Source organism: Tyto alba, unplaced genomic scaffold, assembly GCF_018691265.1.
Source record: "Tyto alba isolate M040663 unplaced genomic scaffold, T.alba_DEE_v4.0 Super-Scaffold_42, whole genome shotgun sequence".
Taxonomy (NCBI): domain Eukaryota; kingdom Metazoa; phylum Chordata; class Aves; order Strigiformes; family Tytonidae; genus Tyto; species Tyto alba.
In genome coordinates, this window is record NW_024881318.1 from 32,015,235 (window position 1) to 32,159,413 (window position 144,179).

General features: G+C 41.7%; 1 protein-coding gene across 1 annotated transcript; it reads right to left on the minus strand.

Annotated features, from left to right (window-relative positions):
* Positions 1 to 9,986: 9,986 nt before the first annotated feature.
* MAP1B (microtubule associated protein 1B) lies at positions 9,987 to 77,978 on the minus strand. Its single transcript, XM_033008694.2, is given in 14 exon segments — positions 9,987 to 10,651; positions 11,283 to 11,521; positions 13,686 to 14,783; positions 14,786 to 17,917; positions 17,920 to 18,153; positions 18,156 to 18,608; positions 18,611 to 18,826; positions 18,829 to 19,335; positions 19,338 to 19,445; positions 19,448 to 20,273; positions 24,558 to 24,698; positions 28,713 to 28,795; positions 72,213 to 72,314; positions 77,786 to 77,978. Coding segments are annotated over 14 exon segments (7,473 nt in total). The 5' UTR covers positions 77,964 to 77,978; the 3' UTR covers positions 9,987 to 10,495.
* Positions 77,979 to 144,179: the final 66,201 nt, after the last annotated feature.

Below are 144,179 nucleotides of genomic sequence, written 5' to 3' on the forward strand. Positions count from 1 at the left end.
CTGTTCACACAGAGCACGGGGAAGGGGCAAGGGAGAAAAGGATCATAGTGCATTGGTTGTGGGATGCATCAGCTTGCATCCCTGCTTACATTCCCTGTCACTGCCAAATCTCATCAGCTGCAGCCAGCGACTTTGCAGCTCATGGCAGGGCAAGTGCCCTGAAAACAGGCAGACCCTAGCAACAGCTCTGCTGCATTTCAGCTTGTTAAGGCAACAAGTGTTGGTTGTCTTGCTGTGCTTTACCACAGGGTCTGATAAGCATTTCTGGTTTTATTATTTATCATCACTGCCTAGTCTTACAGTGATAAAACTCACATCACAAACTCACTGTAAATCCAGTGAGAACACACTGCAAATCCGTGGAGTGAACTTGTTTTAAGTATAGGAAAGCATCTTAGCCGCATACACCAAATACCTCTTATTCCCAGAAAATGCACTCCGCCTTATTGTTCTTTCACATTCAGGAACTTGGCAGTAAGGTCCTTCACCCCATCTCGTCAGGAAGTCCCATAGTTTCTCCCATACTGAAGTCAGAGAGCGCTGTCTCCAGGTAAGTGGATGATTTTGTGACTTGGCCTGACTGAACCAGCAGTGGACTTCTCTGGGCAATTTTTCTCAAGTCTCCTGAAGTTTTTTTTGCCTTTCTTGGTCTAACTGCTTTCTGATTACTAGGAGAAGTTAGCCTTAAGGGAGAGTAGGAGGCCAAACACACTCTTAACAATTTCCTTAAAACTGGTGGCTTTAAAGAGGTCATCACTCCTAGTCCATCCACAGGAGAAGAAAGTGTCCCTTCCCTGACCATGTATTTCAGTTTTTCAGTGTCAGAACATACGGAGTACCTCCAAAGGCTCACAGTCACTCCTGCATCCTGATTTGTTTCTTGGCTTCTCAACAGACACCACCTCTCCTGGGATCTTCTCTGCATCACCACAGTTTTAAGTCCTTCCTTGCAGACACAAGGCCTCTAGCCACTGCAGCTGCTGATCCTGTTGCTTAAGAGACACTGCTTGGCTAGGCCACAATGGGTACTGCCACATTTCTCCTCGTATCTTGTTAGCATCTGTTTCTTGGCAGCCCACGAAGCCTGTTTCTGTCCGCACCTCCACCCTCCCTCCTCCTGCTCGGTAGTTACGCCAGGCTGCTAATGATAATTGAGCTCAGCCAGCTTCCCCACCCCCGCCACGGCTCGCTCCAACAGCATGCACGCTTCTCTTCCCCCGCAACTAAACCCCCTTCCCTACAGTTATTTAGACTTAACTATTACAGCAATACGAGGGGGAAAAAAAAAAAAAAAAAAAAAAAAAAAGCCAAACCTCTGAGTAGCCTGTTAATTAACATTACAGGTTGCCTCCTTGTTTTACTGTGGGTTTGAATGCTCTGAGCCCAGTCCAAAGCCAGACAGCTGTAGATGATAGAACCTTTCTCTGCCTTCACCTGAATCTCCTCCCATATCCCCTCTGCCCGTAGGGGATATTCTCACAACCCAGTGAGCACTTCCTCACTAGGACACTCTCAAGCTTTTTGAAATGTTGCTGCTCTTTGCTGCACTGTCTTCAGACAGCTGCCTCAACCTTTCTGTGTGCGTATGGGACTGGTGAAATATTTACTGGCGGGGACAGACCGATTTTTTTCTTGATAGTAACACTATCTCCTTTTTTTTGAATCACCTCCTAGAAATGTTCCTTCACATCCTGTTTTCATTTGTAACTACAGCTGTGATTTGGATTAAAGCTATTGTGTTTTTTCCCTTGTCAGTATATTTCCAAATTACAAGACTGCATCTTTCCTCATAAAAGTTTTTGAGTAATCTCTCTGCTCATTATCCTCCACAGTCACTGAGCTGTGCATGCAAATACAGTGACCAGCAGCCTAAGTAATACCTGCCTGGGCTAACACTTAACAGCACAGCATTGCCAGACTTGTACATGCTAGGCAGCATTAACAGATCCCTTTTCACCCAGATGTGGGAGAGCCCCTTCACTCAACAATACTAGCCAAAAGGAACAGAATCCAGTACAAATGCAAAGCCTGTTTGGTATGTTGACATGAATTCAGCTGCTGTTAGGAGAAAAAAACAGCACATCAAACCTTAAAGCTCTTCCTTTACATTAAAAAAAAGCAGCTTCCCAATTCAAATCCATGGCAGACATCAAATATGCTGCTGCTGAGGCAAGCAAATATGTAACTCTTCCTCCTTCAAGTGTCACTGGCAGAACACTTCCAGCAAAGCACTGAAGGTCATTATCCATTATTCACAAGAGGAAAATTACATATTTATGCCCTTACAGCTCAACTAAATGTTGCCTGAAGCCTTGCACAGATGGGCCCTATTTATGCTAACACCTGACCTTACCAAGATAAGGTTACTAGATGCTCTCAGACCTGGTCAGACACTGTCCTACACACAACACTGGTATCAAGCCCCTTCATTCAGCTTCAGGCACCTGCTCCCCCCACCAGCGGCCTGTCCCAGCTGCTTGCCTGCCTGTCCCAGGACTCTCTGGTCACCCTAAAACTGAGAGACCAGGACAATGATCTACTACGGCTACAGGTGGTGCAAAATGGGTTTCTGACCTAAGCAGCCATCACTGTTGCTGAGACAGGCAAGAGACACCCCGGGCGGGGGCACACATTAGCAAGTGTTCTCTCTTCCCCCACCTCCTCAGGAAGCTGGAGTCATAGTTACAAAAGGGATTTGCACCCTCGACTGAGGGATGCAAGATGTGGTCCATCCAATTCTGCAAGTACTGCTGCTGCTGTTTATGTAGAAACTACAACTGAACCTTGAAAAATGTATTTCTAGTGAGTATTTGAGCACATCTGTGGAAAGAAAAATTAAGTTTACCTTCCCAGAAATTTAATGATAGGAAATGCTGAGATGAGGACAAGGCTCTTTGTAGCAGAGAAACTACTGCTGGTGTAAGTGGCAAACAACCTGAACTTGGGACAGTGACTTAAAACAGAACTGGAGAGTGAAGTATAGGCCAAGAATTAGCAGCAAAACATTAATTCAAGAGTAGCTTCAGATACTAAATGTGATAGAAAACTGTGCCATCTACCTTCTGGCAATCTCGCCATGGACATTATATATATATCTATATATATATCTTTCAGTAATCACAAAGTTGTCACTGAACTCAGCTAGCAATTGCATAGCACCAAGCCTGTTGCTGCTTTTAAACCTTTTTGGTAAACTCAAGTCCACTCAACCCACTCTAAATTGCAGATGCCCCAGGCACAGAAGTAGCATTAGAGCCCCAACTGACAAGCATATTAGATTATCAGGACAAAATTCAGCTTTCAATATATCTTGTTTAGTACAAATTCTGTGAATTCCTCCCTTGAATGAATTGGGAAAGAAACTTTCAAGCCTGTTCTGGTCCTTACACATGGTAACTGCTGCTATAATTACATCGTTGGAAACGGTAAACTTCCTGGAAGTACTGACTTGCACTCTGGGTGATTCATATTAAGTATTTAAGTGGCTCAGTGGTTCGGTTTACCTTCAGCTCTTTAAGATAAGAAAGTAAGACGGCTGAGCTGAGATAAAATGAGATTTGTAAAGGCTCAGAATTAATTTCTGGACCTTAACAGGTATACAGGGTGTAACCTCAGTGTATATAGACATTGTAACATATATTTGGCGTTCTTTGTATTAGCACATAAGTTCCTTCTATTTCACTTACCATCTCTGTATAGTTCACAAGCAGAGGTGATGGGCCAAGCTGCAGTATGATGTGTAAATCATGGTGTGCAATTGTTTTGGCAGTGAAGCTGGCAGCAGATGCAGTCAACCTCCACCCCTGCCTTGCCAGCTATTCACAATCGGACAGGTAATGCTGGAGTTGTTGAACTGCAGAGGAGCAGCTACATCAAGTGGTAAGGACCCATGAGAACCAGTGAACAGAGCTTGTGCACACAGCACCTGCTGATTTAATCCTCTGTATTTTATTTCTGGTGGAAATGATACTGAGCATCCAGTCAAAAACCAGCAAATCCTCTGATAAGCTGAGGGCGCTCAGCATTACTCAGCCTCTGGTGGTTTGGGGCTGAATCTGAAGAAAGCACGCACAGCACAAAAGAGGACAGTGCCCTGGGGGCTTCATGCTAGTGTGGACTGGTTATGTCTGTGGGAGATGAAAGTAGGGACCACAGCAGTAGGCAGTGGTCAAAAGCTGTTCACTGAGTAAAGGACATGGGCAATGCTCCTGTAACAGAAGTACCATGTGTCCAGAGACACCCTCGAGAAAGCCAAGGAGCTTTGCTGCAATTCTGAGAATGAGCTGGATCAATGAAATGTCACCATGGCTATTACTCAAGAGACCCCTGGACACCTCTTTTCATCCCGTCATAGGAACTATGAAAAGCTACAATTTCCTCTCAACCACACAACACTAGAAGTCAGTATTAAGCAGTCTCCAGGTCTACGATGCCACAAGACAGGTCTCTCATTTTAGATAGACAAAAAAAGTCTGAGGGACTATAATTTTCCCATGCCATTTGAAATACTTCATTAGTTGACTGAATTTGTTCCTTAATGACACTAGTGGAAATAAAATTTATCCTCCTCAGCAGCTATGTTGAAGAAAGCAGCTTTCATAATGACATCTGGAAGCAGCAAGACAAATGCTCCAGCCTCAGGCTGGCCTGATCCATGGGTACCATGGGTGGTCCCACCTGTCCAGACCCAGAGCTTCATCCTGCAATGTCCTGTCCAGACCCAGAGCTTCATGTCTGCTTTGCACAATCATTTTAATGTATTTTAAGAAACATCAGGCTATTGTACCACAACAGCTCAAAAAACCTTGATGTAGACATATGTAGGATTATACTTGAGATGCAAGATTTGCAGCAGTTGACTTCCCTCATCTGGTCTTTGTTTTTTTCTACTTTGCCACGTTTGGCTCAATTCAAGCCAAGCACAGTATCTCTTATTAATGTCATTAGAAGTTAAAAATGAAACCTTAGGTGTTGCAGAGGGATAAGGGCCCACAAAAAAAACCTGCTCTCTGAGGGTGAAGGAAATCCCACAGGGTCACTGCTTCTCCTAGGAACGAGCACCCTTTGCTCCCTGCTGCCCCAGCCTTTATCTGCTTTCATGTCACTACCATCTTGCCGAGCTAAAAAACATAAACCTTGACTGCTGCACCTCACCATGGCAGGCATTGTAGCGGCAAGAAAAACTACAGAGGCAGAAAGCCTGATCTTCCAGCATCCCTTTAATAGCAGTAGGGGAAAAGTCTTACGTTTATAAAGTAAAAAACTAAACAGAGTAATAAAACTAAACTGAGAGCCCAGCTTCCCCAAATGCTCTATCCATTCTCATGGGGATTACTGGGCAGCAGCGGTCAGGAAGAGTCTATGGCCACTGGATACAACCTGCACACTCTTGTTAAACTGCAACAACTTTGGAAAAGATGTCTTTTCCATGCCAGGGTGGGCTCAGTTTGATGTAACTTTATTGAGTATCATCTCTGACACAGGCCCTTGAATGTGTACTTGCTGAAAATGAGGTGTTTTCTCATGCTGCTGAGGGATACAGAAATGAGAACAACAAAAAGAAGCCACATCATGGTACATCATGGTAATGTTTTACACCACAAGAGATAAAAATAATCTTTTGCATTTATTTTCCAATTTCTAAATAGATATTGGTTCTTATCTAGTATTTAAATAGTCATTCATCTTCTGAGAAAAAACCCCATATAGTAGGTAATCATGATTGAAGGAAAGGGAAAACTTAAAAATACGTACATACACAAAGACAAGAAACATGTCAACACCAATTTACCACTTTTGTATTTTATTGTGGAACCGAGTTTGTTTCCTTTACATCAAATATCCTCAATGGAAGAGGGGATATTGCACACAAATATCATAAAAGCACTACATATTACTTTCACTGGAAACTAATTTTCTACATTAGATATGACTGGATAGAATAGAAGTGATGCAAGATTATAAGACATAATACCATACACAGCTGCAGACTGACACAAACACCATTCAGAACAAGAGAGAGGAGGTGTGTGAGGTGCTTCTCAGCCAGCAACAAGACTGTTTCTTTCCATAGTTTGAAAGATAACGGCTGCATGCAAATGTGTGAAAACATATTTCAGATGTCCTCTTTTACAGTTGTGGTCACAGCCCAGTCTTGAACAGGTAGCTCCTGCCATCTGGAGCTCCTAGCTAGTCTAGTGCAGAGAAGCTGCTTTTTTAGTTCTTTTTTTTTTTTTTTTTTCTTTCTATATTTTTATACCATTGTTTTATTTAGTTACTTAATTTTTTTAGATTTTTTTGTAAAGTCACGACAAACAGACTTCTTTCTTTTTTTTATTTTAAATAGCAAACATTTTTAAACCAGGTGAATAATATAATTGCATTCTAAGAAATGCTTACCCCTAGTTTCTTTTAGTGTTTTGTTCAATTACTAAGTGAAAAGATGAAAGTTTAGTTTCTTTCAAGTGGAAACATATTTTTTCCTTTTCTAATAAATCCAGACCAACAAAATTACTGTTTCTCTCAAAACATCATTACTGAGCAAGAACCTCTGGTGACAGATGAACAAAGAGAAGCATATGACAGAAATGTCCCAAATGCACAGTAAGCGCTCTTTGGCGCCGACTTGCTTCTTGCAGGAGGGATTGAAAATTCAATTAACAAATTGATTAATTCTTAGTAAATAGTACCAGAACTCTCCTAAAATGCATAAGCTATCGTAGACAATTAAAAAAACCCACATTCATATACACAGTTATCGCCATTCACCACAGTAGGTAAAGTAAGTAAAAAAAATCAGAAGTGATTTCTATGAAAGATGGGGTGAAAATAGAGGTCAATGAAGACAAACCCACCACAGGACTTTGAAAAGGCATGCAAGAGAGGCCCTGTCCAAGTTCAGAAGTGGGGTGGGATCCCCAAAGTTAATTCTTCATTGAATCACATGAAGCAGTATAATAATAGCATAAAGATCATGACTGGAGATGCTGTTATGAGTAATTCCATCATTTAAATGGAGTGTCCTTTACACTCAGATATTGAATCTTTATAATTAATCAATAACAAACCATGCTCCTAGAAATCTATGCTGATCAACAGCACTCATCATTAATGTACACGGTACATTTTGATGACTGTTACACTAAACTAATTGTGTAGTACTAGGACTAGCACAGTTAGATTAGTTTGACAGGCAGGAAAGACATTAAGGGCAAGAGGAGCTAATGGAGGAGTTCGTTGCTGTGTTGCACCCAGGCACCATTGCCATTTGAAAGGGAATGGATGGAACAGGCATTACAATACCTCAGAATAGCCAGACTGGGGTTTTAACATTCTTGTAGCAGCAAAAAAGCGAATGTACATTTTAAGATCAGCTGTAATGGTCTAATTATTATTATTATTTTAAAAGTAGAACAAATGAGTGAGCCATCACAAACTTGCTTGGGGAGACTTAAGGCTTGATTCCAATTTCATTTACAGTAGGACCAAATTAACTTCCCTGACTGTAGTGAAATTGCTCCTGATTCATAGGAGTAAGTGGCATAAGTGAGATTAGTCTCAGGACCACTGCTGTACTTAAAACAGATTTTCTACCAAAGCAGAGATACAGACCATTTCAGATATTGTCAGAAAATCAGAAAATCTGTTCCCACCCACTCAAAAAGTTTGAAATCTGACCTATAAGAAAGTAGACAAAGCAGAAATAATTATAGAAATAGTACAACTATTCTGCCAAACATTTTGCCTATAGTTTTGTAGACTATGTATTACTAAAGCAATTTTAAGTGAATGATTATGAGCCTAGCAAACATGCTTGTTTTCAGAATGCATTTCCATTTGCCTTTTGTGCCATAGTCATTCTGAGTTATTCTCAATGACTTAAAATGTATAGCAATAAATAAAACAGCATTGCTAGAGATACCTGAAAAAAAGAGAAACATTAAAAATAAATCAAAACCCCCAACTACTGACAAACAGTAATTCACAGCATTAAATGGGCCTCAGGAGCCCACACTTAAAGGACCCTAAAGCAGTATTAAAAAAACCCTCATAAAAATTAGGAGTGCAAACATATACCTATTAAACAAAAATATCCTAACAATGTAAAATTGAAATAAATTAGAAGTAAAGAAAATAAAATGAGGTCATAGTTCACTACATTGTGAAACTTAATACCAGTCATAATGGTGAATCATACAGACCAGCCCATATCTCCATTCTGGAGGCCTATACACCCTCTTTAAATTCAGATTTGCAAACCATTCTACAATGTAACATGATTTTTTTTAACTGGGGTAAAACTTCTGAGACTAAAAATTCCAAACTGTCTCAAATCACAGAACAGTGATGTTGTTCTGCAATCAGTCTAGAGAAGGAAAGGAAGGAGGACAGGAGGGAAAGGAAAGGAAGCATAAAAGAAGAGGCAAGAAAAGGAAGAGGAAAGGAAGAAGAAAGGAAGAGTAGGAGTAGAGAGGAGGAAATAGGAAATGGAAAGAGGAGAGGAGAGGAGAGGAGAGGAGAGGAGAGGAGAGGAGAGGAGAGGAGAGGAGAGGAGAGGAGAGGAGAGGAGAGGAGAGGAGAGGAGAGGAGAGGAGAGGAGAGGAGAGGAGAGGAGAGGAGAGGAGAGGAGAGGAGAGGAGAGGAGAGGAGAGGAGAGGAGAGGAGAGGAGAGGAGAGGAGAGGAGAGGAGAGGAGAGGAGAGGAGAGGAGAGGAGAGGAGAGGAGAGGAGAGGAGAGGAGAGGAGAGGAGAGGAGAGGAGAGGAGAGGAGAGGAGAGGAGAGGAGAGGAGAGGAGAGGAGAGGAGAGGAGAGGAGAGGAGAGGAGAGGAGAGGAGAGGAGAGGAGAGGAGAAAGGACTTATTTTAACTTATTGCTTATTCTATCTTTTTTCAAGATCTTGTGATGGTTGAGAATATAGGTTACACCCTTGTAAGAATTGAGCAATCAACTTTTAAAATCCCATTTTCTGTCATCATCAATAGATTAATTTTACTACCAGGGTGCCCTTCCAGCCCCCACTACCCAAAAGGTATTGGAAGTTTACTATTTTCAATAAATTTTACCTCAATATCCATTCTCACTAAAACCTTAAACAACATTATTCATTTATCTTATAAAACTACTAAAAAAATTGCCTTCACCTGAAAAATTTTTCTTTGCATTTTCCTGTAAATGAAAATGTTTGTTAAAAAGTCATCTATTAAAAGTTCACACAGCACTAAAAAAAAGGTTTCTGTACATTTGTTCCCATATTCACTCTTAAATTAAACAAATAAAATAAGGTATGACAAAGGAAGGTTGAATACTGTACAGACTTGCAGGTAACCTTTTTCATCATTCTGAATGTTTCACTAAGTTTTGTAACTCTGATACTGGACACCACTTCAATCTTGCTTCCACAGTACAAAAGAAGCTTTCAAAAAAAGTGCTCATCTTGCCTTGTTGAGCTGTCCAGGTGCATCAGTGAAGCGTTCACATAGTTAACACACAGAATTCATAGCACCAAGCCATTTGACCAGTCAGAAAGGTTTCTAGTACCACACATGCACATTCATACTTCTTTACTGGTGTAACTATGATCCTACACAGATGTTTTATAAATTTGCTGTCTCAACATTAAAAAATAAGTGCATCAAGTTTCTTTGTACATTCAAGTCACTTTCTAAGGCAAATTGTCTACTGTATGTACTCCCAGCTGCTTTGGTATTTTGCTTCGGTAAATCAAGAGTGGACATGGGCGTTTAAGCATGTGGACTGGTCAGTTCTGGCTGGAGTGAGTGGACTTTCAGTGGGAGCATGCCTTAGACCAACAATTCTGCATGTTGAAATAAAGGTTTTAGACTTCTGGATGGGGTGCAGACTACATGCATATTTGGCCTATGATTGTTATGGTATGTCAGTATGCAGAGTTCAAATTAAAGTGGAAAACTGCTGATCAGCATTTAGGTTGTACGTTCCTTCCTAGTCATGTTCTGTTTCATTTTATTTTTCAGCTACCTTAATTCTGTAAAAAGTATCCCCATTGCGATAGCTCAGATTGATATAAATTTAAAACTTCCTTTTCATGTGAGAGCATAAGCAGACTGCAGTAAGCGATACATCTATTGCCATGAGACTAATGCAGATCTAATTATTTATTACTTTCTCCTCCTACCCCTCTCTCTATCTCCTTGTGTTTCTTTAGAGGGCAAATGCCTCTACCTGGTAGAAGTCAGTTGGGGTTGCTAGTGCATGGTTTCCAAACGTTCAGCAGAGATGAAACTGGATCTGTATTTTTGCAGTAATTTGAACCCTACTATGGGAATACTGTTATTTCCCTTAGCAATCAGCAAAGTCTGAAAAATATTAGTGACTTGCATCACTGTGACACAGTATAGCATTTGGCAGGTATATAGTTCAGCAGTTGAAATAGATGGGTTGATTTTTTAGAAAAGGTGTTTTCAAACTGAAGAATTTCTGGAAACAAAGTTTAATCTTGCGGTGCATGGTCTCATTCTTACAGTTCAATCTTGCATGCAGGAAAAGATTCGTCTTGCATAACAACAGTGCTGCTGCTTGCCAAAACCATGATGTTGAGGTCCTGCTGTTTCTCATGGGTCTCTTGGTACCATTCCCTCATCACTTCTGAGTCATGGGTTGGGATTAAGGTAACCTGCAATACAAAACAGGAGAAGTCCTGAGGAATGGACAACAGAAACATTTGTAAGAAGCCCTGGCCAAGAATTACGTTTTTCTTTTGGAAAGAGTGGGTCTTCATGCAATAAATACTTGAATAAATGGATGGGTAAAAGGAAATAAATAAATAAATAGATAGATAAATAAATAAATAAATGAATAAATAAATAAATAAATATTATACCAAAATATTTTGTTCATTTATTGATCATGATGCAAAGGTGTATGATGTTTCCAAGTGTACATGATTACTATATAAACTGTGAAACATTTGCTTTTCTTTTCTACTTACAAATTGCAATGCTTCCAAACTTGGATCATATATGCTATAGTAACAAGATGAAGCAGCCAAATGGCCCTGTAAACCAGCTCCCAATTGTTTTATTCACCAGAACAGGTCAGCAGGGTTAGAAATGGGGAAGCAACGGAGTGCAATGCAGCTCTATACTTCACTCAGGTGTCTGCTCACATCATCTGTGAAATGAGATGTCCAGCCTGGGGACCCCAGCCCCAGTAGCTGCCGTCCACTCCAGAGGCGCTCTGGCTTCCTGCTGTTGCATCCCAGAGAAGGTTAAATTTCCAAGGAGTGATAACAATGAAGAGCATACCTGCATGTTACTCTCCCACTGTGCTTTGCCCTCTAGCAGGGAGTCCAGAACAGCCCTGCTTGGCTCCTCAGCTGCAGAATCATTCCCGCTCACCACATAGTAGGATGACCGCACCCTCTTGAAAAACTCAACATCGACGTTCTTGCTATTGCTGTGGTTGGGAATGTACACCAGATCCAAATACACTGGAGGTCCTGGAGGCACTGCTGTAGATTTTGCCACCTTAGTATTCCCAGGTCCTTTGGAAATCAAGCAACAAAAGAATACATCACAGGCTGGTTAAAAACATGCATTTATTAATTGCTGTTATAACCACTGAGGTGAGATATGTCCAATTACGGTATTACCCTCCTACATCTAATGACACATTCCAGCTTTGTTGTATCCCAACTACAGTTGTAATGGGAGGAAAAATCTGAATAACTCTAACTATATAATACAATAAAAACTCACTACCACATAACCAAAAATTGACTGAACTCTTCTCACTAATATAATACTATTATCCCAAAATTACTACACAGGGCTGTGATTATTGAATTACCATTCAATAAATAGTGGTATTAATTTCCAGGTTAAGAAGTACAGCTTTTTGAAAGTCTCAGGTATGAACAATTATAAAACTTCGGGTCACACAGAGAGCCATGCAGATTTGAAGCAGTCCTGAGATTTGCGGTATCAGCACATAGCAAGACATGGTAGCTGTTGATATGCTCAGACTGCCTTACAGGTGCATCAGGAAGCTACTATGTGTGAGCAGAAAGAGAGTCAAAGAGGAACTTGGGAGTACAAAGAAACTTGTAAAGCCGTTACTTCAGTGAGCAGGGAAGAAGTGTTTGCTTGCCTGATGGATCCTTGTTTGCATACACAAATTAGCCACTTACCACAAAAGTAGGAGGAAGCATGTTTTTGCTGTTGTACATAGTATAGTAATTGTTCTAAGAAGAGCTTCAGTCAAAAGGAAGTTCAAATTTTAAACACATTAAAAATGCTACTCAAAAAAAGGGGCTTCTGCTATGTGCTGGATCATGGTGTGAACTGAAAAGCAGGACTCAACCAGTAATTTTATCTGCATGATCACCATTTATGTTCTGTTAGCCTTCTCATGTTGTTACAGAGGATAAAGCTTGGTAAACAATTATCTGAGCAATACGCTCTATTTAGGGTCACATAGTGTAAGGCCAGCAAAGCCCATTACAGTTGTCTAGCCTGTCCTGCCGTTCGTCACAGGGCAAAATGTCAAATAAACACCATAATACGATAAGTTTTTCTGAATTAGAGCGGTTTTACTGTTGGTTATGTTATAAAATCTTCTATCACCTTTATTACGACAAATCTGTGCTATATAATTCTGAATTGTGGATACCAACACTGGTTAAAATATTAGATGTTATATTTTACACCTAAATGACATTATCAAATAGCCTTGTCTTCTGCTTTAGCATTTACCTGGGAAATATGCTTTAAGGAAGAAGAATCTCATACAGAGCTAAAGTGCTGGAGAAAGGTTCAGCATGCAGAACTATACTGCTGCTTTGAAACACATCTAACAGAGACATGCAAACAATGGTGTAAGAAAGAAACAGTATAACACTTAAGATGAGGAAGCTAAAGACAGTTGTTGAAGGCTGGTTGGTCTGTACTGAATGCTAGACCTGCTCCTTGTAAAAATGCTTTCAACATGACAGCAGTCCTGACAGCTGCAAAATCAAAATATCCCCCAAACACAGTCTAACAAGATCTGCCGGAAACAAAAGATTAGCACAATGCCTCCTTCAGTAATCTAATTCATATTTTATTACTACTTAGAACACACAACAGTCATTCAAAATTACATTAACTTTCTGTATGCTTAGTCATCAGTGATGGAATAAGACTTTAACTGGATTATGCATAGTTCACTGAAAGTGCTCTTACTACTGTTATAATTTTTTTAATGCTCCTTTTAAAATTAATCCAGTAAAGTAATAAGAGCTTCCAATGGCCAATAGTACCTTTGCCTCCCACAATATTAGATTTCATTAATTTATGGTAAGAGAATTGTGCCTACCTGTTTTTTACAATGAATAAAGTGGTTCACTTTGCTGTTGATTTCACTTCACCTACTACAGTGGTGCTTTTAATGCTATTAGCTGGTTAACAGTTAAGACAGCTAGTATTAAATTCTTTCTATTTTATGTACTCTCTAAGCAAACTGACACTTTAAATTTCTCAGATTACAAAAGTTGAATTAATTAATTTAATGCATTTAAATGTAGCCTTTACACACTGGCTTTATATTTTAAACCTGGACTTTCTTCAGGGATTTGCTACAACAAGATTCTCAGCTGATATAAAGGCAAACTAACTTCACTGAAACAACTAAGAAAATCTTAGCACTAGGGAACTGCTATCTCTCCTTACCTGTGGTTGCAGTCTTTGCTGACTTGGATGTTGTTGTATTTGCTGCATTCTTCGTGTCTTTGTCTTTCTCTTCCATTCGAGACTTTACTTCTGGATTAGACATATTTTTGGTTGCCTTCTCCACAGACTCCTTCTTTTTTGGAGAAGCTGTTTTGGAAATTTTGTCTAAAGATTCTTTTATAGCTGGCTTTGGTGAAGCCACTTGTTTTGATTTACCATCACTTTTTTTAACAGGAGAAGACGACTTGGTCTTAGTACCTTGCTTTTTTGTTTTTGTCTTTTCTTTGAGGTCCTTCTTCAAAGGTTTACCTAAATTCTGATCAACAGGCAGAGCCTCTGGGTCAACCATGGAAACATCAGGGTGCCTAGGGGAAGGGCTGCGATCCTGCATTGGCACAGGTGGTGGGTCAATGTGTTTGTATGTAATTGTCTTGTCCGTTGGAATGGTTTCTGACTCATCTTCCGAGTCAATGTTAGCATCTGCAGTGATGGAAGGACATTCCTCAGTCTCTGGGGGAACATCTGAATCAGTTTGAGATGGGGCAGACTCGCTCACAGATGTGGGAGGGGTTTCATCACACTGCCGCCCTTGCTGCTTTCCCCCAGAAGGTGGTTGAGATCCCCCAAATTGAGTTAATGGCTTCTCTTGATCTTGAGACTGTTCTTCACTTGCAAACCACTCAAGGGGGTTTGGGTTGATAAATGAGGGTGACAGTTCTGTTTTGGGATGTTTATATTCACAAGAGGACACAAGGCATAAGTCAACATCTTGACGGGATTCTGCTAATGTTTTTCCTGGAGTGAAATGTGCACTTCCGTCATAGGAATAGCTGGTAGCTTCGAGTGATTTGATGGCTCTCCCAGTTGTCTCAAATGAGTAATCTGTGGCTTCAGGTGAACTGGAGGGTTTTCCAGTTGTCTCATAGGAGTAAACCATGGACTCTGGTGACCTTGTGGTTCTCCCAGTTGTCTCATAGCAGTAGCTAATGGTTTCTGGTGACTTAGTGGTTTTCCTTGTCTCACAGGAGTAATCCATATCAGGTGACCTCACAGCTTTCCCAATGGTCTCATAGCAATAATCTGTGGCCTCTGGTGATTGGTGGTTTTCCCAGTTGTCTCATAGGAATAATCTGTGGCCTCAGGAGATTTGGTGGTTTTCCCTGTTGTCTCATAGGAATATTCTGTGTCCCCAGGTGACCTACTGGTTTTCCCTGTTGTCTCGTAGGAATAATCTGTGACCCCTGGTGACCTGGTGGTTTTCCCTGTCATCTCATAAGAATAATCTGTGGCCTCAGATGACCTCATATTTTTCGCAATTATCTCATAAGAATAATCCGTGGCCTCAGGTGACCTAGTAGCTTTCTCAGTTGTCTCATAGGAATAGTCTGTCGCTTGAGGTGATCTAGTAGATTTTCTAACTGCCTCATAGGAGTAGCTAATATCTTCTGGTGATCTAGTAGCTTTCTCTGTGGCCTCATAAGAATAACTAAGTTCTTCCGGTGACCTGCTGCAATTATCTGAATCTTCTTTTTCTGGGCTGAGTAAAGGTTCTGGACTGTGCTTTGTTAGGGGATCCTGGTAACCAAAACCTTTGCCAGAGGACACCTGCAATGACAACAAAGGTGTGTGACTAGCTGACACCGCTTCTGTGATTGCAGGAGGTGAATCTGGAAAACTAGGAGAGTACAGAGGAGAAGATTCCCTTGGAGTTAATGGAGATAGGTCAGACTTTGGTGACAGCTTTTCTCCTAGGCTCTGCACCTTTTCTGAGGTAAAAGAAGAATGTAGTGACATATCTCTGGGTGGAACAGCACCTGAAAAGGTTTCTTCTGGCAGTGGTGAAGTTACCTGGGAAGGTGTATGAGCTGATGAAGTTGAGGATGACGCTTCAATTTGAGAAACTGAGATAATTTCTGAAATATCTTTCTCCTGAGAGTAAGATGACTGCTCCACAGGGGAAATCTTCTGTGCAAAAGTAGGCTCCTGTATATCTGAAGGGCTAAAATCTACTTCGGTTGGTCCATTTTCAGATATATGGTGTATACTGGTGCCTACAGTGGGAGATTGCCTACTAAAGTCCATTGCTAAAGACTGCTCGGGAGACTCCTGACCAAATTCTACTGACATAGTTGACTGCTCAGGTGATCTGTGATCATGCACTGGTGTTCTTGATTTTGCAGTTTTAGGTGAGAAATCTGGTGGAGATATTGACATGGGTCTTGGGCACTCTTCCTTAGATGGAGACATTTCTGTTTCCTGAAAAGTTGTTGGTGTTTGTACAACTGACACTGAAAGGGAATCATCAACTTCGGTAGAGTGGGGAGATCCAACCTCAGCATGCAAAGAAGGAGATACATCATCAGTAGTTGGTTCTGGAAATGAACTAGTAGCAACAGATGCTGTAGAGACAGAAGCTACTCCTTCTATATGGGAATAGGTGTCTTCTGCTACAACCTCATCAACAGGAGTTGCAGACTTGTCAGAAACAGTGCCTTCAGAAATTGACATTTTGGTATCTTCTTTTAAGGAACCAAACTGACTGATATCTATTTGAGTAGGTGAGAGATCACCTGCTAACTTCCGCTCATCCAAGATCAGTGAAGACTGGGAGCTGCTGGGTTCTGTATCCTCCATTTTCCTTTCTAGGCTGAAGCCTTCCTTAATTACCATAAACTCCATGCTTTTTTCATCTTGCTTTTCTTGGAAAAGGCCCACAGAGCTGGCTTCAGAAGCTGGGCTCATATGAACAGGTGATTTTTCTTTTTCAGGTTTCCCCTCAGAAGGACTTTGGTAATCTCTTGTGGGAGACTTTAAATCAGCACTCAGAAATGTATCATAAGTGGTCTCTGAACCTATCAGTGGTGGACTCCGTAGAGGTGACAGAACCTTTTCAATTGGAGATTCTGAATCTGGCACAGGCTCATCCATAGGGCTTATTCTGGGTTTTGCAGTCTCATCTTTGACTTCACTGAATTCAAAGCTAACAGGAGCTTCTGTTGACTTTTCACTAGTTTCAGAGGGAAGCTGACTGGACTTTTCATCAGTGGGAGACTGATAGTAAGGTGTGTGGCCAGCACTACCAGCAGCAGACTGTGAGGGAGATGCTACTTCTAATGTTTTATCTTCAGGGCTTGCACAGTGCTCTTCAGCAACATCTTGATGTACATCAGGCAATGTAGCAATGGGGACAGGCTCAGATGAGACCTTGATCTCATTGGGAGTGAGTGAAAAGTTCACACTACGTTCACTCAGTGGTGTTTTGGCAACAGGTGATGGAGGGGACAAACTGTCAGCCGGACTCTTGGCTGGACTAAGTTTTCCACCAACATCTTCTTGATAGGGTTCTTTGATTTCTAATTTGGCAGCGCCTTGGATTTCACTTTCTTTGTGCCGGTATACGTCTTGGAACGCAGATTTGCAGAATTTGTCTTCCTCTAATGAAGAAGGTGGTGAGATGGTGGAAGCTGAGGCATTATAGTCTTTACCTTCTGTAGCTTCTGTTTTAGATCCTTCAGATAATCCATTAAAAGCATCTGGAAGTGGAGAAAGTTTAGGTCTGCCAAACTCTTGAGAGTACAGCGATGTCTCATATTTGGTAATGTTCACATACTCCTGAGAGGGTGACTCACTTTCCTCATTGTTAGTTTCATCACTCATAACATCCCGCGGTGTTGACATTTCATCCATTGGAGTTGGTTCACTGGATATTTCAATGGTAGACTGTGTGTAACCTGAAGTAGCAGTGAATTCCTCGGGTTGATCTTCTCTATTTTCTTCATCAGAAACAGTAGCTTCACTTTCTGAACCACCAGGTAATGTCTCATCATGGATAGAAGAGGCTGGTTCAACTGCTGGAGATTGAGGCTCTGAGCGTTTTGTTGGTGTAATTACGAGTAGGCCATATTTATCTTCAACTTCACCAGCTTCTGCAGCTTTGTCTACCACAGCCATCACATAATCTTCCTCGGCTTCTATTTTTTCAGCTTCCTCCTCGTCTCTGATGTCTTCTGCTTTGTCTTCCTCATCTTCTTCAGTCTCTTCAGTTTCCGCCTTTTCTATTGCTTCTTCTCTGTCTTCCTCAGCCCGTTCATCTGATGCCTCATAATCTGCCTTTTCAAAATACTTTTCATCTTTAATGTTAGCATCTGATTCAGCCATTATTTCTTCTGAGCTCTCCTGAATTTTTCGTGGTTCGTCCATATATGGTTTTGTGGTGTCCTGTGGTGTCTTTCTTCTTCATCTTCACCTCGTTCTTCAGCTTCTTCTGTCTCTGCTTTTTCTTCATAATCTCCTGCTTCAGATGATTCTTCCAAACCAGTTCCCTCATCTTCAAACTTTTCATTGTCATCAACCCTGTGCTTTTCCACAGGTTCCAATTCTTCAGGTGTCTGTTCACACTCACACTCAGCCTCTGTGGTGGTTATGCCTTCATCAGAGGACTCGGCAGGTCCTTCATTATCTAATTTTCTTTTTGTACTTCAAAGGCCTCTTTTTGTACTGTGCCAGTGAGTTTCAGTCCATCCTCTATAAGTCCAACTTGAGGTTTTGTTTCTTTCATTGTTTCTACTTCTTCAGCTTTTAATTCCTCAAAATCCTTTGTTAAATCCTCTGGTGAAGACATAAGGGATCTCTCTGCTTCAAGTTCCTTCCCACTGGCTGTTATTTCTTCAGCTGCTACAGCTGCTACAGTTGTGGCAGCGACTCCAACTGCTGCAAGGGCAGCTTGTGCTCCACTGACTTTGATCTCCTTCTTCACAGTCTTAACTTTTCCTTTTTCCTTTGGCTTTCCAGGAGGTACTGCTTCTTTTTTAGCAGTTTCCTCCTTCTTTTGTGGTTTAGGCTTTGCTGCTGGCTTTTTGGCTTCAGCTGAAGAAGGAGCTGCCTTCTTTGTTTCTTTAGGAACCTTTTTGATGTCCTTTTTGGCTTCTTTTCTTCCTTCTTAATTTCCTTTTTCTCTTTTTTGGCTTCTTTTTTAGCTTCCTTCGGTGGAGCTTCCTTCTTTACTTCTTTCTTAGTGTCCTTCTTCTCTTCCTTTTTCATCTCTTTTTTAACTTCCTTCTTGATCTCCTCTTTTTTGGGTTTTTCCTCTTTTTTGATGGGTGTTTTTTCCTCTTTTTTAGAAACCTCTTTCTTTGGTTTTTTTTTTCCTCTTTCTTTTCTTCAGGTTTTGCTTTGACTTCCTTTTTCACTGGCTTCTCCTTTGACACTTTTGGTTTTACATCTGTAGTTTGTTTTTCAGGAGTTTCAGATTTTATTAATTGTTCTTCTTTACTTGTTAGGTCTTTTTCTGCCACTGTAGGTTTCGTCTCCAGTTTTGCTGGTTTCTCTTTTTTAACTGGAACTTTTTCTTTGCTTTCCAACTTCTGAGGTTTTTCCAGTGCCAGACTAGGCTTTGCAGGCTCCGGTGTTTCCTCTTTAGATTCTTTTCTGAGAGGCTTGCTTGGTGGTGTCTTTGCAGCAGGCTTCAGACTCTCCTTGCTGTCTGTTCGTTGTTTCAACTTTGTTTGTTTCACAGCTGGACTAGCAATGTTCCCAGTTAGGTCTTTTTGTGTAACCATTGGTTGTTTAAGGAAGTCTAAGTGTTTGAGTTTTTCTAGTCCTTCTAGAATATTGTATTGGGTGCTGTTTCCAGGAAACAGAACTCGGATTATTTTTCTGCAGGATTAGCTGGATGCCAGACAATCAAGGATGAGACAGAGGTGAAGTAGGATAATGGAATGTCTAGTTCTTGGCCATTTGGTAGCAGGAATTCAGCTTTATTTTGTTAGTACCACTCCACTGCTGCATAAAATATTGCATCTCTTTGCTATTTTTGACAGGATTAAGCACATACATCTCAAGTTTGCCAACTCCCATTTTCTGAAATAAAATGATGGGGTCAATCGTATTTCCCATATTTCTGAAAAGTGGTTCTGGTCTCATAGACAACTTATTTAAATACTGGAGAGTAAAACAAGCTTCTTCTACACTCCTTTTTACTCTAAAGTTAGGATCTAGGTTCTTCAGGTTCTCAGGTACATTAAGGAATACAACTCCTAAATCAGGTGAGATTAGATTTTTCATCCAGTCGCTGTTGGTAGTAGACCCTTGGGATTGTTCTTCTTCTAGTTCAGCTATTTTTCGCTGAAGCATGCTGTTGATTCCTGGCAGGTTGTCATCTCCGATGTGAGTAAGCAGAATGGAATCTACCCTGTCCAAGTGCCGGATAAGTTTCCAAAAGCAAGATTTTCTTTCAGATCCTCCATTGATAAGCATATTGAATCCATTCACTGCAAACAATGCAGAGTCCCCTCTTCCCCCCGGGAAAATATAACAGCAGGGCTTTGAGAGTTTCAAGAAGCCTCCTGAGGTTGGAGGTTCCAAAATGTCAAAAGGTGATGGCACTTCTACTGACTCTGACAGATATTCTGTGAATTCGGAGAGTCCTTCCATTTCAGGCAATATGGAAGCTGAGTTGAGTTTAATGTTAATAAAGTCTTGAAGGTTGTGTCTGTCGAGGTTGGAATTTTTCCAGTCCCCTTCCTCGGGGCAGAAAAGAGTTAGGCTGGCTTTGTTGGCTGGGTGTGTGGTGCTCAATAATTCACCAATCTAGGTTTGTAAAACAAAAACACAAGAAGATGCATGTAAATTCATTTTTTAATGACAACTAATGTCAGAATATAGTATTTCCTGATCAGATAGAAAAAAAATGTTTTCATTTGCTTCTGCAGTGGTGAGTACCCATCCTAGAAGCTAAAGGAACCTGTTACCACAATTAGTTTACTACTGTATTTTTTTTTAAGTACAAAGAAAGACCTTATTCCTGGTCCTTATTGCCCAAAGTATGACAGTACCCCAAGATTCCCCCTTTCCTCCTCCACCCTTTATAGGAGGATGGTACAAGCTTTTATATTGATAGGGTATGAAGACTATGAGGCTAACACTGCCAGAGCTGCCACTATCTCTGTCATTGATTCATGAGTCTCCCTGGTGCCCCAGTACATCCAGAAGAGCCAGCCAAATATCTAAGGGCAAAGCATATTCTCTTAACAGGAAGAGAGTAACTGCAACCCAGATGAGGCCAGCATCCTCCCTGGTACAGCTGCCTTCCTCAGCCCTTCTCTCACGGGATGTGTTCTACCACATCACTGTTACTGAAGTTCTTTCTGTCGGCTGGCTCCTGAAGAGCCAGCATGCCTCCCAGATTAGTGTGACAGACTGCAAGAGAGTTCTCCAGAACACTAAGAAATGTGTTATTGCTTCAGAAATGCAAGAAAGAGCCAGAAAGAATTAGGGTTAAAAATGCTCTTGTCATTATTTTCATTTTGAACTCATGGACCACAAAAGTTGAAATCTAGAATAACTCCATTAATTTTGACAGTATTTGGTACCATCAGTACCAAGACCAGCTGCTAAAACAAAGGCACAGAAAACAAGAAGTTCTATGCCATAATATGAAGAGCTGTTGTTCTGTTCCAGTCAGAATAAAAATACCAATATTTGATGGTCTCCGATTAGTAGACAAACAAACATGAGAAATTATGACATATTTCATACCTTCTCCCTGTTCCACAGATACTTTAATTTGGCTTTTATTTTTTTTACTGACAATTAGGTTAAATGTAGCCCATTTCTGTTCTATTTGCTCTTAACAAAGAGACCACCAAATCACGTAAATTTCTTTAAAGAAGTAATTCAGACATAAAATGTCAGTGAAAAATATGCCAGCACATCATCATGCAAAATACCACAACCTTATTTGCACAGACTCAGTGTTCAGTTTAAGCTGTAAGAACAGTTTTCATTAAGATGACATAGATTACGTTACAGCTGAATAATTTGAAAGTCTTGGACCACAAGCTGAATCAGCAGAAGAAGTGAAATATAAAAAATTAATGATGTTTGATTGCATTAGATCTCTTTGGGCCTCTGTGTGTATATGACTCACTTCCTTTCTTTGTGTTACATCATTTATTTCCAGAATTTATAAAAAAAATCCTCAACAAAGACGCAATGACTATTATCCAAAGAAAAATACCTAAATAAAGCAGAAAATGAATATGTTCTATATTCCTTTGTCAGCCTGACTGAGTATCCAAACCATTTGACTGGAGTATAAATAAATCTCACCCATAAATCAGACAAGGCTTTGTCTGAAAAGGAGCAAAGGAAAAAAAAAAAAGCAAAACAAAATAAAAAGGAGAAAAGGATGAAAAGGATGAAAGATAAGGAAAATAGGAGAAATATTCCTGCTGTTTATTGCAGAAGAAAAGAGGGACAACACAGACCACAGCTCTGAAATGAATTTAGGATCTTGAGTGTACTCCTTAAGCTGTGTCTCTGACCAGAGTTGAAAACACATTATTAGGCAGAGACAAAAATAGTAAAAGTTCACTTCCTCTGGATGAATAAATCAAAGTCTGTTGCACCCATAAGGAGATAACTTGAGTACAGACTATTTCTCATGTAGGGTGAATTTTCTGGCTAGATAAAACAAAACAAAACAAAAAACATATGGTAATACATTGGGATAATGAATATACCAGGCCATGGTTTGGGGTTATTCCGCTCAAGTTCATATAATACCATATTTGGATTTCTGCTTCATACACCAAAATTCTGAATTTCTTTGCTTCTAAAAGTTGGCACACATAATGCAGATGGTTTTAAGCCACTGGTAACCAAGGCCAATGAAAAGTTGGACAAAAATCAGACACAGATCATATCTGTTATGAATAACAAGTTCAAGAATGCATCAGAAAAGGGGTCAGTGGATTTGCATTTTAGCCGATGTCACCAATGATATCAATAATTCCACTGCTTATGTTATTTGATAACATAGAGATGTAACCGCTCCTTCTCTTCTCCGGGTTCAAAGTCACTCTGGGAGCAAAGAAATTTATCTGCGAACCTGATCATCTTTTCAAGCACTGAGAGACATCTGTTGAAGAATCCTCAAGTTTTAAAGGTGTCACAACTGGTGATAGCAAACAGCAAGTTGGCTGCTCAGAGAAAACACAAGACTGTTTCAAACCCTGGACCACAAAGGTAAAACCAAAGGTTTTCCTCTGCCAGCTGTTATTGCAGAGGCAGTGGGAATGGGACATCCTCAATCTTCTGGTACAAGAGAATTTGAAAACACCACTTTTAGGCATTGCCTGCAGGAAGTTCTGTACACTAGAGATGGATTTCTGAATTAGACTTCATAGGAGCATCCCCCAAAGGGTATTTACTTATTTATAAGCACATTCTTTGACCATAGTTCAGGTTTGGTTCAGTGACATAAGAATGGTCAGAGGCCAGAAACACCAACTCTACACGATACTCATCAAACCTTACATGCTTATAGACTCATAGAATTATTAAGGTTGGAAAAGACCATTAAGATCATTGAGTCCAACCATAAACCTAACACTGCCAAGTCCACCAGAGTCAGGACAGCACAGGAATTCTTTCTTCTGATCACCATTAATCACTTTTTTTCTGGCTCTTTTTTCTAACCTTTTTTTTCCAATCTGTAGACCACCTAAAAATTTCCCTCTAATGGGACCCTTTGAAAAATGTCACATACACAGACTGCAGTATGGCAAATGCAATCTTTCTTCACTTTTGTGAAATCTTGTAGAACCAGTGAGAGCCCAAGGCTTCAGAAACAATAAGCTGGAAGCCAACACTTCCAAAGAGCCATGCTGGCTGGCTGGTGAGCCTGCTGCCAGCCATGGAGATAAGCCAAGTGAGCCTTACTCATAGCCCACGGGAGTACACCCTGGACGCCCACCACTGCGGCAATCCCTCGGCAGCTTTAACCCATGTCCAACCACCACCCTCCGCTTTCCAGCCAACAATTTTGTTTTCTAGTGGTAATGGTAAGATTTGCATCTAGTTTTACATGTAGTTGTAAAGTAATTATGTGTCACTAATTAGCCAGAGATGCAAGGAGCATGGGTTTGCAATTTCACAGAAAAGTAACTCTGTGAACTGCCAGTGAGTTTTAGGCGTCACACGTGTTTCAGAGAGCAGGAATCCAGCTCTTTCCCCACCTCTACAACCATATGCTGAACAAAGAGGCTTTGAGAATAGGATCAAATAGATACAATAAGGTCACACTGGAGCTCATGCAAACTTCGCTTTTTCAGTGCTGAACTTTCAAATCTCTCTTCACTGACATACTCCTGATTACTTTTGGAATCTAAATTCCTAGGGATGCAGCCATATAGTTTATTTAAATATATACTTTACACAGCTGCCAAATTAACTGTGACAGCTTGTTTACTATGGGTTCCTGCCCTATGGGAGCTTTCAGACACAGTACATTAAGCAAGACAGCAAAATAACAAGTCATGAAACAAACGGCACTAAACCCTGGTATACTTCATACGTATCTTTTTGATGCATAAAATTTGCAAGATTTATAGATTTCATGGGCCAAATTTTAAACAGTACTACAAAGAAGCCGAGCAGGTTGGTGGTGCAAAAAACTACAGCTATTCCAAGAGGCAGCTTCTGTCTTATTTAATGTCACCTATTACTTAGATGCCACCAGGCAAGAACGTGGTGTCAAGTTCAATTTGATTGCTTTGTATGTGCACCTTAGATAAACAACCTGTATTTTAAACACAGCTGTATCTTTTTCCATTGTCAAAAGGTTCCTTGATTTTCTGTTTCTGGAAGTTACACTTTAATTCCCCAAATTAAAATTTCATTCATTTGTTAGGCAATTTACATCAAATCTAAAGTAAATTAAATGTTTTGAAAGATAGCTTATAATAAGAGTAAAGAGCATCAGCACCAGGCTGCCGATGCTAACTCTAACACCACAGAGGGCCATTTTTAGTCTCCTAGAAACCTCTGCCATCACACAACAATGTATGGAAGACACTTTTCTGAACACACCTCTTGATCCGTGAAGATCTCAATGAAGTTCTGGAAGGAGAAGGATCCTGACTGAAGAATGAGTTCTCCCGTGTTTTCAAAGCACTGCCCAGTTAGTACAAGGAGCTTGTGTCTTGCAGCATCTGTGATCATTAAGCGCACCTAGAGTGAAGGAGAGAAATACATCAATAACGAGAGCTACCATGTGTTTTTATATCCAGCTCAGAACATGCAGTTTATCTCTCCAATCTAAAACATATTTTGCAGCAGTCTCCCAGGACCATCAAAACATTAAAAAGGTATAGTGCTGTTTACAAAAGACAATGGAAAAGGTGCAAAAGGGAAAAAAGGAGAGACAAGAAGCAATTAGAGAGGAAGTCTGATGAATAAATCAAACTATTGACATGGAAAAAAGAGAAAGGAGCTGAACAGAATAAAATTAGAATGAAAAAAAAAATTTTCAATGAGCAAACATATTCCTTGTATAACTCAGTGAATTTTAATAACACTGTATCGGGACAGCCTTGGTAAACTGTGTCCCACATGCTAATGGGGGACAACTGCATGTGTCATACTCTGTTATTGGAAGGCTGTTCTTCTTTTCTCAGTGTACAGCAGTACTTGTCATTCAGTTGCAAAAATGTCACTGAAAAATAATGGCCACAATTCACACATAGAAGTGTCATATTTAGATTGTCATTCTGTTGTAACCTGAATCATCTAGAAAGTTAAGGGATGATTCTGCTTTGCCATAATCATAAACTTGAACTTCAAGCACTCGCATACAGTCACATACACCATTTAACATCTTGTGATGTCACTAACTATGGACGCTATAAGTTTTTATAGTATGTCAACCCAAGACCTTTTTCAACATACAGTAGTAGATTAAGTGGATGCCTGATGGCACAAATGAGCTTGCTACTGAGAAATAACCTTCTTCTGCATTTTGCAATAACTCTTCACTATTTTAAAGTAGATGCCTACCACTTTACTTGACCCTCACTACAGCTACTAATAATTTCTCTTTCCCCCCAGGGGGAGATTTATTTGCATGCTAAGAGAAATCCATATATTTAGTAGATTTCTGTACGATGAATTGAACTAAAATTTAAGAAAAAAACTAAAGTAAACAAAACTTGTGTAAAATTCTGTATTGTTGAGTGAATTTTTTGCAAATACTTCAAAAGTCTTGTCCAACACTGAAAAATCAACTCAGCCTATGGTAACGTATGAATTTCAAGTGCACTAATTCCTCAGTTTAAGGAGGAATTAAGTTAAATGAGAATAGGGATTCCAGAACAAGACTCTCCATGTATTAAACTAAATGAGCAGAGTCCATCTGGAACAACTCCACATGATATTGCATCCAAGCTCCATCTCCATGATGATAACATAATCACCTCAGCTCTCCTAGCAAGCTATTCTTTCAAATTTTTATATTGATTGTTAAGCGATCAGTTGTTTTAAATAAATAATTCTTGCTCAGGCCAGGCAGGCTGAGTCAGGAAGGCTCAGCCTGAATCTGCTGAACAACATGAATTTCCAATACAAGCAGAAAGAGGCACTGGAAACTATGTATCTGAAAGAAGATCCCAACTCTATCACATTCCCATTGTTATTAAATAAGTGACCTGATGCTAAACAGCAGAAAGTTCCTTTAATTAAACACAGGACTAATGCTGGTCTGTCACTAGTTGCACTAAATAATTATAAATCCAGCAATATCCTTGCTGGATCAAGTCTATCTATTTCTATTTCAGATAAAAATACAGATAAGTGCAGCTGGCTGTCTGATGTGTACTGCTCAAATCTTGTCTGTTTTAGCTGTATTAAAACCATGAGAGAACGGGCTTCCTCTTCCACATTTTCTCTTGTTGCTATCAGCAGTTCTGGGCAGTCTGCCAATTTATGTGTAAACCCACCAGGTTTTCCAACAGCAAAATTATTTCCTGACTTTTGAATCACTGATGTGTGACTGTCACATAATTCCCCTTCAACCTATTTTATTAATTGATGATGAAAGACATTCTGCAGAGCTAGCAAACTATGGCAAGAAAAAAGTAAATAAATGCTTGCAGATTACAGAGCATAAAGTATGATACACAAAGAAGACTTTCAAGAGACACATAAATTCTGTGTCTGGGTATAACCAAGGCTTTCCGAAGGACTACCAGAAATTCATCTCCTGACTTCAAGACCACATCATTTCAGAAAAAAATACTGCAATGTGGTGATTCTGTTCAGCTTTACCCTTGCTTGAAGTCCCAAACTTTTTGAAGGAAGCAAACAGCAAGAGGTAGCCTCAGTCAAAATGTAGGTAAAGATGGAGTGTGAGCAGAGACAGGAGCACCAGCAGATCAGCAGTTTCCCAGACCGACAGGACAGTTACAGGAGTGTTAGAGCAATGGAGTGGGGTCTTTTTAAGAAGGAAGTAACTGTTCGCGGGGACTTCAGAAAATTGTTTCTTTGGGAAAGGTACACTCTCTCCCTTTGGGCCTCTCTCTTCTGGGAGGTATTTCTGGCAGTTGACAGAACATGACAGGAGCTTTGGGCAGATCTGCACTCAGACTACCATCGGTATGGCTTTTACCAGACATATTAGCAGGAATTTCTTTTAATATAGTTTTCCTTTTTTTTCCTGAATGGATAGATTCAAATTCATCTTCTCTTGAAGTCAGAGCTCTATAGTGTATCACTGTCTCCCCAGATGTAACATGGAAATCTCTTGATATATGAAACTAAGTTTTCTACTTGCCATAATGTGCAGAGCATGTCTATTCCAACCTCTGATTTAAATCCCCTGCCTCTTTCTTATTGTCTTTTTCTGGCTTGTGTCCAGTCAGAGTCTTGCTTAGCCAGCCAAGATAAATCTCAGCCTGTAACTTCTGGCTGTGACCAGTTTGGCAAGATGAAAGAGAAGAAAAGATTGCCTCCCACAGTCTAGCGAGAGGACATTAACAGTAACCTAGCCAAACATCTTCCAGAGCCAAAGGAGTAAAGCCAGGGCTCAGAAGTCATTAATGGGCCTCAGACTGTGTTCTTCCATGTGGTCATCCTTCAACAGTGTGACGAGCAACAGTGACAGAAACAGCATTTCCCTACTTTTGGCAGTTCCTTTGGCTCTCCCCTCCTTAGACACACACACATACACTTTATAGCTTTTTATTCTGAATGCCTTAGTGTATTAAGAGCTGCTACCCAGCTGACCCCCTTGCTCCTTAACAAATGCCTGCAATGCCTTGTAAAAGATTTTGATGCATAGTTTTTCAGTGAATGAGCTGCCATTAAGTAAGGTGACTTATTTAAACTTTTATAACTTCAGAAAATTCATTTGTTTTGGAGTCCTTCCTCCTGCTTGTGCTTAATATCACTTAAGGTTGGTAACAAAATAGATTTTCCACTATGTATTACAAACAGAGCTTCTTAATTTCCCAACAAAAATGGTACTATGTTAGTGGTTCCAAGAACAGGCTAGCAATGCAATTATCCCTGTTTTTTCAACCTTCAATATCACTAGTTAAATCCGTCAATTTTCTTTTTGAGCTACACACTCAGTTCTTTGACTCTATTCTAGCAAGTTCATGAGGAATTGACAGTCTTTTTCTGGGGCACTCTCCAGAGTTCATTGATCACATCACATGCTTTGAGAAGGACTTTTAGATCAACCTAGGGTCACCATCACATACCTGGTAATTCTTCTCAAAGATCTAAATTTATTTCATGTCACCTTCAGGCATGTTTTTCATGTGTAAAATAGGCATCCAGAGCTACCAAACAATGAAGGAGCAGAAGAAAAGCAGATGCAGTTTCACCACAGCTGCCTCTACTTCATCAAGAAGGGAATTTGGTGCATTATGAAAAAAGGAATACTGGGATCAGAGGTCTATTTCTGTCCTATGCCTCTGATGTTTTGTCAGTCTGGGAAACCAGGGAGAAAATCAAGGGATGTCTGATGCTTTTCATTATATTTGCTCCTAACATGTCCTTTCATCCACAGTTAGGACCTGCTCTTAGTCTGCTAAGATTCTGAAAGACAGTATTGGGATTTTTCAGTCACTGAAATGGAAGGCGGTAACTGATATTCAAGACTCATCTCAATGACATCTGCTTCACTGCTCTCATCCTGTCCACTTAACAGAACTTTTATGACATATCCAAGTATTTCTGACTTACCTCAGTACTAACTGCTTCATCTGAGGGATTGATTAGGACTACAGTTTCTAAGACATCACTTCTGTGGTGAAGAATCTTTTGACCTGCAAGCACAAAGAGAAAAAAAAAAAAACAAAACAAAAACAAAAAATAGAGAAATTAAATTCAACCAGCATGGCTTAAACCAGTGATTTCCATGAGCTTGTTGTACATCCCACTGCCCAACAGTTTTCTGGTCACCCAGAGCAGCACACAGCAGCCTCAGCAATAGCTGTACTGTTCACCTCTTCAGAAACACCCATGGCATGTGGTCCTATGGGCCAGAAACACCACTCCAGAAAATTCAAGGTGATGAAAAAAACCTGGCAACAGCAGAAGGTCTTGTCCCTTCCCATGGCTGGAGGAGTCCCTGTAACTCATGTTGGTCTCAAATTGCTGGTGTGGATCAGGGACCGTGTCTCAGTTGAGCATCTGGCCCTGTATTTTCATGGATGTACCTACACCACAGCTGAGATTACACATTGCTGTAACATGCTCAGGTGGTTTTAAATTAGTTTATCCAGGAACTATTAGCAGCTTAGCTGCAGCAGCAGAAAAGTCAGCACAGGCTGCAAACTTCCCCTGCAAGAAGTGAAGTGAATACCTGGGCTGTATGCTGGCGCTACCATGGCTAACAAGCACAATTTGTGAGACATGTAAAGGAGCCCAAGGGTTGCCCCCACTGCCCACCACCACCAGCACCATCCTGCATGGCACTTGTGTGCTCCCTGTCATGCACTGTGGGAGTGCTCCCGAACCAGGCAACACCCCACGTGGACCCCAGGCCCCCAGCCACACCAGACCTGGGACCCACCCTGACAAAACTGCCCTGTCAGCCTTCTGCTAATATTGATTAACATCAGGTCACTGTCAGAAATTCCCTGTTGGCATGGTCAAACACTTGCCGCACTGCCCTGGTTCATCTTCCTCCTGCTTATAAAAACCGTAGCAAGCAATGTTAGGCAGCAAGAGTGAACGGGCATCCAAATAACAGCTAACTCATGAATAAATAATGTCTGGGGAAGTTTGGAGGAGCCCCATGGCCCACTGGTGCTCCTGCTTAGTCTTATTCTGTCTCTGTATTTAATAGTGATATTCATCTGACTGGAGTGGATGACAGAAAAACACAACAGGACTCTTGACATTTTTTTTTTCTTATGTTAATTGGCCAGTTCTTATCAGGATCTCTTTCTGTGAGAACTGCAGTGAGATTAATTAGCAGCCCTATTGTCATTCAGAAATCCAGACTGGTAATTAGACCAAAAAAAGCAGAGGAGCTGTCCCTTCCTGCTCGGTGCAATATTAATCAATTAAAATAATTAATTGTGCTTAAAAGGAAGTACAAAGGACACAGAACAAACCACCTATTTGCCAACTTAGAAAATCCCCCCTGCAAAGAGACGTAAAATAACAAGGCCGAGAATGGACACGCTGAAAGGATCTCTGCATTCCCAAGAGGGCCGGGTGCATGGGGGCAGCCTGAGAGGGTGGGCAGCCGCCCTTTCCCACACCACCCCCACCTCGGGGCAGGCTCCGTGCTGCCCCGGCCCTTCCCCGGGCAGCCCCCCGCCAGGCAGCGAGCCCTGCCTCCACCAGGGATGCTCCCCTCCTCTTCGGCCTGCCTGCACCCCTCCTGCCCTCCTCTTCCTCCGCCGCCTTGCCCACCCAGCTCGGAATGTGCTGCGTCTTCTGCTGTTGCTCTGGGGAAGCTCTGCATTTGTATCTGTAAGAGCTTACAATCGGATGATAGAAAGTGAAGGAGAAAGAAAAAAAAAATTAAAGTTCTCAAGTATAGTGTGAGATGGGGTTGCAGTTCACTCTTTTGTGCACGAAAGTGCCTAGAGACTTGTGGGTATTAATCTAATTCGTTTGAAGAAACTTAGTTTTCTTAACATATATTCTTTTTGCTATATTTATTTGAAAGAAGGAGACAGACTGTATACCAGAAAAGGGGAGGAGGGCAAGTCTCGTTCTGCAGCATCCAGTTCTGGCATTACCCTTTGTAATTCAATTTATTTTTATAGCTCTCCTTCCTTGCTTAACAGGAATGCATATATAAGGTTACATTCAATAAAATATACAGATGGCTCTGTTACCACAGATTCCTTCAGAAGATGCTCTGTGATCTGATATTTTTGTTATTCTGCAGATTTCCCTGAAATTCAGAGGTTAGGCAGAGCTTATTTAATATAGTCTTTACTGTTGGTAAGGAAACAAAAGAAATCACTACCCTTCAGTTTCCACAGAAATTTCTCTCTTAATAGCTGGTGTCACTGAGCACACACTTTGCTTCAGGCCAGACTAAGCCTCATACATGATTATACATTAGCTCATTTATCACAGGTAGAAAAGAAATGCAATTAGGCACATGCAAAGTTAGGCAAAGATGCATAGCTTCCACCTGACTCAGAGCACCCACTCTGGGCTTCACTGAAGCTGCTCCAAGTTGTGCATCTGTGTAACTGGGAGGGTTTTGACCTGAGGAGTCGTAACTCCTGCTGACCAGCACCTATGCTGGTTTCACACGATGTTCTCGTGGGCCAGACACACAGATCCACTGGTGTCATGTACCTCGGCACTGATCCCTATCAGCAAGCGTAGAGGTCTGCACCATGTGCACAGTGCCTGTTCAGAGATCCATGCGTGGCTGCCTTCCCTCATCAAATCCTCAGCATCAACACACGTTGCGGCTTATGATGCAGGGTGGGGACCCAGCACTGGCAGGGTGTGAGTCACTACTGGGGCTCCCATCCCACCTAAAACTTGGGAAGGTTGTGGCTACTTGATGATACTGGTAACATGGTCCCACATCACTTATTGAGAAATAATAAAAAAAAAATTAGTCTTTTTTTTTTTTTTTTTTTTTTTTTTAAACTATTTACAATTTTGTAAGAGCAACACAGGCTTACTGCCCAGCTTGATGCACTGAGATGCTCAGCTGGAAGAAATAGAAGTCTCCCACAGGAACAGTTTTATCAAACAGAAACAAACTATCACAGTGTGGGAGCAGAAAGCAGCAACAGCATTTCACAAACTGGCAAGAGAGAACTTACTAAACTACAGATAGAGTGGGAGAAGCTGAGATTCTGGAATTGCTTCAAATTAACCCTAATGGATTTTTGCAGCCCATCTCTACACATTTAACAGAACATTTCTGTGATGTGTCATAGGAAGAAAGGCAGAAACTTCCAGGTTGCAAAGAAGTGCCTGGGTGGATAGATTTTACCTGCTAATAGTTTCCAGAAAGCAACTCAAAGTCCTATCCAAAGACTGTCAGAAATAAATATTGATTGTATTTGGAAGAAATTGAAGTATCCGCTCATCCTTGATTTTATTAAGTAAAGGTTCAAATTAAAACCAGATATGAATAAAGAGTCTCAGCAGCTATTTGATTCAGGACCAGAAGAGAGAGGAAAAGTAAACTGCATGTGACAATTGCTTAAAAGGTGATTTCCACATGCATCATTCCAGTTCCTATGGCCATAGGATCCTATTGCTCCCCTACTCAGCCAAATATCAGTGACATTTATAGTAGGATTATCGAAATGGGGATGGTGTCAGTAACATCTCCTAGAGAAGTGACTAAACAGATTTCCAGCTTACACAGTTGATCTTTCCAGGCCAATCAATGTGATCATGGGTCCCACTTTTAACAGTGATTATGTTAAATTTATGCAAACACAAAATGTAAATGAATGGTAAGGGAAAGAAAACAAGCTCTCCGTCAAGACTTGTTTAACCAAGGATCACTACTGACACTTTTCACTGGGCATGCTTGTGCAACACCAGTCCATGAGGGTGCATGCTGTAGGCAACCTACTCATCAGAGGGGCTCCCATCAGCCCTTCCTGACATCCCCGTGGACACCAGCACTCACTCACTCCCCATCAATGCCATTCCTACACAAAGTAAACACGGAGGAAGAAGGCAATTCTTTCCTGTCATAATTCTTGGCAGAAAGGGTGAAGGGAGAATATATCTCCCAGAAGATGGTAACTCTGACACCTGAGTTGTCTTTCAAACACAGCTCTTTGGCAACTTTAAGCATCTGCTCTTTTTCATTGTAAAGAACTTTAAAGTATTGTTTCACTGTCAGAAGACATGACTGCTGCGTTACACAAGTCACCATGCTGGGTGGCATTAGATGGGACAGCTGGCAAGGCTTGCTAACGAAACTTCCCATAAGCCATGAGTAGGCAGTGAGCTCTCTGCAGCTGGAAACGTTCAATGTTCTGCACTTGCAAAGTAGCTCTAATGCCCAGGGACCCCCCCAGCTGACCCTGTCTCCTAGAAGAATTTCTGCACATTGAGGGGACAAAAATCCTCAAAATGAACCATAAAACACCCATTCCTAGAGTTCCTTCTTCAACTCTGAGAAGATGTCTTTAACAGACAAATACAATCACTGAGAAAAAGACATTTTCTCAACAGGGCAACGCTGTGTTTGTGAAGCAGCAACATGAAAAATTTTTCCCTTACATTTCTGGGTATAGATGGCAGGAAAGACTTGGTGTATTTTAATTCCTACTCAGGACAGTACCCTGATTATTGATATCCACACATAGTAACATCTTAAAGGCTTTAGTCCTCATTGCCTTTACATCCATGGTAAGCAAGAACTGGATGACTGAACCAGCTAAGGATTTCATGTATGTGAGTATATAGGGGTCTTGGAGGTGAGGTGGGGCGAAGAGAGGAGGGGTTTTACACTAAAGGTCAAGGCATGGGCAAATCAGACTCTCTTTTACATTTAATTAATTTGGTAGAAGAAAATACACCTTTAGCAAAACCAGAAGTAATAAATAGCCTGAGGAACACAACAAAGGTCTTCACCACTGAGCAAGAGTCAGATGGAGCATTGTCTTTGAGCTGATAAGACTGAAAGACAGTACTGGGGACTCTGAAAGACAGTATTGGGGTTTGTCACCCACTATGATGGAAAACAATAACTGGTATTCAAGAATTGTCTCAACTACATCTGTTTCAGATTTACCGTGTCTGATGAAGATTATGGAAGGTTATCATATCCCTTGCACATAATACATTTAAAGCAATAAATTCCTTTGGAAAAGGAGCTTTTTGCCTAGCCAACTGTAAGGCAATAATCCATATACTTTCAATAACTGCGAACTGCTCATTGCTTCACCTTCTTTTTCTAGTGGGGACTTCAAATTTATCCTCCAAAAAAGATGTATTAACTTTGTGTTCAGCATGGTTGTCTTATGTTATCAACAGAGTATTCAGAATTCTGGATGACTGGTCATCTGATGGATGTTGTATCTTAAACTAGATGAATAAATATTTTTCCTAGTTTTCAACACAAAGATCAATGGGCATAAATTGTCAAATAATTCTGTAATTGTGACCAGCCCCCAAACCTCCCCACTGTCAACCAGGAGACACTACTCTTCAAAAATGACTCCAGACCAAGGAGAAAGGATCAAGATCCCCTTTTACAGCAGATTATCAATTATCTGAAAAAATCTTGCATAAATGATATGGAGCACTCCATCCCCTTAACCTTTTTAATTGAGATGGGGCCACCAAAACATGTTAAGTTTCCTGTTGACCTAAACAGCAACCTGGATAAATAGGTAAGTGTACAGCATTAAGCAAGGTAGTGGGTTTTACAAAGCTGGTGAAGCCAATTCTGATGTTGTAAAAATCTGAGAGTTCTATATTTGCAAGTAAGAAGAAAACGATTTGCAGACTTAGTGGAGAAATGGCTGTATAATGTCCAGGCACTGGACTACAAGAGCAGAACTTCAGAAAGCCCCTTCCTGGCATGTTTCAAAAGCCCTGCAGGTGATGCCAGGGGCTGCAGAGGCTAATCAGTCAGTCTTGTAACTAGATGACATGGTGGGGAGTGCATAACACAAGCATAACTCCATTTACATAAGAGAAGATAGATTCATTGCCTCGAGGGCTCAATTCAGCCTAATGACTTCCTAAATTTAAGCTGTGTGCAAGGAAGGTATAGTAACTTTTTCCAGCAAGAACTCTGTGTACAAATATCGGAGTACTTTACACATTTCTAGGTGAAAATAAAATCCATACCTGCTAGGATGCTAAGCTGACATGACAGCTGTGAACAAAAAGTCAGCTCTACTAACATTGCTGAGCTCTCTGATGGTGACAAAGATTTGGAAGAGTGACACTGACTGCAAAGTGTGACTGTTTTCCTTGTAATTATTTAAACCCGCTTGCTCTGAACAAACTGGTTAGTTCAGAGTCATATCTAATATTACGTGCTTTATATAGAGAATTATGTGTTGTTTCCTCAAAGTAAGGTTAATATTTCTTGCATCTGATCTGCCGGAATACTGAATTGTGTTGTGACTCTGCAGGAAGCATAAATCCCTGGTTTATCTTCTCCCTTTCCCTGCATAAATGGAATTCATATTCAAGTTTCACATGGTTCAGCTGCAGCCTGGTGATAGTTAAATGTTTTTCCTACTCACTTGCAACAACTTACTGACTACAACTCCTGAGAGGCAATGCCCTGTAGCATATTGTATTTTAGAATTTTTAAGCTCACATTTATTTACATAAGATTCAGCCTCCAGTTACTGTACACAAACCCAGTCCACCAATCCTTGCTCAGGACTCTTAAACAGCAGTGAGGGAAAACAAGCCAACCTGTTTGCACTAATAGTCATAGCTGGATTCATCTCTTCTGCTTCAAACTTTAATCTATAATATTTTCAGACTTATGAACTGAGCTGTGCTAGTAGCTGCCACAAGAACTACAAGTGATCGCAGGGGACGTCGCCACCCTGCAATCCATTCCCATTGAAATCTCCAGAAGTAAATTCAAGGCATTAAATCATGTTTTCACACACCCTGTTGATCAACAGACAAATTGTATCAACTTTTCACACTAAATATTGATTTTATTTCACTATTTACCAGCTTCATGTGACATCTAATTTGCTGTCAAAATACAACCATTTATCAAGTGGAAGCAAACTGCTGTCCTTTCACTGCCATCTGTTACTGTCAGGGGCAAATTATTACCCTCAACTGTCAATCCTCACCTTCAGTATTTTTCAAATAATTCTCGATGTTTTACAATTTCATGGCTCTATGAAAGTGTTGTGGTTTGAGCCTGGTTGGCAGCTAACCATCATGCAGCCACTCTCTCTCCCTTCTCCTCTGGCAATAAGAAGGGACAGAGAGCCAGGCTTGGGGTTCGAGATAGGACTGGGATGGGGAAAAATCACCCTTTATGGTCACAAGTAAAAGGCAGACTCACTAGGGGAAATAAAAAAAAAGAACAATATTTCTTACAGACACTAAAAACATGTAACAGAGTAGGACAGTGAGAAGCATTGCCACATCTTGAGAACACCTTCCCCCCACCCCTCCCTTCTTCCTGGGCTCAGCTCTGCTCCCGATATCTCTACCTCCTCCCCCAGTGGCGCAGGGGCAGGGAATGGGGGGTGCAGTCAGCGCTGCCACTTTCTTCATCTTCGGTGAGGGGAGTGTCTGGAACTTGTTCCCCCTGCTCCATCGTGGTCCCCCTCTCACAGGAGACAGTCCTCCACAAACTTTTTCCGATGCGAGTCCCTCCCACGGGCTGCAGCGTTCCCCACACTGCTCTGTCGTGGGTCACCAACTTTATCCAACTGGAGTCCCTCCCACAGCTGCAGCCTTCCTGAGCTGCTCCGGTGGGTACACCCCCGCATGCCCTGCAATCCTCCTGCTGCTGAACTACAACAATGGGGTCTACCTTTTCCCACAAGACCCCAGCCTTCTTTGGGCACAGACACCTTGGTCAGCCATACGAAATGAAACACAGGCTGTAAATCAGTGTCTGCTCCACCATAGATCTCCATGGGTGGCAGGGGGGGCCACCCTGCCGTCTCACCACAGGATACAGGGGGGTCTCTGCTCCGGCACACCTCCCCCCTCCTTTCTTCCTCTGTTCCTCCACTGACCTTGGTGTTCACGCAGCTGCAGCAACTCCTCCTCACAAGTCCCACTGCTCCTCACCAGGTCCCTTCTTAAATATGTTATTGCAGAGGCGCAGCTGGTTGGACCAGTTTCCAAACAGAGGTTGAGCTGACTTGGAGCTGGGGGAGCTTCGAGAAGCTTCTTACAGGGGCCACCTCTATAGCCCCCTCCCCTGCCACCAAAAAAACCCCACCACTCAACCCAGGACAGAAGGACTGCTAAAGCATTAAAAATCTCTTCTGAATAAAGCAGTACTACAAAAAGTATTCTGAAGAAAAGTTGATGCAAATCAGTCTAAAGCACGATAACAATAAAAGTTTATATATATTGTAATGCCTACTAAAATAGGTCTATGTCCCAAAATGGGGATACGCCACAAAAACTGAACGAAGTACCCTAGGGATTTCATTATTGATTTCACCAAGACTCTGGACAGGAGTGAAATTTAAAACCAAGACTGCTGAAGACCTCAATATAATCAGAGTCAAAGAGAACAAGAATACACCTCCTGTTTCTATACTGAAGTTGCAAAAGTAGTGGAATCCAATGCTCCTGATAAATGGGTTCACCCTTGACTTTGCTTAAGAAAAGAATACAGCCAGTAGTCAGTCAACAGCACCAATCTGTTCAATGAGTTCAGCTGCAAATTATTGCTATCAAGCATTAAAATTTGCTACTGAGAGGAAAAAGACAAGCCCCTTCTTGAAGTAAGTGACTGTCTTTAATTATTGGAATACCTCTTTGATTAGGAAACCAAACATTCCTTATCCATCCTACAATAAACAGTTAATCCCAATACCTAAGATTTCATATTTCTGGGGCAACAACTTAGTATCCTAACCAGTTGTTGCAGAGATAGTGGAGCCCTGGCAGCAGTCTTTGATTTCTTATTTGATGCATAATTGTTGCTGTAGTCAGGCATGGCTCTCTTTGGACTCTGCCATTTCTGTTATTTCATTGACCTGTGTCATTTAAAATCCACATGGTGGATAATTCTCAAATACCAGAAGCCTTGTCCATTACTATTTGGCAGCATTGTAATTTCAATGAGAGTATGGTAAGCAAAGAACATAAATCTGAACTGTCACAGATGGAATTATGCTTTGCAGACAGGTGAGTGCAGCTTTATGACCTACTCCAATAAACGACCTCCTGTAATTCTAGGAAGGAAAAAAAAAAGAGTGTTTAAAGAAAAGAACATGTATACTATGGCCAGCCCTATATTTTTAGGCTGGAAACCTTCCATTGTCTCACATTAATCTCACTCCTACCCTTAAACCTTAAATGCATAGAAAATGGCAAAGGCAGTTCTACAACACACTGTAGAACTGATCCGTGGACCTGGAGCTTTAGTTTTCAGTTGCAAAGCACATTGCCCTGGTACTGCATAGAAATGCAGCCAACAGGCACCCCGATGAGAGACTGCAGTGATGCAGAGCTGACTCATCAGTCCTGAAGGTCAATGAAAGTCCTCGTCTGAGCCTGCATTTGGGAGTATTACTAACCAGGGAAGAGAAAGAGAGCTGTGCAATATCAAACCTCTTCCAGAAGCAACCTTCTCTGTCTAGAAAGAAGGAAATTTCTTCTTTTACTACTGGAAAATGTCTCAGACCCAAAAACTAAAATAACCTGAGAAGAGCAGACAATTTTCCAGCATAATTTATTTGCAATAGTCCCCACAATGTGATATTTTAACTTTGTTCACTTATTCAGAAAAGGAATCTCTCTTTCACATCCCAACTCTGTGTTAACTGTCAAATAGCCAAATAAAATCTTGTTTGGAAAAAATACTACTTTTTTCTCAATACCTCCGTGGCTCACACTCCACTGTTTATTGAACAGCACCATATGTCATGATTCACAGGACTGGTTAGAAGCTTAAGTGTTTTTTTGTTATACCAAGTGTCTGGCACACTCACATTTCAAACCAAACCATTTACTGGGCTATTAAAGATGCTAAGAGAATTTGTGCCTCAAAGGAAGAGTGCTTAGGACTTTTCTCAAGGGCTGCTTTTTATGGAAAACAAACATCAGATTTATTTTAAGGACTTCTTATAACAAATATACGACTGTGCCAATCTGCATTAAATAACATGACGTCTAACTCAAATCCAAGAGCACTACATAGGAACATTGCCACTGAGCTCAATGAGGAATGGAAAAGGTTCTCTGATTATAAATATCTGCTGTTGAAAACAAGATAGGGAACATCAGCATTACATTTCTCCTTAGTGGAAATTAAGCAAGTAGCCAAGATCCTTCCCGTGTTAAAAAAAAAAACAAACCACAAAACAAACACAACCTCAGTTAAACGTTGCCACTGTTAAAACCTCTTTTATACATCCTTCTATTTTACCTCCCTGTGCTGCAGTGTCTGGCTGTACCATTCTTCCATCACCAACCTGACTGCCAGGGAAGGGGAGTTTGCTCAGCTTTTTCCTTTTCTCTGCAGCACACTGTGCAGATGATTGATTCCTTGCACTTCACTGCAATTCCCACCTTCATATGGAAAATGGAGCACAGCAGCATCAGGGAAAAGCTGATGCAAATGCAGAATGTGCAGCAAAGGGATAAATACTGAAATCAATGTCAGGAAAAAAAAAATACTGAGAAGTCTGCTTCTTCTCTTCCCAGACATCTCTACCCAAATACATTTTTAGTCTTTTACTCCCTCCTCAGGGAGAAATCTCTGAATTTTGATAATTTCAGAAGGTCCCTCCTAATGTTTCCAAACTGCCACAGCCTACTTACTAATGGGTTTTCATCACTACGGCAGCTGAAGCCAAAGATCCAATTAAAATCCTCTAGGGGATATTTCTAGTCTTGGGATCATTACTGCATATGCAACTTAGTTTTAAGTTCATCTGCCATCTCTACTGAAAGTCAGACAAGTCGATACAACCTATAAGGGTTTCACATGTGGGGAATCCATTATTTTCCTCAAGCACATTTTCTTTGACATGTATTTATTAAAGTTTCTCAGTTTATATGTAATTCCTATCCTTCCTCCTAGTTCAAATCAGAGAAGGATTTCATTGCCTTGGTTGGCCATGAATAATGAATGACAGATCTGTTTGCAATCACTAAGGGCTGTTGCAGAGAGCCTTGCACATCATATTAGACACTTAAATTTGCAGTATATTAAATTATTTGCAGTTGAATCTTCCTACAGTCTGATAATCAGTAAGTTTTCTTGGGAAAAAACCCACAGTTTATAACCTACCCTTGATACTTGTACTGTAACGTTTATCATGTACAATAAAAATCCCAGGTTATTTGCCTTAAACATAATTTACCTAGTGATGCTCTTTGAAGAACTGTCAGTTTCTTCTTTCACAAGTAACATCACAGATTTATTGCCATTTCCTGAATAAATCACACAATCATAATAACTGTATTAGAGTGAAAAAGTTATATTTTTTAATATCTGGGTTTACTTTTGTGTACTATAGAAACTGGTCATTCTGCTAATTATATTATTACTATCAGCTAATTTACCAGCTGTGGAATATCCCTGAGCCTCTGCAAGCACTGCAAAACCTAACAAGACGCTCTGTTTTAAACCCTTTAATGAGAACTGGGTGTAAATTTTTCCCCTGGCAACCACCAGGCTTCCCAGCTCCATAGGACAGTTTGCCCAAAGTTTTTCATCTTGCTTTACATATAGTTAGTGAAAAAAGAGATGACGGTAAGCAGTGTTGTTAATCAAAAAGCAGTGTATGAAAAACAGATAGTGATAGCTCAAATATACGATACAAGAAAAAAATACCTGCTGACAGAAGTCAAAGGGCTTGGAAATCAGAAATCAATGAACCAATGAGTCTGAAAGCAAAAGCTAGCAGCCCTCTAAACAATAAAGTAGGTAGACTACAGAGGACAGTCAAGAGTCTAGCTTAGGTTAATTTTATTCTCTATTGGACCTGTACACTCTCCCTGAATCAACTTCCGTATGGAAGAATGGATGAGGAACAGATCTAGTTCTAAGAACACCTATTTTAAACCCAGGTGGTTTAGTTTCTATTTCTGATACCCTTTCATAGTCCCAGTCTTCTTCCTAGGAAGAAGTAGATATCCCTAAAAACAGTTCAGGAAGCCTCTGAGCAGAGGAGCAGAGGACTTGCTGACCCATAATGGAAGGATCCTTTCTGCTTACACAGATGCAGCAAGCTTTTACAGGAGGGCACAGAATTCACACCTAGTGAAATAGTTTTCTCTTGCATATGCAAGGACTGTTGTGGAGAACTGTGTCATCTCTAACTAGATAAATGTCCACCAAACTCCCAGGAAGTCCACCGCAATGCTCAGTACATATCAAAACTAGTTACTTCAAAATGAAAGAAAGCAAAAGTTCATCCTGTCATGAAAAGGAAAAACATTTAATTAAATATGACCTCTGCCTCAGGTTCTGTCTCTTGCAGGTAAGTCTTCTTACCTTTTCCTAAATCTTCATTCTTACTTTGGAACCTCTAATCACCCTTTATGCCTCAAAAATACAAATCTCTGAAAATACTTAATGTCATCCAGTGGGAATAGTCATACAGTTTTGTCCCAGTCCTTCATGAAATTGTTGGAAATCTTCAGCATACCATGATTACTTGAACTTTAAGGCCTATTCTTCCCTTTATGTGCATGCTTAACTCCTGTTAATGCCAATGAGAGTCATGTGCATACAACAGTGGAAGATTAAACTCTTCATTTTTTAAGAGGTGGTGATCGACCTTATGCTTAGGGAAAAACCTCAAAGATATTTAAAGTGCTATGGGGAGTTAATCTCATTACACACTCCTAATAGCATTTGTGGCAGTGTTTGCTTCTTAAATCAACCATAGGTGACCACCTGGTGCCCTGTAACTGGAAAGCTGCTTCCACAACACATGCACAGACCAGTCTTTGCTTAGGAGATTAATCTGTAAACTGTTATGAATCTATTCTCCTGACATTTTCTCCCCCACTGAGAACAAAATGTGTTTTTACTTTCAGTTTGAATATTTGTAACTAAACAACTGAGCATTTTAAATTATTTTTTAGCTACACAAATCCATTTGGTTTTTCTTTGTTTGTTTTGGTTTTGTTTTGTTTTTTTTTTTTTTTTTTTTTTAAGAATCATGGATTCAATTGGAAAGGTGTTTTGTTAGGAATGAATATATTGTGATGCTTTTCAGTGCAAACTTCACATAGGTTGGTCTTCTTGAGTTACCATATGATCAGCTTCTCCTAGTACTTTCTAAAAGTAAAATTGTTGCAGGGCTAATCTTAAGTACTCTTCAAGACAGCAATCAGAGAAAATAAAGACATCTGTAAAAGACAAACTAGTACACTGAAAATCATGTGATGTCTCTTTTATAAGTCAGCATGGTCTTGTCTATAGAAGCTATCCATACTATTCTTAAATATACAGAGATATTTTTGATTAGGCTGACTTAGTGCATACCAATTGAATCAGCTAGTGACCTAGCCCACAAATCAGTTTTACTGTAGATTCAAACAGAAAGCTCTTCACTAAGCAACTGTTTGCAGGCACCAACTGAATAACTAAAGCTGGTTTCATCATAAGGATTTCATCATACTGTGAAAACAGATTTACCATTGATGACCCCTGTCTCTGTATCTGAAATCTAGAAATTTACAAAAATCTAACTCAAGAAAGAGACTAGTTCACATTAGTCTCAGTATTAGAATGAGTTCCTCTGGCTTGCATCCAGCTGTAATGCTTTAGGGCACAAGCGGGAAGAATGGTGATCACCAACTTTGTAAACAAATTTCATCTTTCTAATTACTTTTGGCAATTGACACCAAGTAGCCTCCTGCCAAAATGAGACTTCAAAGATAATTAGAGAAGATGCACATCCAAACATGTCAAAACTGAAATCTAGAGATGTGTTGGCAGAATAGTATTAATAGAGCTGATGTGTTTATATAGACATAGAAAAATGAAGGCTACAATTAAAATGGAAGCACTGAAGAGATAAATGTACAGTAGTTTTATTCTGGATGTTTTAAAAGATGTGTTGTATCCATATTTCATCTGAGGCTTTCATAACAATTGATACTGATTATTAAAGTGGTAGCTCTTGAGCCATACTGAGTGGATCCTAGAGATGTAAAAGTTCTATTTAGATCAGGGGATCTAGAACAGTTCAGATTTTTAAAGAGAGCCAGCCCACTTTTTCATTTATAAACATGGTCCCTCCAAGCCCCTCTCTCTGGCCCCTCTCCTCAGCAGGCTCCATCCAGGCTTTGCCTTTATCTCTGTTCACTGATTGCTCCTGGAAATGTGCCCTGGGAGTCCTCAAGTCTGGACACTCTTACCTGTAGGTCATAAGATATGGAATTATCTTCATGTTGTGTTTCCCTAGAGAAAACATTCAGCAAACATGAGATCCAGAAAAAAAACAGGTCTGAGGAGTTTCTTAAAAGAAGGTGATAAGAAGAAAATCCAGATAACAGGAAAAAAAAATCTGAGCTCTCATGTAGATGACAATGAGGGATTGTGATAAATTCAGTAGATAAAGGGCAGTTTTGTCAAAATTTTATACGTACAAATCATTTATCAATAACAAACATCTTAATTTTGATCTACCTAGTGTCAGAAGTTCCTGTATGGCTTCCCCAAAAAAATTTTGCAGAACCTAGAGCAGCAAAAGTGGGAATTTTATAACATTTGGCAAGACACCCTGAGGATATTCATAACCTTTAATAGCATGTCCTTGGACAGGTATGCACAAAAAGAGGCTCATTCCAACATACTTGAAGAATACCCCTGGAAAAATCAAGAGAAACACATCTTCCTAATTCAGGTATGACAGTGTAATGTTGTATGTTGTCTAAGAACAGATGTCTACAGGGTAAATGAAGAAATTCAGGTCTAAAAGTAGCATTAGGACAGTCAAGATCTGTACAAGTTTAGACTCAATGTGCCCCAAGTCACATCTGTCTTATGGTAAACAGTATGCACTAGGTATGCACTTGTGACAGGAAGCAAGGCAACATCACTTTTGCACAAAGGGTGAGATTTCACTGTGTCCTACTAAGAAAGTGAGCATTCTATAATGCCTGCATTTCTTAACTTCTTAACAGGTTATTTCTGGACACCTCCTCTTCGAAGAACAGTCAGTGCACAGGTTTGTTTTTTTAAATTTTCAGCTGATACATAAAATGACTCTTATTCAGCTTGTAGCCCACACAGTGCCGTATGATGTGCTGCATACCCCACACTCCTCATTACTACACAGTCCTACCTAGACTGATGAAAACCTCACCCAATCCTGAGAACCATGTACCTTCCTCATTTGAAACAGAACTGGCACAGCACAACACTGAAATAGCCAATTTTTAAGCACCTGGAAAAAATAAATATCCAGTGATTATAAAAAAAGCTGTTGGTTACAGTGGCTTTCCCCACATAAGCCTAGCAGTGTGGGATAAATCCCGTATATGCTACTACTCAATTTTTAATAGGCCACTGGCTAAAATTTCATTCATGTTTTATGAATGCTTAAGGAAAACCTGGATATGACTGCTGGTAGGCGTGGGGTAAGTGATTGTATCTTTACATACAGAGGTTATTTATTCTTTGCACATAGCTAAGAAAGATAAAAAGAAAACCATATATGTTTATCCTTACACTGAGACTACACTGCTGGGAACACTCAGCACTTATCCCCAAGCTGCTTGTATACAACCAGTTAAGGGAAAGAAACAGAAGACCCATTTACTGATTTGCAAGGCACGGAGGTTTTAGAAACAAACCAAGGTCACCTACAAGGAGAGCAAGTATCACTCAGACATGAGAGGGCCTTGTCACTACCTCAGGATAGTTCACACCAGGAATCCATGGGGACATTGCATGCCAGTTTTAGGGCCCATCCTCTGCGACTATGGGCACTGGGTTGGCTGAGATCAGGGAGATTTGCTGAGATGGATAAATTTGCTTCCCCATCACTTCTAGGAAAAACCCGGTGGTTCAGAGCCATGCTTTCTAGCGCTTTTAGTAATCACTAACAGGATAGGAATAAATCAGATTTAGTTTTCAAACAATGCCTCTGGCCCTCTCCCTAACATCCCTTACTTCCCAGTTTCAAGGACTCAGGATTCCTAGGTTTCCAACAGGTCTTCCTTGCCTTGTTTTCCCCAAATATTATGACACAGTACATGTGCTTTTGTTTTTCATTTAGAAGACAACAAAGCACCAGATAGAGTCCAATCAAATTCTAAGCACAGATATTGTCTGGTATGAGTATCAGACCCTGACACTAATATTTCATATAGTCATCAATAAAACCCTCATAATGGTAGTTTCAATTTAAGGAAATATTTTCTCTTTCATATGACATAGAACAAAAAATAAAATAATTAAAGAAACCCAAGAAAACTGGCATATTTATTTGCAAACTGTCCTTGGCTTGGTTGCTATAAAACAAAACCATAAGTTCTTTGGCACAGCTCTCATTGCATACAGATTTAATCTATTTGCTGTTAGTCAATATTAGATCTTGATATGCAACTGTAAACACATTTCTGCTGTTCCCTTAGGTCAAAGCATGTGGATTTATATTTTATAGATGTCTCATCAAGCCACAGCATGTTTGCTGCTATTTCAATATATTCATAAAATGTCCCATACCACTCTCTTTTGAATGATATAAACTGCTTTCACGATCTGCTTAGGGATACTGAGAATTCAGCTGGCATTGTAATATTTCATTTAATGCACGAAACTCTCAGAAACACTTTATAACATTCAACCAAGTCAAACCAGACAGTTTTTAAAAATATGAAGGGCTTATTTTTATCTTCAGAGTATGTGCCAGTTTTCAAGCCACGAGTTGTGTATGTAAACTGTGTTTGGGGGAAGGATATATTCACAAGCATAAAATCAGTTAGTAGGTCTGACTTGAAGATTTAATTACACTGATATAGTTCGTTCCATCCTATATCAGAATTTCTTTTCCCCCACTTGACTTCTCTATATTAACATAGCTATGAGATGGCACTTCATTCTTAGTTCTCTGAAAGTTGATTTGTGCCAACATTATTATGTCTACCTTTTTCCTATCCACTCCAAATATCTGAGCACTTATTACCCCACCATTGTCAGCTGAATTATGTATGACATTCTACATCCATGCACATAGTCACTGTTCCTATAGTGCCCTCCTTTCTGTCGTTTTAATCTCCAGGAAAAATATTGATTGCCCATCTTAGCATTAGATATTATATTAAACAGTAGGTTCATTTCAATTATGGATTGTAGTATATCTTCACGGTTTGTATGGCAGTAAATTCTAGACCTTTCTGAATCATGAAAGATCTTAATTCTGGCTCTAAACAACTTAATTCCAGCATTTGCCTCTTTTCTGTTAGTAGACGTAAGGTCTGAACACAGGTTGGAGGAATTGCTGCCATTCAGGTGCAGTCTGGCAGCTGGCAAGGTTCTGTCTTCACTGGTGCTAGCTACCTGCAGCTCCTGGTGACTTGGAAGGAAGTAGGAAAGCAATAAGGAACCAGATCCCCTGGGAAGGTTTTGCTCTTTTACCTTACAATGAGGCTGAGGTGGCCCCCGCACTTTACACCGAGGAATTTCATTTGCTTTGCCCCACCAGCATCGCAAAATGTTGAATAAGCTTGTGCTGATTAGTTACAAAACCTTTATCCTTTCATCACTTGTCCCTTTCTCTGCTTTGTCACTTGTTTCCTCTCTGTCTTACTTGTGATTTTCAAGGGCAAAAGCTCTTGTGAGAAGTACTTGAACTGACACAAACATGAAATATAAACAAGTAACATTGGAGCAGCTGCCCATGAGCCCAGCATGTATTAGGTGTGTTGAGGCAATGCAGGAATCCAGGACATCCTCTGGCTGCAGGTCCCCCAGGGGAATGGACGTGGGCAGCATCGGTACATCAGGCCACAGCTGTTGCTACTACATACGACCAGAACAAGTGCCCATGCCTTGGCTGTGTAGATCTTCCTCCTTCACCCCTTTCCCTGAATAGACTGTGGAAAAGGAAGCCATTGTTCAAATGTTCCTGGTAATGCCACTCTTACACTATATGGGAAACAATGCTTTTCTGGTAATATTTCTTAAATGAAAACTGAATTTTTACACCATGTTCAATTTGGAAATTGTGGGGGCAGTAAAAGGAAGATAAGTTTTAACACATTTCACATATATCTGAAAAATCCTTCACCTCAGGAAAATAAAAAAGATATTTTAGCAGGACATGAATTTTATGGAAGGGGTATTTTCAATTAAAATATGCTTAGTTAAAATCTTTGACCAGCTTTGCAATCTCTATTTTTAGTGACAGAGGTAAAAATTCTACTTTGGGTTTCCTTTTGGTGTTCCTTCCAGATCACTTCACTAGCTCCTGGGAGCTCTTGCTTGCTTTATTCCTGACAAAACCCCTCTAGGCCACAGGGACAGGGTGTGTGTAGCGGGGTGTTTTAGTCCCTGTGTGCTGCATTTACATTTGGAGTGAGTGCCATGTTTCACAGCTGCAGCTGTTGGCCTACCATTTCTGGCATTATTTGCATTTCAAACAGAAACAATGGAACCAATGAACTACAAAATAAATTGAAGTTCTGCATAGAAAACAAATGCTTTTTATTAATCTAACTCAGCTGCTGAAGTACAGAAACACAGAAAACTTGGTAAGATTGCACAGTCCCTAATGCTGAGTACCATTTCAGGCAAGATCAACAATATATGTATGTCAAAAAGTGTAATTTAAGAAGAAAACCTTTTCTACAGCTGGTGGTAACCTAATTTTCAATAGGTAATCACCTCTGTTGCCCAGCTTATACAGGTTAAAATATGATTCCAAAACCAGAGCAATACAAAAGAAATTGAGTCTTAATAACTCTTCCTCTTTTCTTCCCCAAGTACTGCTGCTCTACCAAATGCTTCATCTACTTGGGAAATCCGCATTTCGTAGCTGGAAGTTTGATTTGCAATTCAAAGATTGATACCTATCTCAGCCCTATTCCCATGTCCTTGAGGTCAATTCCCAGTTGCACTGATCCAGAATTCGAAAACTTACTTTGGAGGCCTGTTTCAGATATAATGGAGTAATTTCAGGCAGTGTTATAAATCAAGATTCTAGAGGGAAATAAAAAAGGCAGCAAAATCAGAGAGAAGCTGCAGCATCCCAGTGCAAACTCCATGGATTTTGTCTGTAACAATGGCTGAACACAAACCCAGTTCATGTGCTTTACTGTGGCATGGCAGCACTTCTGCAAGATGTTCCTACTGCACTAGCATGTTTGCAAGCGGGCAGATATTCTGCAGGCAGAATGAAGAGCATTCTCCCATCTTTATCACTGCTAACCACTCTGGTTACTCCTGATGTAAAGACAGCATTCAGTCCTGCTCCTCGTAACAGCCTCAAGTCTCATTTAATCCCGTTTGTTTTTGACTACTTCCTAACAGCACTATCACCCATGTCTTGCTGTACTTCTAAATGATATACATCATTGCTTCCAAATAATAGAGAACACTTCTGGCAAAACCAAAATGAAACAAAAAACAAACTATTCCCTGGGGAGTGGAGCAGTAGGGAATCACTGGGATTTGAAATGGCCACAGTGAGCCTGTGGCTATGACATCAAAACTCTTAGGCTGATGTCTGGGATACTAGCAGCAAGAGTACTTTGTTTCTTAATGGACCTCTGGGTTCCTCAGTGCACCCTCAGTGTGAATAATTTGACATTAGTCCTCCCCTTGACTCTTCCTTTTTTCTCCTCTTCAGAGTTGAGGTAGGCCTAGACAAATCATCTTTGCAAAACAGTTGCAGAATCAAAGTTACTATTCTGCCTTCCAGTCCTTGATGGGAAATATTCAAAGAATAGCTAGACCTTGCAGGGACTCAACTCATCTCATCTCTTTGTAGATGTCAGAACACACTTACAGCTGTGGTGACTCAGCTAGACACAAACCCAAGGTCCTGTCCACAAAGCATCTCTTGATATCTTGCAGAATAGTTTCTGTGTCACAGTTGAATTCCTACAAAGAATTAGTTTGTTTTCCACCTGCTTAGTATTTCCCTAGCTAATATATTTGCTAGTTTTTGTGATAATTTTCTGGGAGCTGTGAATAAAGTTGTAACATATTTTGGTCCACAGCTGCACTTCAAAAAAAACCAATGTCTGTTTACTGTTTGCATTTCTGTTTTTAAAGTTGTTTAATGAACATTTTGAAAATGCTTGTATTTTATAACTTGCTGTGCACAAGGGTCTTTGCTCCAGTTATGGTTATTGTGTATGATTTGTAATACAAATTACGGAAGTACTACAGAATATAAGATATTGTTCTTCTGTACCAAGATAATTCAACTGTGTATATTTCTCATATACCATCTATCACAGATGCTGGAAACAAAAGAAACATCCTAAGTTACACAGAGTAAGGGTGATCCAACAGGCCTTCAGACAACAGAACATTTTACACTGACTTCAGTGAGATTTGGACAAACTCATTAGAGAGATAGAGTAATTAAAAACAACAGTCTAGAAAATATGTCTTACAAGATAAAATTACAGGACTTTTCACACTGTCAAAAATAATTTAACTTGCTAATTAGCAATCCCAAGGAAACTTAACATTGACAGACTTTCAATGAATTCACCATGCACCACAATGAATTTTCCCATGGCTTCAAGAATAAGTTAATTGTGAGTTGATTCTTGGTCTAATATTGTGAACTCAGACATAAATTATTCATCCTCTCCCATATAGTTCTATATCCCATCTGCAACTTACATGGAAATTACCCCCCGGCTCAGATTCCACCTAATGTAAATTGGCATAGCAACAGTGAATTCACAGCTATCCTGTGTTTATCATGCACTTAGTAATAGGCCTAAGAAATTCTACTCAGGAATGTCTTCAGTAATTAAACTGCTCATGTGGTCTGATTTTTGCAACATACACGCACAGCAGCAGTTCCAGCATAACCCTCTGGCTTGTCTACCAAATGGATTAAGAGCAGTAGTAAACAGTGTAAAGAAAAACCAATATTTCAGTATCATGCTTAAAACTAAATTAAATTAAAGGCATTGGTCTAGTTTTAATAATTTAGGTCCAAGCATCTGCAGACATGTATGTCCTTTTTGATCACTTCCTTCAAGCTTTTCTCAACAAAATCAAACTAAGGAGACAAATCAGAAGACCAAGGGAAAGTTTAAAAAACTCCACAGTTCCTGTGCTATTTTTTAAATCTCTGTAAAATGATTATGCTAAAACATAATCAAGTGCTTAAATCTTTGAAGGATAGGATCCAGCCAAATCTGTATGTCCATTAAAAGAATCACTTGAGAAAGAACTTCAGAAGTAGATCCAACTATGTAGTAGTATAGCTATTGAGATACTAAAGTTGTTCTAAAAATTTCAGAAGACAATCTCTTGCTTTCATACCTATTCATCCCATGTATTAGCTTTTTATTGTGTCTTATGGTAATGTTGAAAATCTATTTTTAAGAAATATATTTGGAAAGGTGCTAACTATTTTCAATTATTAACTTTTAACTCTCACAGGTTCTTTTTTCTTTGAGTGTACATGCAAATCACCACCCAGATTGCCATCCTTCTTTGATCCACAAAGAAAGAGCACCTTCTAGTTTATGTTCTCTTTTGCTGTTGAAGACAAATCCTATTATATCGGGTACTTACCCAGTGATAATTTAAGGACAAGTGAAAGATGAAAAGAAAAGTTATTTCACTTCCCTCTCTTACCTCCTAGCATGTCTGATTTTATTCATGCCTGTCTTTTGTGATCTGCTGCTATACAGTACCCATCTTATTAACTGACACAAAAATAAAAGCACAATAAATATTCTATGAGAGCAGAGAAGGGGGTTTGCTAAATATAAACAAACTGCCTGGCCAGACTTCTACTCTCATCCCTAAGGGTAAACACTGTTGTCTTCTGACATGTCTCAACTTCTTGCAGCCACATCTCAAGCACTGCAAGCAACTAGTAATTAGTCTAGTTCTCAGATGCCTTGAGTGTCAATAGAGAAAAAGGCAACAATTCCTACACCGAGCTATTTTAAAATTAAATCACACAACTGGAGTTCTGCAATGGATGGCTATAAACTCTTTAGAAGGGATAGTCAAGTAAGGAGAGGTGGTGGGGTATCCCTGTAAGGGAGTGTTGTTATTGTCTAGAGCTTCATGATGGTGACGATAGGGTTGAGTGTTTATGGGTAAGGACCGGGGGGAAGGCAAACAAGGCAGGTATGATGGTGGAAGTCTGTTATAAACCACCCAACCAGGATGAAAAGGCAGACAAAATATCTTATAAGCAGCTGGAAAAAGTCTCACAGTTGCTAGACCTTGTTATCATGGGAGACTTCAACTTACTAGATGTCTGCTGCAAATATAATACAACAGAGAGGAAACAGTCTAGGAGGTTCCTGGAGTGTGTGGAAGATAACTTCCTGACAGAGCTGGTGAAGGACCCAACTAGGGAAGGCTCTCCACTGGACCTGCTGTTCATGAACAGAGAAGGACTTGTGGGTGATTTTTGTTTCTTAGAGAAGGTGACCCACTTAGTGTATTAGGGAAAAGCTGTGGATGTTGTCCACCTGAACTTCAGTAAGGCCTTTGACACTTTCCCACAGCATTCTCCTGGAGAAACTGGCTGCTCATGGCTTGGACAGGTATACACTTTGCTGGGCAAAAAAATGGCTAGGTGGTGGGCCCAAAGAGTTGTGGTGAACAGAGTTAAATCCAGTTGGCAGCTACTCACAAGTGGTGTTCCCCAGGGCTCAGTATTGGGGCCAGTTCTATTTAATATATTTATTGGTGATCCGTATGAGGGGGCTGAGTGCACAATCAGTAGGTTTGCAGGCAACACCAAGTGGGGTGGGAGTGTTGATCTGCTTGAGGGTAGGAAGGCTCTACAGAGGGATCTGGACAGGCTGGATTGATGGGCCAAGGCCAATTGTGTGAGGTTCAACAAGGCTGAGTGCCAGGTCACAACAACCCCATGCAACCCTACAGGCTTGGGGAAGGATGGCTGGAAAAGGACCTTGGGGTGTTGGTTGACAGATGGTTTAATACGAGCCGGCAGTGTGCCCAGGTGGCCAAGAAGGCCAATGACATCATGGCTTGTGCCAGAAATCATATGGCCAGCAGGACTAGGGAAGTGATTGTCCCCCTGTATTTGGCACTGATGAGGCCCCACCCCTAATACTGTGCTCAGTTTTGGGCCTCACTGTAAGAAAGACACTGAGGTGCTGGAGTGCGTCCAGAGAAGAGGAACAAAGCTGGTGAAGGGTCCAGAGCACAAGTCTTATGAGGAGCAGCTGAAGGAACTGGGGTTGTTTAGCCTGGAGAAAAAGAGGCAGGGGGGAGATCTTATCGCTGTCTACTGCTACCTGAAAGGAGACTGTAGCGAGGTGGGTGTCAGTCTCTTTTCCCAAGTAGCAAGTGATAGGATGAGAGAGGAAACAGCCTCAAGTTGTGCCAGTGGAGGTTTAGATTAGATATTAGGAAAATCTTCTTCACCAAACGGGTCGTCAAGCATTAGAAAAGATTGCCCAGGGAAGTGGTTGAGTCAGCATCCCTGGAGGTATTGAAATGAGGTGTAGATGTGGCACTTAGGGACATGGTTTAGTGATCGACTTAGCAGTGCTACATTAATGTCTGGACTCGATTATCTTAAAGGTCTTTTCCAACCTAAATGATTCTGTAATTCTACAACAATCTGTGAAGGAGCCAGCAGGCTTTCCAGCTGTAGTATGAACTTACCATGCAATCAGATCTAGCAAAGGAAATTGACAGAATGAGATACCACCATAATGTAATTTCCTGACAAAAAAATTGTTTTGTTGCATTTCCCCCTGGGATCCAGGTATATTTATACTCAGAATTCAGATGACAGTATAAGGTCCTTTATGATATACCTGTCAAAGCTAGGTTGCAATCTCATCAGAGAAATGACCCAGGAGTATAGATGCAAATAAGATATTTTCAGAGGTTTTTTTATAAGCTACTGGGTTTGAGTGGTTTATCATTTGACTGTTGTAATTTGATTCTCTTAGAAAAAAGCATGGGAAGATAAAAGTCCCTTGTACAATTTTTACACGAGTAATGAAAGTTCACAAAAACATTGGGTTTAGTTACATTTCTAATACCAAAATTGGTTTTCTTTTCTTCTACAAATAAAGAAAAAAAAAAATCTCATTTAAAATTATCTCCCTCAGCTTAAAATTTTCCTGTGAATCATCTAATTCTGGCCTTTTATAATTATCTGGTGTTTTTTTCTTTTATGATAATTGTGTATTTCCTATGCTGACAATCTTAGTCTAAGTAGGTGGGAAACCCACAAAGGAAGTGGAATAACATAAGAAACATATGAGAGAGCCCAAGGAAGTGTTGAGAAAGGGTAATACAGACAGAGTGCATTGCAGACTAGTGATCCTGTTCCATGGAATAGGAATTGAGTAGGCAGCTGCCAGGAGAAGGATCTGATAGTCTGAGAGTGTCAATGGTTTCCAAGCAGACAAGCACACACCATAGGCCCCCCGTGTCCCAGATGCCTGCATCCAGAACAAGGGTACACCTGGGTGCTGCACAGGAGGAATCAACTCCTATATATACCTTTATTTCTGCTACTGTGCAGTATGTTATTATCCGTATAACCATACTGGCCACATAACCAGTGTGACACCAGCAGAGCTATCTGTAGATACAACAGCTTGTAGCAAAACTGACTAGTGATATTTGATAATACATGGATTATTCTGAGTTCCCCTGATACTAATGACAATTTTCTAAACCTTCTTCATATAGAAATTCAGAATGGAAATCTGTTTAAATAAGGCACAAAGGGAAGGCTTGGCTTCCCATCTCTTATGTTTCATTAAAGAGGAAGGGAAAGCAAAATTAATACCAAAAACATTTTTCAAAGCGTCTTGTGTCGACTAGCTTTTACATTGTTTATGCAAACCCTATTTCTGCATATTATTGCTTCATCAACAAATGCATATTTCTTCATAATTAAACCAAACATTTAAAGGTCTGAAGTATGTGACCATGTCAAGATTTGCTGCAATTTATCTCCAATTATCAGGCTAGTACAGCAGAAGGGAACTGTTAGCAAAGGAATTGGATCACAAAAAAAAAAAAAAAAACAAACCCAACAACCTATAAAGAAACATAGTAGTGAATTATCTCTACCCTTGAATATTATTGTGCTGATGACTTGTCTGAGGAGCCACTCACCTGGTGAGATTTCAAAGGTTTAAGCTATATAAGAATTCTCCTTTTGTTCTGATTAACCTGAAAATAATGTTTGAAGAGCACATGTAATATGAAATATGTACTGCACTGATTTTTTTTTTTTAATGGGAATACAAAAGCAATTTCCAGGTCTGAATTTCAGAATAGGCTATTAATAAATATTGCCTCCAGGGTAAAAAATATATTACTTTGGAAATGGCAAGATTTCTCTTGGGCTGGTATGAGGGAAATAAGGGGCTTTTTAAAGGTCTAGATTCAACATTTTTTAAAAACTAGCTTTTTCAAATAACAGTAAAATGAATACAATATTTCTTATTTCTTCTATAAATGCAGACAAATGTTCAAGGCCAGGTTGGACAGGGCTTTGAGCAACCTGATCTAGTGGAAGGTGTCTCTGCCCACAGCAGCGGGGTTGGAACTAGATGATCTTTAAGGTCCCTTCCAGCCCAAACTATGCTATGATTATGTATTAGTTACGTTGCAGTTTGATATAACCAACAAAACATTTTCCCTAATAAGGAGTAAAGCCTGCTCAGTGAACATCTGAGTAATACCCAGGAAAAGAAGGTTACCTCTAGTCTTCCTCATCACCTGCTTCTCCTCTTTTTTTTCAGTCAGCATTAGCCCAATTCTCTTCTAGGGCTAGCTACAGGGTGGATGGATGTACCAAGTCCAGCACTTTGGAGTGGTCTTGTTTTAAAAGCTGTCTCAAATCAAAGCTGGCACAAGAAAAAAATCCAAGCCTTTTCTGTAATATCCAGAGTGATTTGGGAGCAATTTTTTTTGCAATATTTCCTGGATGATGTCAATCAGAAAGTGCAGAAAAGTAGTGGGCAAACTTGGCTCTCACTTCAATGCCTGCATCAGCTTTGGCTTCTGTGATGTGTACTTGTCACTGAGAGAGCAAGAAAGCAACTGGTAGTTCTGAAAACTGAGGGGTCTCCAGCCAATCCCATTTTAGGTGGTTGGTCATTCTCATTAAATGCTTGAGCCTCTCAGAAGACACATGACCAGGTACCACAAGAGGTCTTAGCAGACTATAGACCCTGCCAAATGGGGAGGTGACCGCAGGTGTTTTGCTGGAAAGAACATGCTAGAGGGCAGAAAAAGGAGGAAAAAAATCTCTCTCTCTCTCTCTATTCAGGGCTTCTGCTAGCAGCAGTCACCAAAACCAAAAAAATCCTTGATGGTGTTTTCACATGAAAATACAGGAAGACTGGATATAAGTAAAACTAAATGGAATTGACAGACATTCTTTCAGCCCATGTATTAGTGAATGATACAATGATAGTAAATTTCTGCTAGTTTATTATTTTATAGCCATGGGGAACACCCAGAGATTTCATAGAAGGTGAGTAAAAGCCATCCAGTCTGTCTGTTTACCACTGATCTTCCCCTTGATATATTCCTCAGCCCCTATCATTCCTCCCCTGAGAGCTGCTGTCACTAACACATCACTCCCCCTCTGCCTTAGAGGATGGTATCTGCAGCCTCCGAGAGGCTGAGCTAGTGTTGAGCTATTCATCATCTGGCAGACAGCACTCTCACAGGCAATTCCATTAGTAATATCCATCTCAGTGACAAAGTATGTCTTTTATGTGTCTGGTTTCCAACCACATAGACGTAAGTGTTGTGCTGGGCCCCTTTTTTCGACAACGGAAATCACTAACCTAGTGCAAGTTGGTTTTATTACCCATTTACTTTCAATCAGATGGGTTGACACAAGTTCTACCTTAAAAAATGGCCTTCTATATCCTTTGGTGACAAGCACAATGCTTTGGCTGAACTAAAGAGAACTAGTAATAAATATTCAGCTTTCCACATTAGGCCAGAAAATAACAAACAAATAAAAAAATTGATCTTTGAAATCTGAAGCTGTATTTTAAAAGATTAATCTTTCAAAATCAGACTGAGAATATTGGGAAAGGACCCTTGCAAGCTATTCGAGCACTGCACTTAATTTTATATTATTATTGTAGTTTAAATGAGAAAAGTAATCCAGTGAAAATTAAATGAACAATTTTCATGTGAAAGCCTCTGGGCATTATTAAGATTCACAGTACAAAGCATCATGCTGCTTCATAATAAATTGATCTGAACAAGGTAGTAAATACTTACTGCCTTTATAATGGAGAAAACATTTTGTATTACCAATGGTTCTGAAACGGGCTGTCTGAACTGACTTTCCCTAAATACATACCCACAGGTTAAATGCTCTAGCATTTTCTAGTGGCAGTATCCATCCTCCTATTCTTTGGCAGCAGGCAAAATAACCCTGATTACATTAATCAGTGTCTTCAGCTACTGTTGTGCTCATTATCAACCCTCTAACATTGTGTGTTCTGAAGATATATCCTTAAGTGCAGTAATTGTAGGCATTGGTTCATTAGCAAGTATGATCAACATATGCTATCAAAAACATTTTTCATGCATAACAAATAGAGAAAATTACTAAAACAATAAAAGAAATATCTAAGATCTACATCAGGTCGATCTAGATGATGTAACGCTTCATTAACATAATTAGAAGCAGATTTATAATAACTTAATTTTTCACCTTCTTCTGTCTAAAGGAGACCAGAGGTACTCTTCTGCTTCCTGAGGAAAGCTTGTGCTCTGGCTGGCAAATGTCAGTTGAAATTAGACTATGAAATGGAGAAAATGTTATTTTAGATGTGGTGTGCTCTCTTTAGAAATCTTGCTGATTGCACACAGGCTGTGTAATTACAGACACTCATGAACCATACCTCATTAGAATGACAAAGTGTTGGCATTGGTGAGACATTTAACCCACTCAGGTTTAAATGAACACAACTCAAGTACACTTTTAGGATCATCACCATTTGGAAAAAACAGTGCAGGGGGATGTTTAAAGAACATGATACCAATATAGTTGCATTTTTTCCCTCAAAAGATTAAAATAACAGTATTTAATTAATTTTATCTTTTGGGGGGAAGAAAAAGCCCGAGAGTTTTAATATTTTCTCTTGACAAGAAATGTAAACATCAACATTAGATTTCCATTGGAAACTTCCACTCTCCTGTATGATAGGTAGAGTTGCATTATTTTCCTTTTTTCCATATGAATTGTGATACATTCTAAGTCTGGCACAATTGATTTTCTAAGGGCGTTACACTAAAAGAACTTTCACTAGATATCAATCAACTGCCCTATTCCTGATGATAGTTCTAAGGTGTGCAAATGCACATGTATTCTTTCTTAAGAAAAAAGTACTTACCCAGGGAGAAGAGGAATAATAAATAATGTTGAGGTTGATCCTGCCTTTACTGGGATCAAGAGCAAAATTCTGACTGATTTCCAAAAGGAGAAATTTTGGATACAAGACTTTTCTTGCTACAAATTCAGTTTATATTTGAAGATTTCAGAAAAGAAAAGAGAGGTTTATTTATGCTGAACTAGTCAAATCAGCTGTATTTGCTAGTTGGAGCATACTTTTTAACTTGGTGATTGTGGTCCTTAATGCATTTTTTTTAGTTGGCTACAGTTCTACAAAGTTAAATTACTGTGTAGTTCATAAGACATTACTCTGAAAAATGCAATTTTCAGAACAAGAATATTAATAATATATAGTATTATAAACATATGTTAAATAAAGTTATATATAAGGAATGTGCACAATAACATGAGTAGCAAACTCAACCTTGTAAATAAATCCAAATTGCACAAAACTTAGAAAGGGAAATATTTGTCTTCTGTACAAATTATGTAATTTCTTCTTATTAGATGACATCACAACATCTTTCACCTTGACTTTTTCTGCAGAAAAGTTTTGATTTATGACTTCTGTTTCAGGTCATCTGTGAATCCTCACAAATAAACAGATTTTGCATATTGTTCCAACACGCTTCCTAAAAGGACAACTGTTTCCCTTGCACAGAACACTAAAATTATTTTGAAAAAAAAAAAAAAAGAAAAATCAGGAAAAAAAATATCAACAATGTCCTGATCATGGAAGCTCTCCTCATGTGGCATGATGTCTACTGTAAACCTGGTTGTTCACATGAGTGTTTAGAAGACTAGACCACTTCATAATTGCCTTTCACACTGAATTTGGTTAACCAGGATAAATTTTATGGAACTGAGCTTTCAAAAGTTCTTCCCAGCAGAGTGGTTATATATTCCTCTACAGCTACATATTTCTGTTTGGACTTGATAATTTTTAGCCAATGCCTTGACCCATTTTACATCCTCCCTTACGTTCTACTCTGCTGCAAGGGATGGGAGGCTGTCCCTGAACCCATCTCCCTCTATCAAACCTATGTATCAGATAAGAAAAGAAAGGCATAGGAATGCAGCTGAAGCTAGAGAGAATATACAGCCTGTCAGTCTTAATCCTTTTTAATATTCTGCTTCACACCAGAGAGGATTTAATTGTTTCTTAAATGGCTCTAGGGCCTCTGAATGAGCAAACCCATCTAACAGAGCAGACATTTATTTGGAAGAATCTTTGTAATAAATATTGATCTATCATATCTGTAGATCATTCTGGAGACAGAGCAATCTCTCCTTGCCTAATTAAACCGTGCTCATATGAAAATGTGGGCCAAGCCCATAAGGTACAACAGATCTGCTGGAGTGTGGAAATGCCTGGACGTTGCGAGCTGTGGGAAGAGAAGCAGAGAAGCACATGAACTCTTCCTGCATGCTAATGAACTCCACCAGATTGTAATCCATACAGATGCAATTTAAATTCCCTTCCACAACTTCAGCCTCAAAGTCTTCTAATTAACCCTCAGCCCTGAGATAAGCAGCCGTGCAGAGGCGGGGATGGCACAGCAGAGGTGACAAAAGGCAAAAGACTACTCCCTGCCACTTTCCATCCCCCAGGATTTGAAGGTTGTGTCACTCACTAAGCCAAACTCAAGGGGTAATAAAAATGTCATTTACTTCATCTTCCCATGGCATTTTAACTTTTACCCTGTAAACATTCCTGGATTTAGGGCTGGCAAGAATGTTTTGGTAATCATGAAGCATGCATTTCCACAGACACACAGCAGTGCTTAAAAGCATTTCACTCCCACTTGACATGGAGCTTTGTTAGAGATGGCAGACAATATTTCACCAGCTTGGCTTATGCTTTGCACAGGCGCTCAGCTCCTACAGAGGTTTATGTCTAATGGAAGTCAGTTGATTTATTGCCAATTCCAGCACCGCCCAGACTTGCAAGGAAATCATAGGAGAGAATTGCTGGGCTTTATTTTAAGTGGTGCCACAGCAACCCAGTAGGGTTGCATTTCATTTTATGTGGAATCCTGTTACAAACTACACAGCAGCCCCCCACAACCATTCCCCTCCAGATTTCTAAAGATGGGATCTACAAACTGCAATTCTTCAACAACACTCCAGTGTTGCCCTAACATATAATGGGGTGTATCTGGAGGGACTCTTCTGTTTTCAGTAAAATTACTCAAAATTAACACTTGTTAAAAGCAAACTTTAGCTAAGTGATGTTTTAATCATAATTTAAGATAAACTGCTGGCTAAATTTTTGGGCATTCTTGATTTTTGCTTGTTGTTTGGGTTGGGTTTTTTTAATAAGTGGTAACTGACAGCTGCTCCCAGAAAGCATCCAGAGCCTTGCTACTTTGCCCACAATTAAATCAACTGAAAAGTATTTGAATGTCCATTTATCATTATTTGCATATATCAAAATGTTTTGCCCATGCAGATGTATGCAGGTGTTCAGTTTCATTAAATAGTAGTCACATGGTTTTTTTTAAATACACTCAGAAATCTGAAGGAGTTACACAAATTGGCGAATGGCTAATCTCAGCTTTTCGTCTTCAGTGTTATTTTCAAATCAAGTTGAGTGATCCCTCTAGCGATTACTTTCTAACATCTGGCTGGTATCTTATTTGAAGAGAGTTGGTGGCCTCATTTTGAATTCTAATGAAGACCGTGCTGCATAAATCATTGATGTTAGATTCCCTACTGGTACACTTGGCAGAGCAGTCCTCGATGGGAAGCTGAAGCAAGACAGAAAGAATTAAATGTCATTATGTCCCTGCAACTGAGTAATCCAGATCAAGTATTGTCCACAGCATCTGAGTGTGATAGCTGCAGTCAGTCTTTATGTAGTTGAGGAGCAAAGTTAAGGACTATACTTCAGGTCTCATGATTTAAGATATATCATGTGTTCTACAGTCACTTAGAAAGCCATGTTTTGGTTTTTTTTTTTCCCATCCCTAAGAAAGGCAAAAGGCCATGTTGGTATTTCACTTGTTCAAGTATTTTTAGATTAGACATTACTGAAATACTTTGTCAAACTACATACTGCTGTATTCTTATATTCCTAAAGGACAGTCATAGCACAGACTGAGACGGGAAAAAGCCCAAGATATACTAAACTTCACAAGTGAGTCAGTCTACGTGCTTAGGTCTCAGGTCTTTTATTCCATGCTGTGCTCTAAATTCAGCATGGGAGAGGAGGCACTACTATATGTCTTGGTGAGGTTATATTGCAGCTTCGAAACAGTGGAAGCTCAGGTCTGTCAGAGATGTTCTGAAAATACAGAGAATACATGATGTGTAGGACTGATCTCCTCAGCTATATCTACAGCATGTGCTAATTTACGCACAAATATTGCTGAACTTATAGTGGTTTTGCTTTTCTCCCTTATGACTCTGCAGAGTTAATGTAATGCTAAGCATTTTCATAAATGATGACTATCTGTGGTCTTCAAACCGAGAGAGCACTAGCCCTGCATGAGCTATTCTCTGCTTTTCCTCTGTTGACTATTAGAGAGCTGAAGTTTGCCAAGCTCATTTCACATTGAGGCATTCGTCCTTCAAAGTCAACAGAGCTGAATTGTTTGAAATTTAAACTCCAATCAAGATCTCAGAGTAAAATAGAAACATATGTCTCACATTAAGTACTATGACTTAAGACCAGTACAAAAGTATTCATCCTGACTTTACTGTGTGCTCATTTACTGCAGAGCACTGAGTATGGGCATTGAGAATGCCATCTACTGGCAAAAAAGCATGAAGGAGAGTAATTCCATGGCTGACAATTTCCAAAAAAGGGAAAGGGTAAGAAAACATGATGTGGGTCATTTGCTTGAGTTTTGGGGTTTGGTTTTGGGTTTTGTTTGGTTTTTTTTTTTTTTTTTTTTTTTATAATTGCTCATTTCAAGTTTTTTAAATGAAGTAGATGTAACTGCAGGATATGCTGTTGAATTTTATATAGAAATTTTTGTGGGAATGAGTTCTGAACCTGAAGTATATTAATACAACTTAATTTTGTACCAGAAAAGGATAATGTTTGAAAATAGTAACAATTTAAAAGACATCAGGGATAATGAGAAAATATCAATAGATCTGCAAGACTGAGATAGATAGCTTGCACTTTCCTATGCTTCCTCTTATTTCACATGATCTCAAAAATTACTCTCAATTGCTTAAATATTCGGTGAGAATATTAAGAGTTTAAAGCTTTGACACTAAAATCTGAAAAAGCATCAAACTCAGCAGTGAATCTGTTTGTTATTGTTCTGTCAGCTATAGCAACCATGATTCCAATCTTTACGTGGCCAATTTGTGATTTGATCTCAAATAATCATCTTGGTGGAGAATATTTGTCCTCTTAACTCCACTTACAAAGCAGTAACTGTTGTCATAGCACTGTGGCAAGGCAGATCCATGTAAGCTACATCTCTGCTGGTTTGAAAACATCTTCTCTTTTTGTTTCCCAAATGATTATTGATGAGATTTCTTATTGCATCCAGTCCACACCTAGCTAACAACCAGGTCACCTAGACTACATAATGAAAAACAGTTGGTCTAATACCGACCCAATGTTCTCTGAGAATGTCCCATCTTTACAAGTAAATTACAAATTTACAAAGTAAATTAAAGACATGGAATAGTACAGGGAGTAATATTTGACGGGGTTCAGCAAGGACTTTAATCCAAATCTAATTTGATCATTACTTACACTAAGGTAACAATCACTGACAAAGAGACAGCTATCTGCTCAAACAGAAGAGCAACAAAAATGTTGGAAATGCCAGAAGCAGCTTCCAACATATTTAATAGCAGAGGGAAGCCAGAAGTAGAATGAAAAACTACAAAACATCATTTGTGAGCAGAGACATCACTGACCACAGCTTTTTCTAAAATAATCTCTTAAAAAAAAGTAAATATGCTTTTGTTGCTAGCTGTGGTGTGTCTCTGAGAAAGGCAGCAAGCCTGGAAGAGCCAGTACTGACAAGATGCCATTCACATTTTACCATGAAATTACCATGACTTACAGTGACATATAGGAAGACTGCAGGAGGAACAGCATGGGGAAAGGAAGAAAAGTAACTAGGATGAACGCAAGCTTCTCTGTAGTCTTGAAAACATTTGCTAATATAAAAACTTAGTGGTTCATTCATTTTAGGAAAGCAGAAAGAAATAGGACACAATGCTTAAAATAAGCTGAAGAAATAAAAAAAATAAATAAATCAGGAAAATGGAAAAAATATTTTCAGACATCATTGTATAAAGCCTTTGATTTATGCTATGTCCATGCAAAAAACTGCCCTGAAGAGATACCAAGGCTGTCTCTGAAACATGGCAGTAGAGCCCTGCCAACTCAGAGCTATGACAAAGCTAAATACTGCTGTGATGAGACCCTCCTGATGGTCTTCTGAGAGGCCCATCACTGATGAGATCATTCTACTCCCTGGGGCTGAAGTCCGAGGCCACATCTGCATGGGGCTGCGCTGTCCTGGGTAGAGGTACCAGCTCATCTGGAGCTGGTGGGGTAGCTGCCTTGCATCACCACTCTTTCAGTTCCAATAGCAAAAGAAAGCTTTTAGAACAGCCCCTTCTTTTAAAGTCATCCCTGCTTTCTTGTGACTACAGGTCAAGGCAAGGAGAAAATGTTACCATTCCAGGATCAGAACGTTGCCCTGGGCTGAACATAACACACTGAGTACTACACCCATGGAAAGCAGAAAGGGCTATGTTAGAAACTCATTTGATTCTCAGGGCACTCTGGGAAGGCCTGAAAAGCATGGGAGGACACAGGTAATTTAACAGATGCCCAGCTGTCTCCAACATCAGCAGGGAAAAAGACTCAAGTTAGGAATGGACTGGAAGTTAGAGGATCAACAACTCTGCAAATATGTAACAAAAAAAAAAAAAAAAAAGAAAAAATAAGAGAGAGTGACCTGCAAAATAAAATAAATCTCTAAATGTCTTCCAGATTTTCTGCAAGAAACCGATTTCCTGGCCCGGGATTTGCTTTCAGTTTAAACCAATTTAATTACAAAGGGAGCACACAGGCCACGAAACAATCCAGAAGTCAAAACTATACGTTTTTAGGTAAGTACAGCTCTAACACATGATTGTATTATACTGTTAAATGGACTGAATAGTAAGTCTATACTGTTTAAGGAAATCTGAATGCTTTGCATCTCCTTTCCTGTGTTTGCTGTCTATAAATGGTGTGGAAGACCCACACCCATTAGCATAGCCCAGTAAATGGGTTTCCCCCACTTAGCAGCTCCTTCTAACAGATTAATACTATCAGATCCTTCTGTTCAATACAAAATTACAATGTCTCAAGGTCTCTTTCCACATGATAATCCCCTACTTGACATACAACGACATTATCCCACCAAAGCTAGAGATAAATTGTAATTCTTGTAATTACAGGATTTAATAGGTATAGAGGGTTGTTAGGTGCAGAGCAACTATTCCCACTGGGGACTCTTCAGGAATACAATTGGTGCAGCCAAACTATTTATGCAGTTGAGACAGTGCTATGATCAAAGGAGTCCAGCTTTACTTTTAGAGTCACTTAAATGATATACCATATTCATTTGGATTTATTTTTGATGACTTCCATGTCTTTCATGTGTTATTTTGGCAGGCGGTATGTTTTTCATTTGATCCAGCAATTCACGTTGTGGGACACAATAAAAAACAAACAAAAGACCATTTCGAGCTTTTTTTATATAGTGGATAGAAATGTAAAAAAAATGGCATTCTGTAATACTATTACTGAAAAAGTGGAGAGAAAGATTAAAATTTATGAGGTTGCTAGGAAATGTTAAATGTACAAAAACCTAATTAGTATTGAAAAATATTTAAATCTTCCAAGTCTGATGAACTTTTAGAATCTGAGCTTTGCAGCTAGTAATGATAAGTTTGAAAAATTCAATAGTGTTAGACAAATGATTATGAGAAATGCCATTAAATTATTAGCTTGCGACAAGCATTAAATCCTATCCAGAGATACTCTTGAAGGCATTGCATTCTATATCTATTTAAAGTACTGGTCCCATGGAAAATATTTTTTTATTCATTTTTTTTTTTCAGTTTGTCTAAACTCTGTGCAGGTTCTGGAAGACAAAGAAAACTTCAGAACACAGTCTGAGGTTAAGAAAGCATGGCCAAATGCCCATGCCAGTTTGTGTACTGAATGTTTCAAAGCCCCAAGAACAGAAGCAAGACCCCTCTAGTTGGGATCTCTTCTTAGGGTTCTGTCAGGCTTCATCCCATATTTATTTCCCTGAAGTTCAACAATGGTGCCAGCAAAAAAAAACCATGTCTTGAACACAAAAAGATGAAAGCAAAGCTTCTCTCTTCCCTATTTGAATATTTTTCTAGTCTGTCTTGTCTGTCCCATATGTCCAGGACAGTTTTCATGATGCCAAATTCCTCACACTTGCAGTGATCCAGGAAACTTCAGTCCTTTCCTGATGGACTTTTGAAAGGACTCATCCAAGACTGGAGTGCTGTTCTTGTTGATGGATATACATACGAATATTAAGAAACAACCCCTTCTAGAAGAGTTTACTGGCTCTGACTGGGGTGGACTTAAATTTCTTCATAGCAGCCAGTAAGGTGCTGTGTTTTGAATTTGTGTCTAGAAAAGTGTTGATAACACACCAATACTTTTGCTATTGCTGAGCAGTGACTGCATAGCATCAAGGCTTTCCTCTGACACACTATGCCCATCAGTGAGTAGGCTGGGGGTGGACAAGAATTTGGAAGGAGACAAAGATGGGACAGCTAACACAAGCTGGCCAAAGGGATGTTCCACACCATATAATAACATGCTCAGCAACAAAAGCTGGAGTAGAGGAAGAAGGTGGTGTTTTTAGTTTCCACGGTGGCTCTTGTTCAGAGATTGACTGGGCATTATTCTGCCTGTGTGAGATGGTGAGAGATTTGCTTTTCTTGTTTTTTTCCCCTCTTTCCTCCACCTATTAAATCATCTTTATCTTGATTCATGAGTGTTCTTTCTTTTTCTCTTTCTAGTCTCTTTGCAGGGGGTGAGGGAGGGGACAACAATGACATGGACAACACAACTCAATCCACCATAAAGAGCTTACAAGACCTAGAAGAGCTTATTTGTGATTCAGGCCATGGGAGACGAAGCTGGGATCACTTTTTTCCACAAGAGCTACAGAACTGCCATAAAACAGGCAGAGCTTCCAAAGGCTGCCTTTGGCAGGGAGGAGTTGAATTCCAGTCTCCATAGCTCATTCAAATCACTCAGAAATTACACATCCTAAGAATATGGTTTATCTCACTGGAAGAGTTTTGAGAGTTTTGTCTGTTTGTTTGCTTGCTTGTTTTGGGTTTTTGTGTGTGTGTGTTTATTTGTTTGTTTTAGATAACACCCTAAGCTTCCCAGAGTTTTGATGGGCAGAATCTCCCACATACAATTATGTAGGAGATGGGGACATAGGACAGTGACTCATCTCACCACTATAGACAAGCTCTCAAGTACAAAAATACATATAGAATTGCAACATCAAAATAATGCTGAAATTCACACAAATTTGTTTCCAAATTATTATTTTAATACTTTTTTTTAGACTTAATTTTGTCTTGTATCAGCAACTAGTTTTGAATCATAAACAGACTAATTCCAATCAGTAGAAAAGCCAGAAGCCACAGTAGTCATGTCCTTACATTTATGAGTCTATGCTGCACGGACAGTGTACAAACCCTGGTCATCAGGAGCACTGTTTTTTTGTCTTGATTCCAGGAACAGATTGCCACCAGCAACTAGAGGCCAAAAGTGACCATCATGTCTTTTTGGTGGGACCATCTAGGTGATTGATGCAAAAGCATGGGCTTCTGTTACAGAACCATACAGCTTTCTATTTGTGACTATTGATGACTAAAGTGAGTATCTTCCCTACCTAGTCTATAGGGACTGTGAGGTACTATGGGATACTCCCAGCAGTCTACAGACAGGAGCACTTGGATCTGTGGCCAACACTAATGCATCTCTTGCATGTCTCTACAAGGTAGATGACAGCTGGAGCTCCTCATGCTGTTGCAAGGCTGGTAGCAGCAGCCACAGTGGCAACTCTCATTCTGCAGTTGGCAGCGGGGATGAAACTGTGCTCCCCTTTCCACTCAGTCTATAGACAAGGAGTGTCTCAACAATTCTTCCCTGGTTCTGGTCCTATTACTGAATACAGTGGTAGGCAACTCACTGCAAATAAAGCACCATTTTTATCTGGCAAGAACGTTCACTTTCTTCATTGTTGTGTGAAAACTTGGTCCTTGTTCTACCTTAAAAATACTAGACAGTATTTCCTCTAATTCAAAATCCAATCCAAATATAGCAGTGACCTTTGTACTAAGTCTTCTCTCATTATAAAGTCCAATTAAAAATACTTAATATTTCTCTCAAGTGATTGATAAACTGTACCAGAAAGTAACAGAAAATCCAGGCAATTAAAAAAGGTAAGTCTTAACAAACTTAAGAAAAACAGATATTTGAGAAAAATGTTGTCCATGGCAAACAGAAACTGAAAGAAACAAGTAGAAATGATGTTCTGTTTACATATTTATTATAAATCTATGATGGAAGAAATGAGAGGTAGGTCACCTGTAAATGATACTGGGCAAGGGTCACCTGTAAATGATACTGGGCAAGGGTCAAAAATAAAATATTGTTTAAGTCTTCAGTTTCAGACGTCCCATATAGATATAATGTTAGGAAATAAAGATTGAGAAGTCTCATAAGGGACAAATTAAAAATTATAATTCTGTAAGTTTTTGTTAAATAGCCCTTAACAAAATAACCCTTGTGAATATAGCATTAGGCATGCTGTATTATCATTCTAATAAAGAGGAATGGGGATTCAAATTTCATAATGGAGTTAAAATTCTATCATTATTCACAACTAACTTAATCCCACGACTTTAGTAGCTGCCTCACACAGGTCAAAAACGTGTTCCCATAAAATATGGGCTATTCTAAGACCACTGAACTATCTGTATATACTTGTGATACAAGGCATTTAAAAATAACCTCAGTCATTTTGCTGATTCATGTTAACAGCATAGCATCAGCAGGTACCAGTGTTTTGGCAGCAATGTAAATTCATGCTAATTTTCTTTGAGATCATTCCTATAAAAGCAGAAATGGAAGCCAGTGCCAGAATGATTGTCACATAAGTGCAACAATTTATTCACTTAGAGAAAGATAAAGTCACTTATTAGCCCATTTCTGGAATTTTGATTAGTACTAAGAAAGAAAGGCTTTGACAATTCATGTATCCAAACATCTAGCCCGTTACATTGTAATCCTCTCCTGAACCACCTAAATCCTAGCATCCGCCACAAAAACAGCTCCAGAGCGGATAGGGGTGCGGTGCGTGCCCCGCAGCCGATTGCCCCGGGGGGGTGCCCAGCCGCCGGGCAGCCCCCCGGCCGCAGCCCTGCATCGCCGGCAGCAGCGCCCTGCGGGGACACCCTCTGCAGCCGCAGCAGCGCAGCTCCTCAGCTCCCTGTTCTAGTTCTATTCTGCCTCCATTTTCTTTCTTCTCAAGCACGAATACTTCGAGACACAAAACAAGTCTGGCAGCCAACTAAAATTAACCACTCCAAACATATAAAGAGCTGAAATGACTCCACTCAATAGCTATTCCAGCTATCACAGTCTCCAACAGCTGAAGAATCGTATTTATAGGATGTTCCTAAATGTGAATACCAGACTACTTGAGGTTTTAAACAAAATTAATTCCTAGGCACTTAGTGATGGTGCTCTGATACTAGCTGAGAAATCTGGTCTTGACTTCTTGGCTCTTTTATCTTTCTTTCATTTTAAGTGACAGGTTTTGCTCCAGTACCTACATCTTCTTACTTGACAAATTTTGATGAACTGCAGTTTTCAGTAAAACAGTGCTAAAACCACGCCCTTTAAGATTTTGTCAGCAACTCCACAATCTCGCATTGCAAGCTACTAGGTGTGATATAAGATGGGTTTAGATCTGCTTTAACAAAGGCAATGGGACTATACACCACTCTAGCGAAGTATGGAGCTGTGGGTATTGATGACCACAATTCCCAGATCTAAAAACTCTCTACAGGATACTAAGAGTCCTAAACAGTACCTTCTGAAATGGTAACTTTCAGAATGAAAGCTGTTAAGGCTTTTTGGGGTCATGACAGTTTCAGGGAACAATGACCTTCTTTGAGAAGCCTGAAGGATGCAAGCCCACTGCTGCTGCTGATGCAAGTGGCTGCCCAGGGGACACCAAACATGTCTTGCACTTTGTCAAGGTCCCCCCGGCCACAGATAGGGTGGCAAAAATAAAGTCTTGTGCACAGATAAGGAAGCCAATGCAGTCACAAACTGCTGACTTATGGGCAACAGGATACCTCCTGGTACTACTCAGATAGGAAACACGTCTTCCACAGATACATGTTCTTCATAACAATAAGACAAAGTAGACACAGTGCATTGTTTGAGTGGTATTTCTTAGAAGGTTATGGGTGACTAGGTACTGAACAGCTGTTTAAATAAAATAGATTTAATCTAGACAAGGGCTTGAATACGCACCAATACAACAGTCAGCTGTCCCCAGGTGGAAGGTGAGGGACAAAGCATCAGGTGTGGAAGTCTTGCAGAAGGGCCCACAATGGCTTCACTGAGCCCTACCCCCACCCCAAAACCCCATTTACTCGGTCTTTTGTGAAGCTGTTTTATGCAGCTGAAACTTTTTTCTTTTTTTAATGAAGAAAAGATTAGTAGGTACAGCTGCAATTTCAGCAGAACTCTTTCCAAGACCCTCCACTTGATCCGTCTCACTAACAGATACACAGTTCTTTTTCCAGCCCATACATACAATTAATTGTTTGAATTTTTTGTCCTTGTGATGTTGACATAAAATGGAAGTTATCAGTACAAGACAGAGAAAAGAGACACAAGCACTGGAGTACCCATTTTAAGTCATGTTGCCTGTTGTCTTGGCAACCAGTTAATAAGCTCTGGTACTCATTTTTCACCAGCACCTGACAACAACATCTCTGCAAGATTTGGTATTATTAAGGAGTCTGCTAACTCAGCTGCTTTACAAGGTATCAAAAGAGATCTGCTGGCATTTCCATTCTGAATCCTGTTTTTCAGGAATCATAAATCATCCACAAATTGCCCAGCAGTTGAATATAGGACACACAAATACCACTGTGACAATCCATTCCCATGGAAAGAACAGAGGAAAAGTGTTGGGATCCAGTCACGCTCCCTGCAGTATCAATATGTACATTGCTATTCACTACACAGAGAGAAGGATTAGACCTCAAAAGTACATAAATCTTTGACAGACATCCTCTTGCATGTCTCTCCTTTGATAATGCAGGCATATGGCATGGGGACAGGGTTGGCCCCATTTCCTCCAAGCTTCTGTTTGGAGAAAGAGTCCTACCCTTCACATTGCTGCTGTGCGTATCCTCGAGCTGCTTTGAGAAGCACACAAGCATGTACTGAGCCAGCACTGCAATTACCATAATTAAACATTATAATCAAATAGGCTTCAGTCAGCAGTCAGACCTGGCTACACAAGGAGCTGTGCAGACACACTAGATGTCTCTACCCTTCCTCAAGAGTAAACTGTCCCTATATGTGAGCCACACAAAGAGTTCAGTCTCTAAGAACTAAAAAAAAGGCTGTTTAATTACATCTCACAGACTACCCTATCACTTTGGATGACTACTTTCCTTGGACAAAAGGTCACCTAGTTACACAAATTCTGCAGAGTTTCTGAGTTTGGGACCATAAAGGAATACGCACAATCATCTTCTTGGTATGAACATTAACCAATTCATTGGTTAAACACTCTAAATTCAATATTTGGGTGTTGTAACAGAAATCAAACTTTTCTGAAATTTTATTAGTAAATGGCAAAAAAAAAAACCTTCTCCCCAACAAACAGTAGAGAGGATACAAAGAAGCCTCATGCAGATTCATCCTCAGAGAACCACAGAGAGAAACTAAAATAAGTGATCCTCTGACCTGTGCATCAGGATTCGGGAGGTGTCAGCGGGCCTCTCCACAAAATTTTAGACACAAAATTGGTCAAGAGAGATAGCTTTATTTCTGAATGTTCTTTTTATCCAAGTTTCAGACTCCCTTAATGCTCTTTCAAAATAGAATTTGGCAGTTTATTGTTTAAAGATTGAGCAGTGGTGAAAACCACATTCATTACTGCTTGTCATAGAGATGTTGATGAATTCCAGTCCCATGCAATTAAGCTGTAATTCAACACAATGACAGACTAAACAGGCAAGTCTAGACAAACAAGAAAAAAATCAACCAAAAATACAATTCCTAGAGAAAAATTCCTAGAGGATTCTATAATCTTTCTGCTTAAAAAAGGGGTGCATAATCTTATTTTATTCATCATATGAAAGCAGAGCATTTGCTTTATTTTAATTCATGCAATGGTATCAGGTTGTATCATCTAAACAAGTCAGCAAAAAATATTAGACACACTGGAATATTTTTACTAAAGGACAACCACAGGATATTTTTTCTCCTTAAAGCTTTAAAGTAAAACACACACATGTTAAAAATGGGGTGCCTTGCATCTTGCATTGCTTAAAGATAAATTCTGCTAATTTCACTTATCGAAATAGTCTCTCCATAAAACAGAGGTACTAGTGCCACTGAGAAGCTGAATTGGCTTCGTGACATTTATACTGAAATGAAAGACATGTATTGTAGGCCTGAGTTTACTTCCATGTAAATCAGGAACTACATTCCTTGACTCTAAATCTTCACACTGGATATTGTTGTATTGGTTCTGTTGGTTTTCAAACCAGGGGAAGAATCATAGAGGTTCAAGTTTTTTTCCTTAACTCTGTCAATCTTTTTCTCTCTATAGATACGGGGAGATACAGCAAAATCTGCTATAACCTATGCTGCAAGAGGAAGAATTAGTTACATAAGACATTTTGGTACATTATTGGAAACCATCAGGTCAATGCTGTTATGTTAGCAAGACAGGATTTCTTTGTCAACAGTGTATAGCAACTGACCATAGGAATGTGATGTAGTAGCACAATGCAACATTTCACAGCCCTTTTTCACCACACTTAAGAGATGTTCCTGAAGCTGAAATTTATAGCACCCTTCACTACTAGGTTTTACTAGTCAATGTGCACATGGCCACCATGATTTCACCAATGCAAGCAATCTCTGCTCCTTTGATAAGGTTATGTGGTTTCATGTGAGAACCATCATTAATTTCACCCAACATTTGTGTTAAAGTAATGACATGTTGGAAAACTTATCAAACCCTTGATTCCCATGCAAGCAGAACAAAACCAACTTTTACATTTCACAAAATTGGAATTTTTTGTTTTGTTTTGCTTTATTGTATGAATCCTCTAAAGGAAGAATGGGCTTGAAGAAAAGGCAGCAAAGACATTTAGTCTTATGAGTCCTGTAAATTTCTAATTTCCTCATACAAGCCAAAGCAAGTTTCTGTGAATCAAGGTAGATTCCATCCCTCGGCTTTTCATACCAAGAAAATTCCAAGTGCTTTGGGAAGAAACACAGAGCTTGGTCCACACTTGTGCAACAGCCGTGACACTAGTTCTGGCTCTATCAAACTCTAGAGCTAACCTTTCGGGTTATTTTCTTTTTTGTATGTGCTCTACCTACCAAAAGAAGCTTTAGTCTCTGGGACTACTAGATTGGTGCTACATAAACAAACTGTTAGTCAAAAAGTAAGTTTTACCTAACTTTAATGTGGCCCTTAAACTAACATCTCCTACCAAAGTTATCATGGTGATATACATGAAGCTAACCTAAAAGGCTGATTATTAAAGTTAAGTTGCGAGAAAGTGAAAAAAATATTGTAATTTCCAAGCCATATTTTGAAATAAAGGAAACAGATTATTCATTGTAAAGAAACATAAATGAAAGTGGGCCATAAAACTCCAGTGTGATTATTAATTCTGACCTCAAAAAAAAACAAGCAGCTTTTGCAAAACACTTGCAAAAACTTACCTCGAACTTCAGGAGAGAATCGAGCTGAATGGCGAGACACAAAAAGTTTCAGTTCTTGATCCAGGTTGCATTCAATCAAGTTTGTGTCCCATGATCGGATTCCTAAAATTCAACATACAAAACACATGTAGCTTAATATATGATCACTGGAAGTTTTAACTGAGTATTTCTCCATTTGCATTCATGCTATTTGCATATTTCTAAATTCCAAACCCTGCCTCTCTTCCTTTCAAGGCACACAGCTATTTTTTGAATAGTGCTGAGAAAGCGCTCTGGACAGAAACCAGTCACAAGCAAGAAGAAATCTACCTTTCCAAAGGATGATCATCCTTTAAGGCCCCAGCTTTAGAACTGCTGGTTCCACATCCTAGTAGCCACATTACAAGAAGCTACTGATGACCCTGAATTGACTTTAAAATAAGAATACACTGATTTACTGTTCTAGTTTTGACCAGGATAAAACTGATTTTGTCTTCTTAGTAGCTAGAATAGTGCTGTTTTGGATTCGAGTAGGCGTTTTGGTGTGAGAATAATGTTGATAATACACTGATGTTTTCAGCTGTTGCTAAGAGATCAAGGACTTTTCAACTTCCCCTGTCCTACCCGTGCACAGGTACACAAAAAGCTGGGAGGGAGCATGGCCGGACCAACGTGCCCAAATTGGCCAACAGAATATTCCATATCATGTAATGTCATGCTCAGTAGATGGATGAGAGTTGACCACGAAACTCCCTCTTACTTCTGGAATTGCAATCTCAGGATTCTCGTTTCTCTGGGATGGCTAACTGGAAAGGGGCTGGGTATCAGTCAGCAGGTGGTGATCAATCATGCATTACACATTTGTATTTTCTATTATTACTATTATTATTAGAATTATTATTATTTTAATTTTATTTAAATGATTTAACTGTTTTAATCTCAACCTACAAGTCTCCTTTTACCCCTCCAATTCTCTCCCCCATTCCCCAGGGTGGGGGAGGGTGATCAAGGGTGTGGTGTTTGTCGGCCTGCCAGGTTCAAACCACCACATTTACAAAACTGAAAGAGTGAATAATTCAGAGGACACTTTAATCACCTTGAAGGACCACTGTACTTGTCCCTCTGAGAAAAAAAAAAAAAGAGACAGCATCAACTAGCATGTTGCAAATTAATATGTAAATACAAAGTATTCATGTGCTGACTCCTTCATTCAAAAGCTTTGAAGCATCCCATATTGTAAATTAAAATTTAAGTGATCTTTTATTTATGAGGTATCAAAATCTGAGTTTTGATATTTTAAAATGTTATGCTTGATTTCTTTTTCTTTTAAAAACTACCATTTTTCCCCCTGGCTACTTAGAAAGTAAGACACTTGACATGTATATGATCAAAAAATGTATTATTTCAAACTATATTTTTAAGGGTTGAAATTTGACTGGGGAAGAAAAAAAAAAATGCTGCCAAAAGACAAATTTATAGTTTCCTTCCATAAAATCTTGATGACTAAATGAAAAAAAACAACAACAACCAAAAAACAAAAACAAACAAACAAACAAACAAACAAAAAACAAACAAAAAAATGACAAAACAAAACCCCAACCAACCAAAAACAACCAACCAAAAAACAAAACAGAAGAACATGCTTAACATTTTCCTATAATTTTCTTGTTTTGAAATTGTTCTGAAAAATCTTCTAGTTTTGAAAAATAATGAGCAGGCTGTTGCACTACGTGTAAGTCCAGGCACTGCTGCAATTTTGAACACCAATGTTACAACGTTCCTAAATGAACATTGTTAGACTTAGACAAGTTAGCTAGCAAATGCAGAAGTGACTGCAGGCAAGGAAGTGCCTGGTGGGCCTCCCCACACGCCTGACAGTGCCTTTGTGTGAAATTGTTGAGTTAAACCACTTTGGGGTTTGGCGAGGAGGTGCCTGAAGAGGTGTGTGGCCAACCCCTCATTAGGAGACTAACACTAACACTCTTGCTGGTAACTCTGTCAGGGTTTCAAGCTGTGAATGTTACTGTCAATGCTACCTCCCATGCTGGACTCCCTTTCAAGGCAGCAGAAATGTCAGGACTCGTGCTGGCAGAAGCCATGTTGTAGGGCTGAAGGATGAGTAGGAGCATGAGGGGGAAGAGCAGAGAAACCAGAACTGTCGTTCCCGTCTCCCACTGCAGCTCTGGGTAGGTTCTCCATGCAAATATAAACATCTGCATTTCAAGAGCCTGAAGCCTCTTCAGGGAAAATTCATCCAGGGCTTTTCCTTCTCAGCATCCCAGTCCAGGTAGAAGCATGCTTACTACTGGGCTATGCTACCAGTTATCAAGTAGCTGCCATTTGAAACGCTAAATAAATTTGGAAATATAGTATTGCCTGTGTTTCATAACCACTCAGGAGAAAAATAACTGAGCTATAACCAGCCACCTCCACTTCCTGACTGATGCATCGCTGTTCAGAGGCATAAGCACTGAATGTCTTCTGTAAGTTTCCTTATTTTCATTTCTCAAAAATCTCTTGGCCATATGGTACTTTTTTGGGGCATAGTTTTGGCAGACAAATACAGCTTAGCAGACTTTAATGTTTTCCAGGTGTTGAAATATTTGAGATCAAGAAAGTAAAGATGATAATACCACGCACATACAGCACATATGAGAACTATGACTAGTAAACCAACATCAATCATGAAGCTGAAGTACATTGAGTGAATGAGTGCTGAAATTTAAGAAGCTAGAAGATAAACAGCTCACTGGCCCATGACAGCAAGCCTGTGTGGGGAGACTACAAAGCTTTCTGGAGGTCAGTTAGGCAATATGGACTATGATTCAGCAATGCTGCTAATGACAGGGCCTGTCCACCACCCCTAGCTGCTTTTGTCGTGAATTCAAATTTGCTGTAGGGATAAGATTCTGATTAGGCGTAGTCAAGACTGCTGAGCCAGGCAATGTCTAATATACAGGACTCAACACAAAATAAGTAGCAAAAAAAACAACAATAAAAAAAAAAAAAAAGCCAAGACATCCCATAGACACAGTAGTCCTAGAAGCTGAAGCTGGGATTTGGATATAATATCCCAAATCTGCAGCTGCATGATTCAGCAGTCTGGCTGCAAAAATTATGCCTATACGTTATAAAGCAGCATAATGTATTATATACATTATATAATCAAATCAGGTTTGGGTAGAACAGAGGTAAATCTGGAACTAAAATTCGAGAGCAATCCAATGATGTAGATCATTAACAGCATGGACATAACTACTGGAAGCATGGCTGAACTGGAGCTGTTTCTTTCTGCAGTCTTAGGAGAGCAATGCTCTAGAGACATGACTAGTCAGACAGCAGGCAGGGCACACCCAGCAGGGCATCTGCCAAATCCGTGGCAAAATGATGAAGCTTTCTCTTCCCTCTTCTTTTTTGGTGGATGGTGGGTTGGAGGATAATCCTCTTAGCAAAGTCACATCCCAAATGTAATTACCGAAAGTGCATCTCACCACGCCATTCCCTCTTCATGATATATTAAGAAATGACTCTGCATTCCACCAGGTTGCGTAGCATCACGCCACTGATGTGTTATCAGCAGATGTTTTCTTTGACACGTTGCTCTGCAGTTTGGCGCATGAATCCACACTTTTCAGTGATGGTTCTCGGGAGATGTACCAGAGAAGACACTGAAGCAGAGTTATCAAGAACCCCAAATGCATTTAAGGCTGTGTTGAGAATAAAGGTTGAAAGAAGTGGGTGTTTCCAGAGAACAGCACACTTTCCAAAGGGAAAGAGATCAGTCAAGCCCATATTTGCCTCATGTAGATAGAGCTTCAGACTCCCAGTGTACTCATTCAGAACAATGCACCTCAAAATTTGATCACCTTTTTTTCCTAGCAGGCAAAATCTCAGTCAGATCATCTGACACGAGGACCAGTGAGGTGACTTCTAATCCAAAATGCTGAACAAAAAGACCGAAGCGTTCCCTCTGAACATCTAAAATTGTAAGTGGGTGCTATGCTTAGTGGCAGGAGATAGCAGCAACAGAGCTATGCAGCAGCAACTGTACAATAGAAGCTTCAAGAAGAGACTGAAGAGCGTTTCTTCAGAGGAAGGATGACATCAGCTGTCTTGAGGGCAGAAGTTTTATCCATTTGCTCTATAATTTCTAATAATTTAATTAAAATGCAGCTAATTCACTTCTGACATAACAGAAAATTAGATAGAATTAGGCAAGTGCTGAAGAGGCTCTGAATGACAAAGCATCTGCCTCAGTAGTTCTCCCTAGGAGACAATGGTAGCAATAAAGATGAACAGGTCATGGTGAAGCTGGTTAGCTGTGATAAGGCAGCCCTTTACTACAAACAGTCATGAAAAATAACCAAGAGAAATAGCCAACTAAAGCAACAATGCTTGAGAAAGCAACAATAGAGACAAATGAAGTCCTAGCTGGACTGCTGAACCACACCTACATGACAAGGCTGCTAACAGTTCCCCGTTCCAGGGTTTCTTTCTCCGCTCTAACAATGGCAGGTTTCTGAAATGTCTGCGTTCAACAATCCAGAACAAAAATATATGGTACAAAATCAAGTATCAATTGAGTTTAACAAACTAAGGGGTCCAGCAATAATGTTCTTTGTGCTCCATACCACTGTTACTGCAACGGGGCTTTTTTTTTTTTTTTTTTTTTTTTCTCCTCTCTGCATGTACACTGCAATCTATTGTATCAGAAACCACTCCGAGAACTTATAAAACTGTCATTTCACTTGGAATACCTTCCTGTACGGCCGTCTTAAGAAAAGGACAAATAAACAGCGAGTGAAAGCAGCAGCCCTTGGCTGGACAATAATGAGGCTGAGCACTCGGGTATTAGCCTTGTTACCCATATGGTTTTTCTTTATTGAAATATATACAACGCTCATATAAAGATTGGGTGCTGAAAAAAATTCCCCAGGCAAGAGAAAAGTCTCACCGCCCAAAGTTAGACACAAAGGCAGCACGGCTGCGCTCCCACTCGGGCAGCCTTTGCCGCCCGGGAGGAAAACGCCCCGAAATCCCGGCCGGTTTGGGTTTGCGCCGGGGGACACAGGGTTTTGCGGGGAGCAGCCGCCCCGCAGCCCCATCCCCATCGCCATCCCCCCGCCGCCCTTTGTCCGCTCCGGGCTGCCATAGGGACCGCAGTGCGGACTGCGCCACGCCCACCCGCCGGTGTCTCCGGGCAGACGGGCTCGGCGGCGGCGGCACGGCGGGGCGATGGGGCGGCGGGGCGGTGGGCTCCCGCCCCGGCCCGGGCGGCGGGCAGCGGGCCGGGTTGGCCCGGCGGCGGGACGGTCTCTGCGCGGGCGGTGGCGAGGCCCGGCCCCGCAGCCCTCGCACCCCAACGGGGGAGGGTGGGAGAGGGGGGGAGAGTGGGGTGGGGTGGGGGTGGGGGGGGCGCGGCGGGACCCTCGCGGAATAAAGAGCCGGAGACTGCGGCTTGGCGGCTCGTGTGTCCGTGCCCTGCGTGGGGTGGGGGTGAGCCCCGGCCGCGTCCGAGCAGGGAGAAGGCGCCGGCGGGGCGGGGCGGGGTGCCGCGGCGCTGCCTGCGGTGTCCCCGCTCCCCGCCGCCTCACCTCGCTCGATGTTGGCGATGGCCCGCCGCAGGTGCTCCTCGGTCACCAGCTCGCCGATGACCACCAGCAGGTAGAACTTGCTGTCCAGGAAGCGGTGGGAGAGGCTGGGCGAGGGGGAGGTGGGGTTGGGGATGCTGCAGGAGGGCTCCGAGTCCACTTCCACCACCACGGTGGCCATCGCCGCCGCCCCGCTCCGCCCCGCGGCTCCGGGGCGCTGAGGGGAGAAGGGCCGCTCGGCGGCGGCTCCGCAGGCGGCAGGGAGGGAGTGAGGGCGGGCGGGGAGGCGGCGGCGCTTTTATACGGAGACGGTGCAGGGCAGGGACCTGGCGAGGAGGAGAAGGAGGAGGAGGAGGAGGGGGAGGAGGAGGAAGGGGGGGAGCCGGCGCATCCCCGCGCCGCCGCCGCCGCGTTTCCAGCATCCACAGCTGATGTCATCTGCGGCAAATCCTCCCCGCGGCGGCCCCCGGAAGCAGGAAGGACGCGGGGGGCGAACAACGCCCCGCGGGGGGGACGCCAAGGGGTGCGCCCCAACCCCGGCCCCGGCCCCGGGACCCTCCGGCCGGCGCCGGTCCCACTCCCCTCGGTCGTCCCGCGTCCCGGGGCCCTCCCGGGGCGTCACCCCGCCGGGCGGGTCGGGCGCGGCGTCGGGCTCTGCTGCCGCGGCTCCCCGAGAGCCTCCCGCCGCCCCGGCCTGGGAGCACGGCGGTGAGGAGCCGCAGCGGGTGCCCGGGCAGACCTGGGGAGCTCATCCGGGAAAATCCGGCATCGGGGCTCCAGCTGCACCCCTGACGCCGACGGGTGAGAAAGCAGCGCCGCTGCCCGAGGCCAAGGGTCCTGTCTCCTGCATCTCGCTGTAGCACTGCAGCAAAATTTGAGTCATACCTCCCAGACACGCACAGCCGGCGATCTGAAAATTCCTGCTACCCTTTTTTCATTTGAAAACAGTTCACTAAATAAGATAACTTCAAACATAGCTTTTCTACACTTATTCAAAGCCCATGAGTATATGACTTACACCAGAAAAGCGCTGGTTTTGGAAAAGCTGCCAAACCCCATACTCTTAAGGCTCCAGAAGTTCATAGGGTTCTGGGCAACTAATTTTGACCAGGCTCAAGAAACTCCAGGGAGGAATGGTATCAGAAAACATCTACAATTACAAAACCGACAATTTCATTCCTCTCCACATGCAAGTTAGACATCTCCTCAACACTCACTGAGACCCACTCAAAAGATAATCACCTCCTAAAACTGTTTTATCTTCTCCTAAAATGGGTTGGAGCAGTCAGATAAATCAGCCTCCCTGAGATGTTTCTCTCACTGTACTGACAGAAGCAAGGCACCGGTTTATACTAAGCCCCTTGTTTATATGGCTAAAGTGATGTGGGAGAAATCTCACTGTGACCTAAAAAAAGATATAAACTTTTATAGCCTGGATTTTAAGATAACCTCTGATCCCTGACTCAGAAGACACTTCCTCTGTGTGCAGCTCCTTCCAGTACTGACTGCTCATATCCACTGCCTGCTGCTCAGAAACAGAGTGCTTTCTTGAATGAACCAATACATTAGTCTTGTTTTCTTAGACTGTGTACTTTGTTTCAGGGCACACTGGACTCTTTCTACAACATGCATTTCAGGTCGTCACCACTAAGTTATTTGTCTTACTTGCCCAGAAGCACCCACAAAGCTAGAAGCACCATTGTTGTAGGTGCTGGTCCATAATGTTATATCTGCCTATAGCACCTAGTGTTTTCAATATGAATAGTTCCTCTCCATAAATACAGCACTGAGAGCCTTGGCTAATAGGGCATGATGTGTTTGGATGTTTCATCCAAAGTAGATTTTTTGTCTGAGTTGCTGTTAGTTTGAAGGCTGTAGAGTGCAGACAAGCATTTTTACAGCCATGTCAGGTGGCTGAGATGACACAGTGTTAAAGAGCAATGGTGTTCATCCTTCACTAGAGCTGACACAGTTGATAGAACAAATGCAATGGCATAGATCCAGAAGAACAAGCAACAGTTCCTCTAAAGTTTGTGAGGTATTCATAGGTACAGAGTGCTCTTTGGGTACCCCTGTTCATATGAGCCCAGCTGTGACTTTGGTGTTTTCTTGCTGATCCTGGCAGTTTCCATGCAGTAGTATAGATACCTACCTAGAAATAATGTCCGCTCCCCAGTGGCCATGTCCTATAAGACCCCCACCCTAATAATCTATTCTAATTATAGATACCCTCAAGACTTGCCACATGGTGCCCACTGGAGAAAGGCAGCTTCTGGTTTCTCCCACTGCAACACGTAACCTTGGGATATACCTGTATTTCAATCACCAACAAGAGCAGCTTGTCTCTGGAGCATGGAAGGGTCTTGCCGAGGGGACTTGCTGACAGGTTGCAGAATAGACTGGTAGTGGTTCCCGGACATAGAGATAAAACAGTTACTTGCCTCACAAGCACAGCAGGTTAAACGCATTACTCTGATAAATACACACCAGTACTCAAAATGCATTATATGTGCTTTTTAGCACATTTTTTATTTTAAGAAAAAATTAAGACATAGGTAACTAGAGAAATGCCTGTGAATTTGAAAAGTAAGAGATAAAAAGAATGTATTGTATCAAAGAAAATGCCTACATACAAGTAGGTAATACAGAAGTTTGAAATAGCATGCTGAGGTAATCCTCTATTTTATATTGCGCTGTAAAATAATATGCAGCTAGAAAAATAGAAAGGTGAACTGTTAGAGTCAAACTGTCTTGTGATGGGAGATGTGTCACACATTAAAACCCTAAGGACAAGAGACAGCCTTTGGAATAAAATGGTCTTGAGCTAAACTCCTCGAGGGACGCAGACCTCTACCCTCATCTATTCACAAACATATGCTTCTTCATCTGAGGTGGAAGTTGGACAAGAAAAGATGCTTTAACCTCCTGGATGTGACTCTGAGGAAGATGCAGGTTCCCATCTCTATGGTCAGTGTTCATGCTGTGACTTGCCCTGTTGGTATATCACTCGGGTAATTTTGTTTGTCATCATTTTTCTCTATCTGGAAACCCATTTATATTCCGCAATATGGAGCATACCAACAGATTCGCTCCTGGGTGAAGTGTAGAGATGTGCTGTATAAAGCTGACTCAGTGTCATGTGACCCTCACCGTCTGAAAACAATACCAGCTTCCTAGCTGCAGCTAAATCACATAGATATGCCACTTCAGAAGAAGAAACAGCAAATCTCATGCGGACTGTGGAATATGTCTTGCTGTTTTAAAGAGACAGTGATTGATACCCACTGATGCCTGGCTTTCTTTTGCTTTGTTTTGGTTTGGTTTTGTTCCTTTAGTATGTTCTGTACCAAATTGGTGTCCCCCAACTGAATATAGTCAAACATTATATGTACAGCTGTATTTTTCTTGCGGATCTGGTATTTTTTAAAATAAACAGGCAGTTTTAAATAAAGCACTTGAAGTCTAAAACTAGAACATACTTCTTGGTAGTGTGTGCCATTTGTTACCCACTAATATTCAGGTTTCATTCAAGTCCTATCTTCAAGTTTTCAATGAGGTTTCAGTGATGCACAAATGCTTAGGCTGGCCCTTTGTCTGAGGCCAAATGTCACCCCTACCATAAAAGAAATTCTTATCCCTGTGCATTACTTCAGAACAATTTAAGAACTTTACCGAAAGTGAAGTGGTTCAGAAGGCTGTCTTCAGTGAGAGAAATGCCAGTCCGGAGACTGCACAATGTGCCATGGAGCGGGTAGTTTTTCATGAAGTGGGTAGGTTTTCATAAGGAGAGGCAGTAAGGCATAACATATTTTAGAGACGAAGCTTTGCCAGCCTACACCAGAGGGGACAGAATCACAGAATGCCTGAGTTTGGAAGGGACCTCTGGAGGTCATCTTGTCTAATCCTCCTGCTCAAGTAGCACCGCCTACAGTAGGCTGCTCAGAGCTGTGTTCAGCCGGGTTTGAGTATCTCCATGGATGGAGACTCCAGCACCTCTCTGGACAACCTGTGCGAGTGCTCTGTCACCCCCACAGTGAAAAAGTGTTTCCTCATGCACGGTGAAGTCAAGAATATGCCACGAATATTACAGCAAATAATACCCATAACATTTTGTACCTTATCTGATGCCTTCCCAACATGACCTACTGTCACTCTCAATGCTCCCACTCCCCCATGTGTGACCCCGCATTTCCTTCAGTCCACCAACCCCACATGGTCCAGCCTTCACCTCTCAGGGTCTCCTCTGCGCGTTGGTCCTCACGAGCAACTCAGCAGAGCACAGCAGTGCGGGCACAGAGGGGCGGTCAGCACATCGCCCTGGCCCCAGCAGAGCAGAGGCATCATCCTGCAGCCACTGGCCACCATGTGATCAGTCAGAACTCCTGCACGTCCCTGACAGAACCTGGCTGTGTGGTTCCTAAAGACAACACCTCTTGCCTTCCCCCATTTTTTTTAGGCAGGGAGGCATCCTCATCCCTAACATCCTCAGGCTAGCGCTGCTGGAGGAGCTTCTCCTGCAGCAGTGATATGGCAAAGGCCAGGGGCACAGAGAGAGCTGCACCTGAGTGAGCAGCCAGGGACTTAGACTCCGGGAATGACTCTTTGAGAGGGGAAACATTTACTTGACATGTTAAGATGGCAAGCTTTATGTTTAACTGCATGAAAAATAAAAACGATTTGTCTGACATTCGTTTCAAGTTTGTTAAATTATATTACTTCAATTTTAATTAATATTTTTAAATAGCAAAAGAAATAAAGTTTTTATTTGCTTGTGGTGAAACATCCACTTCAGCTGGTATTTCAGATGTTTCCCACTCCTCCCACTTTCCCCATAGAAAAAGGGGAGTTAAATATGAAAGAAAAAATAAGTGAGGAAAGCAACACTGTTGCTTTTAAAAATAACATTTTCTCTCACATTCAGCTCTCTTGAAGTGAGAGAATAATAACACCAAGTAACATTTTGTGTTAGTTCCCAATGGAAAAAGCTAATTTTTATTTATTTTTTTTTTTTAATCAGAGTAATTTCCCTCTTTGTTCAGTGGAAAAAGAAGTTTGAAGTAAAAAAAGGGAAAAATACTTTATTTAACTTGAGTGAGAATGAAATGAAAAAAAAAAAAAAAGGGAGATTTCCTCTTGTCTGTTAAAAAAGACAATTTAGAAATTAATGACTTTTAATAAAATTATCCTGAAATTTGCTATGAAAAAACCCTTAATTTTGCAAGAAAATAAAATGATTGCTTCTCTACTGTTGGAAAGAAAATAGAGCAGTTTTAAGTAATGGGATCCCGTTTACTAATTAAGATGACACTTAAAGTTCAGCAATAAATGATAACAAAAAAAATTGAAATCAGTGATACCCATTGTGTCACAAAGCCGGATGTATAATTAAAACGGCAGCAGCAAAACCAATGGTAATGCGGTGTGTATTGGTATCAGCCAGTAGTTTTGAGCTTCATTTGAGCAGTTTTGAATTCTTTTGAACAAGGGAGAGAAGAATGGTCTGTTGATATGTGGGGTAGTTTGGATTTCAGGGGGTGGATTCTGCAGGTTTTTAATTCTTGCTGAAGGACTGCAAGTTACAGAATTACATTTGTTTTCTAGGGAGAAGATCACATCAACCTGAGCAGCCTTGCAGTCCAGAGGCTCAACATACACTTCCCTTCAAGCCAGTTTCAGAGCTCCCTCTCATTTTAAGAGTGGGGTGAGTCAAGCCACAGGTTTTGAATGACTATATGTACACTATCATCTGCCTAATTTGGGTGGCAGCTGGAAGCTGAGAGTTCCTGCAAGGTGGTGTTGGCTGCCTGAAACCTGTCTGCCCGGGCAGCACCCCTGCCCACTGCCCCACTGGAAGACCATCAGCTGTCCTGTATGCCGGGTGCTAGTCTTATAACTCACTGCAAGCATGGAGGAAGCACGTAGAGGTGCTCTAGAGCAAAAGGCTTTTTGTTTTGTTTTGTTTTGTTTTTTTTTTTTTTTTTTTTTTTTGTGTGTGTTTTTGTTTTCCCCCCCGGAAAACATCTAAAGCTGCCTCTGGGAATCCAACAGCAAGTAGAAATTTCACATGATATTCTCATCTATCTTTAAGACATGCCTTAAAATACTTTGCAGAGGTTGCCTAGCTCTACCAGTTCTGTAGGATTTAAAACTGATTATTATTATTTTACAAGGGTCCTCATGTTCTCTTGAACACACTACGACAGAAATGGCATATTACTACTACATAGAGAATAGGAAGCAAGAAATCTAGGCAAGCAGTCTTTCACAGAGTGCACTGACAGGCTTCTGAACATGGAAACTGGGAAACTGCTGGATCTGCCTACTGCAGGGGTCCAGCAGACCAGTCTTGCACTGGGAACATCCCAGCTCTTCACTGCCACAGCAATTTCATGTATTTCATAGCTGCAACCAGGGTAGTGCATAATTTTGCACCATTGCCCAGGACTTTTTGTGGATGCAAACTGCAATTTTGCAAGGGTCTTGATGGGGTCTTTCACTTTAGTTTTTCAGAGACTCTGGATTTTTCACCTAAATACATGTGGTAAGTTACAATGAAATGTGGCCTATTCCTACAAGAATAATTTGTGACTCTGGTATTGTCTAAACAGGTTTTAGCCATTCTATTGATGTACCATTCAGTCTTACTGCCACAATAATCCAGTTCTTTAACCATTTCAACTACAACAAAAACTTATACTTTTTGCATAGAGCTTGATACTCTTGCAGAATAAACAGTAGGAATGATTAACTTCATTTTACGTCTCTCAAAACAAATTCCAGAGCTGTTCATTCAGACCACCTACAAGACTGACCATTTACTCCCATTCCACCTTTTTGCACTTTCTGTGGTGGCTTAATAGCAACGTTACTATTGGTACAATTTTGTAACATCATTTTGGGGGTTTTTTGGCTTCCCTTCGGTTTCTGTCTATTTATCTGTCCGCTCCATGCACTTCAGTAGGCTGATACAAAGTAAAGATGATTTAAGGATATATTTCCTCTGATCTTTTCTTTCTTTCTACTTTATCTGCTCTTTAATTTAATAAATCATTCCTAGTCATCGGTATTTTGCAGTAGGTTGGGATCTGCTGACTAAGGGTCACACTGCAGAATTCAGTGAATGGCCTGAGTGGAGGGTGTACAGCAGGGCTGTCCAGAGAGAGCTGCAGGCCGAGCATTTTCCTAAAGGGCCCCCATTTTGGGAGTGGGGAGAGACCACCACCACTGTGCATTCTGATATACAGGGGGTCACCATCAGTGTTTGCCTGGTGCCCATGGGAGTCTCTACCAGTCCCACCACGGCAGTGCCCCAACAGTCCTTGTGGAGCTGAAACCGTGCCATGGGACAGACAAGGGTTTGCCACCATTTATCCCCAAGATTTGTCCTGGTTTTTGACAGGTATCTTGTTTGCCAGATGTTGCATGATAACTACTTTGGGTAATGCTAGAGATGTGTTATCATATTTCTGAAAGAGAAGTTATGTTCTTCCTCATTACTTGCAAAGGTGGTAGAGCAACAATGTTAGAGCTGTTGCGGAGAAGCATATTTTCCAATGCAAAAATATAGATCCATGACAAAACAAAAATTTCAAAATGTAGAAAAGGAGCATTATTTTAAATGCTATTTTTCCAATATTCTATTCAGTTTTACCCAATATAGCTTGAACTTTGGTTGCAGTTTTTTTCCCCCCTGCCAACTTCCCTTTATACTGGATCCTTTGAAAGGTCATGGCTTAGTCTTCAATACTCAAGGAAGACAAGATTTATATCAGCCAGATCTGACATTTTACTCATTCACCCTGCATACACACTTTTGAGATAGAAGCTATTATATTTTCATTATGTGGCACAATAATATGTATTTTTATATATCATGTGCATGATATATGTAAAGCCTCTTTCTCCTCCCAGTAACTATGCAACTACAACTTTTCACGTACAGGAATATTTTTTTTCTAGCACTGAATTGCTGCTATTTCTGGGATAACACACAGTGTGCTGCAGTTCCACTCAGTGTTGTGAAAAGACATGAACAAATATATCCTTTCTTAGCAAAATCATGGAATCACATTGCAAGGTGTCCTGGGTTGAGTGAGTGGTGGAGTTTTTTGGTGGCAGGGGAGGGGGCTATTGGGGCGGCCCCCTGTGAGAAGATTCTTGAAGCTCCCCCAGCTCCACGTCAGCTCCACTTCTGTTTGGAAAACTGAGCCAATCAGCTGCGCCTCTGCAATAACGTATTTAAGAAGGGACGTGGTGACATGCAATGGGACTTGTGAGGAGGAGTTGCTGCAGCTGCGTGAACACCAAGGTCAGTGGAGGAACAGAGGAAGAAAGGAGGGGGGAGGTGTGCCAGAGCAGAGACCCCCCTGTATCCTGTGGGGAGACGGCAGGGTGGCCCCCCCCTGCCACCCATGAAGATCTACGGTGGAGCAGACATTGATTTATGGCCTGTTGCTCCTGCTCGGATGATCAAGGTTCTGTGCCCGAAGAAGGCTGGGGTCTCATGGGAAAAGGTAGCCCCGCTGCTGTAGTTCAGCGCAGGGAGGATTGCAGCATGTGGGGGTGTCCCACACCGGAGCAGCTCAGGAAGGGCTGCAGCCGTGGGAGAGAATCCAGTCAGAGGAAGTTAGTGACCCATGACGGAGCAGTGTGGGGAACGCTGCGGCCCGTGGGAGGAACTCATGTTGGAGAAAGTTTGTGGAGGACTGTCTCCTGTGAGAGGGGGACCACGATGGAGCAGGGGGAACAAGTTCCAGACACTCCCCTCACCGAAGATGAAGGAAGTGTCAGCGCTGACTGCACCCCCCATTCCCTGCCCCTGCGCCACTGGGGGAGGAGGTGGAGATATCGGGAGCAGAACTGAGCCCGGGAAGAAGGGAGGGGTGGGGGGGAGGTGTTCTCAAGATGTGGCAATGCTTCTCACTGTCCTACTCTGTTATGTGTTGTTAGTGTCTGTAATAAATGTATGTTCTTTTTTTCTTCCCCTAACGAGTCTGCCTTTTGCTCGTGATCATAAAAGGGGGATTTTCCCCCATCCCAGTCCTATCTCGAACCCCAAGCCTGGCTCTCTGTCCCTTCTCATTGCCGGAGGGGAAGGGAGAGAGAGCTGCTGCATTGTGGTTGGCTGTCAACCAGGCCCAAGCCATGACACAAGGACAGAATGTAATTTCCATTTTGGGGTAATACAAAGGCTCTGGATTCTAGAAACACGTGGTAAGAGCTGTTTTTTCATGTTTTACTAAGAAAATCCTGGTTCCACAAATCATAATGTGTCAACTCTGTATTAGGAAATAGGTTCACTAATAAATCGAGGGAACAGAGTTATTTATCTGGATATAGTTACCATAAGCACCACCTGTTTTCTTTGGAGGATTTGTACTGGGTAAGTTCAGTCACAGTAGCTTTTGTCATCACTGAGAAAATGCACCCAAACAATTCCTTATGACCCATAGGTCATAAAATTATTTGTTGTTATATTCCTGCATTCACATATTCTATTTTTAACAACATTACAATCGTTATAGATGACTCATTCAATGAAAAGTTTATTTATCTCCAGAGGAGTCTCTGATTACCTTTTTATTTTCCAACATCTCAAAGCTTTAGTTTCAGGCTCCCAGTTTGACTACAGCATTTTTCTTAGGTTCAAGTAGTGTCTCAATCTCATTTGATACTAATGAACTCAGTGGAGAGTATAAAGCAGCTGTCCATTTCCATACTAAATTAAGACCATGGTAGAAAGACCAGTAAAACTACACCTGGAAGGAAACAGCTAAGATCACCTTATGGTTCAAAGTACTGAGAAGAGTCATGAACAGAAGAAGAAAAGATTGGGAGACAAATTACAAAGGACACTGATGAAGTTACAACAAAATGGACAAAGAGCTATTTTCTCCTTCAAAAATATTCTCTGAAGTCTAGGTTTTGGTTTTATGCTCTGAGCATGGCGATAAGCTTTTTTGCCATTGCCTTTTCAGAAAGTTGAGTTAGGTGGCTAGCATGGTAGACAGGCTCTGAAGAGTCTGACTGACTGGCAAAGCCCATGTTCTGCTAGCATCCAGCACAGAAAAGGGGTAAATATCAAGGATTGTGAAATATTTTTAAAAGGAAAAGTTTCTGACAAAGAACAACATGAACTCAAGAAGGAGTCATGTTTGTTTTGGCTGAGAAAGATGCCCCAGGTACTGTGCAACTTTCTGTGGTAATGCCTATTAGTACCTGTTTTCAGGCTGTGGGCACTGGGGGAAAAGTAGAGTAAGAGTAAAGAGGTGACTAGCAAGAGGGCCATGGCATTGTCAATTGAATTTGGAAAGTAGTTACATAGATAAAGGATGGGCAGACGTAGGAAGAGATTTGGACAGATGTAGTAGGAATCTAACCAAAGATTAAACCTGATCACTTCTCTTCCTTTGTGCTCTCCTTGGGAGAATCAGAATCCCAGCTGTGGTATGTGAAATAATCATTTGGGGTAAAAAGGAAGAGAGGGATGATTCTGGCACAATTCTCCTTCAGCCTCAACTTTGCAAAATCCAAGGCATTGCACAAAGGGTAAGTCAAGGTGGGCACTGGCCAAGAGTCACTTCAGCCCCTCAGGCAAGCAGAATGATTTCTTGCAGCAACATCCATCTGCATCTCCCGTGGAACAGAGCACTGGCCATTCAGCCACCACCTCTGGCATCTCCTGACTCTCAGGATCCTTGCACAGCTTTCATTTTCTCCTTTGGGCATTTCTGAAAGGTGACCAATACTGACTGCACTCACCAACTGCCTCCAGGATTTTAAGACTGAGAAAACATCTCCTTACGATTTTAATCCAAGTTCAGCCTTTATCAGAAGTATGGGCTGTCCCATAGAGGTGCAGATTACCACAGTGAGAATTTAAACCTATTCACAACAGACTAGATTTTCTGAGTTGACTTCTACAGATCCTGAGAGGGCACCCAAATATTCCCATGCACCTACGCACGACACTAAAAACCCTGCTGTCATCAGCAGGACTGTTTGTCCAAAGCAGGGGCACAGCATCATGTCGCAGGATTGCTACACAGTGTGCTGCTCTTCAACTTCTTTTCAAGCAGTGCCAACATGCTCTGGCTCCAAGTCCAAAAGCTAATGGGATGCTCTCATGAGTAAGCATTTTCCAGACTGAGCGCACTGTGATTTCTCTGAACTCTACGTCTTTGGGGAGAAATTTCTCAAGATTGCTTGTAGACCCCTGCCTCCCTCTGTCTCTGCACTATGCCACTGGTGGCCTTGCCTGTCCAGCCACTGTTGTGCCAGCAGCAAGTGCACAAGGACTAATCATGGGCATCTAACCTATCTCCCACTTGATGTTCATTCCATCGGAATTCTTTCACAGTGGCTTCTGGACAAATTTCAATCTAAAAGCTTTTTTTAGTCTTTGGTTTTGTTTTGCTATTTTTTTCCTGAGCATGAGCAGGAAAACATACACCAGAATCTAATAAACACTGAAAGCCAAGCTGGGTTATTTTAGGTTGATTACATCTACAGTGATATTTTGCACTGAGAATTTAATTAACAGTCCTTTTGATGATAAATAAACCAGAATAAAATCCAGATCATCTTCCAAGAGCTGAATTTGTTCTCTACTGCTATTGGTAATAAAAATTAGTAAGATCTTATATTAGTGACGATAGTAAGTTTAGGTAATTCTGAAAGAATGAGAGGACCCCACCTGCCAAGGGAGACAATGTATTTTACATATGTTGTATAGATATGTTTATATTACAACATGTGTTTGACCTTCATTACTCTCCTGTTTTCTCAGTTATAAAATGAAGATTTGCTTGGTTTGGGAAAGCTGTTTGAAATACACAGGAGAAAAGGTAGATATAAGTTTTCTGAGAACAATAAAAACAGAGATATTTCTTCTATGGATTTTTCTTTACATTCATTTTCTTCCACTTGTTTTCCTACATGTATATTTTGATTTTAATGAATTTTCTGCTAAAGTTACTCTGTTGTTTGGGATTTTTTACCTTAAGCATTTATGTTTTTTATGTCATTGATTCAAAAATAGGGAGATGTTGTCACTATGCAAATGAGTGAAGGTGAGATTTCATAACATGAGAGGATGATCATTTTCCTTTTGCTTTCCCTTGTACGGTCTCCTAGCCTGAGGGGTCTCCTCATCTACTCTCTAGATATATTTTAAGCATGTTGTGATAATATTAACAAAGGGAGTTTATTGTATCAGAGAGTTTATCCTTCTCAGACAATTTAAGATCCAGACACACTGAAGAAAATCCTACTATAAACTGTTGGTTTGGTTTTGTTTTTCCCTAGGAAAAAATATAAGAGACTTAAAACTTTGCTGTCTTGGGGTAATAGTATATCCAGCACAGTATAGCAGGATATCTCTCTTTGTACTTGTGATACAATGCCTCTGGCTTAGTACAACCTCATTATACAGTACGCCCAGTTTACTGAAATTCTGGAAGCTGATAACAATAATTAAGCAATAAGACATGACAAGTACTATTTTATTATGCAATCCCAGAATGCCTAGGTGAGTTGTTAGGCACACGGCCAACTACTTTGAACCACCTGGAAGAACTGTTTTTGCATATATCGTGGATAGTGGTAGAAAATGATCTGTTCTGCTTGCAGTTATGCAGTTATCACATCCTAATCACCCTAGTAAGAGCTCATCTGCTTAGTAAACAGACTGATATTGACATAAGAAATAATGATCAGGAGTGAATGTTGCTTCTGGTTTAATGGCTGATGGGGATAACCACGTGGCCCACGGCATAACAGTAGCCCTTAGTCCCCAGGCAGAGTCCCACAATGCAGCTGTGGATGCTATTAGAAGCTGAGACTTACTGCAAGTGTTTCAGCTTTGGAGGAAGGGCCAGAAAAAGTCAGCATCTTCGGGTAAGTGGTGGGTATGCCTAAGAAAAAAAGTGTGCATGAACCACATATTGTGTACTCAACATTTCGTAGGGGCTGTAACAATGTGTAAATTGACCCAAATAACTACTAGTCTTATTTTTTAAAATACTTAAGATTTTTCCATTCAATTTAGTTAACCTGACCTAAAAGATTACATTTCCAGAAAATGAGATGTCCTCAATATGGACACTTCATCCTATGATGTCCAGTTTAATCAAATATTTCCTTGATATTTGAATTTGTTTGTGCACCTTTCCAAGCCTTAGCTCACAGTGGGTCTTATCAAGGACATAATGAAGTCACTGCAAAAATATCAGTTGTTTTAATGGGATGAGAATTGAGGCCTGGTTGTTTTACAGCTTCATGATGCTAGCAGGTTAAAACTTGTATCATTCCTCTAGTCCAGACCATAATAACTGCATCTCTTGTCTTCATTGCAGCCTTAATAACACAATGGGCTGTCCTTGTGCATTACTACTTATGCTGCATGCGTGTTGGTTAATACTCACATCAGGATTTACCAACAATAGCCATTACAAGTTAAGTTTGAAAACTGCACTAGGAATATTGTGAACAGTGATGCTCTCTAAGAAAGACACCACATGTTTCTAGGTTAGGAAGGAAACCTCTCTGCTCCCTTCATCATCCCAAGAGATGAAATGCTGTTCAGAGCAGGAGCCTAACTGGGGTGCTGTAAGCAGTGCTCTGTGGGAGCACTCCTTTTCCTCCACTCATTGCAGTAGAAACTCAGAATGCTGAACCTTTTCATTCAGGACTCTAGATTAAAAGCCTAAAAAAATTAACTGTGATAATTTAGGCTTAAAATATTAAAATTTTGTATTGTATGTGGAAAGTGACTGAGTTACTAATTTTGAATGAATGATAAAGTAGTTTTGAGTGCTCAGATGATGATGACTCATTGGTTCTTAGAAGGTATTGAATATCCACCATTGGTGTGTAAAGGAAATCCAGCTGAAGTGAATGAACACTTTGTCATTTTTCCAGTGGTCTCATTGCTGAGTTTCATCTAAACTTAACTGTCCAAATAAAAAGGTAGGTAATTAAATGACTGGAGATGTACCTCTTGATTTTGCTTCTTGAAATATTCATTGACCACCAGGGTGCCCTAAGGGAAGAAACATTAATGTATACTTTAGATGCAAGAAAGCTCATTTACTTTTCCTTTTTTCCTCTGCATCCATGTCAATTTGATAGATGCTGACCCATAACCTCATCCTATAATAACGATTTGGGTTTGTTCTCACTGAATATCACCTGGCTCTCTAGTAACACACATGGGTCACAGCCATTTTGTAATGTCGGACATTCTATAGAGGTTTGTTTTCTATCAAATAAGTTTCACTGTTATCAAAAGTGAAATTTAATGAAATAATGGAAGGTACCTCAAATGTGCAAACGACTGAATAATTCATTACTGCATTCATATATCTTCAATAAAAATTCTTTCCCTCAGACATAACAGCGTTGCAGTTTAGTTCTTCCTGTTTTCAGAGTGGGATCTGCTGCACCACCACTGTGTCACCATTACAGTGCATAAGACAAGCACCACAGCAAGAAAGGTTACTTAAGTCTTATTTGCAGCTGGGGAGGTCACGTTGTTGAACTGAACTGTGCAAGAGCTCCCCTGCCCTTCACTGCGTTGACTATACTGGAAGGTGAGAAAGACAAGTCTTCTAACTATGGTCTCTGATACAAATGTCTACACTGAATATGTACTGAGCAGTATGAAAATTATGTTGAATTTCTAAAAATACTTGTCTTGGAGCATAAAAGACAAAGTTCCAGAAGAGAAGGATATTGTGCCATATGTTTTCACTTTCTGAATGAAAAAGGCTGGATTGGACTTTACTAAGCTTTCAGCTCTCTTCAGGTCTGTACAATGAACCAGTGAGTCATGGCAAAAAGTCATTAATAATGCCATTATTCAGATACTTACAAGTACTGTCCAATAAGGTGTTTGAAGGAAAATTGATTTTCTGTTCTTAAGAAGTCAAGGGCCTATAAGCAGTTTTGCCTCGAGCGTTGCCTCTAGAATATCATTTTGTACTACTTTTTCTATGCTTCAGAATGTAAATTCAGTAAATGCATTAATACAAAATTCTATGCACCAGTTATAAGCAAGGTTTATTTTATTTAAAAATATTTCTAACTAAAATTGGAATAGAGATGTTTGATAAATTAACAGTGTTCATGGTTATGCAAATAGCTGCAACTCGGCTTCTCCTCTCTACAGTGTTATCCCTTCAGAAAACCCATCATGCTTTTTTCCCATTTTTATGCTAAGTGCTAAATGAGAGCAGTGATCATCCTTACCCATGAGGCCTGACTGGGTCTAGTATTGACGTTACTCCCTTTGTGAGTCTGTGGCTGATGGTGAATATGGTAGGTTCCTTAAAACAATGTATTGATCAACCTGATGATAGGAACAGAGCAGGATATAAAAGAAGAGGAAAGCCTCTAGACAAGCTGTCTAATTCCTGAAAGAGCTTCCAAGCAACATTTGCAAATTAATCACTTTTTACATAGCAAAGTTTCATCTTGTCAGTTTTCTGCTCCTTACTCTACAGTTCACCCCTTATTTCCTGAACTTCACAGGAAGTTAAACCAAGCCCTTTGTATCAGCTGTTCACTAAGTCATCTTTGAACAAATTTCCAAGAGTGTGTGGGAAGGTCTTTCAACCTCATTGCATCATTTTTCTTCATTATTTCTACCCTGAGAGTACTGCTGGCTAGTCCTAATATAGTTACATATTCCAAGGTCACAATACATCAATAGATTTCAGACTATATGTATAAAGTTTAATTCATATCCAGCTACCGGTTAATAGTGGTGTATTCAGGCACAGTCACAAACTCTCAGGCAGTACAGTTGTATTTCCTGGGAATATTTCACCTGCTTTATACAAGCCTTTGAGTTCCAGGCACAGTGTCCCCAGCTATCTCCAGCCCTGGGACCCCGGGGCCAGATGGGACATCCTCATCGATCAGCCTCTCGTCCCATGGGTCTGATCATGCCCTTCTCTACAAGGCAGGAGCCATCAGCTTTGTGAAGAGATGGCACTTGTCTGCAACCTCAGCTTGACAGCTGCTTCCGTGCTCTGAGCCTCCTGCACAGGATGAGGAAAATGTTGAGCATCTGCAAACACAGATACGTGTATGGACACCCACAGGCATGTGTATGCTGAGAGGATATACTTTGCTTTCATGTCAGTGTAAAAAGGACCATATTTTCTGAAAATATTGCTATAAATTGGTGCAGGTCAGATCTGTGTCAAACGTTAGGACCATGAGAGCAGAGATATAGAAGGATGTGTTCCTGAAGCTAGAGACCCTTAACTGTATTTAAAGCATAATCTAATTTTTAAATGAAGTTTCCCCTGTGGCTTAACCTACAAAAAAAAAAAAAAAAATCCAGTTTGTACATACAGATCTCAACATATATTTCAGATATAGACACCGAAAGCAGAAAAGACCAGGCATTTACCATATTCCACTGTCAACGTTGTTGTCTCCCTGCATTACATTCTCTAATCTTTTTTATCCTTGGAGTCTTGTAAAACTGATTAATGTTTAAATGAACACAGTCTAAGTAACTGATCAATAGTAGGTATGCCATAGATCCACAGAGGAATGTGCAGTAAATAAAGATTTTTTTCAATGTGTTTCCCACAGTATTCTTCTCTAGAAACTGGCTGCTCATGGCTTGGATGGACGTACTGTTTGCTGGGCAAAATCTGGATGTATGACCAGGTGGAAAGGGTTGTGGTAAATGCAGTTAAATCCAGTTGGCAGCCGGTCACAAGCAGTGTTCCCCAGGGCTCAGTAATGGGGCCAGTTCTGTTTAATATATTTATTAGTGATCTGTATGAGGGGGCTGAGTGCACAATCAGTAGGTTTGCAGGCAACACCAAGCGGGGTGGGAGTGTTGATCTGCTTGAGGGTAGGAAGGCTCTACAGAGGGATCTGGACAGGCTGGATTGATGGGCCAAGGCCAATTGTGTGAGGTTCAACAAGGCTGAGTGCCAGGTCACAACAACCCCATGCAACCCTACAGGCTTGGGGAAGGGTCACTGGAAAGCTGCCCAGCAGAAAAGGACCTGGGGGTGTTGCTTGACAGCCGCCTGAATATGAGCCAGCAGTGTGCCCAGGTGGCCAAGAAGGCCAGCGGCATCCTGGTTTGTGCCAGAAATCATGTGGCCAGCAGGACGAGGGAAGTGATTGTCCCCTTGTACTCTGCACTGGTGAGGCCCCAGCTCAAATACTGTGTTCAGTTTTGGGCCCCTCACTACAAGAAAGACACTGAGGTGCTGGAGTGCATCCAAAGAAGAGGAACAAAGCTGGCAAGTCGTCTAGAGCACAAGTCTTATGAGGAGCAGCTGAAGGAACTGGGGTTGTTTAGCCTGGAGAAAAAGAGGCAGAGGGGAGACCTTATCGCTGTCTACTGCTACCTGAAAGGAGACTGTAGCGAGGTGGGTGTCAGTCTCTTTTCCCAAGTAGCAAGTGATAGGATGAGAGAGGAAACAGCCTCAAGTTGTGCCAGTGGAGGTTTAGATTAGATATTAGGAAAATCTTCTTCACCAAAAGGGTTGTCAAGTACTGGAACAGGCTGCCCATGGAAATGGTTGGGTCACCACCCCTGGAGGTATTGGAGAGATGTGTAGAAGTGGCACTTAGGGACACGGTTTAGTGGTGGACTTGGCAGTGTTAGGTTTACAGATGGACTCAGTGATCTTAAAGGTCCTTTTCCAACCTAAATGATTCTATGATTGTATATATTTTCCAGTTTCAAGTGCCATCAGTGAGAAGTAGACTGCTGACTCAGTCTTCTCAGTATTGTGCCATTATTACTAAATGCTGTACTTGGGCAAGTGATTATAAAGGTATACATTGGATATCACACTGGACAATAACAGTGAACAAGCATGCATTTAAACAATAGAGAAACCATTCTGGTCATTTATTTAATAAAAAGAATTTTCAATTAACTTCCCTTTGCAAAGTTCCTGTCAAACCATTTTCATCTGAATCTGAATAATTCCATTGATCACCATGGTACTGCTCTTATTTTCACTGATGGACTTCGGCAGTAGCTCTGGTCCTCATCTATTGTTGTACTTACCCAAGACTGCAATAACTGTTTCAGAAACCCAAGGCTGCTGTTTGGCTAAAGTTGATTGTTAGCCAAAAGTTGACTCATCAAAGTGGTTGCTGTGCTTTAATTGGGAAATAATAAAAACCAGTAACTGAAACAATCCAGGATAAGAGATCACAGTTAAATATATTAATGGGGGGGGGGGGGGGGGGGGGGGGGGGTGGAGGGGGAGGGGAAAGGATGGTGAAAGTGTCCATAACAATGCCAAAAAAGGTGCTCTATTGCTCTTACTTTATGTCTGTTCTCATTCTCCTGTTCATTTTGTCAGAATTTGGCCCTTGGTTATCCATTACATTGAGGACCCTACAAGAACATTACCAAAGAGAGATATTTGATCCCAAAAATTAAGATATTCCTAAGTGAAGGGGCTTGGGGTTTTATGTACTTTGGGGCTGCATAGGTTAGAGTCTTTTTAGCCTGTTGGAGGGTTGCATGTAATCTGCAACTCCAACTGGCGTATTCTTTATTGCTGCTTCATAGCATATGAAGCCATGTGATGCCAAAGCTGTGCAGTGCCTCTTTGGTTACAGAGTGAGGTTCACCTCCTGTCCTGGGGCTGTTCCATGTGGTGTAATCCAAGAGCAAAGATATTGTTGTGTGCATTGTACAGGCTGTGTTATTCATCTAGAAGATGTTATAATGATGCTGTTTGTGCTAGCTGCAATAATCTAAATAAAACCATTCAGTCTAAAAACATGTGTGAGCTGTGAATATGCATAATATTGGGTTTCATGGAATAACACCACAGTGTTGGGCTAGAATTTCTAATGCAACTGGGGACTGTTGAAAATTAGAGAGCAAACTGTTTTCAGTGAAGTAGTGTAATTAACCTTGAAAATTGTTATATCTATAGAGCAAACAAGGAACAAACTTTACTATCAGGGTCTGTGAATGTTCTTTGTCAAAACCCACATAGTCTGGATTACCAGACAAGCCTCTTTTTATGATGACCCTGATGTCAGTATTGCTTTGATTTTTCTCATGTGTTGAAAGAAATAGATAATACTCCAGCCTGCTAGTGACTATGCACTTCTTGAATAAGCCTTCTGAAGCAGCCCTTTGGCCAGATTCTGCTTTAGAAAACTACACTGAATTAAAAAAATGGAAGAAAAAATATTAAAGTTTATTTTAATTTGGTAATCATTAGTCTTTCCTCAAATTTTCATCTAATTAATTATCTTGGAAGATTTCTGCATTACTCTGAATGTGGTATTTCTGTTCTCACACTTACTGGTGACCTTACTCTTAAAATTACCCTTACCTCTATTTTGTCAGCTTGATGCTCTGCTATGTTCAGGAGTAACCTGAGGGCTACTCATCCAATCTCAGATCCTTTCAACACTTTGGCAGAGGCAAAAAAAAATTACCACTGTTGTAGCACTTCTCAGAGCTTTTTACCAATGGTGAATTAAACTAACAACACTAAAATGGTGACATTTGAAAAATCCAAGAGAAAAGGTCGAAGAAATGGCAAAGTCTTTTTTCATTCAAAGTATAAGATACTGGGATTTTAATTATTATCTAGGATTCACTGAAATGCATTTACCTTAACAGCTCATTTCACAGCGGTGATCTTTGTATGGAGATGGATTTTAGGTTGGTCCCTGTGTGATAAATATAGTGCAGGAAAAGTGTCTGGGAGGCAGTGGTAATCTGTAGTTCATCAACTATTTATATTTTCCAAGACTACAAAAACAGTGATTCACTCTATTGTACCTCAGAAAAAGGCTGAAGCTTGAATTCTTGTTTCACCTTTCAGGCCATAAATGGATGCTGATGATAATCAGCAGACAGTGGGTGCCTTCTGAGCATGCCTGGTGGGTAGGCTTGTTTTTCCCAAAGCACAGTTTCTATCTTGAGGAGAGAAGGAGGGATCTGAGTTGTGCTGCATCACTCTCCTTGCAATCTGTTCTGGCACAACTCCTTGTGCTGTGCGAGGGAGTTCAGCCATCCCCCAGCATTGCCTTCAGATAAGAGTTAGGACTAATGAAGGCTGAGGACTGAAATCGCTACAGCAGAACGAGGTGGAAATACTGAGATGTTCTTAGGAGCTGAAGAATTAAAATATTATAATCCATAGCCCCATGTTTTGTACAAGGCTGATGCAGGAATGCAATACAAACTTGTTTTCAGAGTAAGGTATTCATGAGAATTGTCAAGGTCCCCCATTTTGTCGATCCAGATAAAATGCAAGATGAGCAAAAAATACAAAGGAAATCTTGAACATTGTTGTTTGAGACAAGCAACCTTCTGTGCCTGCATCAAAGAGACTACTCTCCGTTTAGCTTAGCTGATTGTAAGCTTTGCTTTATCATCACTGCTGAGCCTCCAGTTGGATGGGATCCTGGAGATAAAAGCCTGAAACGTCCAGAGAAAGGACATATTTGGCAGCAGTTGCTGATGGTATAGCACCTTTCAGGGCAACTTGCTTCTGAGCAATCAAACTAGAAATTTCTTCAGAGCTGGTGGTACAGACTGCGCTTGTCTTCTGCAGACATCTGCTGAGCTCTGGTTTTAAACAAGCTTTTCAGCTCATTATGCCATCAAAGAGAGTAACATGGTGGGAAAACTTTGTCTTCTTTTTTTTCCACTCCATTTCCCATTTATGATTTATGGAAAACTTAAGGGACAGCACTTTTACTTGGACTTACAATAGCAGATTAAAACTTAAAGCAGGGGTTTTGCTGTGTTTGTGATCTCTAGTGTTACACACTATGCTGAATGTTTTGGTAAGGAGGAGAAGCCACGCTGGGCTGGCAGCGGTAGAGTCACAAGCTACATTTCTTCTAAGCTGCCAGGGAAGCAAGAGGCAGAATAGCTATTCAGGGCAGGGCCAAAGCTGTGAAAAGGAGAGCTGCGATAGCTCCACTTATCTTGTGTAGCTCTGCTCTTGGAAACACAGTTCTCAAGCCTCTGGTGATGGTGTTACTATAGAGACAATGCCCTGTGCCACTCGCCCTTTCACTGCAGTCAGCAACTTGCACGAATAAAGTCTGCCAAAAGATTTCTGCTAAGTGTTTTCTTGAAGATGAAGGGTTTATATGACATGGAAAGATACATTCAGGTGCTCTCCTTATCAATTGTTACACAGAAAATTTGCAGGTTCCTGATTTCCCAAAGCAGAATGTCTGCTCTGCTTGAATTTTTTCTTTCACAGGATTGATTTAAATGACAGGTTAATACTGTACTCAACGAACCTGTACATGGGCTGACAACTCTCTGCCTGCAGCAGTTACCTATTTTTACTGCAGCCCAATTATTGATCATAGCTATGCTGATTATTTTTTCTGCCGGGTAATTATTTTACTAAGTGATACATTGAGTACAATACAAGCAAACCAACAACCCATATGGCCACAGGTAAGAAATCAAATGGCATCTTCTGTCCCCAGCTGGTCCCTCTGCTGTAATCCACCTGACCACAGCATGTGCAAGAGCAAGCCACTATTAGACAGCCACCTAAACTAGTCTGCCGCTCAGCCAGGCAACAGAAATTACCATTTCATGTTACAAATTCCCTTCTGTGTCACAGCGAATTGCAGAGACTCGTGGAATTTGAGCTGTTTCCAGCTGGGTTTTGAAGGGCGTGGGACTGGTGTGATCACACTGTCTGTCTCTCTGTCTGTTGGCTTTCCTCATTCCTCCTCCCTGTGACTTCTGGACTTATGGACAGGTTTCAGCCAAGTTTGAGAGAGTGGATGATGTTGCAAATACGATTAAGTTCTTGCACATTATAAGCATCAGTGGCAGGGTAAAGAGAGAAATTAGCTCCCCCATTTCAGAGAAAGGCAGTAAAACGTGGCTATTATATGCTGTGTGGCTAGCCTGTGGCTGTATCCTGCTCAGCTGTATGCGTAACACTTTGCTAGATCCAGCAGGCATACTCAGGTGGCTGTACCACAGGAAGCATAGTGAGGGAAAGCTGGGCTCGTTGTAGCAGGGTTGAAATAAAAGGGGCAAAAGATGCCAGCAGGGGCTGAAATCCTCCTTCTTAGAATCTTTAGCATCTATAAAGGAAAGTGCTTACTCCTGCAATTTTGTGAACATGAGACTGTTTTCATTTAACAACAGTTTCTAGCTTACATGTTTTTTGACAAAAGCTTAGAAACAAGACCTGTGATTTTCAAAAGGCAAATTAAAAAACCCAAACAAACACAATGAACTTTAAGTTTCTCTTTTAAAATCTCATAATATTTTAAAAAATCTCTTGATCTGGGGTGAGAGGACAGAATGTATTTCTAATGCATTAAATAGCCTTGTTTTAACCTCATACGACAAGATCTTCATCTAATGCTCTGTTGAGTATGGTAACACATCTGCATTCAAACTCTTTGCCAATTTACTTCCTTAAGCTGAAACCTGCCATCCTGTGTGCTGTTCTACAAGCAGAATAGTTGACATCCAAGGTGATGGTCATATGAGAAGGAAAAATTAAAGCAAGTAATGAGCTTGGTTTTCAGGCAATGTGTTTCTTCTCAAAAAAAAAAAAAAAAAAAAAAAAACAAACCTGTTTACTAAGTTGGTGGGAAAGCAAGTCAATAAACTTTATACATAAAGTACTGGCATAATGCTTATGGTTGCCAAATACTATATAGAGATGCAATAATGAAATAAAAGATTAGCAATTTTGTCTCTAAAGATAGAAACAATATTTTACCATATTTAAGCTTCATTTAACTTCATGTTTGGAAACAATATTTTTCTTGTATGTGGGCTGCTCTTAAATTACAAATTTTAAAAACATTTCCAGCTGTTATCTGGAAAATGAAGGTGATGAAAAGTATATGTCTTTTTTATAGATTTTATGTATGCTTAGAAATAGAAAGTCATAGAAAGAAAGTATATGAATGTTTAGAATCAGTGAAAAAAAAAGTTTGCTTTTGAGATTCTTATTGAAATGTGAAGTTTTATTAATATCTTGAAGATGATTGAGTCAGGTTCCCAAAACACTGCAGGTACACCAACCCCATAGGCACAAACCTGTTACCTTGTAGTTCACTGGTTCTCCCTTCATGTCAACAGTCATGCAGAAGTTTGTCAATGACTGCCCATACTTCATGTTGGATTTTTGCCCTTCAGCCTTATTTACCATGCAGATAATTAAACAAACAGAGAATATGTTAGAAGACCAGAACTTCAGTCAGCAACTTAGTACTTTCATATTTCATTATATTATGGGTTAAACATCAGAGTGTATGTGTATCAAATGGAGGACAACTGCAAAAATGCTCTGATGCATGGGTTAAATATGTGACCAAGAAAGTGTTGAGACTTGGGAAGGTTCAAAGTTGTTCTGCTCTTCAGGTGCGTTCAATTGTGAAAGAATTGAATAAGGAATTGGGAATTTATATTTCTCTACATTTTAACTGGGAATTACCTCAGAATTATAGAATCGTTTAGGTTGGAAAAGGACTTTTAAGATCACTGAGTCCATCTGTAAACCTAACACTGCCAAGTCCACCACTAAACCGTGTCCCTAAGTGCCACTTCTACACATCTCTCCAATACCTCCAGGGGTGGTGACCCAACCATTTCCATGGGCAGCCTGTTCCAGTACTTGACAACCCTTTTGGTGAAGAAGATTTTCCTAATATCTAATCTAAACCTCCACTGGCACAACTTGAGGCTGTTTCCTCTCTCATCCTATCACTTGCTACTTGGGAAAAGAGACTGACACCCACCTCGCTACAGTCTCCTTTCAGGTAGCAGTAGACAGCGATAAGGTCTCCCCTCTGCCTCTTTTTCTCCAGGCTAAACAACCCCAGTTCCTTCAGCTGCTCCTCATAAGACTTGTGCTCTAGACGACTTGCCAGCTTTGTTCCTCTTCTTTGGATGCACTCCAGCACCTCAGTGTCTTTCTTGTAGTGAGGGGCCCAAAACTGAACACAGTATTTGAGCTGGGGCCTCACCAGTGCCGAGTACAAGGGGACAATCACTTCCCTCGTCCTGCTGGCCACATGATTTCTGGCACAAGCCAGGATGCCGCTGGCCTTCTTGGCCACCTGGGCACACTGCTGGCTCATATTCAGGCGGCTGTCAACCAACACCCCCAGGTCCTTTTCTGCTGGCCAGCTTTCCAGTGACCCTTCCCCAAGCCTGTAGGGTTGCATGGGGTTGTTGTGACCTGGCACTCAGCCTTGTTGAACTTCACAAAATTGGCCTTGGCCCATCAATCCAGCCTGTCCAGATCCCTCTGTAGAGCCTTCCTACCCTCAAGCAGATCAACACTCCCACCCCACTTGGTGTTGCCTGCAAACCTACTGATTGTGCACTCAGCCCCCTCATACAGATCACTAATAAATATATTAAACAGAACTGGCCCCATTACTGAGCCCTGAGGAACACTGCTTGTGACCGGCTGCCAACTGGATTTAACTGCATTTACCACAACCCTTTCCACCTGGTCATACATCCAGTTTTTGCCCAGCAAACAGTACATCCATCCAAGCCATGAGCAGCCAGTTTCTAGAGGAGAATACTGTGGGACATGGTGTCAATGGCTTTACTATAGTTTAGGTAGACAACATCCACATCCTTTCCCTCATCCACTAAGTGGGCCATCTTTCCATAAAAGGAGGTCAGGTTAATCAAACAGGACCTGACTTTCCTCAACCCATGCTGACTGGGCCTTATCACCTGGTTGTACTGCACATGCCATGTGATGGCACTCAAGATGATCTGCTCCACAACCTTCCCTGGCACTGAGGTCAGACTGACAAGCCTGTAGTTCCCTGGATCCTCTTTCCAGCACTTCTTGTAGAACTGAGACCTCCCCAGTTAACCAGGACTGCTGATAAATGATGGAAAGTGGTTTAATGAGCAAATCCACCAGCTCCCTCAGTGCCTTTGGGTGGATCCCACCCAGGCCTGTAGACTTGTGTGTGTCTAAGTGGTGTAATAAGGCACTAACCATTTCCCCTTGGATTATGGGGGCTTCATTCTGCTTCCAGATGAGGGGGCTGGGCACCCAGAGAACAACTAGTCTTACCATTAAAGACTAAGGCAAAGGAAGTATTACGTACCTCAGCCTCTTCCTCATCCTTTGTCACTATGCTTCCCACTGCATCCAATGAAGGATGGATATTCTCCTTCACTCTCCTTTTGTTACTAATTTATTTATAGAATAGAATATAGAATTTATATCACAGTAGCAATATAAATATAGAAGAGATATTCCATTCCTTCTATCACAGTAACAATATAAATATAGAAGAAATATTCCACTCCTTCTTTTGCCAAGACAACATTTACTAAACAAGAGACATATGACATAGGTATCATGTTGCCTTCACTCCAAACCCATCATAGTCATTATTCCCTCTCTTCCACTGAAATAAAAAAATAATGGGATACGCTGGTGATGACTGAGCTAAAATATAGTTTAAGGATGTCTGCATGCTTGATATGTGTGTACAACAGTGTTCAACTTTTGAAAAAAATTAAATGACATAAAATTTACTTTGTATAAGTATATGCTTTTAATACAAAACAATGGTCTAAGATTCCATAGGATGCTTTTTTGACAGCTCCCTTTTACTCTGCAACCTGGGTGATACTGAAGCTTTTGGAAGGATGTCATCAGTATAACTCTGCAAATGACTATCCAGACCATTTTGATTGTCTCCTCAATCAGTTTAATGATATCCCAGGAGGCTGATGAGATTTCTTATGGTTGTGGCATGTCACTCCTTGTAATTTTGACTTTTATACCCTGCAGTCATGAGCTTATGATCTAAGGTCCTGGAAAGGAACACTTTCATACCCCTGCCTTTACAGGTCCTTTTTTTACTTTCCGTTTAAGATAGAGTCACGGCCTTTGCATTGTCATTTTCTTTGCATTTTTTGCATGTCATTTAGCACTTTCTTGCGTATGTGTACTGGAATCGGTGTATGTGGTGCCTGTCAATTCATACAACAAATAGCTCACATATATGGTGAAGGTTTACTATTTGTTTATTTGTAACAATAACTTTGAACCATGATGAGACCTTATTTGCACTTTTTTCTCATTTCTTTAATCATTACCTTACGGAATTTGCTTTCCTTCACTCCGATGTAGCCCATTAGCACAGACTCTTCAGTGGTGTGATTCCTTATTCAGTATCAATGTAGCAAAGTCTTTCACCTGATTTACCAAAATGCAGACATCTTAATTTCACTGGGATTCATGTTCCTGCCTCAGCTGGTAATGGTGGGAATGCAATAATAAAAAAAGTTAGATGCATACAGAGATCTTCCTATAAATAAGAGATACCCTTTGTCTTTGAAAATGGAAAATCATACTGTGTTTTACTGATAAATGGTGTTTACCTTTCATATTTAATGCATGTGGGATAAAAAAATAAAGTTCTTTTAATGCTACAACTGACAAATGGGAAAAAAAAAAAAACAACTACAAAGGAGTGATTCTTGCTTTCAATGCACAGACACATATGCTTCATATCACAGTAGTGACATACTGATTCACAGCAGCTACAGATTGTGTGCCTGTATTAAGGTAATAGAAAATATATGAAATGTTGGGATTCCAAAATATTGGCCAGATCTTTTATTTATTAATTTATGTACAAAATACTTGCTTTCTGGTTGATACTAGAGGAGGCCGACAGGCATTGGGATGCACCAGAATAAAACACCAGGAGCAGAATTACAGAGCAGTCTTTCTTCTGTCAGAAAAAACATTGCCACTGTTTTATGTTCCAGAGCCAATCGCATCAGCGTGAGACTGGGCACTGCTTTCAAAAGACATTGCACTGGTCTATATTAATTTATTAATCCTATCCCTTGAGCAGGCATTATTTAATTGTACACACAGACAAAATTTACTAGCATTCAAGTCAGAAAATTCATGGAGGAAATATGGTGGGGCTGGATTTGATCCTAATATTTACACCACTTGTCAAATTCTTATTCATGAAATGATAAACAGTCCAGTTTCCACTTTGTGATGCTATTCTGAGACTACATTGAACTGCCAGAAGTGGTTCAGCAAATTCTGGATATGGGGCAGAGAAAACCCATCTGCCAGGGTTTATAAAAAGGGAGTCTCGAGGGCTCTGAAGTGACTTAGAGATTTCTGAAGAGTTGACTTATCCCTGCTCTTCAGAATTTAAGGGCTTCAGGCAAGAATGGCCTTTTAAACCATCAGGCAAGATAACGTGCATTTAGCTGTCTGCTATGTCAAAATCTTCTTTGGTAAGGAGCCTTTTCTACCTGGTGCTATCTCATCTCCATTCATACCCCCCAAAAAAAGCCCCCAACCAAACAACAGTTTGAAGTTTGCCCTACAGAAAGCACCTAGCTTTTGCTCTGATTATAGTTGCATCACCCACAGCAGGCAGGGCCAGTGAGCCTGGCATGAGTAGAGCCTGACGTGCTACCCAGAACCATCTCTCTCTGAGAAGCTCACAGAGGGGCTCTGCATAGGCACAGAGGTCTCGTCAGAGGCACTGCTACACGTACACGACATCACACATGTGCAAAGCCTGGGCCCAAGGCCATAGGATTGACTAGGACGGCACTGCTGCTCTTAAGATTAAGCAATATTTTAGGAGCGTGCAACCAACAATTAATAGGTGACAGCTGGTAAATAATTGAGCACACTTTGCTGTCAGAGTCTCACTGCCATGTGTTGACATCAAAGACAGTGGAGTTATTCTGGATTCATACTGTTAGAAATGACATCAACATCCTGCTGGCTGTATGTGAAACTACTGTAAATATAGAATAGGATAACATATTAAAATGAAATGTGTGCCAGCCTTTTATATACAGATTGATTAACTTCAAAGAGGCTTCTATAGCACAGAAACCATCTCATTTACCAAAAAAAAAAAAAAATCAGAAGCAAGCTTATTCGCCTGGATCTTTATGTAGTGTACTAACTTATAATAGTTGCAGTGTGGTTCTAAAGATAAGAAAAATTGCAGCTCTATATGCACTTTTCTCTCACTGCACGTTGATCTTTTGTATTAGATACATTTTATTGCACAGACTTCCAAGGATATCCCCACCCTCTGAGTGGCTATGTCCCTGAAGTCAGGCATGTCCTTTGCTCTACAGAATGAGGAAGGAGAGGTATGGAAATATGCTCTGAGTTATCACACAACCATGCACACTAGCCCCACACACATCTAGGAGCATGGGAGACCCCCGTGGTCACAGACACAGAGCCCTCTGCCCATCCCCCTTGAATTCATCCTGCATCTTCATCCAGGCTGTGCAATAGCCTTTCTTCCCCCACATGATCCCAACTGAAGCTCCATCAGTGACAACAATAGAGTATCGGGTATGAGTATCAAGCGATGCCTCATGCATGGTATATTGTGGTCTCCCTGGATGCACACCCAGGGGGCCAGTGGAGTTCAGAAGTCTGTGTAACATCTCCAGGCAGCTTTCCTGGGGTTTTCTGGGGCACATGTCTAGATCCCGCCCAGCTCCCAGTCCAATGTGCATGTGTATTGGGATGCTGCCCACCCAAATGTCCCAGGAAAGCTCAGATGCAGCACAGAATCCATCCCACAAAACACTGCAAAGTGGCTGGGAATAAAAATTCCCCATAAAGTTCACCCTACTTTCATAGCTACACTGAAGTCATAGACCTGTTAATTCCCCAGTCTTCAAGAAAGTCTGCCAGGATAAAGAAGACACAGTTTCCTAACGTAAGAAACAAACACATTTTGCTACATAGAGCAAAGACACACTCACACAGACTTCACAAGCCCTGAGTTACTCCACCTGGCCAAGTTTTCCTTGGAAAATCTGTTGTTTCGTTTTGGTGGTTTTTGTTTTGTTTTGTTTTGTTTTTGTTTTTGTTTGTTTGTTTGTTTGTTTGTTTTGTTTGTTTGTTTTTGTTTTTCTGTTGTTGTTTCTGTTGAATTATTCAGTTTTACTTCATCTACATTCAGGAATACTTTATCATTATTATCATTATTAATTTGTGTTACATCATTATCCTCTACCCCAATCCAGGGTGAAGAGTTTGGTGCTGAATGCTGCAGAAATCTTAGAGGAAACAACACTGACTACTTCTCTCATGAAATACCCTTCTCTGGCTCAGTCCTGGATCTTCCTATAAAAGCATGAACGATGCAGTATTCAAGGGCAACGTTTTTCCACCAATAATAGAAATAAACAATTGCTCCAAACAAATAGATGAATGAGGAGGAGGAAGATAAAGCAGGGATAATCTGAGCATGTGTTGACATAGATTAGCTATGCACTGTGTAACTCACCACCTGCCTCCTCATTACCTGCATGTTTCACAAAGGAGTGAGAATTTGCCTGATGCATTTGGCTGAAATAGCTGTTTCCTGTACGATAGTTTGTTAATGGTCCTTCTGCCCCAGCATTATGGCTGCATTTCAGCTACACTAAAAATATACACTGTACACTTGCACCGTGGTTCTTTAAGTATAGATATGTACAGTATATGCTACATAGAGAGACTAATATGCATATCTACATGCATGTGCTATCTCTGTACACATGTAGAAATATACACAGACACAAACACATTTCTCTATCTACATGTATCTACACATTAGAGTTCTGTAGGATGAACAGTCCTTTAAAGGTATACTAAAAGTGTATACCTGGACATTTATGAGAGAAAGGCAGCAATAGAAATCCAGATTCAGGTTTGAGCGCATTAGTTATTAATTACTATAATAAACATCTTGCCTGTAGGGAAAATTCCCTTTCTGCAGAATTAATGGAAATTTAACAAGTCTTGATATATTTCATGCTTGAGTTGCTTACTCAGATCTGTATCAGAAGGAAACAAACATATTGACTAACCCCTGTTAAAATTACATTTGCAAGTAACTGCTTAAAATAAAGCAGTGGCTAAAAATGTAACGGGCGATGTCATTTTCAATCTTGAAGCTTCAGGCTCCTGTTTGCAACCTTTGGACATGGACTCAAAGCACTCTCCCTGGAGAGGCTGAACCCATGGCCCCTTGGGTTGCTGGCTTCCAGAGGAAAGGACTTTGGCTACCCTGAAGAACCAGCTCCCCCTCTCCCACTCACATGTCCCAGTCGCACCCACCAAGCTTTTATAAAAGCTATTCTCTTCCAAGCACCGGGAAACATCTTCTAAGTTCTGAAATATGAAGGAAGGGTTATAGACATATTAGCATCTCTCACCCCTGCAGATACCAAACTTGGTAGCCCAGGTTTGCTTCCAATTGCATGAACTGATCAGCAGTGAAAGTGAATTGACTTCAAGAATGCATGATATCCCAGCTCTCCATTCATACTTCTGCAGCTTTAGTGTTTTTGTAAGAAAACATGGTGCTTTGCAATGAGTTTTGAAGGAAAAACATAGAGCTGAATATTTCAGGCACCATGTTTATTTTTACATTTCAGAAATGCCCTATCTATATTTTTGACTGCTAATTTACACTCCACGGAACCCTTTTGTCTTCACAAGGCTCCCACAAATCATAAGGCCACAAACATACTGCTTTCAGCTTTTCTCAGATGTAAGCAATCGAGGGTGTCCTGCCCCTGACACTATTCTTCCACCAGGGTATTCCTCCATGACCCCAAAAAATCTCCTTTAAAAGACAGGGTGGGAAAAAATACCAAGATTCAAAAGACTACAAGGGATGCAATAGCTGAACAGGCCTGTGTGGATTTTGGTCAAGTGTTGGGAGCTGGACACCTTGCTCACTGCTTAACAACAGGAGAGAAGCAGAGTCCATTGCTTGCATATAAATCCATAGGTGAGATCTGTGACAGAATGTGGGGATGCCCTCCTATACTCCAGCAGCCTCCTAGATGACCTCTGCCTGCAGAAAAGACTTGGGTTTGGGTTTTGCAAATGCCATCATCCCCACCTCTGCTGCTTTCTTCTGTCTTGCTGTGTTTGACTTTTACTTTGTTCAATCCACCGTTCATATCCTCTCAATGACTCTTTCCTCTCTTTCCCCTTTTCTCTTTCCAAACTAGATACTTCCAACATGCATTTTTTTTAACAGCCTTAGATACTGTCTACACTGTAATTTCCAACCACTATCTATTACTTTGCATGCTTACTGTAGGGAGAATGTGAGCACAAAAGTATTTGTGACAAATCAGGGACTCTAAAAATTGATTAAACCTCTTCCCTTTATTTTAATCATAGAATCATATCATAAAATGTTTTGGGTTGGAAGGGACCTTAAAGATCATCTAGTTCCAACCCCCTGCCTCAGGCAGGGACACCTTCCACTAGACCAGGTTGCTCAAAGCCCCGTCCAAACTGGCCTTGAACCCTTCCAGGGAGGGGGCAGCCACAGCTTCTTGGGGCAACCTGTGCCAGTGCCTCACCACCCTCACAGGAAAGATTTACTTTCTTATATCTCATCTAAATCTGTCCTCTCTCAGTTTGAAATCATTATCTCTTCTGTTATTGCTACACTACTCTCCCTGATAAAGAGTCCCTCCCCACCTTTCCTGTAGCCCCCTTTAAGTACTGAAAGGCCTCTATAAGGTCTCCCTGGAGCCTTCTCTTCTCTGGGCTGAACAACCCCAACTCTCTCAGCCTGTCCTCATAAGGGAGGTGCTCCAGCCCCATGATCATCCTTGCGACCCTTCTCTGGACCCACTTGAGCAGGTCCATGTCCTTCTTATGTTGGGGGCCCCAGAGCTGGATGCAGTACCTCAGGTGGAGTCTCATGAGAGCAGAACAGAGGTGGAGAATCCCCTCCCTCGACCTGCTGGCCACACTTCTCTTGATGCAGCCCAGGACACAGTTGGCTTTCTGGGCTGTGAGTGCACATTGCTAGCTTATAATCAGTTTTCTGTCCACTAATACCCCACAGTCCTTCTCTGCAGTTCTGCTCTCAATCCACTCATTGCCCAGCCTGGAACCATGTCTGGGATTGCTTTGACTCATGTGCAGGACCTTGCACTTGGTCTTGTCGAGCTTCATGAGGTTTGCATAGGCCCACCTCTCAATCTTGTCCAGGTCCCTCTGGATGGCATCCCTTCCATCTAGAGTGTCAACCGCACCACACAGCCTGGTGTTTTCAGCAAACTTGTTGAGGGTGCACTCAATACCACTGCCCATGTTTCAAACAATGATGTTAAACAGCACCAGTCCCAACACCGATCCCTGAGGAACACCACTTGTCACTGGTCTCTACTCAGATGTCAAGCCTTTCACTGCAACCCTTTGCATGCGACCATCCAGCCAATTCCTTATCCACTGAGTGGTCCATCCATAAAATCCATGTCTCTCCAATTCAGAGACAATGATGTTGTGCGGGTCAGTGTCAAAAGCTTTGCACAAGTCCAGATAGATGACATCAGTTGCTCTTCTCTTCTCCACCGACACTGTAACCCCATTGTAGGTCACCAGATTTGTCAGACACAGTTTGCCCTTAATGAATCCATGTTGGCTGTCACCAATCACCTCTTTATTTTCCATGTACACTAGCATAGTTCCCAGGATGATCCACTCTGTGATCTTGCTGGGCATAGAGGTGATGCTGAATGGCCTGTAGTTCCCCAGGTCTTCCTTTTTCTCTTTTTAAAAATGGGGGTTATGTTTCCCCTTTTCCAGTTAGTGGGAGATTCTCCAGACTGCCACAACTTCTCTAATATGACTGATAGTGGCTTAGCCACTTCATCCACCTGTTCCCTCAGGACTCACGGATGCATCTCATCAGGTCCCATGGATTTGTGCACCTTCAGGTTCCTTAGGTGGTCTCAAACCTGATCTTCTACAGTGGGCAGATCTCCATTTTGACAGTCCCCACCTTTACCTTCTGCATCTTGGACAGTCTGGTTGGAGCCCTTGCTGGTGAAGACTGAGGCAAAAAGTTGTTGAGTACCTCAGCCTTCTCCATATCCTAAGTGATCAAGTCTCCCTTTTCCTTACAGAGGGGACCCACATTTTCCCTAGTTTTCCTTTCATCACTGATGTACCTGTAAAAGCTTTTTTGTTGTCCTTGATGTCCCTGGCCAGATTTAATTCTATCAGGGCTTTGGTCTTCCTAACCTGATCCCTGGCAGCTCAGACAGTTTCTCTTTATTCCTTCCAGGCTATCTGTCCTTTCTTCCACCCTCCGTAGGCTTCCTTTTTATGCTTGAGCTTGTCCAGGAGCTCCTTGTTCATCTGTGCAGGCTTTCTGGAGGTCTTATCTGACCTTCTCTTTGCTGGGAAACATCACTCCTGAACTTGGAGGAGGTGACCCTTGAATATTAACCAGCATTTTGGGCCCCTCTTCCCTCCATGGCTTTATCACATGCTACTCTGCCAAGCAGATCCCTGAAGGGGCCAAAGTCTGATCTCCTGAAGGTCAGGGTAGTGAGCTTGCTGTGCGCCCTCCTTGCTGCCCTAAGGATCTTGAACTCCACCATTTCATGGTCACTGCAGCTGAGGCTGCCCTTGAGCTTCACACTATGCACCAGCCCCATTTTGTTGGTGACAACAAGGTCCGGCATAGCACCTCTCCTTGTTGGCTCCTCTACCACTTGGAGAAGGAAGTTATCATCAGTGCATTCCAGGAACCTCCTGGGTTGCTTATGCCTTGCTGTGCTGTCCCTCCAACAGATATTGGGGTGGTTGAAGTCCCCCATAAGGAGCAGGACTTGTGAACATGAGGCTGCTCTTACCTGTCTATAGAGGGTCTATCTGCTTGGTCTTCCTGGTCGGGTGGCCTGTAGCAGACCCCCACTGTAATGTCTCCTGTCCCTGCCTTCCCTTTAATCCTGACCCATAGCCTCACAGTCAATTCCTCCCCAGGCAGAGCTCCATGCACTCCAGCTGGTTGTTTATATAGAGGGTGACAAACCTCCTTGTCTTCCCTGACTGTCCTTCCTGAAGATCCTGTATCCTTCCATTCCAACACTCCAGTCATAGGAGCCATCCCACCATGTCTCCATGATGCCAATAAGATCGTAGCCCTGCAGATGTGTGCACATTTCCAGCTCTTCTTGTTTATTCCTCATGCTACATGCGTTTGCACGGAGGCGTTTAAGTTGGCCCCCTGGTGAAGCTGACTGGAGAAGGCTGGAATTCCTCTGTGCTGATCTTCAGGTGCTCTCTGACCCCTCTCCAGGCTCTGGGCATCTATTGCTGGCACTGCCATCAAACTGGTAGGAGTGGGATTGGTTGAGGTTCCCCCTCCCCCCAGCAACTTTAGTTTAAATCCCTCTTCACCATCTTGGCAAGCCTATGACCAAAGATGTTCTTCCCCTTCTCTGACAGATGGACCCCATCAGCCCCCAGTAGGCCAGGTTTCTCAAAGCGAGTGCCATGGTCTAAGCAGCCAAATCCCTGGCTGTGACACCAGTCCCATAACCAATTGTTGACTTGCCAAATTCAACTAGTCTTTTCAGATCCCTTCCCCTTGACTGGCAAGACTGATGAAAAAACTGCTTGTGACTCGGAGTCCCTCACTGCTGCTCCCAGGGCTCTGTAATCCTTCTTGATACTACTCAGACTGCTCTTGGCTGTATGATTGTTGCCCACATAAAACAACAGCAGCAGATAATAGCTGACTGTACAATTCTCAGTGGTCTCTCGGTAACATCCCCGATTTGAGCCCCCGGTAAGCAGCACACCACTCCAGGGAGTGTGTCAGGTCAGCAGACGATGTCTCCATACCTCTCAGAAGAGAGCTGCCTACTACTGTCACCCATTGACTTGGTTGTGCTAGTTGTTTTACAGGGAGCAGAATGGGCTGCCTTACTCTCCTCCAGTGTCTCTCCTGATTTGACGGGTCTTTCCTCTTCAGTCTGCAGAGCAGTGAATTGGTTCTGCAAGGGCAGCTCAGGCTTTAGGGAAGTCTCTTCCTCCTTGTCATTGCAAACTTCCATTCTTCTGCATTATTGGACCCCCTCCCTTCCATGTGTGCTGGTGAGGGAGTTTCTCGCAGTGTATCAGTGGACTGTGGGTCCACTGCAGACTGCACTTAGAACCAGCTATCTAACTCCTCCTCAGCCTCCCTGATGCTATGCAGCCTTCTCACTGCCTCCCACAGCCCAGCCAGCCGCTGCAGGCGGTCCTCCCTCTGGACACACCTTCTGCAGGCAGCTCTGCCACCCGTCCCTGCCCCAGGAGAAGGGTCTGGGCACTCCCTGCAGCCTGGGGCCTGTGCTGCACTCTCTGCCCAGCAGCGCGGGGGGTCTGCACCATCCGCCCCAGCAGCGGCCGATGCCTCCTCCCAGCCAGAGCTGCTGAAGGCAGAGAGTGCAGCACAGGCCCCAGGCTGCAGGGAGTGCCCAGACCCTTCTCCTGGGGCAGGGACGGGTGGCAGAGCTGCCTGCAGAAGGTGTGTCCAGAGGGAGGACCGCCTGCAGCGGCTGGCTGGGCTGTGGGAGGCAGTGAGAAGGCTGCATAGCATCAGGAGGCTGAGGAGGAGTTAGATAGCTGGTTCTAAGTGCAGTCTGCAGTGGACCCACAGTCCACTGATACACTGCGAGAAACTCCCTCACCAGCACACATGGAAGGGAGGGGGTCCAATAATGCAGAAGAATGGAAGTTTGCAATGACAGGAAGAGACTTCCCTAAAGCCTGAGCTGCCCTTGCAGAACCAATTCACTGCTCTGCAGACTGAAGAGGAAAGACCCGTCAAATCAGGAGAGACACTGGAGGAGAGTAAGGCAGCCCATTCTGCTCCCTGTAAAACAACTAGCACAACCAAGTCAATGGGTGACAGTAGTAGGCAGCTCTCTTCTGAGAGGTATGGAGACATCGTCTGCTGACCTGACACACTCCCTGGAGTGGTGTGCTGCTTACCGGGGGCTCAAATCGGGGATGTTACCGAGAGACCACTGAGAATTGTACAGTCAGCTATTATCTGCTGCTGTTGTTTTATGTGGGCAACAATCATACAGCCAAGAGCAGTCTGAGTAGTATCAAGAAGGATTACAGAGCCCTGGGAGCAGCAGTGAGGGACTCCGAGTCACAAGCAGTTTTTTCATCAGTCTTGCCAGTCAAGGGGAAGGGATCTGAAAAGACTAGTTGAATTTGGCAAGTCAACAATTGGTTATGGGACTGGTGTGTCACAGCCAGGGATTTGGCTGCTTAGACCATGGCACTCGCTTTGAGAAACCTGGCCTACTGGGGGCTGATGGGGTCCATCTGTCAGAGAAGGGGAAGAACATCTTTGGTCATAGGCTTGCCAAGATGGTGAAGAGGGATTTAAACTAAAGTTGCTGGGGGGAGGGGGAACCTCAACCAATCCCACTCCTACCAGTTTGATGGCAGTGCCAGCAATAGATGCCCAGAGCCTGGAGAGGGGTCAGAGAGCACCTGAAGATCAGCACAGAGGAATTCCAGCCTTCTCCAGTCAGCTTCACCAGGGGGCCAACTTAAACGCCTCCGTGCAAACGCATGTAGCATGAGGAATAAACAAGAAGAGCTGGAAATGTGCACACATCTGCAGGGCTACGATCTTATTGGCATCATGGAGACATGGTGGGATGGCTCCTATGACTGGAGTGTTGGAATGGAAGGATACAGGATCTTCAGGAAGGACAGTCAGGGAAGACAAGGAGGTTTGTCACCCTCTATATAAACAACCAGCTGGAGTGCATGGAGCTCTGCCTGGGGAGGAATTGACTGTGAGGCTATGGGTCAGGATTAAAGGGAAGGCAGGGACAGGAGACATTACAGTGGGGGTCTGCTACAGGCCACCCGACCAGGAAGACCAAGCAGATAGACCCTCTATAGACAGGTAAGAGCAGCCTCATGTTCACAAGTCCTGCTCCTTATGGGGGACTTCAACCACCCCAATATCTGTTGGAGGGACAGCACAGCAAGGCATAAGCAACCCAGGAGGTTCCTGGAATGCACTGATGATAACTTCCTTCTCCAAGTGGTAGAGGAGCCAACAAGGAGAGGTGCTATGCCGGACCTTGTTGTCACCAACAAAATGGGGCTGGTGCATAGTGTGAAGCTCAAGGGCAGCCTCAGCTGCAGTGACCATGAAATGGTGGAGTTCAAGATCCTTAGGGCAGCAAGGAGGGCGCACAGCAAGCTCACTACCCTGACCTTCAGGAGATCAGACTTTGGCCCCTTCAGGGATCTGCTTGGCAGAGTAGCATGTGATAAAGCCATGGAGGGAAGAGGGGCCCAAAATGCTGGTTAATATTCAAGGGTCACCTCCTCCAAGTTCAGGAGTGATGTTTCCCAGCAAAGAGAAGGTCAGATAAGACCTCCAGAAAGCCTGCACAGATGAACAAGGAGCTCCTGGACAAGCTCAAGCATAAAAAGGAAGCCTACGGAGGGTGGAAGAAAGGACAGATAGCCTGGAAGGAATAAAGAGAAACTGTCTGAGCTGCCAGGGATCAGGTTAGGAAGACCAAAGCCCTGATAGAATTAAATCTGGCCAGGGACATCAAGGACAACAAAAAAGCTTTTACAGGTACATCAGTGATGAAAGGAAAACTAGGGAAAATGTGGGTCCCCTCTGTAAGGAAAAGGGAGACTTGATCACTTAGGATATGGAGAAGGCTGAGGTACTCAACAACTTTTTGCCTCAGTCTTCACCAGCAAGGGCTCCAACCAGACTGTCCAAGATGCAGAAGGTAAAGGTGGGGACTGTCAAAATGGAGATCTGCCCACTGTAGAAGATCAGGTTTGAGACCACCTAAGGAACCTGAAGGTGCACAAATCCATGGGACCTGATGAGATGCATCCGTGAGTCCTGAGGGAACAGGTGGATGAAGTGGCTAAGCCACTATCAGTCATATTAGAGAAGTTGTGGCAGTCTGGAGAATCTCCCACTAACTGGAAAAGGGGAAACATAACCCCCATTTTTAAAAAGAGAAAAAAGGAAGACCTGGGGAACTACAGGCCATTCAGCATCACCTCTATGCCCAGCAAGATCACAGAGTGGATCATCCTGGGAACTATGCTAGTGTACATGGAAAATAAAGAGGTGATTGGTGACAGCCAACATGGATTCATTAAGGGCAAACTGTGTCTGACAAATCTGGTGACCTACAATGGGGTTACAGTGTCGGTGGAGAAGAGAAGAGCAACTGATGTCATCTATCTGGACTTGTGCAAAGCTTTTGACACTGACCCGCACAACATCATTGTCTCTGAATTGGAGAGACATGGATTTTATGGATGGACCACTCAGTGGATAAGGAATTGGCTGGATGGTCGCATGCAAAGGGTTGCAGTGAAAGGCTTGACATCTGAGTAGAGACCAGTGACAAGTGGTGTTCCTCAGGGATCGGTGTTGGGACTGGTGCTGTTTAACATCATTGTTTGAAACATGGGCAGTGGTATTGAGTGCACCCTCAACAAGTTTGCTGAAAACACCAGGCTGTGTGGTGCGGTTGACACTCTAGATGGAAGGGATGCCATCCAGAGGGACCTGGACAAGATTGAGAGGTGGGCCTATGCAAACCTCATGAAGCTCGACAAGACCAAGTGCAAGGTCCTGCACATGAGTCAAAGCAATCCCAGACATGGTTCCAGGCTGGGCAATGAGTGGATTGAGAGCAGAACTGCAGAGAAGGACTGTGGGGTATTAGTGGACAGAAAACTGATTATAAGCTAGCAATGTGCACTCACAGCCCAGAAAGCCAACTGTGTCCTGGGCTGCATCAAGAGAAGTGTGGCCAGCAGGTCGAGGGAGGGGATTCTCCACCTCTGTTCTGCTCTCATGAGACTCCACCTGAGGTACTGCATCCAGCTCTGGGGCCCCCAACATAAGAAGGACATGGACCTGCTCAAGTGGGTCCAGAGAAGGGTCGCAAGGATGATCATGGGGCTGGAGCACCTCCCTTATGAGGACAGGCTGAGAGAGTTGGGGTTGTTCAGCCCAGAGAAGAGAAGGCTCCAGGGAGACCTTATAGAGGCCTTTCAGTACTTAAAGGGGGCTACAGGAAAGGTGGGGAGGGACTCTTTATCAGGGAGAGTAGTGTAGCAATAACAGAAGAGATAATGATTTCAAACTGAGAGAGGACAGATTTAGATGAGATATAAGAAAGTAAATCTTTCCTGTGAGGGTGGTGAGGCACTGGCACAGGTTGCCCCAAGAAGCTGTGGCTGCCCCCTCCCTGGAAGGGTTCAAGGCCAGTTTGGACGGGGCTTTGAGCAACCTGGTCTAGTGGAAGGTGTCCCTGCCTGAGGCAGGGGGTTGGAACTAGATGATCTTTAAGGTCCCTTCCAACCCAAAACATTTTATGATATGATTCTATGATTAAAATAAAGGGAAGAGGTTTAATCAATTTTTAGAGTCCCTGATTTGTCACAAATACTTTTGTGCTCACATTCTCCCTACAGTAAGCATGCAAAGTAATAGATAGTGGTTGGAAATTACAGTGTAGACAGTATCTAAGGCTGTTAAAAAAAATGCATGTTGGAAGTATCTAGTTTGGAAAGAGAAAAGGGGAAAGAGAGGAAAGAGTCATTGAGAGGATATGAACGGTGGATTGAACAAAGTAAAAGTCAAACACAGCAAGACAGAAGAAAGCAGCAGAGGTGGGGATGATGGCATTTGCAAAACCCAAACCCAAGTCTTTTCTGCAGGCAGAGGTCATCTAGGAGGCTGCTGGAGTATAGGAGGGCATCCCCACATTCTGTCACAGATCTCACCTATGGATTTATATGCAAGCAATGGACTCTGCTTCTCTCCTGTTGTTAAGCAGTGAGCAAGGTGTCCAGCTCCCAACACTTGACCAAAATCCACACAGGCCTGTTCAGCTATTGCATCCCTTGTAGTCTTTTGAATCTTGGTATTTTTTCCCACCCTGTCTTTTAAAGGAGATTTTTTGGGGTCATGGAGGAATACCCTGGTGGAAGAATAGTGTCAGGGGCAGGACACCCTCGATTGCTTACATCTGAGAAAAGCTGAAAGCAGTATGTTTGTGGCCTTATGATTTGTGGGAGCCTTGTGAAGACAAAAGGGTTCCGTGGAGTGTAAATTAGCAGTCAAAAATATAGATAGGGCATTTCTGAAATGTAAAAATAAACATGGTGCCTGAAATATTCAGCTCTATGTTTTTCCTTCAAAACTCATTGCAAAGCACCATGTTTTCTTACAAAAACACTAAAGCTGCAGAAGTATGAATGGAGAGCTGGGATATCATGCATTCTTGAAGTCAATTCACTTTCACTGCTGATCAGTTCATGCAATTGGAAGCAAACCTGGGCTACCAAGTTTGGTATCTGCAGGGGTGAGAGATGCTAATATGTCTATAACCCTTCCTTCATATTTCAGAACTTAGAAGATGTTTCCCGGTGCTTGGAAGAGAATAGCTTTTATAAAAGCTTGGTGGGTGCGACTGGGACATGTGAGTGGGAGAGGGGGAGCTGGTTCTTCAGGGTAGCCAAAGTCCTTTCCTCTGGAAGCCAGCAACCCAAGGGGCCATGGGTTCAGCCTCTCCAGGGAGAGTGCTTTGAGTCCATGTCCAAAGGTTGCAAACAGGAGCCTGAAGCTTCAAGATTGAAAATGACATCGCCCGTTACATTTTTAGCCACTGCTTTATTTTAAGCAGTTACTTGCAAATGTAATTTTAACAGGGGTTAGTCAATATGTTTGTTTCCTTCTGATACAGATCTGAGTAAGCAACTCAAGCATGAAATATATCAAGACTTGTTAAATTTCCATTAATTCTGCAGAAAGGGAATTTTCCCTACAGGCAAGATGTTTATTATAGTAATTAATAACTAATGCGCTCAAACCTGAATCTGGATTTCTATTGCTGCCTTTCTCTCATAAATGTCCAGGTATACACTTTTAGTATACCTTTAAAGGACTGTTCATCCTACAGAACTCTAATGTGTAGATACATGTAGATAGAGAAATGTGTTTGTGTCTGTGTATATTTCTACATGTGTACAGAGATAGCACATGCATGTAGATATGCATATTAGTCTCTCTATGTAGCATATACTGTACATATCTATACTTAAAGAACCACGGTGCAAGTGTACAGTGTATATTTTTAGTGTAGCTGAAATGCAGCCATAATGCTGGGGCAGAAGGACCATTAACAAACTATCGTACAGGAAACAGCTATTTCAGCCAAATGCATCAGGCAAATTCTCACTCCTTTGTGAAACATGCAGGTAATGAGGAGGCAGGTGGTGAGTTACACAGTGCATAGCTAATCTATGTCAACACATGCTCAGATTATCCCTGCTTTATCTTCCTCCTCCTCATTCATCTATTTGTTTGGAGCAATTGTTTATTTCTATTATTGGTGGAAAAACGTTGCCCTTGAATACTGCATCGTTCATGCTTTTATAGGAAGATCCAGGACTGAGCCAGAGAAGGGTATTTCATGAGAGAAGTAGTCAGTGTTGTTTCCTCTAAGATTTCTGCAGCATTCAGCACCAAACTCTTCACCCTGGATTGGGGTAGAGGATAATGATGTAACACAAATTAATAATGATAATAATGATAAAGTATTCCTGAATGTAGATGAAGTAAAACTGAATAATTCAACAGAAACAACAACAGAAAAACAAAAACAAACAAACAAAACAAACAAACAAACAAACAAACAAAAACAAAAACAAAACAAAACAAAACAAAAACCACCAAAACGAAACAACAGATTTTCCAAGGAAAACTTGGCCAGGTGGAGTAACTCAGGGCTTGTGAAGTCTGTGTGAGTGTGTCTTTGCTCTATGTAGCAAAATGTGTTTGTTTCTTACGTTAGGAAACTGTGTCTTCTTTATCCTGGCAGACTTTCTTGAAGACTGGGGAATTAACAGGTCTATGACTTCAGTGTAGCTATGAAAGTAGGGTGAACTTTATGGGGAATTTTTATTCCCAGCCACTTTGCAGTGTTTTGTGGGATGGATTCTGTGCTGCATCTGAGCTTTCCTGGGACATTTGGGTGGGCAGCATCCCAATACACATGCACATTGGACTGGGAGCTGGGCGGGATCTAGACATGTGCCCCAGAAAACCCCAGGAAAGCTGCCTGGAGATGTTACACAGACTTCTGAACTCCACTGGCCCCCTGGGTGTGCATCCAGGGAGACCACAATATACCATGCATGAGGCATCGCTTGATACTCATACCCGATACTCTATTGTTGTCACTGATGGAGCTTCAGTTGGGATCATGTGGGGGAAGAAAGGCTATTGCACAGCCTGGATGAAGATGCAGGATGAATTCAAGGGGGATGGGCAGAGGGCTCTGTGTCTGTGACCACGGGGGTCTCCCATGCTCCTAGATGTGTGTGGGGCTAGTGTGCATGGTTGTGTGATAACTCAGAGCATATTTCCATACCTCTCCTTCCTCATTCTGTAGAGCAAAGGACATGCCTGACTTCAGGGACATAGCCACTCAGAGGGTGGGGATATCCTTGGAAGTCTGTGCAATAAAATGTATCTAATACAAAAGATCAACGTGCAGTGAGAGAAAAGTGCATATAGAGCTGCAATTTTTCTTATCTTTAGAACCACACTGCAACTATTATAAGTTAGTACACTACATAAAAGATCCAGGCGAATAAGCTTGCTTCTGATTTTTTTTTTTTTTGGTAAATGAGATGGTTTCTGTGCTATAGAAGCCTCTTTGAAGTTAATCAATCTGTATATAAAAGGCTGGCACACATTTCATTTTAATATGTTATCCTATTCTATATTTACAGTAGTTTCACATACAGCCAGCAGGATGTTGATGTCATTTCTAACAGTATGAATCCAGAATAACTCCACTGTCTTTGATGTCAACACATGGCAGTGAGACTCTGACAGCAAAGTGTGCTCAATTATTTACCAGCTGTCACCTATTAATTGTTGGTTGCACGCTCCTAAAATATTGCTTAATCTTAAGAGCAGCAGTGCCGTCCTAGTCAATCCTATGGCCTTGGGCCCAGGCTTTGCACATGTGTGATGTCGTGTACGTGTAGCAGTGCCTCTGACGAGACCTCTGTGCCTATGCAGAGCCCCTCTGTGAGCTTCTCAGAGAGAGATGGTTCTGGGTAGCACGTCAGGCTCTACTCATGCCAGGCTCACTGGCCCTGCCTGCTGTGGGTGATGCAACTATAATCAGAGCAAAAGCTAGGTGCTTTCTGTAGGGCAAACTTCAAACTGTTGTTTGGTTGGGGGCTTTTTTTGGGGGGTATGAATGGAGATGAGATAGCACCAGGTAGAAAAGGCTCCTTACCAAAGAAGATTTTGACATAGCAGACAGCTAAATGCACGTTATCTTGCCTGATGGTTTAAAAGGCCATTCTTGCCTGAAGCCCTTAAATTCTGAAGAGCAGGGATAAGTCAACTCTTCAGAAATCTCTAAGTCACTTCAGAGCCCTCGAGACTCCCTTTTTATAAACCCTGGCAGATGGGTTTTCTCTGCCCCATATCCAGAATTTGCTGAACCACTTCTGGCAGTTCAATGTAGTCTCAGAATAGCATCACAAAGTGGAAACTGGACTGTTTATCATTTCATGAATAAGAATTTGACAAGTGGTGTAAATATTAGGATCAAATCCAGCCCCACCATATTTCCTCCATGAATTTTCTGACTTGAATGCTAGTAAATTTTGTCTGTGTGTACAATTAAATAATGCCTGCTCAAGGGATAGGATTAATAAATTAATATAGACCAGTGCAATGTCTTTTGAAAGCAGTGCCCAGTCTCACGCTGATGCGATTGGCTCTGGAACATAAAACAGTGGCAATGTTTTTTCTGACAGAAGAAAGACTGCTCTGTAATTCTGCTCCTGGTGTTTTATTCTGGTGCATCCCAATGCCTGTCGGCCTCCTCTAGTATCAACCAGAAAGCAAGTATTTTGTACATAAATTAATAAATAAAAGATCTGGCCAATATTTTGGAATCCCAACATTTCATATATTTTCTATTACCTTAATACAGGCACACAATCTGTAGCTGCTGTGAATCAGTATGTCACTACTGTGATATGAAGCATATGTGTCTGTGCATTGAAAGCAAGAATCACTCCTTTGTAGTTGTTTTTTTTTTTTTCCCATTTGTCAGTTGTAGCATTAAAAGAACTTTATTTTTTTATCCCACATGCATTAAATATGAAAGGTAAACACCATTTATCAGTAAAACACAGTATGATTTTCCATTTTCAAAGACAAAGGGTATCTCTTATTTATAGGAAGATCTCTGTATGCATCTAACTTTTTTTATTATTGCATTCCCACCATTACCAGCTGAGGCAGGAACATGAATCCCAGTGAAATTAAGATGTCTGCATTTTGGTAAATCAGGTGAAAGACTTTGCTACATTGATACTGAATAAGGAATCACACCACTGAAGAGTCTGTGCTAATGGGCTACATCGGAGTGAAGGAAAGCAAATTCCGTAAGGTAATGATTAAAGAAATGAGAAAAAAGTGCAAATAAGGTCTCATCATGGTTCAAAGTTATTGTTACAAATAAACAAATAGTAAACCTTCACCATATATGTGAGCTATTTGTTGTATGAATTGACAGGCACCACATACACCGATTCCAGTACACATACGCAAGAAAGTGCTAAATGACATGCAAAAAATGCAAAGAAAATGACAATGCAAAGGCCGTGACTCTATCTTAAACGGAAAGTAAAAAAAGGACCTGTAAAGGCAGGGGTATGAAAGTGTTCCTTTCCAGGACCTTAGATCATAAGCTCATGACTGCAGGGTATAAAAGTCAAAATTACAAGGAGTGACATGCCACAACCATAAGAAATCTCATCAGCCTCCTGGGATATCATTAAACTGATTGAGGAGACAATCAAAATGGTCTGGATAGTCATTTGCAGAGTTATACTGATGACATCCTTCCAAAAGCTTCAGTATCACCCAGGTTGCAGAGTAAAAGGGAGCTGTCAAAAAAGCATCCTATGGAATCTTAGACCATTGTTTTGTATTAAAAGCATATACTTATACAAAGTAAATTTTATGTCATTTAATTTTTTTCAAAAGTTGAACACTGTTGTACACACATATCAAGCATGCAGACATCCTTAAACTATATTTTAGCTCAGTCATCACCAGCGTATCCCATTATTTTTTTATTTCAGTGGAAGAGAGGGAATAATGACTATGATGGGTTTGGAGTGAAGGCAACATGATACCTATGTCATATGTCTCTTGTTTAGTAAATGTTGTCTTGGCAAAAGAAGGAGTGGAATATTTCTTCTATATTTATATTGTTACTGTGATAGAAGGAATGGAATATCTCTTCTATATTTATATTGCTACTGTGATATAAATTCTATATTCTATTCTATAAATAAATTAGTAACAAAAGGAGAGTGAAGGAGAATATCCATCCTTCATTGGATGCAGTGGGAAGCATAGTGACAAAGGATGAGGAAGAGGCTGAGGTACGTAATACTTCCTTTGCCTTAGTCTTTAATGGTAAGACTAGTTGTTCTCTGGGTGCCCAGCCCCCTCATCTGGAAGCAGAATGAAGCCCCCATAATCCAAGGGGAAATGGTTAGTGCCTTATTACACCACTTAGACACACACAAGTCTACAGGCCTGGGTGGGATCCACCCAAAGGCACTGAGGGAGCTGGTGGATTTGCTCATTAAACCACTTTCCATCATTTATCAGCAGTCCTGGTTAACTGGGGAGGTCTCAGTTCTACAAGAAGTGCTGGAAAGAGGATCCAGGGAACTACAGGCTTGTCAGTCTGACCTCAGTGCCAGGGAAGGTTGTGGAGCAGATCATCTTGAGTGCCATCACATGGCATGTGCAGTACAACCAGGTGATAAGGCCCAGTCAGCATGGGTTGAGGAAAGTCAGGTCCTGTTTGATTAACCTGACCTCCTTTTATGGAAAGATGGCCCACTTAGTGGATGAGGGAAAGGATGTGGATGTTGTCTACCTAAACTATAGTAAAGCCATTGACACCATGTCCCACAGTATTCTCCTCTAGAAACTGGCTGCTCATGGCTTGGATGGATGTACTGTTTGCTGGGCAAAAACTGGATGTATGACCAGGTGGAAAGGGTTGTGGTAAATGCAGTTAAATCCAGTTGGCAGCCGGTCACAAGCAGTGTTCCTCAGGGCTCAGTAATGGGGCCAGTTCTGTTTAATATATTTATTAGTGATCTGTATGAGGGGGCTGAGTGCACAATCAGTAGGTTTGCAGGCAACACCAAGTGGGGTGGGAGTGTTGATCTGCTTGAGGGTAGGAAGGCTCTACAGAGGGATCTGGACAGGCTGGATTGATGGGCCAAGGCCAATTTTGTGAAGTTCAACAAGGCTGAGTGCCAGGTCACAACAACCCCATGCAACCCTACAGGCTTGGGGAAGGGTCACTGGAAAGCTGGCCAGCAGAAAAGGACCTGGGGGTGTTGGTTGACAGCCGCCTGAATATGAGCCAGCAGTGTGCCCAGGTGGCCAAGAAGGCCAGCGGCATCCTGGCTTGTGCCAGAAATCATGTGGCCAGCAGGACGAGGGAAGTGATTGTCCCCTTGTACTCGGCACTGGTGAGGCCCCAGCTCAAATACTGTGTTCAGTTTTGGGCCCCTCACTACAAGAAAGACACTGAGGTGCTGGAGTGCATCCAAAGAAGAGGAACAAAGCTGGCAAGTCGTCTAGAGCACAAGTCTTATGAGGAGCAGCTGAAGGAACTGGGGTTGTTTAGCCTGGAGAAAAAGAGGCAGAGGGGAGACCTTATCGCTGTCTACTGCTACCTGAAAGGAGACTGTAGCGAGGTGGGTGTCAGTCTCTTTTCCCAAGTAGCAAGTGATAGGATGAGAGAGGAAACAGCCTCAAGTTGTGCCAGTGGAGGTTTAGATTAGATATTAGGAAAATCTTCTTCACCAAAAGGGTTGTCAAGTACTGGAACAGGCTGCCCATGGAAATGGTTGGGTCACCACCCCTGGAGGTATTGGAGAGATGTGTAGAAGTGGCACTTAGGGACACGGTTTAGTGGTGGACTTGGCAGTGTTAGGTTTACAGATGGACTCAGTGATCTTAAAGGTCCTTTTCCAACCTAAATGATTCTATGATTGTATATATTTTCCAGTTTCAAGTGCCATCAGTGAGAAGTAGACTGCTGACTCAGTCTTCTCAGTATTGTGCCATTATTACTAAATGCTGTACTTGGGCAAGTGATTATAAAGGTATACATTGGATATCACACTGGACAATAACAGTGAACAAGCATGCATTTAAACAATAGAGAAACCATTCTGGTCATTTATTTAATAAAAAGAATTTTCAATTAACTTCCCTTTGCAAAGTTCCTGTCAAACCATTTTCATCTGAATCTGAATAATTCCATTGATCACCATGGTACTGCTCTTATTTTCACTGATGGACTTCGGCAGTAGCTCTGGTCCTCATCTATTGTTGTACTTACCCAAGACTGCAATAACTGTTTCAGAAACCCAAGGCTGCTGTTTGGCTAAAGTTGATTGTTAGCCAAAAGTTGACTCATCAAAGTGGTTGCTGTGCTTTAATTGGGAAATAATAAAAACCAGTAACTGAAACAATCCAGGATAAGAGATCACAGTTAAATATATTAATGGGGGGGGGGGGGGGGGGGGGGGGTGGAGGGGGAGGGGAAAGGATGGTGAAAGTGTCCATAACAATGCCAAAAAAGGTGCTCTATTGCTCTTACTTTATGTCTGTTCTCATTCTCCTGTTCATTTTGTCAGAATTTGGCCCTTGGTTATCCATTACATTGAGGACCCTACAAGAACATTACCAAAGAGAGATATTTGATCCCAAAAATTAAGATATTCCTAAGTGAAGGGGCTTGGGGTTTTATGTACTTTGGGGCTGCATAGGTTAGAGTCTTTTTAGCCTGTTGGAGGGTTGCATGTAATCTGCAACTCCAACTGGCGTATTCTTTATTGCTGCTTCATAGCATATGAAGCCATGTGATGCCAAAGCTGTGCAGTGCCTCTTTGGTTACAGAGTGAGGTTCACCTCCTGTCCTGGGGCTGTTCCATGTGGTGTAATCCAAGAGCAAAGATATTGTTGTGTGCATTGTACAGGCTGTGTTATTCATCTAGAAGATGTTATAATGATGCTGTTTGTGCTAGCTGCAATAATCTAAATAAAACCATTCAGTCTAAAAACATGTGTGAGCTGTGAATATGCATAATATTGGGTTTCATGGAATAACACCACAGTGTTGGGCTAGAATTTCTAATGCAACTGGGGACTGTTGAAAATTAGAGAGCAAACTGTTTTCAGTGAAGTAGTGTAATTAACCTTGAAAATTGTTATATCTATAGAGCAAACAAGGAACAAACTTTACTATCAGGGTCTGTGAATGTTCTTTGTCAAAACCCACATAGTCTGGATTACCAGACAAGCCTCTTTTTATGATGACCCTGATGTCAGTATTGCTTTGATTTTTCTCATGTGTTGAAAGAAATAGATAATACTCCAGCCTGCTAGTGACTATGCACTTCTTGAATAAGCCTTCTGAAGCAGCCCTTTGGCCAGATTCTGCTTTAGAAAACTACACTGAATTAAAAAAATGGAAGAAAAAATATTAAAGTTTATTTTAATTTGGTAATCATTAGTCTTTCCTCAAATTTTCATCTAATTAATTATCTTGGAAGATTTCTGCATTACTCTGAATGTGGTATTTCTGTTCTCACACTTACTGGTGACCTTACTCTTAAAATTACCCTTACCTCTATTTTGTCAGCTTGATGCTCTGCTATGTTCAGGAGTAACCTGAGGGCTACTCATCCAATCTCAGATCCTTTCAACACTTTGGCAGAGGCAAAAAAAAATTACCACTGTTGTAGCACTTCTCAGAGCTTTTTACCAATGGTGAATTAAACTAACAACACTAAAATGGTGACATTTGAAAAATCCAAGAGAAAAGGTCGAAGAAATGGCAAAGTCTTTTTTCATTCAAAGTATAAGATACTGGGATTTTAATTATTATCTAGGATTCACTGAAATGCATTTACCTTAACAGCTCATTTCACAGCGGTGATCTTTGTATGGAGATGGATTTTAGGTTGGTCCCTGTGTGATAAATATAGTGCAGGAAAAGTGTCTGGGAGGCAGTGGTAATCTGTAGTTCATCAACTATTTATATTTTCCAAGACTACAAAAACAGTGATTCACTCTATTGTACCTCAGAAAAAGGCTGAAGCTTGAATTCTTGTTTCACCTTTCAGGCCATAAATGGATGCTGATGATAATCAGCAGACAGTGGGTGCCTTCTGAGCATGCCTGGTGGGTAGGCTTGTTTTTCCCAAAGCACAGTTTCTATCTTGAGGAGAGAAGGAGGGATCTGAGTTGTGCTGCATCACTCTCCTTGCAATCTGTTCTGGCACAACTCCTTGTGCTGTGCGAGGGAGTTCAGCCATCCCCCAGCATTGCCTTCAGATAAGAGTTAGGACTAATGAAGGCTGAGGACTGAAATCGCTACAGCAGAACGAGGTGGAAATACTGAGATGTTCTTAGGAGCTGAAGAATTAAAATATTATAATCCATAGCCCCATGTTTTGTACAAGGCTGATGCAGGAATGCAATACAAACTTGTTTTCAGAGTAAGGTATTCATGAGAATTGTCAAGGTCCCCCATTTTGTCGATCCAGATAAAATGCAAGATGAGCAAAAAATACAAAGGAAATCTTGAACATTGTTGTTTGAGACAAGCAACCTTCTGTGCCTGCATCAAAGAGACTACTCTCCGTTTAGCTTAGCTGATTGTAAGCTTTGCTTTATCATCACTGCTGAGCCTCCAGTTGGATGGGATCCTGGAGATAAAAGCCTGAAACGTCCAGAGAAAGGACATATTTGGCAGCAGTTGCTGATGGTATAGCACCTTTCAGGGCAACTTGCTTCTGAGCAATCAAACTAGAAATTTCTTCAGAGCTGGTGGTACAGACTGCGCTTGTCTTCTGCAGACATCTGCTGAGCTCTGGTTTTAAACAAGCTTTTCAGCTCATTATGCCATCAAAGAGAGTAACATGGTGGGAAAACTTTGTCTTCTTTTTTTTCCACTCCATTTCCCATTTATGATTTATGGAAAACTTAAGGGACAGCACTTTTACTTGGACTTACAATAGCAGATTAAAACTTAAAGCAGGGGTTTTGCTGTGTTTGTGATCTCTAGTGTTACACACTATGCTGAATGTTTTGGTAAGGAGGAGAAGCCACGCTGGGCTGGCAGCGGTAGAGTCACAAGCTACATTTCTTCTAAGCTGCCAGGGAAGCAAGAGGCAGAATAGCTATTCAGGGCAGGGCCAAAGCTGTGAAAAGGAGAGCTGCGATAGCTCCACTTATCTTGTGTAGCTCTGCTCTTGGAAACACAGTTCTCAAGCCTCTGGTGATGGTGTTACTATAGAGACAATGCCCTGTGCCACTCGCCCTTTCACTGCAGTCAGCAACTTGCACGAATAAAGTCTGCCAAAAGATTTCTGCTAAGTGTTTTCTTGAAGATGAAGGGTTTATATGACATGGAAAGATACATTCAGGTGCTCTCCTTATCAATTGTTACACAGAAAATTTGCAGGTTCCTGATTTCCCAAAGCAGAATGTCTGCTCTGCTTGAATTTTTTCTTTCACAGGATTGATTTAAATGACAGGTTAATACTGTACTCAACGAACCTGTACATGGGCTGACAACTCTCTGCCTGCAGCAGTTACCTATTTTTACTGCAGCCCAATTATTGATCATAGCTATGCTGATTATTTTTTCTGCCGGGTAATTATTTTACTAAGTGATACATTGAGTACAATACAAGCAAACCAACAACCCATATGGCCACAGGTAAGAAATCAAATGGCATCTTCTGTCCCCAGCTGGTCCCTCTGCTGTAATCCACCTGACCACAGCATGTGCAAGAGCAAGCCACTATTAGACAGCCACCTAAACTAGTCTGCCGCTCAGCCAGGCAACAGAAATTACCATTTCATGTTACAAATTCCCTTCTGTGTCACAGCGAATTGCAGAGACTCGTGGAATTTGAGCTGTTTCCAGCTGGGTTTTGAAGGGCGTGGGACTGGTGTGATCACACTGTCTGTCTCTCTGTCTGTTGGCTTTCCTCATTCCTCCTCCCTGTGACTTCTGGACTTATGGACAGGTTTCAGCCAAGTTTGAGAGAGTGGATGATGTTGCAAATACGATTAAGTTCTTGCACATTATAAGCATCAGTGGCAGGGTAAAGAGAGAAATTAGCTCCCCCATTTCAGAGAAAGGCAGTAAAACGTGGCTATTATATGCTGTGTGGCTAGCCTGTGGCTGTATCCTGCTCAGCTGTATGCGTAACACTTTGCTAGATCCAGCAGGCATACTCAGGTGGCTGTACCACAGGAAGCATAGTGAGGGAAAGCTGGGCTCGTTGTAGCAGGGTTGAAATAAAAGGGGCAAAAGATGCCAGCAGGGGCTGAAATCCTCCTTCTTAGAATCTTTAGCATCTATAAAGGAAAGTGCTTACTCCTGCAATTTTGTGAACATGAGACTGTTTTCATTTAACAACAGTTTCTAGCTTACATGTTTTTTGACAAAAGCTTAGAAACAAGACCTGTGATTTTCAAAAGGCAAATTAAAAAACCCAAACAAACACAATGAACTTTAAGTTTCTCTTTTAAAATCTCATAATATTTTAAAAAATCTCTTGATCTGGGGTGAGAGGACAGAATGTATTTCTAATGCATTAAATAGCCTTGTTTTAACCTCATACGACAAGATCTTCATCTAATGCTCTGTTGAGTATGGTAACACATCTGCATTCAAACTCTTTGCCAATTTACTTCCTTAAGCTGAAACCTGCCATCCTGTGTGCTGTTCTACAAGCAGAATAGTTGACATCCAAGGTGATGGTCATATGAGAAGGAAAAATTAAAGCAAGTAATGAGCTTGGTTTTCAGGCAATGTGTTTCTTCTCAAAAAAAAAAAAAAAAAAAAAAAACAAACCTGTTTACTAAGTTGGTGGGAAAGCAAGTCAATAAACTTTATACATAAAGTACTGGCATAATGCTTATGGTTGCCAAATACTATATAGAGATGCAATAATGAAATAAAAGATTAGCAATTTTGTCTCTAAAGATAGAAACAATATTTTACCATATTTAAGCTTCATTTAACTTCATGTTTGGAAACAATATTTTTCTTGTATGTGGGCTGCTCTTAAATTACAAATTTTAAAAACATTTCCAGCTGTTATCTGGAAAATGAAGGTGATGAAAAGTATATGTCTTTTTTATAGATTTTATGTATGCTTAGAAATAGAAAGTCATAGAAAGAAAGTATATGAATGTTTAGAATCAGTGAAAAAAAAAGTTTGCTTTTGAGATTCTTATTGAAATGTGAAGTTTTATTAATATCTTGAAGATGATTGAGTCAGGTTCCCAAAACACTGCAGGTACACCAACCCCATAGGCACAAACCTGTTACCTTGTAGTTCACTGGTTCTCCCTTCATGTCAACAGTCATGCAGAAGTTTGTCAATGACTGCCCATACTTCATGTTGGATTTTTGCCCTTCAGCCTTATTTACCATGCAGATAATTAAACAAACAGAGAATATGTTAGAAGACCAGAACTTCAGTCAGCAACTTAGTACTTTCATATTTCATTATATTATGGGTTAAACATCAGAGTGTATGTGTATCAAATGGAGGACAACTGCAAAAATGCTCTGATGCATGGGTTAAATATGTGACCAAGAAAGTGTTGAGACTTGGGAAGGTTCAAAGTTGTTCTGCTCTTCAGGTGCGTTCAATTGTGAAAGAATTGAATAAGGAATTGGGAATTTATATTTCTCTACATTTTAACTGGGAATTACCTCAGAATTATAGAATCGTTTAGGTTGGAAAAGGACTTTTAAGATCACTGAGTCCATCTGTAAACCTAACACTGCCAAGTCCACCACTAAACCGTGTCCCTAAGTGCCACTTCTACACATCTCTCCAATACCTCCAGGGGTGGTGACCCAACCATTTCCATGGGCAGCCTGTTCCAGTACTTGACAACCCTTTTGGTGAAGAAGATTTTCCTAATATCTAATCTAAACCTCCACTGGCACAACTTGAGGCTGTTTCCTCTCTCATCCTATCACTTGCTACTTGGGAAAAGAGACTGACACCCACCTCGCTACAGTCTCCTTTCAGGTAGCAGTAGACAGCGATAAGGTCTCCCCTCTGCCTCTTTTTCTCCAGGCTAAACAACCCCAGTTCCTTCAGCTGCTCCTCATAAGACTTGTGCTCTAGACGACTTGCCAGCTTTGTTCCTCTTCTTTGGATGCACTCCAGCACCTCAGTGTCTTTCTTGTAGTGAGGGGCCCAAAACTGAACACAGTATTTGAGCTGGGGCCTCACCAGTGCCGAGTACAAGGGGACAATCACTTCCCTCGTCCTGCTGGCCACATGATTTCTGGCACAAGCCAGGATGCCGCTGGCCTTCTTGGCCACCTGGGCACACTGCTGGCTCATATTCAGGCGGCTGTCAACCAACACCCCCAGGTCCTTTTCTGCTGGCCAGCTTTCCAGTGACCCTTCCCCAAGCCTGTAGGGTTGCATGGGGTTGTTGTGACCTGGCACTCAGCCTTGTTGAACTTCACAAAATTGGCCTTGGCCCATCAATCCAGCCTGTCCAGATCCCTCTGTAGAGCCTTCCTACCCTCAAGCAGATCAACACTCCCACCCCACTTGGTGTTGCCTGCAAACCTACTGATTGTGCACTCAGCCCCCTCATACAGATCACTAATAAATATATTAAACAGAACTGGCCCCATTACTGAGCCCTGAGGAACACTGCTTGTGACCGGCTGCCAACTGGATTTAACTGCATTTACCACAACCCTTTCCACCTGGTCATACATCCAGTTTTTGCCCAGCAAACAGTACATCCATCCAAGCCATGAGCAGCCAGTTTCTAGAGGAGAATACTGTGGGACATGGTGTCAATGGCTTTACTATAGTTTAGGTAGACAACATCCACATCCTTTCCCTCATCCACTAAGTGGGCCATCTTTCCATAAAAGGAGGTCAGGTTAATCAAACAGGACCTGACTTTCCTCAACCCATGCTGACTGGGCCTTATCACCTGGTTGTACTGCACATGCCATGTGATGGCACTCAAGATGATCTGCTCCACAACCTTCCCTGGCACTGAGGTCAGACTGACAAGCCTGTAGTTCCCTGGATCCTCTTTCCAGCACTTCTTGTAGAACTGAGACCTCCCCAGTTAACCAGGACTGCTGATAAATGATGGAAAGTGGTTTAATGAGCAAATCCACCAGCTCCCTCAGTGCCTTTGGGTGGATCCCACCCAGGCCTGTAGACTTGTGTGTGTCTAAGTGGTGTAATAAGGCACTAACCATTTCCCCTTGGATTATGGGGGCTTCATTCTGCTTCCAGATGAGGGGGCTGGGCACCCAGAGAACAACTAGTCTTACCATTAAAGACTAAGGCAAAGGAAGTATTACGTACCTCAGCCTCTTCCTCATCCTTTGTCACTATGCTTCCCACTGCATCCAATGAAGGATGGATATTCTCCTTCACTCTCCTTTTGTTACTAATTTATTTATAGAATAGAATATAGAATTTATATCACAGTAGCAATATAAATATAGAAGAGATATTCCATTCCTTCTATCACAGTAACAATATAAATATAGAAGAAATATTCCACTCCTTCTTTTGCCAAGACAACATTTACTAAACAAGAGACATATGACATAGGTATCATGTTGCCTTCACTCCAAACCCATCATAGTCATTATTCCCTCTCTTCCACTGAAATAAAAAAATAATGGGATACGCTGGTGATGACTGAGCTAAAATATAGTTTAAGGATGTCTGCATGCTTGATATGTGTGTACAACAGTGTTCAACTTTTGAAAAAAATTAAATGACATAAAATTTACTTTGTATAAGTATATGCTTTTAATACAAAACAATGGTCTAAGATTCCATAGGATGCTTTTTTGACAGCTCCCTTTTACTCTGCAACCTGGGTGATACTGAAGCTTTTGGAAGGATGTCATCAGTATAACTCTGCAAATGACTATCCAGACCATTTTGATTGTCTCCTCAATCAGTTTAATGATATCCCAGGAGGCTGATGAGATTTCTTATGGTTGTGGCATGTCACTCCTTGTAATTTTGACTTTTATACCCTGCAGTCATGAGCTTATGATCTAAGGTCCTGGAAAGGAACACTTTCATACCCCTGCCTTTACAGGTCCTTTTTTTACTTTCCGTTTAAGATAGAGTCACGGCCTTTGCATTGTCATTTTCTTTGCATTTTTTGCATGTCATTTAGCACTTTCTTGCGTATGTGTACTGGAATCGGTGTATGTGGTGCCTGTCAATTCATACAACAAATAGCTCACATATATGGTGAAGGTTTACTATTTGTTTATTTGTAACAATAACTTTGAACCATGATGAGACCTTATTTGCACTTTTTTCTCATTTCTTTAATCATTACCTTACGGAATTTGCTTTCCTTCACTCCGATGTAGCCCATTAGCACAGACTCTTCAGTGGTGTGATTCCTTATTCAGTATCAATGTAGCAAAGTCTTTCACCTGATTTACCAAAATGCAGACATCTTAATTTCACTGGGATTCATGTTCCTGCCTCAGCTGGTAATGGTGGGAATGCAATAATAAAAAAAGTTAGATGCATACAGAGATCTTCCTATAAATAAGAGATACCCTTTGTCTTTGAAAATGGAAAATCATACTGTGTTTTACTGATAAATGGTGTTTACCTTTCATATTTAATGCATGTGGGATAAAAAAATAAAGTTCTTTTAATGCTACAACTGACAAATGGGAAAAAAAAAAAAACAACTACAAAGGAGTGATTCTTGCTTTCAATGCACAGACACATATGCTTCATATCACAGTAGTGACATACTGATTCACAGCAGCTACAGATTGTGTGCCTGTATTAAGGTAATAGAAAATATATGAAATGTTGGGATTCCAAAATATTGGCCAGATCTTTTATTTATTAATTTATGTACAAAATACTTGCTTTCTGGTTGATACTAGAGGAGGCCGACAGGCATTGGGATGCACCAGAATAAAACACCAGGAGCAGAATTACAGAGCAGTCTTTCTTCTGTCAGAAAAAACATTGCCACTGTTTTATGTTCCAGAGCCAATCGCATCAGCGTGAGACTGGGCACTGCTTTCAAAAGACATTGCACTGGTCTATATTAATTTATTAATCCTATCCCTTGAGCAGGCATTATTTAATTGTACACACAGACAAAATTTACTAGCATTCAAGTCAGAAAATTCATGGAGGAAATATGGTGGGGCTGGATTTGATCCTAATATTTACACCACTTGTCAAATTCTTATTCATGAAATGATAAACAGTCCAGTTTCCACTTTGTGATGCTATTCTGAGACTACATTGAACTGCCAGAAGTGGTTCAGCAAATTCTGGATATGGGGCAGAGAAAACCCATCTGCCAGGGTTTATAAAAAGGGAGTCTCGAGGGCTCTGAAGTGACTTAGAGATTTCTGAAGAGTTGACTTATCCCTGCTCTTCAGAATTTAAGGGCTTCAGGCAAGAATGGCCTTTTAAACCATCAGGCAAGATAACGTGCATTTAGCTGTCTGCTATGTCAAAATCTTCTTTGGTAAGGAGCCTTTTCTACCTGGTGCTATCTCATCTCCATTCATACCCCCCAAAAAAAGCCCCCAACCAAACAACAGTTTGAAGTTTGCCCTACAGAAAGCACCTAGCTTTTGCTCTGATTATAGTTGCATCACCCACAGCAGGCAGGGCCAGTGAGCCTGGCATGAGTAGAGCCTGACGTGCTACCCAGAACCATCTCTCTCTGAGAAGCTCACAGAGGGGCTCTGCATAGGCACAGAGGTCTCGTCAGAGGCACTGCTACACGTACACGACATCACACATGTGCAAAGCCTGGGCCCAAGGCCATAGGATTGACTAGGACGGCACTGCTGCTCTTAAGATTAAGCAATATTTTAGGAGCGTGCAACCAACAATTAATAGGTGACAGCTGGTAAATAATTGAGCACACTTTGCTGTCAGAGTCTCACTGCCATGTGTTGACATCAAAGACAGTGGAGTTATTCTGGATTCATACTGTTAGAAATGACATCAACATCCTGCTGGCTGTATGTGAAACTACTGTAAATATAGAATAGGATAACATATTAAAATGAAATGTGTGCCAGCCTTTTATATACAGATTGATTAACTTCAAAGAGGCTTCTATAGCACAGAAACCATCTCATTTACCAAAAAAAAAAAAAATCAGAAGCAAGCTTATTCGCCTGGATCTTTTATGTAGTGTACTAACTTATAATAGTTGCAGTGTGGTTCTAAAGATAAGAAAAATTGCAGCTCTATATGCACTTTTCTCTCACTGCACGTTGATCTTTTGTATTAGATACATTTTATTGCACAGACTTCCAAGGATATCCCCACCCTCTGAGTGGCTATGTCCCTGAAGTCAGGCATGTCCTTTGCTCTACAGAATGAGGAAGGAGAGGTATGGAAATATGCTCTGAGTTATCACACAACCATGCACACTAGCCCCACACACATCTAGGAGCATGGGAGACCCCCGTGGTCACAGACACAGAGCCCTCTGCCCATCCCCCTTGAATTCATCCTGCATCTTCATCCAGGCTGTGCAATAGCCTTTCTTCCCCCACATGATCCCAACTGAAGCTCCATCAGTGACAACAATAGAGTATCGGGTATGAGTATCAAGCGATGCCTCATGCATGGTATATTGTGGTCTCCCTGGATGCACACCCAGGGGGCCAGTGGAGTTCAGAAGTCTGTGTAACATCTCCAGGCAGCTTTCCTGGGGTTTTCTGGGGCACATGTCTAGATCCCGCCCAGCTCCCAGTCCAATGTGCATGTGTATTGGGATGCTGCCCACCCAAATGTCCCAGGAAAGCTCAGATGCAGCACAGAATCCATCCCACAAAACACTGCAAAGTGGCTGGGAATAAAAATTCCCCATAAAGTTCACCCTACTTTCATAGCTACACTGAAGTCATAGACCTGTTAATTCCCCAGTCTTCAAGAAAGTCTGCCAGGATAAAGAAGACACAGTTTCCTAACGTAAGAAACAAACACATTTTGCTACATAGAGCAAAGACACACTCACACAGACTTCACAAGCCCTGAGTTACTCCACCTGGCCAAGTTTTCCTTGGAAAATCTGTTGTTTCGTTTTGGTGGTTTTTGTTTTGTTTTGTTTTGTTTTTGTTTTTGTTTGTTTGTTTGTTTGTTTGTTTTGTTTGTTTGTTTTTGTTTTTCTGTTGTTGTTTCTGTTGAATTATTCAGTTTTACTTCATCTACATTCAGGAATACTTTATCATTATTATCATTATTAATTTGTGTTACATCATTATCCTCTACCCCAATCCAGGGTGAAGAGTTTGGTGCTGAATGCTGCAGAAATCTTAGAGGAAACAACACTGACTACTTCTCTCATGAAATACCCTTCTCTGGCTCAGTCCTGGATCTTCCTATAAAAGCATGAACGATGCAGTATTCAAGGGCAACGTTTTTCCACCAATAATAGAAATAAACAATTGCTCCAAACAAATAGATGAATGAGGAGGAGGAAGATAAAGCAGGGATAATCTGAGCATGTGTTGACATAGATTAGCTATGCACTGTGTAACTCACCACCTGCCTCCTCATTACCTGCATGTTTCACAAAGGAGTGAGAATTTGCCTGATGCATTTGGCTGAAATAGCTGTTTCCTGTACGATAGTTTGTTAATGGTCCTTCTGCCCCAGCATTATGGCTGCATTTCAGCTACACTAAAAATATACACTGTACACTTGCACCGTGGTTCTTTAAGTATAGATATGTACAGTATATGCTACATAGAGAGACTAATATGCATATCTACATGCATGTGCTATCTCTGTACACATGTAGAAATATACACAGACACAAACACATTTCTCTATCTACATGTATCTACACATTAGAGTTCTGTAGGATGAACAGTCCTTTAAAGGTATACTAAAAGTGTATACCTGGACATTTATGAGAGAAAGGCAGCAATAGAAATCCAGATTCAGGTTTGAGCGCATTAGTTATTAATTACTATAATAAACATCTTGCCTGTAGGGAAAATTCCCTTTCTGCAGAATTAATGGAAATTTAACAAGTCTTGATATATTTCATGCTTGAGTTGCTTACTCAGATCTGTATCAGAAGGAAACAAACATATTGACTAACCCCTGTTAAAATTACATTTGCAAGTAACTGCTTAAAATAAAGCAGTGGCTAAAAATGTAACGGGCGATGTCATTTTCAATCTTGAAGCTTCAGGCTCCTGTTTGCAACCTTTGGACATGGACTCAAAGCACTCTCCCTGGAGAGGCTGAACCCATGGCCCCTTGGGTTGCTGGCTTCCAGAGGAAAGGACTTTGGCTACCCTGAAGAACCAGCTCCCCCTCTCCCACTCACATGTCCCAGTCGCACCCACCAAGCTTTTATAAAAGCTATTCTCTTCCAAGCACCGGGAAACATCTTCTAAGTTCTGAAATATGAAGGAAGGGTTATAGACATATTAGCATCTCTCACCCCTGCAGATACCAAACTTGGTAGCCCAGGTTTGCTTCCAATTGCATGAACTGATCAGCAGTGAAAGTGAATTGACTTCAAGAATGCATGATATCCCAGCTCTCCATTCATACTTCTGCAGCTTTAGTGTTTTTGTAAGAAAACATGGTGCTTTGCAATGAGTTTTGAAGGAAAAACATAGAGCTGAATATTTCAGGCACCATGTTTATTTTTACATTTCAGAAATGCCCTATCTATATTTTTGACTGCTAATTTACACTCCACGGAACCCTTTTGTCTTCACAAGGCTCCCACAAATCATAAGGCCACAAACATACTGCTTTCAGCTTTTCTCAGATGTAAGCAATCGAGGGTGTCCTGCCCCTGACACTATTCTTCCACCAGGGTATTCCTCCATGACCCCAAAAAATCTCCTTTAAAAGACAGGGTGGGAAAAAATACCAAGATTCAAAAGACTACAAGGGATGCAATAGCTGAACAGGCCTGTGTGGATTTTGGTCAAGTGTTGGGAGCTGGACACCTTGCTCACTGCTTAACAACAGGAGAGAAGCAGAGTCCATTGCTTGCATATAAATCCATAGGTGAGATCTGTGACAGAATGTGGGGATGCCCTCCTATACTCCAGCAGCCTCCTAGATGACCTCTGCCTGCAGAAAAGACTTGGGTTTGGGTTTTGCAAATGCCATCATCCCCACCTCTGCTGCTTTCTTCTGTCTTGCTGTGTTTGACTTTTACTTTGTTCAATCCACCGTTCATATCCTCTCAATGACTCTTTCCTCTCTTTCCCCTTTTCTCTTTCCAAACTAGATACTTCCAACATGCATTTTTTTTAACAGCCTTAGATACTGTCTACACTGTAATTTCCAACCACTATCTATTACTTTGCATGCTTACTGTAGGGAGAATGTGAGCACAAAAGTATTTGTGACAAATCAGGGACTCTAAAAATTGATTAAACCTCTTCCCTTTATTTTAATCATAGAATCATATCATAAAATGTTTTGGGTTGGAAGGGACCTTAAAGATCATCTAGTTCCAACCCCCTGCCTCAGGCAGGGACACCTTCCACTAGACCAGGTTGCTCAAAGCCCCGTCCAAACTGGCCTTGAACCCTTCCAGGGAGGGGGCAGCCACAGCTTCTTGGGGCAACCTGTGCCAGTGCCTCACCACCCTCACAGGAAAGATTTACTTTCTTATATCTCATCTAAATCTGTCCTCTCTCAGTTTGAAATCATTATCTCTTCTGTTATTGCTACACTACTCTCCCTGATAAAGAGTCCCTCCCCACCTTTCCTGTAGCCCCCTTTAAGTACTGAAAGGCCTCTATAAGGTCTCCCTGGAGCCTTCTCTTCTCTGGGCTGAACAACCCCAACTCTCTCAGCCTGTCCTCATAAGGGAGGTGCTCCAGCCCCATGATCATCCTTGCGACCCTTCTCTGGACCCACTTGAGCAGGTCCATGTCCTTCTTATGTTGGGGGCCCCAGAGCTGGATGCAGTACCTCAGGTGGAGTCTCATGAGAGCAGAACAGAGGTGGAGAATCCCCTCCCTCGACCTGCTGGCCACACTTCTCTTGATGCAGCCCAGGACACAGTTGGCTTTCTGGGCTGTGAGTGCACATTGCTAGCTTATAATCAGTTTTCTGTCCACTAATACCCCACAGTCCTTCTCTGCAGTTCTGCTCTCAATCCACTCATTGCCCAGCCTGGAACCATGTCTGGGATTGCTTTGACTCATGTGCAGGACCTTGCACTTGGTCTTGTCGAGCTTCATGAGGTTTGCATAGGCCCACCTCTCAATCTTGTCCAGGTCCCTCTGGATGGCATCCCTTCCATCTAGAGTGTCAACCGCACCACACAGCCTGGTGTTTTCAGCAAACTTGTTGAGGGTGCACTCAATACCACTGCCCATGTTTCAAACAATGATGTTAAACAGCACCAGTCCCAACACCGATCCCTGAGGAACACCACTTGTCACTGGTCTCTACTCAGATGTCAAGCCTTTCACTGCAACCCTTTGCATGCGACCATCCAGCCAATTCCTTATCCACTGAGTGGTCCATCCATAAAATCCATGTCTCTCCAATTCAGAGACAATGATGTTGTGCGGGTCAGTGTCAAAAGCTTTGCACAAGTCCAGATAGATGACATCAGTTGCTCTTCTCTTCTCCACCGACACTGTAACCCCATTGTAGGTCACCAGATTTGTCAGACACAGTTTGCCCTTAATGAATCCATGTTGGCTGTCACCAATCACCTCTTTATTTTCCATGTACACTAGCATAGTTCCCAGGATGATCCACTCTGTGATCTTGCTGGGCATAGAGGTGATGCTGAATGGCCTGTAGTTCCCCAGGTCTTCCTTTTTTCTCTTTTTAAAAATGGGGGTTATGTTTCCCCTTTTCCAGTTAGTGGGAGATTCTCCAGACTGCCACAACTTCTCTAATATGACTGATAGTGGCTTAGCCACTTCATCCACCTGTTCCCTCAGGACTCACGGATGCATCTCATCAGGTCCCATGGATTTGTGCACCTTCAGGTTCCTTAGGTGGTCTCAAACCTGATCTTCTACAGTGGGCAGATCTCCATTTTGACAGTCCCCACCTTTACCTTCTGCATCTTGGACAGTCTGGTTGGAGCCCTTGCTGGTGAAGACTGAGGCAAAAAGTTGTTGAGTACCTCAGCCTTCTCCATATCCTAAGTGATCAAGTCTCCCTTTTCCTTACAGAGGGGACCCACATTTTCCCTAGTTTTCCTTTCATCACTGATGTACCTGTAAAAGCTTTTTTGTTGTCCTTGATGTCCCTGGCCAGATTTAATTCTATCAGGGCTTTGGTCTTCCTAACCTGATCCCTGGCAGCTCAGACAGTTTCTCTTTATTCCTTCCAGGCTATCTGTCCTTTCTTCCACCCTCCGTAGGCTTCCTTTTTATGCTTGAGCTTGTCCAGGAGCTCCTTGTTCATCTGTGCAGGCTTTCTGGAGGTCTTATCTGACCTTCTCTTTGCTGGGAAACATCACTCCTGAACTTGGAGGAGGTGACCCTTGAATATTAACCAGCATTTTGGGCCCCTCTTCCCTCCATGGCTTTATCACATGCTACTCTGCCAAGCAGATCCCTGAAGGGGCCAAAGTCTGATCTCCTGAAGGTCAGGGTAGTGAGCTTGCTGTGCGCCCTCCTTGCTGCCCTAAGGATCTTGAACTCCACCATTTCATGGTCACTGCAGCTGAGGCTGCCCTTGAGCTTCACACTATGCACCAGCCCCATTTTGTTGGTGACAACAAGGTCCGGCATAGCACCTCTCCTTGTTGGCTCCTCTACCACTTGGAGAAGGAAGTTATCATCAGTGCATTCCAGGAACCTCCTGGGTTGCTTATGCCTTGCTGTGCTGTCCCTCCAACAGATATTGGGGTGGTTGAAGTCCCCCATAAGGAGCAGGACTTGTGAACATGAGGCTGCTCTTACCTGTCTATAGAGGGTCTATCTGCTTGGTCTTCCTGGTCGGGTGGCCTGTAGCAGACCCCCACTGTAATGTCTCCTGTCCCTGCCTTCCCTTTAATCCTGACCCATAGCCTCACAGTCAATTCCTCCCCAGGCAGAGCTCCATGCACTCCAGCTGGTTGTTTATATAGAGGGTGACAAACCTCCTTGTCTTCCCTGACTGTCCTTCCTGAAGATCCTGTATCCTTCCATTCCAACACTCCAGTCATAGGAGCCATCCCACCATGTCTCCATGATGCCAATAAGATCGTAGCCCTGCAGATGTGTGCACATTTCCAGCTCTTCTTGTTTATTCCTCATGCTACATGCGTTTGCACGGAGGCGTTTAAGTTGGCCCCCTGGTGAAGCTGACTGGAGAAGGCTGGAATTCCTCTGTGCTGATCTTCAGGTGCTCTCTGACCCCTCTCCAGGCTCTGGGCATCTATTGCTGGCACTGCCATCAAACTGGTAGGAGTGGGATTGGTTGAGGTTCCCCCTCCCCCCAGCAACTTTAGTTTAAATCCCTCTTCACCATCTTGGCAAGCCTATGACCAAAGATGTTCTTCCCCTTCTCTGACAGATGGACCCCATCAGCCCCCAGTAGGCCAGGTTTCTCAAAGCGAGTGCCATGGTCTAAGCAGCCAAATCCCTGGCTGTGACACCAGTCCCATAACCAATTGTTGACTTGCCAAATTCAACTAGTCTTTTCAGATCCCTTCCCCTTGACTGGCAAGACTGATGAAAAAACTGCTTGTGACTCGGAGTCCCTCACTGCTGCTCCCAGGGCTCTGTAATCCTTCTTGATACTACTCAGACTGCTCTTGGCTGTATGATTGTTGCCCACATAAAACAACAGCAGCAGATAATAGCTGACTGTACAATTCTCAGTGGTCTCTCGGTAACATCCCCGATTTGAGCCCCCGGTAAGCAGCACACCACTCCAGGGAGTGTGTCAGGTCAGCAGACGATGTCTCCATACCTCTCAGAAGAGAGCTGCCTACTACTGTCACCCATTGACTTGGTTGTGCTAGTTGTTTTACAGGGAGCAGAATGGGCTGCCTTACTCTCCTCCAGTGTCTCTCCTGATTTGACGGGTCTTTCCTCTTCAGTCTGCAGAGCAGTGAATTGGTTCTGCAAGGGCAGCTCAGGCTTTAGGGAAGTCTCTTCCTCCTTGTCATTGCAAACTTCCATTCTTCTGCATTATTGGACCCCCTCCCTTCCATGTGTGCTGGTGAGGGAGTTTCTCGCAGTGTATCAGTGGACTGTGGGTCCACTGCAGACTGCACTTAGAACCAGCTATCTAACTCCTCCTCAGCCTCCCTGATGCTATGCAGCCTTCTCACTGCCTCCCACAGCCCAGCCAGCCGCTGCAGGCGGTCCTCCCTCTGGACACACCTTCTGCAGGCAGCTCTGCCACCCGTCCCTGCCCCAGGAGAAGGGTCTGGGCACTCCCTGCAGCCTGGGGCCTGTGCTGCACTCTCTGCCTTCAGCAGCTCTGGCTGGGAGGAGGCATCGGCCGCTGCTGGGGCGGATGGTGCAGACCCCCCAGCCAGAGCTGCAGCCTTTGCTCTCAGACGAGTGCCCGCCATCCTGCCCTGAGGGGCAGGTACAATGAGTGCCCTTGCCCTGTGCAGGGGGTCACAGAACGCTGCCCCGTTGCTGGGTTATGTGGACTTCAAGCCTCTCCACTTGGCCAATGGAATGTCCCTCCTCTGAAGAGGTGCCCTCCCTGTGCACCCTGTTATGTGAATTGCCGTGCCATAATGATTATTCTGATATTCCCATTTTGCTAAATGAGCTAACTAACTTTTTGCTGTCTGTGCTTTCTAACGACCTTATAATTGACAAAATTTGTAGAGGAAATTTTGTTTAATAAAGCTGATGTCTGCTTGCTCAACACAAGAGGACGTTTCCTAATAAGAGGGCATTTAAATAATCAGCAACAACAGCCCTCAGGAGCAATACAGGAAAACAGGAAACTGCAAGTCACAGTAGATCTGTAATGAAATGATACCCTCCGCCCTAGTGTGCCACGTGAAAGGAGCACCTGAGCTCTACAAAATCAGCTAATCAGGGCAATGCAGGCCCTACTTACATGAACCAAAATCAACAGATAAATAGCATCTCAGGACAAGCTGCAAAAACAAATTAATGGAAAGGTGGGATCTCAAGCCTGTCGCTGCTGCCTATTCCAAGGGCATTTGTATGGTGGAGCTTCAGAGAAGACACTGCCCAGGCAGCTCTCACACACTGCCTGGATGCAGTGACAAGAAGATGAGTCCTATTGCCTTCCCTGCCCTCCCCCCCCCCTCATTTCAAAAGCATTAACTTTCGATGATCTAGGCTCCTTTTCCATCAATGTGTTTAGTGTCATCTACTAGAACCTTTGGAGACTCTCAAGTTTGCTCACTTTCCATTGTTGAGGAGTCATCAAACTGAAGTACTTCCTAGAATATCCCTCACAAAGACCTATTAAAAGTTAGCAGCAGGATTTGAATCCCAACATGCCTAAAATGCTTGATAACAAAATTTTCTTATTTTTCCATTTGTAATATTTTTGGGGACACTGCCACCTGCCTCAGAGCCCTTGACCTTTTGTCATCACCTTGAAAAGGGAACTGCCACAAAATTCAGTAGGAGATTACCATAACACTCAGTGACAGATTTGGCACATTGCATCTGTAATACTGAATTTGCTTAAAGGGTCATAAGATTTACTCACTGTTCATATCAGCCCCCTTTGGCCATGTGTGTTCTGTAGCTGACACAGCATTAAAAACTTGAAACTCATTACCAACTGAACTACTCATAGTAATTTTGCTATTGCTTACCCTTATGCAAGTCAACTTTGGTACCATAGATGTTGTTTCATGACAGCTCTGCAGCTCTTTATAGTCATCACACCAAGTTGTCTCCAGTCTCTTGACACTTCTACATACTTTAACGTTCTATTTTCAGTACTAGTTTCTAAACTACTATCTCTAAAACTGTATGTGAAACATACAGGCATACATTTTGGCATGTGAGTGGGTATTAATTCATTTAAATTCATATATTCATTGTTAGACACTTACTAGTTGGTCTTTGCACACATACAGAAATGCTAATTCTGAAAGGAAAAATAAAGGAAGGTTCATCATATATACACATGAACTCAAATAGTTTGAATCTCATTGGCATTTCGACATTTACCAGTCACTAGCACAAAGCAGCAACACATGAAAGCAAGTCTGGCTCTGCAGATAGTGGCCTGCAAGCCCATTTCCAGCTCACTACCTATTTTCCCACATCATTTCACCATTGCTTTCACAAAGGTCCTTGCTACACCTTCCCTTCTGATTTGCCTCACTGTTCAAAGTGGCCATGGAAAAAATAAGTGTGTAATGCCTTTCACTGTCCCTGGCAGCA